The following is a 144,179-nucleotide window of genomic DNA, read 5'->3' on the forward strand; positions in this document are numbered from 1 at the left end:
TTTATTAAGAGTTTATAATCCAGGGGCGCTGGGTGGCACCGTGGGTTATTCATCTGCCTTCAGCCAGGTCATGATCCCAGGTTCCTGGGATCCAGCACAACACCCTGCCCCCCCCCCCCACGCGGCCTCCCTGCTCAGCAAAAAGCCTGTTTCTCCCTCTCCCTCTGCTGCTCCCCCTGCTTGTGCTGCTCTCTCTATGTCAAATAAATAAAATCTTAAAAATAAAGTGTTTATAATCCAAGTTTGTAGCATTTGAAAGACATCATGCCAGACTGTCAGACATAACTGATGAGTCAATCCTCTAACCCTATTTTATCATAGTAGAGAAAGTTATTTCCTTGATTATTCCAACCTTTTTGGCATGTGTCGGTGCCAGGACTGATGCAGGAGCTGGATTCACGCTATCTGTAATTGCAGTATGTGACAGAGCCAAGATCAGTGGATGATCAGAGACTAGGCTACAAGGTCGGATCCTTTATACTGCTATCTCTGGCTAGGCAGCGGCAGAAAAAAATACAAAAAAAATTTTTTTTTCTGCTGGATGGATTGGATAAATACTGTGCACCTGTGCCATGCGATGGCACTATACAAGGGCCTAGGTATGGGGGCTGCAAAGGAAGAAATGTCGGTCTTTCATCATACCTTCTGGTTGAGTTTCCTCCTTTATTACGTTCATTTTTACATTTGTTACATATGTTATTAAATTGTTTCCATAAAAGAGCCTGTGCTGAGCTGGTAACCAAAGTCTTGTTTCCCAAAAAAGCGCTGTATAATTGAGATATTTATGCAATTGGAAGGGAGACTTCATCAGGCAACAAACTGTAGATCGTGACGAAGCCCAATCATTTGCAGTGACCTCAGATGCCCAAGTTGAATTCAGGATTTCCGAGCCGAACACTCCCGGCGGCGTGCAAGCTGGAGACAGCCTCAGTCGGCTAGAAGGGGAGGGTGGTTTTCTACGTAAAGAACCTCCAGTCCCAGAATCCCATCGGGACTCCAAATCCCAGAAACCCGGCTGGGCAAATCTAGCTCAGTCCCTAGTCGGCCGACCGCGGACGCCACCAAGTTAGGAAACAGGGGTGAGATGCCGCAGCCTTTGTCCCCTAATGTTTTCCTTGCAGGAAAGGGGCCTTTTAAGGAGAACTGTGGCATTCTCTCAGTCACAGCGTCCAAGAAAGCCTCCCTCCCGGCCTATTTGATGTGATAGCCAGCGTCTCCCATCCTCTCTCCCCTTTTCCTAGCCCCCGTAAGAATGGTTCAGCCGGGCGCTGAGGCTCCTTGAAAAGGATCGATGGTTGCGCCCGCCCTCCCCCGGAATGTGGGCCTTTGGAGCGAGCGAGGTGGGAGGGACCGAAGCGGGGAGGCGTGCTGGGCCCGGGCGGCGGGAGGAGCCGCGCGGTTCCGGCTGCCCCGGCGAGGCGACCCTTGGGTCCGCGCCGCGGGCGGAGTGGACGGGTAAGCAAGCGGCAGCCGCGGCTCTGGAAGAGGCTCGGGCAGCGGAGTCCCCCACGGCGCCCGGCGCGCCCCCCGCACCCTCGGCCTCCGGCGTTCAGGCGGGGGAGTAAGGAGATGCCGACCCAGAGGGACAGCAGTACCATGTCTCACCCGATCGCAGGCGGCGGCAGCGGGGACCATTCTCACCAGGTCCGGGTGAAAGCCTACTATCGCGGGTGAGTGTCCCAGAGTAGGGGTGGGGGTGGGAGGGGAGAGGAAAGGCCCTCTCGACTTGGACTGGAGGAGGGGAGGGTGAGGGGCTGGAGATGTTGTGGGCGAATTGGTCCGGGCGGGCGACTCTAGGGACTCGGGATGGGTGACCAGGTGGTCGGGGGAGGAGCATGGGGCGCTACGTTGGGGCACCCCAAGGTGTGTTGCGGGGTGCCGGGGAGTCGCGCGGCTGATGGTCCAGACTAGGGTCCGAGGGAGGAGCCTTGGAATAGAGTAGGTCCACCTGGTGGGTTCGAGAGAGACTGGCTTACTAAGAGATTTACAAGGGCTTTACGTCATTAAGTCTGAATGTGTTTGGGATTGAGAGTTGATTCGGAGTGATGCCTCAGTGAACTAAGTTTGCTAGGGGCTGAAAAGACAGACTACTTTAGTTTGCTGGCGCTTTTGATTACCAGAAGGCCTAAAGCCTCTGGTTCTCTAACTCAGGTTTACCTTCCTCGCCTAGAAGAGTTCACAAAGTGTAGCCGGACTGTGGTCAGGCTGCCTGTGTATTGGGCATAGGAGTTATTATTGAAGAGCACAGTTGACGCGTTTTTAGGGATGTGCGTTAGGTACTTATGTCTCGTCAAGATTACGTTGTATATGTGTGAATTAAAAATTTGTGAATGCTTCTTTGTTAGTGTTGCTTGAGACCATTTGTTAGGGGGAGATACTGCAAGGAGAGAAGAGGACCGGCCGAGGCACAGTTTTAAAATCTGTGATCTTTACTCCTGTTGTTACTAAGTTATAACTCCTGTGCTTACCAGGAATAGCCTAGTCCTAATATTATTGTCTTAACTCATGTTCTATAATCAGTGGCCTGAAGTATCCCCCTTCCTTTGAATTCTGTGGTGGTTTGAAAGAGGAGATCATTACATTTAGTAGCATTAGAAAGGTGAAATGTTAGTGTGACCATGAAGATTTGAAGCTAAGGGTTAACAGAAAACCCAATGGCTTTGGCCTGTCTTACTGTTTGTCCAAGCAGAAGTAAATTGCTTTAAAAAAAACTCAAGCACTAGGAGGTTGAAACTGCAATGCATACTTTTACATTCCTGAGGGGATCAGTGAAGATAGCAAACTTTCAAAACGCCTCTCTTGTTCTGATTTCAAAGGAAGTAGAAGCCCTAAAATGTGTTATTGATTTGATGTAACAACTTACTTGTTCACTTGCTGCCATGTAGCCTCTGACCTCTTGTTAATTAGCTTGACTGTATTCAGCAGTAGCTTACAAGAATTATTTTGGACAGTATCAGTGTTTTTGCTTAAACCGATCAAGGAGGTCTTCATTTTAAAACAATACCAAGAAGTGTGTGTATGTTTTTTAGAAGTTTGTAGTGGTCGTAAGAGCTGTGCTGACTTGAATGTGGTCAGCTGTGACCTTTGTACTGCGGAAGGAAAAAGCTTTGCTTCCTTTACCTTACCTTTAATTTGACAGATGAGATATTTCACTTACCTTTTTTTTTTTTAAGAATAGTGATTAGTCATATAGGCTTTTTTTTTTATAAGATTTTATTTATTTATTTATTTGACAGTGAGAGAGCACAAACGGGGGAGCAGCAGAGGGAGAGGGAAAAGCAGGCTTTCCGCTGAGCTGGGAGGGGGGGGACGTGGGGCTCAATCCCAGGACCCTGGGACCACGACCTGAGTTGAAGGCAGCTGCGTAACCAACTGAGCCAACCCAGCGCCCCTTACTTTCCATTTTATAAAGTTGACAGTCCATGAGTTATTAGGCCCAGAAAATGAAGTATATAGTAGGTATTTCCTTTCTTTTTTTTTTTTTAAGGTGTCTCATTATTGACAGTTAAAAAAAACTGGATTAAATGAATATACTCACATGGTAGGAAGGTGCAGATTGTACAGAGGTATAAAATAAGTGTCTTCCATCCCATCGTCCCAACTCCCAGAGGTATACTGTTGACAGTTTATTTCTGTTATTCTGGAGGTTGCCTTTATTACTTTAAAGTTATGCTTTGTTTCATGATTCAACTTTAGATAATACCTATTAATTCCTTCCTCTCAAAGATGAGAAATTGGGTGAATACTGACTTTTGCTTACCCTTCTCCTGGTTGGTGCTTCTCAATTTTTGATTGTTAAACTATTATTTTCAGCTCTCTGGTTTATATTTAAGACTTTAAACAATGTAAATTAGTGGCTTATTAAATTTAGATAGTTTCCAGTGATTTTAACTATGAAGAGGAAGAAATTAGTTTTTCCTTCCTGCTTTTATTGGTTTGACAAATGTAAATAGGCCTGGTTAGTAAATCAAAATTATTGTAAACTTCTCCTTTGGAAAGAAATCAAAGTCTGTTATATTTTAGGAATGTAGGTGTCATATTATCTTGGCTTATTGCTACAATTATTTTTACAAAAGAGAATAAAAGAGGACATATAACCCTTTTAGTGCCTGACTAAAATTTCTCCAAGACTTATTCAAGTTAACATTTTGTTTTTTAAAATCTATAAATTTTTGCTAAGGAATGAAAGAATAAAGCCCTTGCCCTTTATTGCTTTTTATTCATTGAAAGCTTTTCTAACAGTGCCTTCATTTCAAGCCTCATTTAAAGACAACATCAGCACTCTCTAAATTGTACCAATTTCTGTCCCCTGAAATTAGATCTGTTAAGATTATATGTTTATTAACAATAGTCTAAACTGGGGGTTTTGATATTACAGAGTCAGCTGCTCATTACTACAGATGAAACTAAAATGAGTCACCAATGAGGATAGCTAATAAACAGGTTGGCTAACTAGAACACCTACCTGATTTTAAAATAGAAAATCCTTCCTTTATATCAAGAAATGTAAGGACAATCTGCATTTGAAAAAAATTCTTTTCTTTCAGGTCTTATGAAAGGCCATTATCGAGAAGTTTTCTCCTTATCCCCTTCTAACAGTATTTCTTTCCAGTGAACGCTGAATCTTGGAATAGCCAGAATTTTTTAGTGAATAAATTGCCTTCTCCTTTCAAAGATGTGTGTAGTGTTCTCTCATTCAGTTAAATTTGTTCTTAGTGCAAATGTGATGTCTCTCTAGATAACAGATTTAATTAGATTTTTTTCTAGTTTTTAAGCAGGAGATTAATAGCATTGAGAATCTGACTGTATTGGGGTGCCTGGGTGGCTCAGTTAGTTGTCTGACTTGATTTTGACTCAGGTCATGATCTTGGGGTGGTGAGATTGAGCCCAGTGTGGGGCTCCACGGTCAGTGGGGAGTCTTCTTGAGATTCTCTCTCCCTGTCTCTGTGCCCCTCCCCCAGCACACACCCAAGCTTTCTCTCTAAAATAAATAAATAAATATTTTTAAAAAAAGAAGAATCTGACTGTGTCACGGCCTATAGACCCTTCTTTCCTTGACATGGGAGCTTGTCAGTGAATGGCCTTCCTTCTTCAATCATTACCTAGTAGTGTTAGGAGGAAGAGAAACAGGTTTTGTTGGTTAGTGATAAATTGCTATTGCATGTGCTTATCCTTATATTAAAGTTACTTGATATTATGGGATAGAGTTTAACAAGGAAATGTCTGGACTACTCATTTCATTTTACATTATAAATGTATGGGAAATTTTGCAAAAAGGTGGTAAAACTTGTTAAACCACTGCTGTTGAACAGTTATAAAATCTAGAGGATTCTTTCTGTGCACATCTACAAATAGGAAGAGATTAACTCCTTGTATATTTGGATTGTATAGCTGGTTCAGTGAAGAAGTATGCCGGATTTTTCTGTGAACAAGTCTTGGCAAGAGTTGTTTTTAAAAGTATTGCAAAATAATTTTAGCAATATAAAGTATATCTCTATAATGTTCTAAGGAAATACAAATAGTATATTGAGTTGGGAGTTGGGGGAATGTTAGTTACTGGTCCTGGAGCTTCTGGCATGGTGCCTAACCACAGGACCACTGATCATAGTAGCTTTATCAGAGAAAGAAAGGACTTGGTGGCCTGGTGCCAAAAACCAAAACAGCTCTCTCAGAAATTTGAATCAGATAATATAGAGATAAATTGCTTGTTAGCAGTGAAGACTGGAGCTGAAGAGTTAAGGGAGAGGCTAGTGAGGCCAAGACCAACCATGTGCAAATGTCAGGTCTGAGAAAGCAGAGAAGGAAGCAGCTTTCTGCAGAAAAAATTCTTCCTGGAGGTCCATGATAACTTTCTAATACAACTCCCAACCCTCTTGTTAAGGGAACTTGAGTTTTGCTTTTTTTTTTAATGGTTGAAATGAGCATAATTAAAACCTGAATTTTTAAAATTCCAGTCTTGCTTAGGATTTCACATATTACGGAGAATGTGTTTAACCACACTTTAATGAATACTGTTGAATGCCTAGTGCGTACTCTAAGGTAGGCACAGGGTGCTAGGGTGGACACAGAGGGCGCAGAGGTGGGTGATCTAAGGCTCTGCCCTCACGGGACTGAGAAACTTCTAGGAGGAAAGGCATAGAAGAGTTAATAAAGGAGTGTGTATGTGGTTGTGTGTAAGGCACTTGCAGGGATGGGTATTGGGGAGGTGTTTGGGGTTTGGGAAACCTTCCTAGAGGATGAAATGTTTGAGGCTTTTAAAGGTTAAATAGGTTTGCCTGGTTGATGAAGATGTTGGGTGGGGGTCATTCCAGGCATTGCACAACTGCGTGTGGTATGTTTGCGGAATTCAGATCAGTTTAGTTGTTAGTCCGTAGTCATTCCTTATTAGGACATAAAGTGTGAAGTGCGCGCTGATAAGCGTGGCGAAGAAGAGGGCTCACAAGCACTGCTCACGAAGATTCTCAAATATCATACTTTGGGCTTCGGACTTTTTTTCATTGGGGAGGGTTTTAAGTAAGAGAGATTCACGCTTAGATTTTCATCTTAGAAAGCTCACTCTTGGAACCAGTATGGGCAATGAATTAGCAGTGGATGAAGACTAATTTGGAGGCTCTAGAAGTAGTCTCACTGAGAGATTCAGAGGAGGACAAGAGGATATGGATTGAACAGCGATTTTAGGGGATAGACTCAATAGGAATTACAGATTGATTGCCTGTGGGAAAGAGAGGGAGTCTGACAACAATAGGTTTCTTATTTGAGAGAAAATAGGGAATAGAGGAGGAAAAGATTAGTGGGAGGAGGTAATTCATTACCTGGAACAAGCAACCGGGTTTTGAGTTCATCATGCTTTGCGGGCATCCAGGTGGAAATGCCCAGAATTAACAGTCGTTTATTGTGTGCCTGCTGTATGTCCCAAGCCCTGTACCTGACAGCTAACCTACGTAGGAATGTGGCTGAGAATGATGATGGATAAATGCCACCAGTGACCAAATACAGATGACGGAGGCAAGGCATTAAAACTAAATTTTAAAAATACAGATGTACGTAAAGTGGAAAGTTCCCCTTGTAGCTTCTCACCCCCACTATCTAATGATAGCCATTGTTAATAGTTGGGGCTAGTCTCCATCATATTAATGTATCTGTAAGTATAGGTATTGTGTACACACATAGCCTTTTATTTTTCAAGTAAACAGATTCATATTTCTACACGTTTCTGCAACATGATTTGTTTTCATTCATGATCATCTTTCCATGTTAAGGTAGACAGGGAGATACATTTATAGAGAGCAATCTGCTTACTTTATAATTGATATAAAGTGTTCTATAGTATTGTTATACCATAATTTAATCTTTTTCCTGATGAGCATAAAAAATTACTTTCATTAAATCACTATTTCAAATTATGCTGAAGGAACATCCTTTTTATTTAATATATATTCTTCAAACATGGTCCAAATTTGCCTGTTTTAAAACTTGATATTGTCCTCCAAACACTTACCAATTTACGTTCCAAACAACAGTGTACAAATGAAGTGTTTTCCTTGTGTTCCCATTGCACATTATTGGCCTTTAAAATTTTTCCCAATAGGGGCGCTTGGGTGGCTCAGGCTGTTAAGCCGCTGCCTTCGGCTCAGGGCATGATCCCAGGGTCCTGGGATGGAGTCCTGCCTCGGGCTCCCTGCTCAGTGGAAGCCTGCTTCTCCCTCTGCCTGCTGCTTCCCCTGCTTGTGCTCTCTCTCTCCTAAAAATAAATAGTCTTGAAAAAAATTAAAATTTTCCCAATAGAATAGGCAGCAAATGCTAACTTTTTTTTTTACAGCTGCCTTTTTTATACATTACTGATCATTTGTAGTTCCTCTATAGCTTGTTTATTCATGTCTTTTGCCCAGTTTTTCTCTTGGATTCTGTCTCTTTTTTTATTAATTTATTTGAAGGGACATTGACATTTTGTCTGTTAAAAAAGTTGCCAGCATTTCTCTAACCTGTTGCTCGTCTGGAGTTTTTCACTTTTATTTAATCAAATCCATCCTTCCCCACCCCCCTCCTTATGGCTTCTGGGTTCTCTTAGGTATGTGTATTTCTCATCTAAAAATATTTTATTTTTTCATTTATTATGTAAAGCTTTTCAAGTGATTATCTTTTCAATAAATCTGGTATTTGGGGGTTTAGTTATTTGTGGTGTACTGATACAACTTAATTTTTAAAAAATGTATTCTAATATGGTTATTGAATAGATTCTTTCACCACTGAGTTGAAGGACAACTTTTTCCATACTAATTTCTCAGATGAACATAAATACTTTGTATTCTGTTTCATTGATTTTTTTTAAAAAAAGATTTTATTTATTTGAGAGAGAGGGAGAGAGAAAGGGAGAAGCAGACTCTCTGCTGAGTAGGGAGCCTGATGCGGGACTCTATCCCAGGCCCATGGGATCATGACCTGAGCCGAAGGCAGACGCTTAACTGACTGAGTCACCCAGGCGCCCTTGTTTCGTTGATTTTGGGGAGAACTCTATTTTTGCACATAACCACCATTGGTTTAGTTATTGTAGTTGGTTTTGATATATGCTATGGAAAGGCAATTTCATTTATTTTCTATTTCCAAATTTTCTTGGCTATTCTTGTACATTTATTTTCTCTTCCAGATCAATTTTTGAAGGTTTTTCTAGGTTTCAGGAAAAAAAAAAAAAACACCTTTTATTTTTATTTTTTTATTTTACTTTATTTTTTAAAAAAAGATTTTATTTATTCCAGAGATAGAGAGAGAGAGCGCGAGCGCAAGGGGAGGAGCAGAGGGAGAGGGCAATCAGATTCCCATTTGTGCATGGGGCCCGATGCAGGACTTGATGGCAGGACCCTGAGATCATGACCTGAGCTGAAACCAAGAGTCAGACGCTTAACTGACCGAGCCACCCAGGTGCCCCCAGGGGGGGGAAATCTTACTGGTATTTTGATTTGGAATTGCTTTGAATTTATAGGTTAATGTGAGAACTGATAGTTTTATAATATTGAGCTTTGCCTTGTAAGTATGAGGTATAATACCTGTTTATTGATTTTTTTTCACTAAGGTTCCTGTCCCTTAGTTCTTACACATTTCCTGTTAAATTTATTGTTAAATGTTTTATAATTTTGTTCTTTTTGTGAATAGGGTCTTTTGTTTTCATAGGTTTATTCTATACCATCTATTTTTGAATATTTTTTTTTAAAGATTTTATTTATTTATTTGACAGTGAGACAGCCAGCGAGGGAGGGAACACAAACAGGGGGAGTGGGAGAGGAAGAAGCAGGCTCATAGCGAGGAGCCTGATGTGGGGCTCGATCCCAGAACACCGGGATCACGCCCTGAGCCAAAGGCAGACTCTTAACCGCTGTGCCACCCAGGCGCCCCTATTTTTGAATATTTAACTGGTCACCTTATTCTAATACTTTCTTAGTTAACTATCTTAGAATTTATAGCTGGATAATGTCATCTGCAAATAACAATTTTGCCTCTTCTTTATATATCTCACTTATCTTTCTTAACTATTTGGCTAGGTTTTCTAGACAGTGCTCTTTTATGTTTTTTGTTTTATTTTTTTATTTTTTTTATTTTTAGAGAGGGAAAGGGGGAGCTCCGAGGGGCAGAGGGAGAGATGGGGAGAGAAAATCTCAAGCAGGATCCTTGCCCAGAATGGAGTCCAGTGCAGGACTCCCTCTTACCACTCTGGGATCATGATCTGATCTGAAATCAGCAGTTGGACGCTTGACTGATAAGCCACCCGGGCACCCCAGCAGTGGTCTTTTATTTTAATGAAATATTATCAATAGTTAGAAAAATTTCACAAATTATCTTCAAAGATACCCAGTCTCCTTTTCCCCTTTTGCGGAATGCCAAAGAGCATAGAAACTAATCTTTGTAAAAGTGTACCCAGTTGTTCCAAGAACTATAAGTGTTTTGCCCTTATTTTTATTTAATCTTCACAACAATAGACAATATTCAGAGTGAGATATCATTATCTGCATTGTATGAATGGTAACATTGAAGCTTAGTAAGCCACAGCACAAAGCTGAGTCTTAGCCTTCAGAGAAATTTCTTTTTCTCCTTTTACTGTATTGATGGGGCTTTTAAAAATCACTTGTTTTGCTTTATTGTCAAATTCATATTTCACAGTTCTTTCTGAGCCAGTTTCCTTTTTTTTTTTTTAAGATTTTTTATTCACTAGAGAGAGCGTGCGCGCACACGCAAGGAGGGGCAGAGGGTGAGGGAAAGAGAAATTCCAGCAGACTCCTACCTGAGCTCAGAGCCTGACTCGGGGTGGGGATGGGGATGGGGGCGTGTGTGGGGAGTGTGTGTGGCTCACCTCGATCTCACAACCTTGAGACCATGACCTGAGACCAAATCAAGAGTTGGACACTCAACCAACCGTACCACCCAGGGGCCCCATCTATGGTCTTGGTCATTTAAAAATGGAAATGGCTTTATAACTTTTTTATGAATAACAGTTAATTTGAGGAGTGATACTATGAGATTGTATAATATTCTTTTTCCTCAGAACCTTTAACCCAGTGATTTTACCATCCATGGATAATTCTGCCTAAATCTATTATACCAGTGATTACAAATAAGACTTTTTTCTCTTTATACTACATTTAATTTTGGAGAAAAGCTTATTTTGAGATAGCAGAAGGACTGAACTGGTGGTTCTTTTTTCAGGTTTATTTTTAAAAGCAATTAGTCCTATGGAAAAACTTCAGATTCTGTATTTTAGAACATAGGAACGTAATGAAAGCTTAAAGTAGTTTGTCTTCCGAAGCCCAGTAGCAGAATTAAACTGCTTTTTTTTTTCTTTTTTAAAAATTCAGCTAAAACTATATCTAAATTTGCCATTTTGGGAATCTTTGTGGTGAAGCAGACTATATTCTCTCAAAGACCAGTGGTAAGATAATTTATGCTAACGCTGAAGTTAAAACCAGAAAAAAAAATCTTTCATGCATAATTCGTTTTATACCTTTAGAATATAATATCTTTATTTTGCAGCTCATTTTTAGCTTTCGTGCTATAATAAGGATCTGGTGTTTGTAGAGGGTATGAACATGGTGCTTTCTCAATTACTTAGAGAAATGTTTATATAAAACTCCCTTAAATGTTTTAGTTCCTGGAACTTAAGGAGTGGCGGTTGATAAAGCATGACTCCTTCACAGAGTCTCTTTAGGATGTTTGTACTTATGTTTTTTGAGGATTATTTTAAAAATATTTGTTCTGATAAATATTTTTTAGCTCTTGAAAAATAAGTATTTCTTAAAAATCCCTATTGTTTACAGACACGCTTACATATGTGTTAATTGTAACTTCATGTGGACCTTAATAAGGAAGTCATGTTTTGACGATATCTGATGTTAATTTTTTCCCCTTGCATTCAAAAAACATAGTGCCATACTTGCTCTTTGCCAGAGAAAGTCTATGGAACCCTTTACTTCTCTTATTTTTTTTTCTTTAAAGATTTTATTCATTTGAGAGAAAGAGAGAGAGACAGAGCACGAGTGTGAGCAGGGGCAGGGGCAGAGGCAGAGGCAGGGGCAGAGGGAGAGGGAGAGGGAGAAGCAGACTTCCCGCTGAGCTGGGATTCCTGTCGTGGGACTTGATCCCAGTACCTGGAGATCATGACCTGAGCCAAAGGCAGACGCTTAACCATCTGAGCCACCCAGGTGCCCCTCTCTTATTTAATTCTAAAATACATTCTCTCAACCCTTACTCCCTCATACTAATAACCTTGAGGGTATTTTGAAAGAAAAATTGCTGGGGAGGTGGGTGGGGGGATGGGCTAACTGGGTGATGGGTATTAAGGAGGGCACTTGTGATGAGCACTGGGTGTTCTATTAAGTGATGAATCACTAAATTCTACTCTTTTTTTTTTTTTAAAGATTTTATTTATTTATTCGACAGAGATAGAGACAGCCAGCGAGAGAGAGAACACAAGCAGGGGGAGTGGGAGAGGAAGAAGCAGGCTCATAGCGGAGGAGCCCGATGTGGGGCTCGATGCCATAACGCCAGGATCACGCCCTGAGCCGCAGGCAGACGCCCAACCGCTGTGCCACCCAGGCGCCCCACTAAATTCTACTCTTGAAACCAATACTACACTGTATGTTAACTACCTTGAATTTGAATAAAAACTTGGAAGAAAAAAATATATAAAAAAATAAATTGAATAAAAAAAAACCCCAAAATTGCTTTAAGGTAAGCATATTCTCTTATAATGTTGTTAGAAGAAGGAGCTATTTTTTTATTTTCTTTTTCAAAAATAAAATTTGAAAATATTTAAAACAATTTTATTTATAAAAGTCATTAAAATTTTTAAAGTATTTATATATTTTACTGGAAAGTAAGTTTTATAATAAAATCATATCTTTATATGGTAGAGAAATTAATGATAATCTATATACCATTCAGAAGAGTCTAAGTACAAAGTACATCATCTTTCCATCTCTAATCTCTCCCCAATCCCTAGAGTTAACTACTTTTAAAATTTTGTTTTGTTTTGAGGCACCTGGGTGAGTTAGTTGGTTAGGCGTCTGACTCTTGATTTCAGCTGAGGTCACGATCTCAGGGTCCTGAGATGGAGCCAGCTTTGGGCTCCACTCTGGGTATGGAACCTGCTTAAGATTCCCTCTCCTTCTACCCCCTCCTCCCTCCCTATGCTCACGCTCTCAAAAAAATAAATAAAAATCTTTAAAATTTTGTTTTGTCTTATTATATCCATTGATCAATATAAAAGATGAGGAATTTAGTACTTCTTCATCACCGTCTCTCCTGTTTTTAGTTCTTCTAATGGTTATGTTTGTAACTTAAGTAACGTACCTTCCTCTTCTTTTCTTTTTAATTGTGGTAAAAAAAAATTACATTTACATCTTAACCATAAAAATGTACTGACTGTACACACTTAAAAAAGCGTACAGTCAGTAGTGTTAACTATATTCACATTGTTGTGCAGCCAATCTCTAGAACTTGTTCATTTTGTAAAACTGCAACTGTACCCGTTGAACAACTCCGCATTTCCTTCTCCCCCCAGCCCCTGGGAACCACTGTTCCAATTAAGTGGAATCATACAGTATTTGTCTTTTCATGACTGGCGCCTTTCACTTAACATAAGGTCTTCGAGGTTCATCCATGTGTCAGACTGTCCTTTTATTTATTTTTATTTATTTATTTAAGTTATCTCTGCACCCAGTGTGGGGCTCTAACTCACGACCCTGAGATCAAGAGTTGCGTGTTCCTCTGACTGCGCCAGCCAGGTGTCCCATAATTTCCTTAAAGGCTGAATAATATTCCTTTGTGCTTATATATCAGCTCAGGTCATGTTTATCCGTTCCTCTGTTAATGGACACTTACGTTGCTTCCACCTTTTGGCTAGTGTGAGTAATGCTACTATGAACATGGGTGTACAAATACTTGTTGGAGTCCCTACGTGCAGTTCTTTTGGACCTGTACCCAGAAGTGGAATTACCGCATCATATGGAAATTCTGTTTTTAACTTTTTGAGGACCCTCCCTACCGTTTCTGTAGCTGCTGCACTGTTTTACATTCCCACCCACAGTGCACAAGGCTTCTGTTTCTCCACTTCCTTGCCAGCACTTGTTATTCTGTTTTGTTTTGGGTTTTTGATAGTAGTTATCCTAATGGGTGTGAGGTGATATTTCATTATGGTTTTGATTTGTATCTCCCTAATGATTAGTGATGTTGGAACATCTTTTCATAAGCTTGTTGGCTACTCATATATCCTTTTGAAGAAATGTTGGTTCAAGTCCTTTGCCCATCTTTTATTTGGGTTATTTGGTTTTTTTCTTTTTCTTTCCTTTTTGAAAGATTTTATCTATTAGAGAGAGAGAGAGAATGAACAGGGGGAGGGGCAGAGGGAGGGGGAGAAGCAGTCTCCCCGCTGAACAGGGAGCCCATTGTGGGACTCACTCCTAGGACCCTGAGATCATGACCTGAGACTAAGGCAGACACTTAACTGACTGAGCCACCCAGGTGCCCTTATTTGGTTTTTTCTTGTTCCCTGTTTTTATTTTTTAAATTATTAGTTTTGGATAGAGTATTGACTCTCCACTAGGAAAGAAACATTTTGAATTTATACTTCCTTTTACTTTCTCCACATCTTGATTTTTCTTAGTAATTTTTACATTCTAAAAATTTATAACAGGGGTGCCTGGGTGGCTCAGATGGTTAAGCATCTAACTTCGGCTCAGTTCATGATCCCAGGGTCCTAGGAGTCCTGGGATCAAGGGTCCTGGGATCAAGACCTGCCTAGGCTCCCTGCTCAGTGGGGAGTCTGCTTCTCCTTCCTCCTGCTCCTGCTCTCTCTCTCTCTCCCTCTCTCAAATAAATAAATAAAATCTTTAGAAAAATAAAAATAAAAGTTTATAACATTATTCTGTTCTTTAACTTATAAATTTTTGTTCTCAAGCAATTTTAAAAAGCATTTATGGGGCACCTGGCTGGCTCAGTTGCTGGAGCATGCAACTCTTTTTTTTTTTTTTTTTAAAGATTTTATTTATTTATTTATTTGACAGAGATAGAGACAGCCAGCGAGAGAGGGAACACAAGCAGGGAGAGTGGGAGAGGAAGAAGCAGGCCCATAGCATAGGAACCTGATGTGGGGCTCGATCCCATAACGCTGGGATCACGCCCTGAGCCGAAGGCAGATGCTTAACCGCTGTGCCACCCAGGCGCCCCAAGGAGCATGCAACTCTTGATCTTAGGGTTGTGAGTTCAAGCCCCACGTTGGGTGTAGAGATTACTTAAAAATTAAATCTGGGGCACCTGGGTGACTCAGTTGGTTAAGCATCTGCCTTAGCTCAGGTCATGATCTCCGGGTCCTGGGATCGAGCCCTGCATTGGACTCCACGATCAGCAGGGGGTCTGCTTGTCCCTGTCCCTCTGCTCCTCCCCGACCCCCATAATGAGTGCTTGTGTAGGTGTTAAGCACTTGAAGAGTCAAGTAGTATGATTAGATGCTTGAAGAAGGAAAAGTAATCTTGTGTAAATAAAACGTTTCTCTTTTAAGGGTTCTACTTAACTTTGTTGTTCGGGGCTGGTATGTTAGTCACTTTTACCCCATCTGTTTTCAGTTACCTGGGATTTTTACTTTCTGGTCCGGTGCTGGTGCCTTTTCTGATTTCTAAAGCTTAGATAATTTGCCATTTCAGTTTTCTGTTGTTTCAGTGGGCCCTTAGAATGAAGGGATATAGCTGTGTGTTCCCCCTGCCATATTAAACCAGAATCATCTGTTGCTTCTGTGTGTTGCTTTTAGAAGGTTTGATGGGGAGGGAGAGGGTCAGATCACAGTGTCCACTGAGGTGTCACTAGGTTTGGGTTTGAATTCATATTCTGTTCTTTAACTAGGAGAAATTGGCAAATATTCCTTTGTGCTTTGCTTTTTAAATCTGTAAAATAGATGAGTATGTCTACTTTGACAGTTATTGTGAAGGTAACATAAGATAAAGTTTGTTTAAACACTCAGCGCACACTCAGTATTCTATAAATGCTTACAGGCAAAGGAAGCATAAACCTTGATATTTCCTTGTCAAAAGTGCATTTTCTGGAAGATAGGTTTCTCCTAGAGAGTATTTCTTCTGCATTCAGTTAAGAAATGTGTAAGTCCTTATTATGCTAATAATTATGTGAATCTATGAAAAAGTCCGAGAATTTTTGTCTTCCAGTTGCATACAATTTAGTTGAGGATGTGTTATGAGTATATGAGTTAAATAACAGAAGATGGAACATAAGATACATGTTGGACAGATTTAGAAGTATAGACCATTGGGCTCGTGTGGTTGAAAAAGGTTTAATGGAAGTTCATGTTGAAGCACCTGTGAAAGAATCGATCCCCACCTCCCTCTATAAACTGCGCCTTGAACTGTGGAAAGGTCAGAATTAAAACTCGGATCATCAAGGTCTTATGTGTGGGGGTTATGAGTAAACCAGAGGTCTGTAGTAGAGTATTTGTGTTGGGAATGGTGGTTCAAGTTGAGAATAGAAGCAGATTATCAAGAGACTTAAATATCACACAGAAAGCTGAAATTACAGATTTAGGAGACCCCCACATAGATAGAGTTGTTAAAACATTGAATGTGAATTAGGTTTAAAGAGAAAGAGTGACAGAGAATGAATATGAGAGAGGGTGTAAAGACCATCTTGTGGTTGACGGCCGAAGGAGACTTAAGTGTTCAAAAAAGCAGACAGAGCCAGGGTGGCCTGCTATTACGACAGCCAAGGCAAGAGGGTTCTCAGAGGCGGGGGGCAGAAAGCTATGAGAGGCTTAGAATGATTATCAAGAAAAGGCCGATCAGTTTTCATGCTCTGCTCTCTGCTTACCTTTGACAATCCCTAAAGACTATAGTTTTTTAACTTTTTTTTTTTACAGATGATTTAAAATTCTAAATTCCTTTTTTCCTACTCTGTGTTCTGTGTTCCAGCTACCCACGTCTGTTCACAGTTCCTTTCTTCAGTGAGTATTTCTCAAGAATCCATTCTGTGCTAGGCACTGTGTTGGCCACTAGGACTATAATGAACAAAACAAAATCCCTACTTTCACCAAACTTACATTCTAGCTGGGGTAGATGGTAGACTATGCACATTGGTTTACCTGTTGAAGCAGTCTAAGAGGTTGGTCAGAGAGGTAGCCAGGGCCTGGTAGACCCTGCAGGGACTTTGGATTTTACTCTGCGTGAGAGAGAAAGGCATTGGGAGAGTTTAAGACAGGAAGGACATGAACTACATTATCTTTGTAAAACTGTGAGAACAGTCCGACACCTAGAGAGCACTCTGTAAGTGTTAGAGTCATTCAGTCTGTCTGTGTTTGAAAGGATGCTGTGGCTGGCTGGGCAGAGATTAGATCATAGGACGCCTTCTTGTGGCTCCTTGGAGGAAACCCCAGGCCTCTGCTCTAAAACATTTTGTTGCAATTTTAAGTTTTATAGTGAGTAGCAGCTAGGTAGATTTATTTAAATACTGTCCAATGTTTTTTGGGTATCTACCTTAAAATATTAGTCATATTATAAAACCAGTTGTGGCAAATGGGAGTTCTTTGGGAAGAGGTGAAAATGAAGGTGTGAGGTCTAAAAATCGTGCCATACAAAGAACTGGTGACAGTCTCATGGGGGGGGGCTAATCTGTGGAAGGGAGGGCTGAGGAAGAGGATGGGACAGATCTTTGTCAAATATTGAAGAGTCATCTCTTAGACGAAGGGTAGACTTCTTAGGGAGGGGAGATCTGGGACCAGCGACGGGAGCAGATTTCAGTTAAATATAAGGCAGAAGCTAATCAGTAACTGAGCTATTCATCTGTGGAGTGCAGTGCCTCACAAAAGAGTGTGCTCCCGAAAACTAATACTTAAGCAGAGTGGGAGAACCGTCAGAGCAGTTAGGGTGGGCTTCCTGAACGAGGAGGGAGATGGAATTAAAGCTTCGCACAGATCCACTATATTTACTTCTTTATTTTATTTTTAAAGATTTTATTTATTTGCCAGAGAGACAGTGAGAGAGGGAACACAAGCAGGGAGAGTGGGAGACGGAGAAGCAGGCTTCCCGCCGAGCAGGGAGCCCGGTGTGGGGCTCAATCCCAGGACCCTGGGATCATGCCCTGAGCCGAAGGCAGCCGCTTAACGACTGAGCCACCCAGGTGCCCCGTCCACTACATTTATTTTTAAATTTTTTATTTAAATTCAGTTTAGCTAACATTCCACTATTTTTATTTTTCAACATTATTAATATGGATTTTTAAAAATTTTTTTACTTTTCAGAGAGAGTTTACCGGAGCCAATGCATGTTTGATGTGCTCTCAGAACCCCCGGTGTTCTTCAGACTGTCAGGCACTTAGTAGTGTGCAGAGCGTCATTAGTTTCAGTCATCCTCAAACTTAAAATTCTTTTTCCTTTTTCAGGGATATCATGATAACACATTTTGAACCTTCGATCTCCTTCGAGGGCCTTTGCAGTGAGGTTCGAGATATGTGTTCCTTTGACAATGAACAGCTCTTCACCATGAAATGGATAGATGAGGAAGGTGAGTGATAAAGAGAGGGCTATGTGTGTAAGCATTTGATTGAAGATGCTATTTTGTCATTTATTTTTAAAATGTAGTAAAAGTCCTAATAAATTAGGACTGTTAGGTATAGAAATTTGATGCCATTTTTATTTTGCTTCAGGTACTTACATGAAAAGAATACCAAAGGGTACAGTCTTTGTTTTGTCCTTTTTACCCCGAGATAGAGTGAAATCAATGTGACTTACTTCCACCATTAACATAAACATCTCATCAAATAGTGTTATATTTTACTTTGTTTGAATATGAATGTTATTTTATACTTCAGAGATTACTTTCAATAATTTGGCAGTTTTTTGGCTGAATATTACTTCAAAGAAAATGTTATAGAATTAAAGTGATTGTGACACCATGATTTCAAAGATGGTGGCATTGATACCTTAGTGACTTGGACTCAGAAAACATTTATTGAACATCTGTGTACTGAAGATAGATATTTTCTCTCCTCAAACTCATTGTCTCATAGGGAGATGGACATGTAAACAACAAATGTGGTAATTTGAACATAGATGCGTAGGGGTATTAGAATGCAAAAGAAGTAGCATCTACACGTGCCTGAAATATTTGTGACATTTGGACTAAAACAGTGACAAAGAATAAACGTTTTCGCAATGGAGGAGGTGAGGGGAAAACCATTTCTGACGAAGAATAAGATAGAAAAAGGACAGAGGTATGAAGAACATGGTGTGTGTGAAAGAGCAGTAATTCAGTTAATGAAAGTGTGGGGAATGGTGTGGGATCAGGACTAGATCCTTGCTCCTCAGAGTGTGGTCTGCAGAACTTTTAGAAAAGGCCCCGTCACAGACTCCTGGATCTGAATCTATATTTTAACAGGAACTACAGGTAAGTCACATGAATATTAAACTTGGAGAAGCTTAGGGTTGACTCAGTCCTGAAAGGCTTTGCAGACCATGTTAGATTTTATTTTACATGATGGAATGTCACTGAAGTTTAGCTTAAAGAAACCCTAAATATACTAGCTTTGTATTATGGCCCTCTATTAATTGTAATGCGAATGAAATTTCTTTTTAAGGAGTGTTATTATAATATGTAGCTCAATATTTGAGGCCATTTCTATGTTTCGTGATATGAAGAGCCCTGGAAAGATATCCCAGATCCAAGCTCTATGTAAACTGAAAATGCATTTTCACTCTTTAAACACGTTTTTTAAAAAAGTTTTATTTTTCTAACCTCTGTGCCCAATGCGGGGTCAAACCAATGACCCCAAGATCAAGAGTCACATGCTTCTCCAACTGAGCCAACGAGGCACCCCTTTAAAGACATTTTTAATTTTCTCTAAAGTAATCCATGTTTGCTGTTGGGGAAAAAAAGTAGACCTGTTCTGAAATGTTAAAAGGGGTCTGTTTGCCCTTTGTCTTCTTTCCTTCCTCATCAGTCCCAGGCATGAGAGACAAAACCACTGTAACAGCTTAGTATAAATCCTTTGAGGTATTTTCTCTATATGTACAAATATTTTTGTTTCTGTACATTATTTATAAGCATACTTTTTTTATACAAAAAGAATTAAATCCTACAAACCATTGAATGACGTTTTCCTTTTACATTGTGAATTGAACAATGTTTCATTTCAGCGTGCATGAAATTACATCATTACCTTTTTTTTTTTTTTTGAAGATTTTATTTATTTATTTGACAGAGAGAGACACAGCGAGAGAGGGAGCACAAGCAAGGGGAGTGGGAGAGGAAGAAGCAGGCTACCCGCCGAGCTGGGAGTCCGATGCGGGGCTCGATCCCAGGACCCTGGGATCATGACCTGAGAGCTGAGGGCAGGCAGTTAACGGCTGAGCCACCCAGGCGCCCTACCTTTTTTTAATTTTTTAATTATTTTATTTTTTTAAAGTAATCTCTACACCCAAAGTGAGACTTGAACTCACAACCCCAAAATCAAGAGTCACATGCTCCATTGACTGAGCCAGCCAGGCGCCCCTACAGCATTACTTTTTTAAATGGTGTATAATATACCACATCATTGTAGGTATTTCATGATTTATTTATTTAATCCCTTATCGATGGATCTTGGACTGTTTCCTGGGGGTTTTTTGTTTTTTTGCTACGGTAAGCAATACATAATGAACATCTTTATATGTAATTTTGTGCTATCGTATGGGGCTTTGTGTGGCAAGTTCATAGAATACGCACATCATAAATTTTGGCAGCTAGCGACAGTTAGCTATCAAAACCAGTTTACACCAGTTTATGGCACAATTATATTAAATGAGAGCAGCCCTTTGCTCTTGCCCTCACTAACCTCAGATATTCTGAGTGTTAGCATTTTTTGAAGTCTAGTAAGGAAAATACTAACTTGATATTTTCAATTCTCTATTATTTAAGGATGAGACCATCTTTATTCATCCACTTTTGACACAAGATTAGTTTCAATATTGTTAATTCTAGGTGGGGTGGGTATCTCACAGTATATCTTCAGCCTGAACGTGAGAGTCTATAATTTAGTGCAGTGTATACAATATAGTTAGCGTCAATAAACTGATTCTTATCAGGAACTAATGTTATTCTCATTTTTTTAAAAAGTAAACTCTCTGCCCAATGTGGGGCTTGAGCTCCTGACCCTGAGATTGAGAGTCTCATGCTCTGCCACCTGAGCCAGCCGGGCGCCCCGGTGTTATTCTCATTTTAATCCTGGCCTGATCATTTCATGCCATTTATTTGCCACTTAGGATTTTTTTCAGTTGGTGGTTTTCAAACTAGTGCACATAGGAATCATAGATAATGCGTTTTATTAAAGAAATTGATTTAGAGATAATCCATTAAAAATTGTTATAGTATTCGGGGTGTGTGGGTGGCTCGGTTAAGCATGCGACCCTTTATTTCAGCCCAGGTCATGACCTCGGGGTTGTGAGATCAAGCCCTGGGTTGGGCATGGAGCCTGCTTAAGAGTCTCTCTTTCCATCTGCCCCTCCCCCCATCTCTCTCTCTCCCCCTCCCTAAAAAAAAGAAAATAAAATAAATTTTGTAGTAACTCTTATACTGTGTATTATCTTTACCTGGGGAGCTCTGTTCCCAGAGTGTTATGTGGCTGTCATTCAGGTTACTCAAATGTCCTGTCCTCCAAGAAGCCTTTACTCCTATTCATTTTGTATCTTATTTTATGGTAGAATATAAGCTCCATGAGAACAGAGACCTTGTCTTTGCCATGGAGCTCCAGTGCCCAGAGCAGTACTCAGTAATAGTATGCTCAAAAAACACTTATGAATTGTAGAAAAGGCTAATAGCAAGCCTTTCCTATAGTTTTATATTCATTATTGAAGATTTAAGCGTTGGGAGTTGTGGTTTATTCTATTTTTTCTTAACATTATAGCATATTTTAATTAACAGATTCACATAGTAAATTAAATTAATTCTCTGGTGAAATAGTCTTATCCTTTTATAATGCAATTCAAAGTTCTTTGTCTCTAAGTAGCTATTAAGGTGTCCTAATTTTCTGGGGAAAACTATAAAACTATAGCCTCATTCAAGTAAAAGGTTAAACTTTCTATTAAGGTCTGCTGATTCCCATGTGATCCTTCTTAACCCTGGTTAATTTTGATACCAGTTTCTTCTTAATTTTAGGCATATAGAGCCAGTAATTATTTTTAAGTTCTTTATGATTATTTTTCAGTTGTAATTTTGTTACCTTTATTTTTAGCCAGGTGGGCATTGGGGCATGCTTATCTAGAGAAAAAATTCTCTCTAGAATCAGTGGAACACAATTAATTGTGGGATTTTTTTTTTATATTAGAGCAAATAATGCTCATAAGCTTACTTCATTTCTTTAAATAGATCTATGACAGCCATTCTTTTTCCTTGTGTTCAAAACCAGTTTTACTGATTTGTTTTGATGTGCCTGTGGAAAAACTGGTTTGCTTAATCTAACTCGGCATTTTAGAATGATTAGTAATTTTGTAACAATTATACCTCCCTTCTCATGTGAGGAGAGAGTATGGGACAGAGAATGATAAATGATTTTTTAGTTCATCATATTTTAATTGTGACTGTTTTTCCATAAGGATATGCTTTTTTATGTTCACAATCTAATATTAAGTATTTTCTAAATTTCTAATTCTGTCAATTTCTAATTTATTCAGAGTCTGATTACCAGGTTTATATTTAACTATTTCTATTCTGTCACTTCTCTATTAGAAACTAGCCTTTGGATATTTCATTTCTTAGTTAAGTTTTTATTAAGAGTGGTGCTTGCTTTTTAACAAAAATACTGATTTGGTTGAAGGAAAAAGTATCTCTGAGGATCCTCAGATCCCCCAAATAGCTCCTATAAACAAATTGATGATGTCTTTTTCGGTGAATATACAGCTAGGAGGGATAGGGTATCAATTTTTTTCTTTCTTACAAATAGTCAAATATTGTACAAGCTGTTATTTAACCTGCCTTTTCACTTAACATCTTGTGGATTATCTTTCCATGTCAGTGTATGTAGATTTATATAACGTGGTTTTATATAATGTTTAGATAACATGGTTGTACCATAACTTATCTAACCAATACCCCTTTGATGGATATTTGGATTATTTGTAGCATATAAAAAATATTAGTGCAGAGAATATCTTTGTGCATAATGTTTTTTGGGACACCTGCAACTGTATTATTTATAGGGTAAATTCCCTGAAACGGAATGTGTCCTTGATAATAGGAGGTACCAAATTGACCTCCAAAAGTATTGTACCTTTTGTTATACTTTTCACTAATAACATATGTAAATTATTATTTTATTTACATCCTGTCAAAGACTACGTGAGGAGAAAAAGTAGGTGATTTGCAGCGAGTTGGAGAGGATTTTATTCGGATGTAATTCTTTAATTCATACCCTGTTGGCTTCAGTAGGTGAAATTCTTGGAAATTTCAAATGCATATAAACATTCTTTGATATAAACAGTATATGTATGGAGTGTTTCTAAATTCTACAAGGTTAAACTTCTTCCTGCTTGCATTATTAAATCTGATGTGTTCACACGGGGGACATTGAGTATCAAGATGTAACAAAACCACACTTAGGATGATAAGAAACAAACTTCTCTTACGTGACATTTTCCAACCATCTTTAATCTGCTGTATTTTTAGCTGGTGTGTTAGGAACAGTCATTCTTCATACTTTTTCCCTGTTACCTAACACGGTATACTGACAGTGGTAATCATGTCAGAAGAAACAGTGAGGAAAAAATTTTTGACTGAATTCAGAGTGATGTCACTTACTTAGATAGCACTATTATGGATCCAAACCTGGAAATTAAAAAATGAAAATGGCCATCAATAAGAAAAAAATCTCCTTGAACAGATCTTGTTTTGTAACTGGTATTTTCCTTTTACTTTGAGAACTTTTTAGCTTTCCTGTAGAAGTTTGTGTTTGATTAATTTTTTCCTCTTTTTCATATCTATATTTCACCTTTAAAAAAAAACAGCTTTATTGTGGTGCCTGGGTGGCTCCGTTGGTTAAGCATCCAACTCTTTTTTTTTTTAAATATAGATTTTTTTTTATTATTATGTTAGTCATCATACATTACATCCCCGGTTTCCGATGTAAGGCTCGATGATTCATTAGTTCTGTATAACACCCAGTGCACCATGCAATACGTGCCCTCCTTACTACCCATCACCGGTCTATCCCATTCCCTCACCCCCCTCCCCTCTGAGGTCCTCAGTTTGTTTCTCATAGTCCATAGTCTCTCATGTTTCATTCCCCCTTCTGATTACCCCCCCCTTTCTTTATCCCTTTCTTCCCCTACCGATCATCCTAGTTCTTATATTCCATAGATGAGAGAAATCATACGATAGTTGTCTTTCTCTGCTTGACTTATTTCACTTAGCATTATCTCCTCCAGTGCCATCCATGTTGTAGCAAATGTTGAGAACTCGTTCTTTCTGATAGCTGAGTAATATTCCATTGTATATATGGACCACAACTTCTTAATCCAGTCATCTGTTGAAGGGCATCTCGGCTCCTTCCACGATTTAGCTATTGTGGACATTGCTGCTATGAACATTGGGGTGCATATGGCCCTTCTCTTCACTACGTCTGTATCTTTGGGGTAAACACCCAGTAGTGCAATGGCTGGATCATAGGGTAGCTCAATTTTTAACTTTTTAAGGGACCTCCACACTGTTTTCCAGAGTGGCTGTACCAACTTGCATTCCCACCAACAATGTAGGAGGGATCCCCTTTCTCCACATCCTCTCCAACAATTGTTGTTTCTTGCCTTGTCTATTTTTGCCATTCTAACTGGCGTAAGGTATTATCTCAGTGTGGTTTTGATTTGAATTTCCTTGATGGCTAATGATTTTGAACATTTTTTCATGTGTCTGTTAGCCATTTGTATGTCTTCATTGGAAAAGTGTCTGTTCATATCTTCTGCCCATTTTTTGATTTGTTTATTTGTTTCTCGTGTATTGAGTTTGAGAAGTTCTTTGTAGATCTTGGATACCAGTCCTTTATCTGTAGTGTCATTTGCAAATATATTCTTCCATTCCGTGGGCTGCCTCTTAGTTTTTCTGACTGTTTCCTTGGCTGTGCAGAAACTTTTAATCTTGATGAAGTCCCATAAATTCATTTTATCTTTTGTTTCTCTTGCCTTTGGGGATGTGTCATGAAAAAGGTTGCTTTGGCCGATGTCGTAGAGGTTGCTGCCTATGTTCTCCTCTAGAATTTTGATGGATTCCTGTCTCACATCGAGGTCTTTCATCCATTTGGAGTTTATTTTTGTGTATGGTGTGAGATAGTGGTCAAGTTTCATTCTTTTTCATGTAGCTGTCCAATTTTCCCAGCACCATTTATTGAAGAGACTGTCTTTTTCCGACCGGATGTTTTTTCCTGCTTTATCAAATATTAGTTGCCCAAAGAGCCGAGGGTCCATTTCTGGGTTCTCTATTCTGTTCCATTGGTCTATGTGTCTGTTTTTGTGCCAGTACCATGCTGTCTTTGTGATCACAGCTTTGTAGTACAGCTTGAAATCCGGCATTGTGATGCCCCCAGCTTTGTTTTTCCTTTTCAACAGTTCCTTGGAGATTCGGGGCCTTTTCTGTTTCCATACAAATTTAAGGACTGTTTGTTCCAGTTCTTTGAAAAATGTCCTTGGTATTTTGATCGGGATAGCATTGAAAGTGTAGATTGCTCTGGGTAGCATGGACATTTTAACTATGTTAATTCTTCCAATCCATGAGCATGGAATATCTTTCCATCTTTTTATGTCTTCCTCAATGTCTTTCAAGAGTGATTTATAGTTTCTAGAATATAGGTTCTTTACGTCTCTGGTTAAGTTAATTCCAAGGTAACGTATGGTTTTTGGTGCTATTGTAAATGGGATGGATTCCCTAATTTCTCTTTCTTCGGTCTCGTTATTCGTGTACAGAAATGCAACTGATTTCTGAGCATTGATTTTGTATCCCGCCATGTTACTGAATTGCTCTATAACTTCTAATAGTTTGGGAGTGGCTTCTTTTGTGTTTTCCATATAGAGTATCATGTCATCTGCGAAGAGAGACATTTTGACTTCTTCTTTGCCGATTTGAATACCTTTGATCCCTTTTTGTCGTCTGATTGCTGTTGCAAGGACTTCTAGTACTATGTTGAATAATAGTGGCGAGAGTGGGCATCCTTGTCGAGTTCCTGATCTTAAGGGAAAGGCTTCCAGCTTTTCCCCATTGAGAATAATATTTGCAGTAGGCTTTTCATAGATGGCTTTATGAGATTGAGAAATGTACCTTCTATTCCTACACTCTGAAGGGTTTTAATCAGGAAAGGATGCTGTATTTTGTCAAATGCTTTTTCAGCATCGATTGAGAGGATCATATGGTTCCTGAGTCTTTTCTTGTTGATATGATGTATCACGCTGATTGATTTGCGAATATTGAACCACGCTTGCATCCCAGGTATGAATCCCACTTGATCGTGATGGATAATCCTTTTAATGTACTGTTGGATTCTATTAGCAAGTATCTTGTTGAGGATTTTGGCGTCCATATTCATTAGGGAAATCGGTCTGTAATTCTCCTTTTTGAGGGGGTCTTTGCCTGGTTTGGGGATCAAGGTAATATTGACCTCATAGAATGAGTTTGGTAGCTTTCCTTCTGTTTCTATTTTTTGAAATAGCTTTAGGAGAATAGGTATTATTTCTTCTTTGAATGTTTGGTAGAATTCCCCAGGAAAACCGTCCGGGCCTGGAGTTTTGTTATTTGGAAGGTTGTTTATCACTGTTTCAATTTCTTCATAATTAATTGGCCTGTTTAAGGAATCAATTTTTTCCGGTTTCAATCTTGGTAGTTTATAGGTTTCCAGGAAGGATTCCATCTCTTCCAGATTGCTTAGTTTATTGGCATATAGCTGTTGATAAAAATTTCTATTAGTCCTTCTAATTTCAATGGTGTTCGTCGTGACCTCTCCTTTTTCATTCATAATTTTAATAATCTGGGTCCTTTCTCTTTTCTTTTGGATAAGTGTTGCCAGTGGTCTGTCAATTTTATTGATTCTCTCAAAGAACCAGCTTCTAGTCCTGTTGATCTGCTCTACTGTACTTCTGGTTTCTGCTTGATTGATTTCAGCTCTAATTTTGGTCAACTGCTTCCTCGTGCGTGGATTAGGCCTGTCCCTCTGTTGCTGTTCCAGCTTCTTGAGATGAGAATATAAAAACTGCGTTTTAGATTTTTCTATTCTTTTGAGTGAGGCTTGGATGGCTATGTATTTCCCCCTTAGGACCGCCTTTGCAGTATCCCATAGGTTTTGGACTGTTGTATTTTCATTCTCATTGGTCTCCATAAATTGTTTAATTTGATTTTTGATTTCCTGGTTTATCGAGTCATTCCTGAGCAGGATGGTTCTTAGTCTCCAAGTGTTTGAGTTTCTTCCAAATTTTTCCTTGTGGTTGAGTTCCAATTTCAGAGCGTTGTGGTCTGAGAATATGCAGGGGATAATTTCAATCTTTTGGTACCGGTTGAGACCTGTTTTGTGTCCCAGAACATGGTCTATTCTTGAGAATGTTCCATGGGCATTAGAATAGAATGAGTATTCTTTGGTTCTGGGGTGTAGTGTTCTATATATATCTATGAGGTCCAACTCGTCGAGTATGGCATTCAAAGCCTTTGATTCTTTGCTTAGTTTTTGCCAGGGTGTTCTGTCTATTTCTGATAGTGGAGTGTTGAGGTCCCCTACTATTAATGTATTTTTATTTATATGTCTCTTTATTCTGGTTAAGAGTTGGCTTGTGTATCTTGCTGCTCCCCTGTTGGGGGCATATATATTTATAATTGTCATATCCACTTGTTGAATACTTCCCTTAAGAATAATATAGTGCCCTTCTGCGTCTCTAACTATAGTCTGTAGTTTAAAATCCAATTTATCTGATATGAGAATTGCTACCCCATCTTTCTTTTGAGGTCCATTTGCGTGAAAGATGGTACTCCATCCCCTTACTCTCAGTCTGAATGCATCTTTGGGTTCGAAATGAGTCTCTTGTAGACAGCAAATGGATGGGTCATTTCTTTTTATCCAATCTGCAACCCTGTGGCGTTTATGGGAGAATTTAAGCCATTAACATTAAGACTGAGTACTGAGAGATATGATTTTAATGATGCCATGTTTCACAGTAAAGTCTTTGTTTGTATTGGCTGTGACTTTCTGTTCTGTATCACTCTTGGGGCCTTTTTACTTTTATAGAACCCCCCGTAATATCTCCTGTAGGGCTGGTTTCGTGGTTGCGAAATTGGTTAGTGACTGGCGATTCTGAAATGTCTTTATTTCTCCATCAATTCTGAATGACAGCCTTGCTGGATAAAGGATCCTTGGCTGCATGTTTTTCTCTGAAAGAGCTTTAAATATGCTCCCCCAACCCTTTCTCTCATTCCAGGTCTGTGTAGCAGGTCTGACGTAATTCTGATGCCTTTGCCTTGGTAGGTGAGAAATTTCTTTGCCCTGGCCGCTTTCAATACTGTATCCTTGGATCTAATATTTGCGAAATGCACTATGACGTGACGTGGCGTAGGTTTGTCGTGGTTGAGCTTGGGAGGGGTCCTCTCTGCCTCTTGTACACGAATGTTTGTTTCCCTCACTAGATTAGGGAAGTTTTCAGCTACAATTTGTTCAGATATCTCTTCTAGACCTCTGTTTTTCTCCACCCCCTCGGGGATGCCGATGATTCTAACATTGGATCGTTTCATTGAGTCAGTCATCTCCCATAACCTACATTCGTGGCCATGGATTTTTTTAAGACCATCTTCTATTTTTATTTTTTCCTCTATTAACCCATCCTCCAATTCACTAACCCTTTCCTCTGCTTCGGTGACCCTGGCCATCAGAGCCTCTAGTTTTGCCTGCATTTGGCTCATAGAATTTTTAATTTCCGTCAGATTCGCTCTCATTTCTGTCCTTAGGGATTCTATATTCTCAGTAACCTTTTCATTAATAGTTTTTTCAATTCTACTCATCATTTTGACCATCATTACTCTGAATTCCATTTCTGATACTTTGGTTACATCCATATCCATTATTTCTGTGGCAGAGGCCACAGACTCACTGTCTTTTCTTTGCTGGGGGGGGCTTCTCCTTCTTGTCATTCTGATGAGGAGAGGTTGCGGAGTTGTCCAGAGCCCAAATTATTGACTGGGTCCCAGGCCGTTCCCCTTGTTTTATAGGGATCTTAGGGATGTGGGCTTCTTCTTTAAAGATTTTATTTATTTATTTATGTGGCAGCCAACCAGTGAGAGAGGGAACAGAAGCAGGGGAGTGGGAGAGGAAGAAGCAGGCTCCCAGCGGAGGAGCCCGATGAGGGACTCCTTTCTGGAACGCCGGGATCACGCCCTAAGCCGAAGACAGGCGCTCAATGACTGCACCACCCAGGCGCCCGGGTTGTGGGCTTCTTGAGTTTTCAGCCTGCCTTCTGGGGGAGGGGCCTGCCGCGCCGATACTCAGGCAGCCCTGTTTGGGTAGAGTCTCCGTGTCCCCTGCGAGGGGGGATGGGGATGGGCACTCCCTGAGCCGGTATTTCCAGGCTTTTGTTCTCTGGCGTCTTTCCCTGGTGGTTTGCTGTGCCTCTTCTGATTGTCAGAGCAGCAGCGGCCGAATCTCAGCCTCTGTCACAGAACAGAGGGATTGCGGCCCGTTCTCTACTAATGTTCTGGCCACTTTAACTGTTTCTGTTGGTGCTGCTCAACCCTGCAGCGTCCCGGGATGTGCGCCCCACACCCGGCGTCCCAGCCCTCACTTCCAGGGCCGGCGCGTCTCCATCCTTTGTGTTTCTAATGCCGCCAGCCGCCCCGCGCCCGCTCCCGGATCTCCCGGTCTCAGTCTGGATCCAGTGAGCGCACCGGGATTCCGGTGTTCCGCGAGATGCCTGGTGGCGCGCGCACCCGGCTCACGGTCTCAGTCTGCTGTTTTGCGGGTGCTGTCCGTGAGTCCGCCCGCTCCCCCGTGCAGGTGGCTACCACTTCCCGGCGCCCGAATGCGGCGGCTCCCTCCCCCTTCCGTTTATCTTCCGATATCTGTGCACGGTTTCATGGCTCCCCGCTTCATACCTCAATACTCAGCGCTGGAGATGTTCATTTGTAGAGATCCAGATGCGTCTTCCTGCGTCTCAGGCTGGTCCCGTGGTTGTTTAGGCTGGTCTGGTACCTATCCAGCTCGACTCGGGGGACCGGCTGAAAAAGGGTGTCTCCTACTCCTCTGCCATCTTAACTCCTCTCAGGCATCCAACTCTTAATATCAGCTCAGGTCCTGATCTCAGGGTCATGAGTTCAAGCCCCTGTGTTGGGCTCCATGTTAGATGTGCAGCCTACTTAAAAAAAAAAAAAAAAAAAAAAAGGCGCCTGGGTGGCTCAGTTGGTTAAGTGTCCACCTTCAGCTCAGGTCATGATCCCAGAGTCCCAGAATCAAGCCCTACATAGGGCTCTCTGCTCAGCAGGGAGGCTGCTTCTCACTCTCCCTCTGCCGTTTCCCCTGCTTGTGCTCTCTCTCTCACATGTGCTCTCTCGCTCTCAAATAAATAAATAAAATCTTTAAAAAAAAGAAAAGTAAAGAAAACACAGCTTTAGTGAGACACACAATATACTGTACATATTCAAAGTGGATAATTTGATGAGTTTCAACACCCAGGAAACTATCACCACAGGCAAGATGGAGACCACATTCATTACCCCAAGTGTTCCAGTGTACTTTGCAATTCCTCCCTCGTAACCCTCCATGCCAAGTGATGTTTTTCTGTCACTATAGATTGGTTTGCATTTTCTAGAGTTCTATAGGCGTGGAATCATACAGTGTGTACTCTTTTGGGAGGGGCTAGTCTGGCTTCTATTACTGGGCAAAAGTATTGATATGTGTATTGTGTGTATCAGTAGTCCATTTGTTTTTGTTGGTGAGTGGTAGTCCATTATATGGATGTACCACAATTTGTTTATCTGTCCTCTGCTGATAGACATTGAGGTGGTTTCCACTTTGGGGAGATCACAAATAAAAGCTCTGTGGCAGTCAGGTGTAAGTCTTTGTATAGATACATATTTTCTTTTCTCATGGGCAAATATCTAGAAGTGGAATGACTGGATCATCTGGTAGATATACATCCTTTTTAAAAAATAAAATAGGAGGGGCGCCTGAGTAGCGCAGTCGTTAAAGCGGCTGCCTTCGGCTCAGGGCGTGATCCTGGCGTTCCAGGATCGAGTCCCACGTCGGGCTCCTCCGCTGGGAGCCTGCTTCTTCCTCTCCCACTCCCCCTGCTGTGTTCCCTCTCTCGCTGGCTGTCTCTCTGTCACATAAATAAATAAAATCTTAAAAAATAAAATAAAATAGGAAAAGAAATATTTGAAAAGGAGATGAGGTGGGGTCTTGCACCCTGGGTACATTCTTGGGCTGATGATTTTTAGAAAGGAATTTATATGAAGTTGAGGATATGGAAATTGGTATCTTTTAAAAACCGTGTAAGCCTGGTCATCCCTGGAAAGTCTTGGACCATTCCTAAGGATAGAGTACCCCACACAGAAGACAAGGAGCTGACTTAGAGGGGTCCTCAAGTACTTCTCTCAGTTCTGGCCTCTGCCCCAACTCTGTGCTCCAGGCATTCTGTCCGGTAAACACTCTACACAGCAGGCCGTGTAGATGCCTGAAAGGCAAAGGGATCAGACGGGGGCCCACCTGCAGAAAATCCCTTGCAGTGGTGGGGTGGAGATGAGTTGAGAGGTGAGACAGGAGGGGCCATAAGAGCCTGATTGGGCACCAGGGATCCCAAACTCCAACTTGTGTGCTGGTCTGTTGGAAGGTCTGTCCTTGTTGGCATTCCCACCTCCAGTTGCATTGGCTTCCTTCCCTCTTTAAGGGGCAACTACTGTCATAGGATAAGTTTATAATCCAAACTATTTCTCACATCCCTCCACCCCCAGGTAAACATGGATCTGTTTTCTGTCACTGTTCTATATATATATATATATATATATATATATAGAAATGTATGTATGTATATGTGTGTGTGTGTATATATATATATATATATACACACATATAAAACAAGATATGGTGTTTTCATGTGCTTTTAAATTCCTATAAATGGTATTAGCATGTATTCTGGAATATTCTGAAACTTCACTTTTTTCACTGGACATTATACCTTGAGGTCTGTTCATGAGAATAGAGAACTAGTGTACTTCTTTTTTAAAATTCTTTTTTTAGGGCACCTGAGTGGCTCGGTTGGTTAAGTAGCTGCCTTCGGCTCAGGTCATGATTCCAGGGTCCTGGGATCGAGCCCTGCATTGGGCTCCCTGCTCAGTGGGGAATCTGCTTCTCCCTCTCCCTCTGCTGCTCCTCCTGCTTGTGCTTGCTCTTAAAAAATCTTAAAAAAAAGAAGAACTTGACGGGGCGCGTGGGTGGCTCAGTCGTTAAGTGGCTGCCTTTGGCTCAGGTCAGGATCCTAGCGTTCTGGGATCGAGCCCGGCATCAGGCTCCCTGCTCGGCATCAGGCTCCCTGCTCGGCGGGAAGCCTGCCTCTCCCTCTCCCACTCCCTCTTGCTTGTGTTCACTCTCTCACTGCCTCTCTGTCAAATAAATAAATAAAATCTTTAAAAAAAAAAAAAGAAGAAGAAGAAGAATTTGAGAAAAAATTCTTTTTTTATTGTGGTAAAATATACCTAACATAAAACTTTAACCTTTTTTAAGTGTACAATTCAGGGACATTGAGCATATTCACAGTTTTATGCAACCATCCCCCCCTACCCTATTCCAGCATCTTTTTATCATCCCAAACACACTCTATACCTATTAAATAATAATTCCCCTGATTGAATTTAAATTAAAAAAAAAAACCCATTTCCCCCTCCAGCTCCTCTTCCTCATACGCATCACTTATACTTTCTGTCTCTATGAATTTGTCTTTCCCTACGAATTTCTCTGTGAAATGGATTTCTGGCTCCTTGCTCTCTAGGTCACATTTGTTTTTGAAAGATAATTTTGCTGAGCAAGTAATTCTAGGTTGGCATTTTTTTTTCATTCTGTACACTGTCTTCTTGCTCACATTGTCTCTGATGCAAATCTGCAGTCAGCGACCTTTGTTCTTTATGTAATGTGTGTCTCTTTAACTGCTTTTAAGATTTTTCTCTTTATTGGAAAAATTTTGGCCATTATCTCTTCAAGAAAATTTTTTTTCTGTCACCAGACCCCTCCTTTAGGGACTCCAATTACATGTATATTAGGTCTCTTGAGATGTCATAAAGCTCACTAATGCTCGGTTCATTTTTTTCCCCAGTCTTTTTCTCTGCATTTCATTTTGGATAGTTTTATTGTTGTCTATTTAAGTTCAGTAGCCTTTTCTTCTGCTGTTAATCCCATCTAGTATAGTTCAGTTTGGGCCTTTTAAAGTATTTTCCATCTTTACTTGACATACCCAATACTTACAGCTCCTTGAACACGTGGAATATAATTATAATAACTTTTAATATCATTTCTACAAATTCTTTCATCTTTCAGGGTCAATTTCAACTGATTGATGTTTCTCCTGGTGTGGGTCGTAGTTTCCTCTTCTTCACGCACATGCCTGGGTGTATTTTATCGGGTCCTAGACATGGTGACGTCGGTGTTGTTGGGTGTTGGATATATTTGTATTTTTATGAATATTTCTGAGTTTTGTTTAGGGATGCATTTAAGTTACTTGGAAACAGTTGATCCTTTGTTGCTTATTTCCAGTATCTTGAATCATTTTTTTCACTTGTTCAGTGTAGTTTTTTGGTGTTTTAGGTGGAGGGTTAAATCCAGTTCCTACTACCTCATCATCTCCAGAAGTAGAAGTTGAGGATGGGCAGCTCGATAGGATAACATACGCTTCTGTAACCGCTGATTTCCGCCTCCCATAGAAAAGGAAGCGAGAGGCCAGAAATCCATTACTACCGTGATTGGTCCTAATATTGAAAGGGTGGCCACTTAAACACGATAGCATTCTTGGAAAGTTTTTGCCAATCTGTATTTTAAGCAATGCAACCCTTCCAAGTAGGGAGTGCCAGAACTTTCACAGGTGGTATGTAGTGTTCTGAACCCAGTGTCCAGAGGTGGGTCCGGTGGGAACAGGGTGAGTCTGTAAATCTACGGCAGACTCAGACATCAGGGAGAGGAGTGTGGTGATGCTATCTCAGGCAAATGTTAAATGTTGCCAACTTGGGTTTTACGCTATGTTGATTCTTTCCAGTGTGGGCCACTGACTTGAGTCACATGCTGAAATACCTAATATACCTAATGTATGTTTTTTAAGTTCTGCATCTTGTCAGGTTATCTCATAAATAACTGAATCTTGCATATATATCAAACACCTGAGGTCCAGTGCCCTAATTTGGTTCTTTCTTTTTATAGGTGAAAGAAAATGTAGATGCATTGAAAGAGACTTGATCTTCTGGTTATAATACACAGATTTTATTACCTTGAAATTCATTGACCTGAGCAGATCTCACTGTGGCTGTATGCCTGTTGCAGGATGTGAATTTGGACTTTAATAAACGAGTGGGCTTTGAGAAATAGCTTTTCCTCTTTGTTTCATGATGACTCTTCATGGAATGTTTTACTTCTGAGTTATGTGTGTGTCCTGCTTTATCAGGCATTAAACAGTTGGCCCAAAAAGGTAATACTTGAACCACAGACATTCAGTCCAATAAAAACAAAATAGGTTTGAGTATACGTAATGTCTGTAATTAACTTCTATTTTCACACTTCCTTGTGGTTATTCAAAAGTATCAATCTCTAGGTAAATACTGAATACAGGTACTTTACCCGGTCCAGGTTTCAACCAACAGCAAACAGGTACTGGTCTGGCAAAAAGACAATGTCTAGTAGAAGGGCAAGATTGATTTTTTAAAATATGGTTGTAATGATACTTTCAACAATAGTAAATTCCATTCATGGCATTTAGTCAAGGTGCAATAATAAAAGCCCCATGTGTAATGAACCAAGCATACTATGAGTCACTTTAAATATATACTCCCCAGTGTTCCCATCATCCTCACAATATAGGTAATAGGCCTCTGCAGAGAGAGATGATAGATATGTACACACACATACATGTATACACATAGGAATGACATCGATGTTTCTCATTGTTTACAAACAACCCGAGCTACGTTTGCATGTATTTTCCAGTGTGGATTCAGTTTCCTTACCTGGAAAATTGGAAATGAAGTGTTAATTAAATTTCAGTCTCAATCTATTTCTAGAATTCTTAGAGTATTTCATTATTTAGAATTAATTTAGTCAACTGGCTTGTTTGTCTAACTGGAAGAATAATTTACACACCGATATGTGAAATTTTCATTATTTTTTATGTTGCTTTTTTATTTTTGGCTTGTACTTAAATCTACTTCTGTAGAAATGGAAGTTTTTTTAACCTGTGTCAAAAATGATATGTAAATATATCGACTTTTACTTTCATAAATGTGGCAAAATGGGAGAAATTTGGGTAACTGAGAAAGTGAGTCTGTGACTGAATTACTTTATTTCTTTGAGGCAAACTAAGACTTTGCTTTTGGACTAGAATGTTATTTTGCTATCAGACTCACTTTTATAAAAATGCTGCAGTAAACATTTTTTCTAAAACAGCTTCATGGAGATATAATTTATTATTTAAAGGAGTGTCTAGTATATTCACAGAGTTGCACAGCTGTCACCGCAGTCAATTTTAAAACATTTCATCAGCCCAAAAATAAGTTGCATGCTCGTTAGCATTCACTACCTATTTCCCCGTAAGCTCTTTACCGCCCACAGCCCTCAGACTTAGGTAACCACTAATCTACTTCATGTTTCTATAGATTCGCCTAATCTAGATGTGTCATATCAGGACTTGTTCAGTTGACGGACATTTGGGTTATTTCCATTTTTTGGCTGTTATGAGTAATACCGCTATGAACATTTAGTTACAACTTTTTGTGTGGCCGTATGTTTTCATTGCTCTCAGATGTATACGTAGGAGTATAATTGCTGGGTCATATGGTAACTATGTTTAATCTTTGGAAGAACTACCAGACTGTTTGCCAAAGTGGCAGCACCATTTTCTTTTCCCACCAGCACCATATGAGGATTGATTCCAGTTTCTCTACATCCTCACCAATACTTATTATCAGTGTATTGAGTGTTGGTCCAAAAATGGTGTATCTGTGTAACCTGGTTGAGTCATTTTGACTCACTGTTTTTCATCTAGCATCTTTAAAATATCAATAACAGTAAGTTAAAAAGTGGGTTTATGAGAGAACCAGTCTTCCTTTTATGTAAATTATACTCAGTCAGAAAGTATATCGGAAGAAAAGATTTCATCCATAGTAACAACATAATTTTTTTTTTAAACCTATGGATAAACTTTAAAGAAATGTGAAGAAACCATTTAAAGAAAACTGAAACAAAAACAACTGGATGCCATGAGCAAAACTTTAAATGAATGGGGTTAGGAAGAAGCATTGTGTAAAATGAGAGCTCCCTATAGATCAGTCTAAAGAGCATGATCCCCCCCAAAATTCTAATAGGACTTTTAAAAAACTGACAGTTTCATTTGGAAAAATAAACAGGAAAATTCTGAAAACGGAAATGTAAAGAAGGAAGAATTTTCTTAATTTTTATGTTGAAAAACACCATAATCACAGACATAAGAATAGTTACAACTGACAGAAAATATTTGTAACTTTTCCAAAGGATTGCTATATCTAATATAAAATAATTAAGTAAAAAAAGTGAAAAATCTACTTAAAGAAATGTAGATAGCTAATTCATAAATGACCAAAAAAAGCTCAAAAATTACTAATAATTAAAAAAACCAAAGATTTAAAAATAAGACATTTTCACTACATGATTTGAAGATATTTAAAATTTAATAATTATTTGTAGGTAGTTAGGAAAGATACCCTGTTGTGTATATGATAACCTTTTGAAGTTCCTGTCATTCTAAATTTTGGAATAATTGTCAAAATTTTAAATGGGGGCACTTTATTTTTTTGAAAGTTTTATTTTAGAGAAAGAAAGAGAGAGCACAACAAGCAGGGAGAGGGGCAGACAGGAAGAGAGACGGATAGGGAGAGAATCCCAAGCAGACTCTACACTGAGCGTGGAGCCCGTCACATGGCTGGATCTCACAACCCCGAGATCGTGACTTGAGCCGAAACCAACAGTAGGACATTTAACCAACTGAGCCACCCATATGCCCCACATGGACACACTTTAATCAATCCTACTTTTAGGAAATCATCATGAGAAGTTACTCAAACACTCAAATACTTCAAGAATATTTGCTTTATTATTCACTAATAAAAAAGACTGAAGTACTGATACATGGTACAACATGGATGAACCTTGAAAACATGCTCAGGGGAAAAAAGACAGACATGAAAGACCACATATTGTGTGATTCCGTTTATATCAAATGTCCAGAAAAGGCAAAAATATAGATACTGAAAATAGATTAGTGGTTGCCTAGGTCTGGCAGTAGGAGGAGAGGTTGGGGGGAAATGGAGAGTGACCGCTGTGGGCAAGGGGCTTTTTTGAGGAGGTAATGAAAATGTTCTAAAATTGATTGTATTGATAGTTGACAGCACTGTGAACATAAAACCATTGTACAGTTCAAACGAGGAAGTTGGATGCTATGTGAATTATATCTCAATAAAGCCATTATTAAAATTAGGTTATCTTTAGACTTTTCCTAAAATGTGAAATATTATCTCCTTAGGTAAGGCTGTTCAGAAGAGGTGGCCTTTGTCCTGGGTCTTGTAAAGATCCACGGAATTTCAAGATTCAGCCTCAAAGATGATAGTAAGGTGTTGGTTCCGTAACAACTCACCTCAAAGTGGAGTAGCTTTAAAAAAACCACCACTTTATTTTATAATCTCTCGCACTTCTGTGAGTTGACTGGCTCTGCTGGTCTCATGAGAGGTCTCTCGTGTAGTGGCCATCAGAGGGCAGCTGGGTCCGGAGTCACGTGGAGGCTCACCGGGGATGCTGGCGTAGTTGGTTCTCTCTCTCTCTCTGTAGTTTCATCGCAAGGAGGTGGTATCTCATTGATTTTCATTTTGTTAATGATTAGTGATGGTGAACATCTTTTCATGTGCTCATTGGCCATTCGTATCTCTTCTTTGGAGAAATGTTCAATTTTTTTCTTTCCTGTGCTTTTGGTGTCATATCTAAGAAGTCATTGCCAAATCCAATGTCATGAAGCTTTCTCCCTATGTTTTCTTCCATGGGTTTTATAGTTTTAGCACTTATATTTAAGTCTTTGATCCATTTTGAGTTAATTTTTGTTTATGGTATAAGATAAAAGTTCAACTTTATTCTTTTGCATATAGTTATGTTTGGATATTTTATAGTTAATTTTTGTTAGTCTTTATAGGTTTATAATGGTATTGTGATTATATTAAGAATTTTAATCTAGAGTTATAGGGATTTGTTCAGACTGATATGGTAGAAGGGAATAAGTGAGTGGAAATATAGGGGGAAGCCAGATTTGGTAATGTGTTTGAAAATTCCCAAAACGAGGGCCGCTTGGATGGCTCATTTGGTTAAGTATCTGAATCTTGATATCAGCTCGGATCTTGATCTCAGGGTCATAAGTTCAAGTCCCACGTTGGGCTCCACACTGGCAGTGGAGCCTACTTTTTAAAAAAAAAAAAAAAAGAAAGAAAAGAAAAAGAAAATTTCCAAAATAAAAGGTTAAAAAGGAGAGTTAGTAAACCAGAAGAATGGTGTTTAGAAACCTAGATGCGTGTTGGTGGAAGGATGGGGTAACTGGGTGACGGGCATTAAGGAGGGCACGTGATGTGATGAGCGCTGGGTATTATATGCAACTGATGAATCACTGAACTCTACATCTGAAACTAATGATACACTGTGTGTTAAGTAATTGAATTTAGATAAAATAAGTTAAAAAAAGAAATCTAGATGTAGGGTTTCTATAAATAGTAGGCAGCTTTGTTAGATGCCATAGAGAGGTCAGAGTAAAGACAGAAAAGGTGCTATGGATTTTAGCGGCTCTTTTCATGAGCTTGGATATAGCCATTTTAGTAGCGTGTACAGACTAAAACCTGTTAGCAGAATTTTGAGAGGATAGGAACATGGAGAAAGCAGGGTGGGGTCACTCTTGATATTAAGAAAAGTTATTACTGGTAAATCTAAAAGATTATAAGCCTCTGATTAAAATTACAAAAGAAAAGTATGAAGCCAAACATCAAAGGCCCTACCCTTTTTCTTCCCCTCTTCTCACTGACCCCCTTCAGTTTCAGTCTTGAGTTTGCTCTTGAGACATGTGGCTGCTGAATGAATGAATGGCACAGCAGGCTGAGCGTGAGGGAGATTATTGAAAGGCAGGCTCAGACCTGCCTTTCCCTGAGAAGAGCCAGTGGAAGGAAAGAAAAAATGAAAATGGACCTGAAGGGGACTAGTGGGATAAGGCCCAGAGAAGATAAAAGGAAGAGATTCGTTAAGGGATTCTCCAAGTTGGAGAAAGGTACAGAGGCGCTCATTTCTTTGAGACCAGAGGGAAGGAGATGGCTTTGTTTTTCTCTCTTGAGTAATAGACATAGTTGTCCGCTGAGAGTGACTGAGGTTTGGATACGGCTGGTGGCATCTTGTGTGCGGTCACATTTGGTGTAACCACAGGAATGAGCAAAAGCGTTGCAGTGTGGAGGCCCCAGCTCAGGCCCCAGCCACCATCAAAGTGAGTTTTCATTGAGGAATGCCATCATCTGGGGAGGTGTGCCATCTCACTGTTTGCCAGGGATGACTCAGTTCTTTGGCAGGTTGGCTAGGGAGCTGCTTCTCCCTTAGCCTTTCTGTGGGTAAGTTTACTAAAACGACGCATTCACGTTTGAAAGCGGCTCAGGCAGGACTGCTCTTCAGTCCAAAGTACTTGAGTAGTTCGGCTTCCTTTCTGTGAGCCTCTTGGGTGAGGAAAGGCTCTCAGGTGAAGGAAAAGTTTGACAAAATGATTACATGGAGACCCCTAACCAACCATATTACAGCAGTGAGACCACTTTCACTTCCTCCTTTGAAGATGTAGGTAACAAAAAGCTTGTCCCTGGCCATTAGTCATATTGTAGTAATAGTCCAAAGGTGGTCACGGTAGATGCCATTTGCTATATTTTGAATATATATGTTACTGAGAATTAAATGGTTTTTATATGTATCAAATTTGGTGTTGATGAGCCTCATGTAATATTCTGTAGAAATAGAAATGGAAGTTATGTTACCTACTTTAGAAAATAGAATTGTCTAAATAAATATCTAAAATTTGTCCTTGTCATATACTTCTGTGTCTGTGTGTGTATATATATGCATACATATATATATATAATTGTTTTTCTCAAGATTTTATATAACAGAAATTGTTTTTGCTCAAGATTTTATGTAATGGAAATTGCTTATTAAACAGTACATTTTAGAGGATTTAAAAAGTGAGCTTTCCTTTACTTTTTATATTTTTTAGGAGACCCGTGTACAGTATCATCTCAGTTGGAGTTAGAAGAAGCCTTTAGGCTTTATGAGCTAAACAAGGATTCTGAGCTCTTGATTCACGGTAAAGGAGTAGTCGTTTCTTAGTCTTCTAGAGCTATAATTTTTTTTTTTAAATAACCCTATATTCTTGATCATTTTAAAAAACATGATCCCGATGTCATTTTCTTAAACTCTGTCCCTCATTGCTATGTAATTGTTCATATTCAGTAGTTTCTCAAATGCTAGAGAAAATAAAATCAATTTTCTTACCATCTTAGGAAATTTGTTATTTGAGTATGCCTTTGTGGATATTAAACTGATCATCTCTCAAGTGTTTCACAGCCGAGTTTAGGAGAGAATTTAAAATTGAGTGCCTAGTAGAATTCTCCTAAGCCATTCCCTTGCAGCTTTGTAATGTATGCAGATAATGATCTCCAAAGAGAAGGTATCAGAAATGTCCGTTCTTTTATTTGAGGGTTAACAGTGAACTATTTACATAGTTATAGAGATTAGTGTGTGAAACATCAGCAAGCCCACAAGCTGGATAGTGGTGTAGAAGAAGAGACGAAACTCATCCATCATGTAATGGTGCGTTGTAGGCCTGGGTATACAATCTGGGTATTCTGCTTCCAAGTCTGTTCTTTTACTATGCTACCCCTCAAATTTTTTATGTCAAGTAAAACCCGCTTATATATCCCATTTCTTTGCAATTCATTGGCAATATTTCATGTAACATTTTTAGGAGACCTAGGGAACTCTTTAAAACTTGAACAAATAGAAATCGCCCGTAAGTATACTGAGTCAACACCTTGTTATTATTCCCTTGTACTTTTCTTTACAGTGTGTTTTTTAAAACTCAGTAGCTTAATATTTTTCTACCTTCTGAGTTTGACATAGTGCTCCTAACGGATCCATTATCTAATTTATTGAGGTTCTAGCAGACCAGAAGTCATCCATTTTTGGAGTCACCTCTTTCTAGAATAATACTACAATGAATGTTTAAAGAAGTGATTGATCAATAGTATTAAACAGTTTGTTTAAGTTTTCATTATTTTTATATCACGAATCTGTTTTCAGAAGTTAGCTTATATTTCAACTTTTAAGAATATATGAGGAACTATGCTTCCCATACTTTGTGTTTTTTTAAGCCATGTCCTTTTTTATGTCACCAACTACAAATAGTTGGCTAGTTCATAAATATACTGTGTTTATAAAAATGCCCTGAATTAGCATGTTTATAAATTTATAGTTCCTAAGATAAAACTTACATTTTTTGGAGTTGGGTACTCTTAGTGGTATAATTTTTTTCCAAAATTCAGTATACATCTTTTAAGAACTGTAATGGTTTATGTTCATATTTGTATACTTTTTGTAATTCAGTTTTAATTCTTCATTGTAGCAAACTTGACAGTACAACAAAGATTTAAGGAAATAGTTAAGGATTTCTCTAAGGACAAAAAAATCAATTAGTAACATAATAGGAACTAGCATGAATAATTTGAGCTTCTAATGCGTTTGTTTTTGGCCGTTTACTTTCATGAAAACTTCTTTCATATAACCTTGATAAATGAGTCCTTTGAAAAAATATTACTGGCCATATGCTAAGTATCTTGTGTCAAGAGAGGGTCAGGTTGAAATTCGGGTCAAGTTTTTGATATAGAATTTAAAATTCTATGTAATGTGTATGTTTTAAATTTGCTATATTAATTTTAGTTTCTTTTCTTTTAGTCTTCCCTTGTGTACCAGAACGTCCTGGAATGCCGTGTCCAGGAGAAGACAGTGAGTGTGTATATACTTCATATCTTTGAGTGCAGAGTTGTTTAGGGCACAATTGTACAAGTGAAAGGAAATCAGAAATAGAACTTTTAGTCCATTTGGTTTCTTTTCCATTCTTCAGCCTAATTTAGACTATCTTAGCAACTGCCTAAACTCTCTACTTTTGCCACATGAAGATCGGGCAGTTCTTAGCTGCAAGTTACTGACTTAAGTGTTGTGCATTTGAAAGGAGAATTAAGTGCACTTTCAGTCATGTTCCTTCCTGGCTCTTAATTTTGGAAATTTTCAAACTTACAAAGTTGAAACAACATTGAAAACAAGGACACAAAGATACCCTTTGCCTTCATTGACCAATTATTGACTTTTTCTGTGTTTGCTTTATTTCTGCATCTGTATGTGTTCACACATAGGCATACATGTATGTACGTAAGAAACATGCTTGTTTTTAAAATTTTTTAGTGTATCATTTGAAAGTAACATGATGCTTCCTCTCTAAATACTTGAGCATGTGTAATTAGAAATAGTTAGGGATTTTCTTTTGGATGTCGAGGCTGATGGTTACCATTAGTGAGAACTGAAGAGTCAAACAACTGGTCTGATGGAGCTTAAATATGTAAACTTATTTATGATCATCAGTTATTGCTTTTGATAGACAGTATAACTTATTAGTTGTGGATATTACTCATTTTCATTTGTGGTTTCTGTACATATCCATGGCTTTAGAAAGAATAGTGATAAGTGTTTTCCTTTGAAATAAATGAAATAGTTCTAAACTTTTAGTCCTGGGACTCTTTTTTTGTTTGAGAGAGAGAGAGAAAGAGCAAGAGAGCACAAGCAGGGGGGAGGGGGAGAGGGAGAGGAAGAAACAGGCTCCCCGCTGAGCAGGGAGCCTGATGTGGGGCTCAGTCCCAGGATCCTGGGGTCATGACCTGAGCCGAAGGTAGACGCTTAATTGACTGAGCCACCCAGGCATCCCCAGTTCTGTGACTCTTCCTGCAACTTGGTGAAAAGGAAAAATTAAAGAGCTATGAGTATTTATATAGAATTGAATGGGGGCCATGTACTGTATAGGAAGATGGGGAAATTTAAGGGAGTAGGTAGAACCCTGAAGCAATATCGAAAAATTTAGGTCTGGATTCAGCTAAGAATATTTTGCCATAGTTCCAATGATGGATGGATCAAAGACTGAGCCACCCAGGCACCCCTAGGTTCAGATATGGTTAACAGAAACTTTCTGCTTTGGTTACTCCTGACAGAATAAGTAAATAAGAATAAAAGCATCTGTATTTAAAGTTCCCTATTATGCTATCTTAAGATTTCTAATTCAGAGCATTTCAACTTGTTTTTTCTATCTTAATTTTAAATGGTAAACCCAGTGCTACATCTGCTTTAAAATATGAGTTTAGAAACCTAATGGAATCTTTCTACAGTATTAGCTATCACTGCGGAATATTAATATGAATGACTAATAGACAATATGTATAATCGTGATTGTCTTAACCAAAATTACATAGGTCAACTAGATTTGGTCTTAGGGAACCTCTTAGTTTGTTTAGAAAAAGTATTAATATAAAAACCATTGGATTAAAGATTAATGGGGAGGGGCACCTGGGTGGCTCATTTGATTAAGCCTCCGACTCTTGATTTGGCTCAGGTCTTGATCTCAGGGTTATGAGATTAGCCCCACCTTGGCTTAGTGCTGGGTACTAGCCTGCTTAAGATTCTCTCCCTCTCCCTGTCCCCCTCTCCCCCCTAAAAAAGAGAGAGAGAGAGAGAGATTAATGGGGAAGATAATATTCTTGTGGTTCCAAAGTGTCCTTTTTAGAGCATCTGTGAAAAGTAAAATGTACCCCTACAATGACGAGAACAAGTAGTCACTGCCTTTAACAGAGTGATTGAACACCAGTAGTGGGAGTCAGCAATCTGACTTTTGCGTATCTCTTGATGTGACACAATAAGCAATACATATCACCTATATATTATTTTTGCCAAAAGTATTTGATACTGATTCGAATGAGGAAATAGGCAAATCCAGAATGTAGGATATAAGACAGCTGCCCGGATTCTTTAAAAAAAAAAAAAAAAAATCAACATCACAAAGAATAAACAACAGCCGATATGGCAGCATGACTGTTTCTGCATACATTCAAGAGACAAAAAAGGTATAGTAACGAAGGGCAATGCTTGGATCTTGATCGGATCCTGCAGAGAAAAAGAAAGCTATCAAAGGTACTTTAAGGGCAAATAGGGCAATTTGCATATGAGCTGTCTCTTAGGTGATATTGAATTAATGTTGATTTTCTAAGACATGGTAATGGTATTAGGGTTAAGTAGAATTAGGGGAAACACCCTTAATCTATGGCAGTGAGTGGATATTTAGGTGTTTAAGGGTTAAGTGTTATGTCTGCAACTTACTTATAAATGATGTAGACGAAAAAGGCATCTGCAGAGAGGAGAGCAAAGGCGGCATAATGTTAGATATTGGTAAGTCTCCGTGAGGGAGGCAGCTGTCTATTCTGTTCTTTAAACTTTTCTGGGGGCTTAAAATTTTTCAAAGTTAAAGGTTGGGGGAAAAGTTTTTTTTTAAGCTTTTATTTATTTTGTGAGAGAGCGAGCAGGAGAGTGAGCAAGAGCGTTGGGTGGGGAAGGGGGGCCGAGGGAGAAGCGGACTCCCCGCTGAGCAGGGAGCCTGATATGGGACTTGATCCCAGGACCCCGGGATCATGACCTCAGCCGAAGGCAGATGCTTAACCGACTGAGCTACTCAGGCGCCTGAAGGTTGGGGGGAAAATTAAAAGACAGAAAAGCCTGAATAGTAACTTTTCATAGATTTTTACTCCATGGGCTTTGTTCTCATCTAGTCCCTTGATAAATCTGTTTTATTTTTTCACTTTCAGGTTTTTATCAGAATATTTTTTTTCTTGGGGCGCCTGGGTGGCACAGCGGTTGGGCGTCTGCCTTCGGCTCAGGGCGTGATCCCAGCGTTATGGGATCGAGCCCCACATCGGGCTCCTCCGCTATGAGCCTGCTTCTTCCTCTCCCACTCCCCCTGCTTGTGTTCCCTCTCTCGCTGACTGTCTCTATCTCTGTCGAATAAATAAATAAATCTTAAAAAAAAAAAAAAGAATATTTTTTTTCTTGAAGTGGATATCATGAAAAAATCACAGACTTAATTATAAAAAGGCTTTTATTCACACTTGCTCTTTTTCTTTTTTTAACCTTTTATCTCTCTTTAGAATCCATCTACCGCAGAGGCGCACGCCGCTGGAGAAAGCTTTATTGTGCAAATGGCCACACTTTTCAAGCTAAGCGTTTCAACAGGGTAAACCTTAGTTCATTAAATATTAATAATTTGAGATAATCTATTTTTTTCTCACTACTGTGAAAAAAAGGTAGTCTTGTTTTCCCTTTTATTTATTTTATTTTTTTAAAGATTAAGGTTTTCTTTTTTTTTTTTAAGATTTTATTTATTTATTTGACAGAGAGCGAGCGAGCACAAGTAGGGGGAGCAGCAGGCAAAGGGAGAAGGAGGGGGAGAAGTAGGTCCCCCCTGAGCAGGGAGCCTGATGCGGGGCTTGATCCCAGAACCCTGAGATCATGACCTGAGAGCTGAAGGCAGATGCTTAATGACTGAGCCACCCAGTCACCCCTTGTTTTCCCTTTTAAAGGAGTAAGTAGGGTGACAACATCCCCAGTTTCCCTGGGGCAGTATCCCTGTTATCTTGGGGTAATTTTTAATAGCATCTCCTTTCACTCTTAAAAACACCCCTGATTAAATTATATAGTTACCTTAGCTAAAAGAAAGTTGGCTTTTTTACTGTAATTCCAGACAACCGGAAAATAAGCAGTTTATTTTCCAAACCATTTCATGTAATTTTAACTTTCACTGTTGCAAAAATAATAATTGCAGACCACTTATCTAGCTTTTACTACGTACCAGATCCTTTTCCAAATGCTTGACGGATATTGACCCATTTAATCTTTACAACAACCTTGTGAGATAGGTACTATCTATTTCTGTTTTATAGATAAAAAAGCTGAGGTGTGGGGCGGTTTACTTGCCCAAGGTGACACAGCTAGGAAGTAGCAGAGCCAAGGTTTGAAAGAAGTCTGTTTCCAGAAGTCCATGTTTTTAACCACTCTCGGTAACTACAAATATGTGGACCCCATTTCCATTGTAAAACTAGTTTCATGTTCTGAATTCATTCATGTAAATAAAAGCTACGACCGGAGGTTCCCAAAATCCTTTTCCCAGTAGCACTGATATTTAAAAAGCTTTGAAATGAACAAATCACTTTAGGTATTGTTTTTTGAGAGAGCAGGGCTTTGGTTTGACCTCTGAATGATCTGGAAGGTTTATATTTGCTTGGGAGTCCTTGCATAGCTTTTTCTGCTGTATGTTTTTCAAGTTTAATTCACTTTTACTATTTTCAGTACTCCGAATTTATGGGAAGACCAAAAATTCTTGAACATATAACAGAAAACAATATGGTGGCAAATTTCACTCTTGTGACCATCATAGCTTTGGGAAAGTTATGTATGATAAAGGGAATTGAGTTAGAGAAGAAAGCCACTTGTTTTCACTTTTTTTTTTTTCTTTTTTTTGAGAGAGCGAGCAGGTTGGGGGGGGGGGTGCATGGGGAGGGCAGAGGCAGAGGAAGAGAGAATCCCAAGCAGGCTCCACACCCAGTGTGGAGCCCAATGCAGGGCTTGATTCCCACAACCCTGAGATCATGCCCTGAGCCAAGATCACGAGTCAGACGCTTAACTAACTGAGCCACCCAGGCGCCCCTTATTTTCACAATTTTATCAGCAAAGTGTTGGCAAATGATTATGACTTTTCATTTGTTAATAAAATACTGTTGAATTACCCTTTCCAGCGTGCCCACTGTGCCATCTGTACTGACCGAATATGGGGACTTGGACGTCAGGGATATAAGTGCATCAACTGCAAGCTCCTGGTTCATAAGAAGTGCCACAAACTTGTCACAATTGAATGTGGGCGGCATTCTATGCCACCGGTAAGACTCCGTTGTCTTTTTTTAATAGAACATTTTCAGTAACACTACTAGGACAGAGAGCTAAAACACAGAGGTGGTAAGGAATCGCAGTTGTTACAGAATGTAACTTTACAATCCAGTTGGTATATTGTGAATTTTGGAACTGTTATTATAAATTTGTTTATAGTATATGGTTAACTTCTTGATTTAATCTGCTACAAAATCATCTGGTCTAAATTAGGAAGAGGTCGGGAGAACTATTTAAAAGACTTTTCTCTCAGGATAAACTGATTAGTTTCTTGCTCGCATTGTTTTAGCACCTACAATAAACAGAGATCAGGGAAGAAGAGTCAGAGGCTTCCTGTTTGCTCTTTAAAGTGTGTGATTCCTGGGGAGTTCTTGAATTTAAAATTTTTATTTTCACTTTCTGTTTTAAATATACAATTACAACATGTTCATTATAGAAAAAATAGAGAATAAAGATAAATGAAAATTACGTAAAAATCCCCCATGAGATCTACTGTCTAAAGGTAATTGTCTTCTGGTGTATATCCTTCCAGAACTTTTTCTTTGCAAATTTATATGCATAAATGAAAAATGTTAAATGGAAAATTTCTATGTGGAAAATTTTAAGTATTTTTAAGATTAACTGTAGCAGTATAATGAACTTTCTTATACCAGTCACCCAGCTTCAGTAGGGTACCAGCTCTTGACCAGTTTTATTTCAGCTACACCCCTACCCATGTAACCTGCTCGCATCCTGTATTATTTTGAAAGAAATCCAAAAGCTAAGGACTCTTTAAAACCTAAAATGCAAATTCCTTAATCAAATATTCATCTAGGCAACATTCAAAACTTCAGTTGCCTCATAAACGTGAAAATACTGTTTTTAAAGCTTTCACTCTGAATCAGGATGTAAACGAAGCCCGTATTTGCAGCTGCCTGATGTGTGTCCTGGATAGTTTTTAACTGACTCTTCCCTCTCTCTCTCTCTCTCTCTTTCCCCCTCTTAAATTTTTTTTTTTTTTTTTAAAGATTTTATTTATTTATTCGACAGAGATAGAGACAGCCAGCGAGAGAGGGAACACAAGCAGGGGGAATGGGAGAGAAAGAAGCAGGCTCATAGCAGAAGAGCCTGATGTGGGGCTCGATCCCATAATGCTGGGATCACGCCCTGAGCCGAAGGCAGACGCTTAACCGCTGTGCCACCCAGGCGCCCCCCCCCTCTTAAATTTTAAGTGTAGAAGAATTTAGGTTGTCATTTGAAGTGTTTCGGTATTTTTCTCTTTGCTTCTCTGTGTTTAAAATGTTCCCCTGTCCTCTTTATTTTCTGTGTATTATAGTTGGATCTAGAAGTTTAGTTAGATTCCAGCTTTTCATTTTTGGTTTTTGTAGATTGTTTTTGAGATTGCTTCATAGAAGGGGGAGTGCTTATCAGAATGTACGTAATGTTTGATTGAGTCTCGTTCTGTTACATACTTTTTAACAAAAGTGAGCTCATACATATACTGTTTTCTAACCTGTTTTTTCACTTGACTATATTTTTTGGTCACTTTTCCATATCTGTCTATCCATCTCTTCATCAGTTTTAGCATATTTTGTTATATGTCTATGTCATGATTTACTTAACCTGTTCCCCATGATTGTACATTTGAGTTGTTTTCTACATTTTCCTGTAAAGAAAATTATAATGAACTTTCTGGTAGGTAAATCTTATTATTTCCTTAAGGATCCAGAAGTAAATTATTGGCTTAAAGGTTATGCATTTTTAAAAAGATCTGGATACCGGGGCCCTTGGGTGGCTCAGTCAGTTAAGCATCTGACTCTTGATTTTGCCTCAGGTCATGATCTCAGGGTTGTGAGATCCAGCCCCACATTGAGCTCTGGGTATGGAGGCTGCTTAGGATTCCCTCTCTGCCTCTCCCTCTGTCCCTCCCTATCCCACCTTAAAAAAAAAAAAAAAAAAGATCTGGGTGCATCTTTCTTAATTGTCTTCTAGAATGAGTATACCATGTTTATTCATAGTATCTTCTTTGGACATTGTGAATGAGGTTATTATTGGTGGCTCTATTACAATTATTTAGCTAGTTCATATAAGCTCAGGAGTGAGTTTGTCGTTAGGAAGGTGAAAATCCCATCTTAAGGAAAAAAACATGGCCAAAAATTGTGAACATAATTTATTTAGGTTACTGTTGATATTCTTGAGTATTTTTTTTTAAGATTTTATTTATTTATTTGATAGAGAGAGAGACAGCGAGAGAGGGAACACAAGCAGAGGGAGTGGGAGAGGGAGTGGGAGAGGGAGAAGCAGGCCTCCCGCCGAACGGGGAGCCCGATGCGGGACTCGATCCCAGGACCGTAGGATCATGACCTGGGCCAAAGGCAGATGCTTAAGAACTGAGCCACCGAGGTGCCCCTATTCTTGAGTATTCTTAGGTGTTGGAATGACCTGTGTAAATTTATAAATGTGGAAGGAAAGAGGGATTGGATTAGTGACTATATTGATAATCACTAAATGCATTGTAAAATCCAGGGGCCTGTCTTTAACACAGCCTTAAAATTATACCTGTGTAGGGGCGCCTGGCTGGCGCGGTCTGTAGAGCCTGCGACTCTTCATCTCGGAGCTGTGAGTTTGAGCCCCACGTTGGGTGTAGACATTACTTAAAAATAAAATCTTTAAAAAAAAAGTATAACTTAACTAATGCTCCTTCTCAACTTTTCCCTTTCTTGTTGGTATTCATTAAACCTGGGTCCAAGTTTAATGCATTAGTAACATTTTGGTTTGAATTAACATTTTTCCTGAGGTTATTGGCAGTGAGTTGGTTAAGTGAGTTTGTAGAAGATATTTCTTTTCCTTATTTGGGTCGCTGGCACCTTTAAGAATCTTCAGAAAAATAGAAAACCCACAAAATTTTAGTCTCACAGACCATCTTGAAGTTCATCTCTGGTCTCAGCTAAGGAACTTATGGACCAGGGACTCCCTTTGTCAAAGATGTCAAGTGAGTGTATGGTGCTCAAAGGAAGAATAGTGTAAAAGAGAAACAAAGTAGATAGAAGTTTAATTTGATTTCTAACTTCAAGAAATTACTGAAATTACTTTTCTGTTTCGTCTGTTGTCTGTAAAATGTGACTAATGTTACCTCATTCACAGGAGTATTGCATAATTTCTTATAATTAAATATAAATTTCATATAATTAAATATAGTAATGCAGTTTTCACTTAAGTTCTATTCTTTGACGTTTAAATTGTAACATGCCGTGTCTCATTGAAATAATGTTTCTGAATTCATAGTGGTGTTGGGATTTAGAAAGAACCCACTGAGTTACTGTGTCTTTGGAAATGTTTGTAGGAACCAATGATGCCCATGGACCAGTCATCCATGCATGCAGACCACGCACAGACAGGTAAGAATGATGCTGGTAGGAACCAGTGTTCATCGACAGAGTATCATTTAAAGACTTCTTCTGGTGACTCTTTAAGTTTAAAACCATTTATGTTCTTCCCAAATAAGTTAGTTAACCCGGTTTTGCTGTGGCACTATCAGTCATAATACTTAACATATGCCTTTGGCATTTTAAGAAGACGACTATGTACAACAAACGACTCTTTTCTCTACTTCAGATAATTTTCTTCTGAGACTTTTTTTTAAATTGCGCAAACCTAGTTTTTTCAACAATGAAAACACGTATGTGATTTTGTGGGTCATGTTGACTGTTTGGGTGATCTGTTTTTATTAAAAAGCTTTGTTATCAGACATAGAAATTATGTAAAAGATACAGAGACGCAGCATAAAATATTCAAAAAAGACGTGTGTGAGTCTTTTAGTGTGAGTCAAATAGATACAGACCTTAAATACGTATCTGTGACGTTTGGAGAGCGATTAGCAGGGCAGAGTATACTGATCTCGGATGAATCAAGAAAGGGAAGGTGAGGGGGTTTCTCTGAAAGGACAGAATGTACCTTCTTGTTCATACAAGAAGCTGGTTATATGAAACGTGGGCTTTTTTTGCCTGAAGCAGCTTTGAGGAATAGAAACCTAGAATTCAATCTTTGTCAGTTCTTTACTTGACCTGTATGGTACGGTACTTAGGAACATTTTGAGTATGAAGGAAGTGAAGAGTAAAAACCAAAGGCACCCTATCTCTGTGCCTTAGTCATACTAAAATAATTGAATGTTTAGGGGCGCCTGGGTGGCTCAGTCGTTAAGCGTCTGCCTTCGGCTCAGGGCGTGATCCCGGCGTTATGGGATCGAGCCCCACATCAGGCTCCTCCGCTATGAGCCTGCTTCTTCCTCTCCCACTCCCCCTGCTTGTGTTCCCTCTCTCGCTGGCTGTCTCTATCTCTGTCAAATAAATAAATAAAATCTTTAAAAAAAACATAAAATAATTGAATGTTTATAGAGTCACCCTTATAGAAAGAATTAGTTTGTGAAGAGAAATATTTTTAAAATACCAAAAATATTTGTTAGAATCAGTACTTGGCTGCTAATTGGTTCTTGCTCTCATTAAAGATGAGGATTTAACTCATAAATACATACAAGTTATTACTAGTAGGACAGATACTCAATTTTAAATAATGAAAACTTATTCCGAAATAAAAACTTAAATCAAATTATGAGTACATTTTAAGTCAAACTCAGTTAATGGATGCTATGTTTTTCTCCCACCCCCCCCCCACATTTGGGATTGGGTTTTCAGTAATTCCATATAATCCTTCAAGTCATGAGAGTTTGGACCAAGTTGGTGAAGAAAAGGAGGTAAGATAATTAAGTTTTATTGTATATTACATCATCAGCTTTTTAATAAGACTTAACAGTTTAAAAATATGACAACTAACTTGCTTGGATTTTAAATCATAATGGTAAAATGCAGGAATGCTGTTTAATGATGCTAAGAGTTTTATTCTGATTTAATCTAATCATTATTAATTTCATTTAAATTAAATCTGGTGAGATAACCCCCCCTTTTTTTTTTAACCAGAGAAAATCAAATTTAATAGCATACAGGGATAACTTATTTCATCTTGAGATAGCATAACCTGAACAATATAATTAAGAATGAGATTTAGAATACTTGGTAGTATTGTTAAGATATATTCTAACTCCTTCCATTTTATGGGCTAATTGTTTATTTAAAGTATAAATGATTAAGCATCTTAACTACTATTTTTTCTATTAAACATTTTGTCCGCTTTTAAATTTTTAATTAAAATGTCTAATTAATATGATATTTTTTTGAAAAAAGCTTGTAGTAAAAAGATTTATCATGCCTTACACCTTCCACTCCCACTGACTTCTGAGAGACAACTCTTCTTCATCTTTTCTAGTTGTGCCTATAATATTTATACCTCTGTTTTTCAGTTTTCCAACTTTATATATTTTAGGCCATAAAGATTTAGTTCACAGTACCTCCCCCTTTTCCCTTCTCTTTCGTTTGATAGGTGCATTATGTTTTACTCTTGGTTACCTTTAAAAAAAAAAAAAAACTTTTCATTTTGGAAAATTTCCAACTTAATTAAAAGTAAACAGAGTAGTATAGGGCGCCTGGGTGGCACAGCGGTTAAGCGTCTGCCTTCGGCTCAGGGCGTGATCCCGGGGTTGTGGGATCAAGCCCCACATCAGGCTCCTCCGCTATGAGCCTGCATCTTCCTCTCCCACTGCCCCTGCTTGTGTTCCCTCTCTCGCTGGCTGTCTCTATCTCTGTCGAATAATTAAATAAAATCTTAAAAAAAAAAACCAAAACAGAGTAGTATAACAAAGCCCCTGTATCCATTAACCAGATAAAACAATTATCAATACATGGCCAGTGTTGTTTTGTCTACCCACTTCCTTCACTCCTGAATTATCTTGAAGCACATCTGTTGATTCCATATTTAATCTCATATCTTAGTTTTTTGTTGTATTTAAGTCAATACCTTGACTCTCCTTTAGCCATTCCTTCTCTTTCTTCCAACTTTCCTCTTTTACGTACATATTTTTTTTACATTGCCACAGTTGTTAATGTTTATAATCCATCCTGCAACTGTAACTACATCTTCCATATTTTGTTCACAAGTTGAATGAATCATTCAAAAGAGGAAATTCCTAATAATAAGGAATGAATAATCTATTCTTCTAGCACCATGATTGCTAATATTTCTTTCTTTTCAATCCTTGACACTCTTACAGCTTTTTATTCTTTTTGGAGTTTCTCGCCTTTATTGTTTTTATTTATTGGTTGGTTGTTTACCAAAGACTCATTTGCTTGTATCATCAAGATTTTTAAAAATTTTTAAATTGAAGAATAACATACAGTGAAGTACACAAATCATGAGTATATATCTAGACGAATTTTCAGAGTGGACCCTGTGTAATGACCACCCACCCAGATCAGGAAATAGGATCTACTAATATCCCAGAAGCCCACCATGTGCCTTCTCCCAGTCACTAACACCCCCTCTCCCCATGAGTAACCATTGTCTTAACTCCAGAGATTAGTTTTGCTTTTTCCCCAAACTTCATATGAATGGATTCATACAGTATGTATTTTTTTTGTATCTGGCTGCTTTTTCTCAATATTGTTTTTGTGAGATTCAGTCATGTTTCATGTAGTAGTATTTCATTTATTTTCACTGTTGTTTCAATTTATTCTCTTGATTTCCCCCCCACATTGGGATTATTATGATACTCTGTTATGAACATTCTTGTAAGTGGAGTTTGGTGCACATATATAAACATTTCTGTTAGGTATATAATTAGGAGTGGCATTCCTGAGTCATGTGTAACTGAACTTTAGTAGATAATACGAATTTTCTAAAGTGCTTGTATCAATTTATACTTTCCCCAATAATGTGTGAGTTTGGCTCCACAAATCTTTGTCAGCACTTTCTGTGGTCCTTCTTTTTAATTTTAGTGCATCTGTTGAATATATAGTGGTAGTCATAGTTTTTTAATGTGTATTTCCTTGCTGCACAACTTTTCATGTATTTATTGGCCGTTTGGGTATCCTCTTTAGTTATGTGTCTGTTTTTGAGTGGCCTTTGTTGTGTTGATTTATAGGCATTCATTGTATTTCTTGACATTATTAGCCTTTTATCAGTTATATATTGCAAATGTATTCTCCCACTCTATGGCTAGTATTTTCACTATGTTAACGGTATCTTTGGATGAATAGATGTTCTTGATCTTTAATGTAGTGAAATACATTCATCTTTTCCTTTTTGGTAGTGCTTTTGGGCCTTAAGAAACCTGTTTTTCTCAAGACTATTGAAGATATTGAAAAGGCTGTACCTTCGCCCATTACTCTGCAAAGCTATCTCTTCATTAATTATATGCTCATTACATGATCTAATTCTGGATTCTCTTATTTTTTGTTATTTTGTTATTGGATATCATGCTTCATGATTACAATAGCTTTATAATAAGTCTACCTAGCAAAATTCTTCTACTTTGCTGTTCTGGGGATTGCCTTGACTACTCTGTCTGGCTTTTTGAATTTCCATGTAAAGTTTAGAATCATCTTGCTGGTTCCCACAAAATCAAGCAAATAAACAAACCAAACCGATAGACACATTTCAGAAAAAGTGACAATATGAAGTCTTCAGACCATGAGCATGATATGTTCTTTCATTTGTTTACGTGTTCTTTAAACTGTCAATGTTTCGTAGTTTTCAGAGTCCTTGAACTGTAGCTATTGGATGTAAGTGGTATTATTTTAAAATACAATTGTCTATTTAATACCATTATATAGAAATAAGGTATTTTTCCCAATTGCCTTGTATCCTGACGCCTTGCTAAATTTACCTATTAATTCTGATAGCTTATCTATAGATACCTTTAGTTTTTCTCCGTCTATGATCATCTTATCAATGAATAACAGTGTCCTTCGTTCCTTTTCACGTCTATAGACTTATAGTTTTCTTACTTTATTGAATTAGCAAGTACCTCTACAGATGACCAAAATGATGTTGGAAAAAAGTGGTGATCAGATATCATTGTCTTATTCTGTATCTCAGAGGAAATCTAGTATTTCATCAGGAAGTTTGATGTTTGCCACAGGTTTTTATTTTATAGATACCCCTTATCAAAATGAGGAAGTTTGTCTGTATTTCTAGTTTGCTAAGATTCTTGTTTATCATCAAAAGGTGTTGAATTTTATGAAAAACATTTTATGACATTTGTAGAGTTGATCATATGTAAATTTCATTAACTTTCAATTGTCAAGTCTATTTTTTATTTCTGGAATAAACTCCATTTGTCATGACATGTAATTCTTTTATATATTGGTGGATCCAATTTGCCAATATTTAGTTTAGGTTTTGTTTTTTATTTTCTTTTAAATATTAATGCGAGTCATTGACCTGCAATTTCTGTGTTTTAAATTGGATTGCCAAGTTTTGGTGTCATAAAATATTTTGGAATTTTCAGTATCCCTAAGAAGAATTCCTATAAGATTGCATTATTTCTTATATTTTTGAAAAAGTCCATCAGAAAAGCACGCTGGGCTTGACATTTTCTTTGTGGGAAGTATTTTAATTCTGTATTTTATGTCTGAATAGATCTGGGACAGTTTAGATATCTCTATTTTGTCTTGTGCTTATGTTATTCTTAGGAATTTGTTTAGCCTAAATTTTCAGATTTAGCGACATAAAGTTGTCCATTTCTTAGAATATGAAGTGACATCCTTTTTTATTCCTGACAAAACTTACTGTGCATTCCCTTTTACTTCATCATTCTTGCCAGGGGGATATCAACTTATTAGTCTTTACAGAGAACTAGCTTTTGACTCTTCTCTATTGAATGCTTATTTACTATTCTAGTGCATTGATTTTTCCTCTGATGATCTCCTTATGCTTTTTTGTCATTCACTTTAAAATATATCTTAATCTCTTTTAAGATTTCTTCTTTAATCAGAGCATAATTTTAAAGTACACAGATTTTTACATATTTGGAAAATTTTTTAACTTCTAGCTTAATTCCTCTACAAATCAGAAAATGCATTGCATGTGATCTCTGTCCTTTGAATTTTGTTGAAACTTGCTTGAAGACCAAGCACATAGGCATTGGTATATGTTCCCTACATATTTTCAAATACAGTTATGTTTTATAGTTATTGGGTGTGGTGTTCTATACAGGTCAGTTAGGTCAAGATTATTAATGTTATTGCATCTCTGTTCCCTCACTGACTGCTTGTTCTTTCTCAACCACAAGTTACATTGTGGATTTGTCTGTTCCTTGTTTGTTTTGTTAGCTATTGCTTTATATATTTTGAGGCCATGTTATTAAATGCATACAAATTTAGAATCATAATATCTTCTATTGGATTAACCTTTTTTCATCATGAAATATCCCTTTCTGTTTATAGTAATGCTTTTTGCCTTGAAGTCCTTATGTTAAGTAATTGCTATATAACAAATAATCTCAAAATTTAACGACTTAAAACAAAATTTATAATGTCGTAGTTTCCATGGGTCAGGAATCCAAGCATGACTTATCTGAGTCCTTTACCTCAGAATCCCATACAGGCTACAGTCAAGGTGCTAGCAAGGACTGCTGTTATCTCCAAGCTCGACTGGGGAAGAAGCCACTTCCATACTTACCTAATTGTTGGCAGGATTCTGTTCCTTGCCACATGGGCCTCTCTGTAAGGCAGCTTACAACAAAGTAACTGGCTTTATTTCATCAAAGCAAGTAAGCAGTAAGATCCAGAGAGAGTGAATACTAGCAGAACAGAACTCAGTCTTTTGTAACCTAATCTCAGAAGTGACATCGTGTCACTTTTGCCATATTTTTTTAATTAGAAGCAAGTCTCTACATCTAGCCCATACTCCAGGGGAGGGCATAACACAAAGGCCTGGATACTAACTGGTGGGGATCGTTGGGGGACATCTTAGAAGTCAGCCTACCACGGGAGGCTATAACTACTTTATCTTATACTGGGTTAGCTACAACTGTCTTTTGGTTAGTGATTACATGGTATACAGTTTTTTATCCTTTTACTTCTAACAACCTTTCTGTACCCATATACTTAAGGTATGCCTTGTTAAGGTCATATTGTTGGGCTTTTTTCCCCCTCTAGCCTGATAGTACTTGGCTATAGTATTTAATATGTTTTATTATTTATGTATTTTTTTACATTTAATGTAATTATATTTAAGCTAATTATTGATTTGTGTTTAAATCCTCCATTTTATGGAGCACCTGGGTGGTGCAGTTGGTTGAGTGTCCGACTCTTGGTTTCGGCTCAGGGTTGTGAGATCAAGCCCTACATTGGGCTGCACGCTCAGGACAGATCCTGTTTCAGATTCTGTCTTCCTCTGCACTTCCCATTTATCCTGCCTTTCTCTCTCTTTCCAAAATAAATAAATCTTTTAAAAAAATTTCTCCACTTTTGATGTTTTCTATGTCCCTACTTTTAATGTTACTTTATTTTTTTTTGCCTTCTTTTCAGTTAATTATCATTATTTTTTCATCTCTTTTAGCTTATTTGACATTGTTTTCTGTTCTATTACTGGACGTTCTAGAGATTGCATCTTATGTCTTTAACTTACTTAAATTCAATGCAAATTATTAACGATACTTTTACCCCTTCCCAAGATATGCAAGGACCTTAGAATAATTTACTCACTCTCCCTTCCTGCCTTTGGTGCTATTTCTTTTATACTTTCAATTTTTTTCTTTCATATTTCATAATTCTGTATATGTTTTGTGTGTATGTACTAGTGTTTTGGGTTTGTTTTAAGATTTTATTTATTTATTTGAGAGAGAGAGCGAGCAAGCATGACTGTGTGGGAGGGGCAGAGGGAGAAGGAGAAGCAGACTCTCCACTGAGCAGGGAGCCGGATGTGGGGCTCGATCCTACTTCCCTGGGATCACGACCTCAGCTGAAGGCAGATAGCTGTCTAACCACCTGAGCCACCCAGGCGTCCCTGTAGTAGTGTTTTTAAATAGTCCTTATTTAGGTTTACCCACATTTTATTCTTTTTATTGTACATTCCTTCCTGTATATCTCTCCATCGGATGAGATTCTCTTTCTTCTTGAAGAACTCGGTATTTCCTTTAGTGAGAGGCTACTAGTGATGGGTTTCTTTAGTTTGTGTTTGTCTGCAAATGTTTTTATTTTACTTTCATTTTGAAGGCTATTTTTATGGGTCAGCAAGGTATTTTTTAGATCCTTTGAAGGTGACATACCACTAGTTTCTGGCTTCTGCCTTGTTATCGATTCTATGGAGGTATTGTGCTTTTGTTCCATGTCATTCTCTTTTATAGTTTCCAGTTAACCACATTTGAAGTCTGTAGATTGCCTTATCTTCTTACCATTCTGTGCTTTCTTAATCTGCCCTAATCTGATTTCTTTCACTCCTCTTTATTGATCCTTGTTACCACATCAGATTTTTATTTCTAGATTTTTATAAATGATTCTTCTCTTGAAACATCATTCTCCTTCAGTTTTCATAATATTTTTTTTTTTTTGTGCTTACTAGTTTTTCTCAGAATTTGCTCTTTGCTTTTCTTGAGTCTCTTCACTTGAGAAAATTCATACTTAATTCTTATGGGTACATCTGTCGGTTGTATGCAGAGGATTTTGCAGATATGTTAAAAAAGATTATCTTTGGTCTTCTCTATAAATTACCAGAAGCCCAAGTTTCTAGTTGTAAATGCATTATAAGGCTGATTTTGTCATTCCAAAGGAACCTTGGTAGTGTGTAGAAAAAAATGTTTTCCATTAGTTAAACTGCCTCACGCTTGTGTTCTGTGTATAGCTTCTAAAAATGTCTCTGAATGTGTCCTCCCATTAGTTCAGATGTCATATATCAAGCTTCCAGTAGACTCTTTAATCTTGATATCCCATTGTAGCTTGTATCTTCAGGATGAAAAACCAAGCCTATTATCTCAACAGCTCTGTCAATCTTATCCTGTGTGCACACTGTTTTTCTGTCAGTAGTACCTCCAATCTCCCAGTCATCAAAGTTAGTGTCATTTTTTGAATTCACGTATCTTCATTGCCTCCAGACCCAAAATTCATCAGATCTTAAGATACGCTTTAACACTTCTCAGATTTCAACTTCCTGTCACTATCCCTCTGACCTCAACTCATGAATTCATCCTACCTCTTGAGTAGTTAGATTGTCTCGTTTGGAATGATGTAAGAAAATAATTATTAAGAACTTAAATCAGAAGATATTTTAAGGTCATTTTAGGTATAACCAGGTGTTAGAAATATACTGTATTATGCAAAATTCCTCCAGGTGTAACTCTTTGATATAAATGTTCTCGACAGGCAATGAATACCAGGGAAAGTGGCAAAGCTTCATCCAGTTTAGGTCTTCAGGACTTTGATTTGCTTCGGGTAATAGGCAGAGGAAGTTATGCCAAAGTACTATTGGTGCGATTAAAAAAAACAGATCGTATTTATGCAATGAAAGTTGTGAAAAAAGAGCTGGTCAATGATGATGAGGTAAGCACAATGATTTATTATTTCTGAACTGTTAAATTGCTTAAGTGTACTATTTCAGAGAAAACCTCAGTGTTTGTGTCTTATAATTTCAGTCTATTCTAAATATATGCTTCAAACAGATTACATAAGATAGATTTAATGTAATGTGATGATTACTAGATTTTTAAAAAATAAAAATCAAACCATATTATTCCCAAGGGAAAGTACTGGAGCTTTGTAAAAGGTTTTCAACCGTTTCATAATACTGAAAGATTTGTTGGTGGTGTTTTTCTCTTTGTATATAAGCTCTTATGTCATGATTATCAGTGCTTTTGCTGTTTAGTGTAGTTGCTAATTGCGATTGTAGTAGTGTGAACTACTAAGAACAAATTTATCATAGTTTTGATGATAATTCAATTTGACATAGATTTCTTTCATATTTTGAAATAGGATATTGATTGGGTACAGACGGAGAAGCATGTTTTTGAGCAGGCATCCAATCATCCTTTTCTTGTTGGGCTGCATTCTTGCTTTCAGACAGAAAGCAGGTAAGATTGAAAGATAATGGAATGATTACTGGGCTTTACACATTTTGCTATATTACACAATGAGAACTGCTTTCTACTATAAGCCTGAAGTGGAAGACATGGAGATGGACACAACAGTACTATGCTTAAAATTTCCTACTACTCAGACTCCAGTCCCTGATGTCATTTTAACATTGGGTCAGCATCAGGAAATTACCCGCTTTAGGCAAAAAAAAAAAAAAAAAAAAAAAGGCCAGGTCATAAATTATCTCCAAGATTCTAGTTTTAGTACTTAACGTTTCCTAAAGTTTAACTAGAGGGAGAGATCCTAACTTCTTTACCTTAAGTGACAGTTGAAATGACTAATCTTGCAAATGCTAAAATCGGGGTGAGAGTGAGAGGCTCTGGGTTGCTAGTGGTACTACTTTCAAATAGAAGAAACAGTTTACACAATTATGCTGGTCTATTTTCTTGTATCTTCTGTGATTAAACAGCTTTCCACTCCAGCTACCCTTTGTTTGCACCAAATTCCTGGAATGTTTGTTAAGGGTAAATCTATAGACTGCTCTCTGTGTTGTACGTGGTCTCTGCGGTGCTTAAAATGCAAAGTGACACTGCCTTCTTTTGGATCTTGGTTTCTTGTGCTCTCTCCTGTGTTTTATTTATTTTTTTTTAAAGCCTGCTGACATGTAAAGTTCTTGGATTTAAGCCCTGCTGATTTTCTTTTCTTTTTTTTTTTTAATTAAAAAATACTTTTTTTTTCCTCCAAGTTTTTATTTAAATTCCAGTTAGTTATCACACAATGTAATATTAGTTTCAGGTGTACAGTATAGTATATCAGCACTTTCATACAACACCTGGTGCTCCTCCCAGGTACCCTCCTTAATCCCCATCACCTCTGCCCCTGCCCACCTCCCCTCTAGTAACCGTCAGTTTGTGCTCCAGAGTTAAGAGTCTGTTTCTTGGTTTGCCTTCCTTTTTCTCCCCCATGTTCATTTGTTTTGTTTCTTATCTCTTCTGTGTTTTAGGTTGTTCTTTGTCATAGAGTATGTAAATGGGGGAGATCTAATGTTTCATATGCAGCGACAAAGAAAACTTCCTGAAGAACATGCCAGGTAAATGTGTACTGTTTGTGTTAGATTTTTGCTGGAGTTGGGGCTGGTGGGGGTGGTGGGAGGGTGGGAAGTGTAGGGGGAAGGGAATGCTATGGAACTTTTTATGTGTCATTGGTTGAAAACAGTAGATAAATCACTGATTTTGATGCTAGTTTTTTGTAAGTCATGTAGGGGCTAAGCTAAAAGTTAGTTTACATTATAATATATAACATATGTAATGTATATTATATACATATATATATTAATATAAGTAGTTGAAAGGTATAAACAAAGGGGGAACCTTTAGTTTACTAAACCCAGTTATTTTAAAATACTTTGTCTATTCAACATCCACAATTGAAATAATTGATAAATTTACAAACACTTATTCATCTAAGGTTTGCAGTGATCTCGGACAGTTTTCATTGATTATTATTTGTATATACTTGAGAGTAATCAGATTATTCTTCTGTAATTATAATCTCTGAGTTGTTCTGCCTTTGGCTTTTTTTTCGCCCCTCTGCTCTCACACGTGTTGATAAATAAGAGAAATTATCATTAAATATTATTTATTTGTTTATTTTGTGCCTTTAATTTGATATTATTATATAAGATTGTAAATTGCTTATATGTTGGGGGAATTAGGTAGGGAACGATCATGGCCTTGGATAAGTTTAATCCATCTGTGCCATGTTTTGTTTTGTTTTGTACTCAGAATTAGGAATAATTCTCACCCTTTTACGTTCCATAAGAGTAATGCAAGAATGAAGCATATGAATTTGTATATGCATGTAATAAAGGTTAAAGATTTTATTTTTATAAATACTTGTTTAGTGGAAATCTTGCTAGGACATTGATTATTTCTTGTCAAAAAGAGATAATATCCTTTCATTGATTTTATAAGAAGGTAGAAATTGTACTAATCTAACCTCGGGCCTAACTGTGTTCTGTTAATTTCCTGTATGTTCATTTCCTGTATTTAGTCTTTATTAAATGATCACCCTTCTCAGCAAAGCCACAAATGATAGTTCTAATTGTGACCATAACTGTATCTGTTCCTTGTTTGTTCAGTTGGACTTGGGGAAAGTAGTTTTTACTGTATTCAAGTGCCAGTTCTGGTTTTATTTCATCTTTACTTTTCCGGGGAACCAAAGTACAAAATACAGGCTCAAGTTCTCTATGCATAGAATTAAGTAGCTGAGAAGGTATGTGTTATGCACCTCCAAACATGATCATGGTAACAGTTACCAAAGTAGCCGTAAACGAACTTGGGTCTTTCATTTTCATTATTGAGGTGAAAAGTTCTGGTTATCACCAATGAGTTAGTGGCAGTTCTAAAAAGCTCCTTAATATTAAATGGTATGGTTGTAGAATAATTTATTATAATTCCCTCTGTAGAATTTTGGTACGGATTTTATAGTTTGAATAGAACTTCTAGTATTTTTTCTATTCTAGGCGAATCAGTGATTCTTGGGATTTGGGGAGATCGTTTGTTTCTTAGAGAAGTGTCAGAAGCTATATACACCATATGGAGATGCACGAGTACACATGTACACACGCTGTGCCTCCGGTTGCAGCAGTACGGACTGCCTGAAGTCCGCCAAGGACCCAGATTAAGAACTTCTGTTCGAGACTTGCAAATTAATAATTTTATGAACAGTATGAGTTTAACGTAGGCTGGAATTTCTATAATTGTGTTTTGGGCTCAGATACTTTAAAGTGGTACTTCAGTTTGTGTTTTGGTGGTGTTTCTAAAAACATCAGTGGAAAAAAATCTTTTGACATGATTTTGATGTTTTCATTTGCAGATGGGGGTAGGACTTCTAGAAATTTAACACAATTTAAAAATTTGAATCAAATGCGTTATTTTTCATTTTAGATTTTACTCTGCAGAAATCAGTCTAGCATTAAATTATCTTCATGAAAGAGGGATAATTTATAGAGATTTGAAATTGGACAATGTATTGCTGGACTCAGAAGGACACATTAAACTCACTGACTACGGCATGTGTAAGGTGAGGGAAATTTCTAGGTAATCAGAAGGTCTCAGCAGCTCATAAAATTGTTTTGGTAAAATAACAATATTTAAAGTTGAGGAAATGACTGCTACTTGGGATACTTTTTGGGATTTTAGCACAAGGACAAATATACGTATTTTCTAACCATTTACAAAATTTGGTATTTTCTGTGAGTGTTATATTTACTATAATAAGAGTTAATTTCTTTTTTGTGTCTGTAACTTTTTATCTTGAATGTCGTGATGCCATAGAAGAAAATTTGGAAGTAAAAATTGTTTGCAATCCATGACTTTAGCATAACTACTTGCATGTCACCTTCCAGTTTTTGCCATTTAATTGTAACTCTTGATAATGCATTCAAGATTTTCCCAGGAAATCTATCATTTTTTTTTATATTTAAGGTTAAATATCTGACATAAAGTACAGTAGAACAAAATAAGAATTTCAGTTACAATAAGAATCTCAGGACAATGTCCTTTATTTCTTGGTACTTTATTCTTTTTGTAACAGTATTTCATTTAAGGGTCCAGTGTTTTTCCACCAAATGTGTAGGGAGCTACTCTCCTTGTTAAAAGTAGCTGGGATAGAATTATCTTCACACCGTAATATGGCAACAAGCATGTAAATGTGTGAATTACACTTCCCCATTCACCCGAGGGAAATGCCTCCAGAGCTTGGAGATTATTTAAATGTTAACAGTAAGTAAGACACTCTAGTAATACTGAAGATTTGACCTTATCTGTTCAGCAACATTAGAAAAGAAAATCTTTACCTAAAGTATTTTTGCTTTTAGGTACAAAACTCAGACATTTATCTTTTCTTATATTAAATTTCTGTATCCTTAAATTTTTCTATTACACAAATCTTATTTTAAGATTTTGTTGATTTATTTGAGAGAGAGAGAGAGAGAGAGCATGAGATGGGGGAGGGGCAGAGAGAGAAGGAGAAGCAGACTCCCTGCTGAGCGGGTAGTCCAACACAGCCTGATCCCAGGACCCTGGGATCATGACATGAGCTGAAGGCAGACGCTTAGTCCACTGAGCCACCCAGGCGCCCCTCTTGATTACTTTTTTCCCCAGTCGATTTTTTTCTTATTTCAAAAGAAAAATGACAATAACATAAAAGTCTTATAATTTGTCAAAGGAAAATAAAGCTCAACAACAACAAAACCATGAAGAATGCTAACCTTGTTATCAAGTGTACACATTAAAACAGTAATGAGACTTCATTTTTGCATGCCAGGTACTGGTTTTTAAAATTATAATAGTCACTTAAAAGAGTTTTAAGAAATGGGTACTCTCCTGTATCATTGGTGAGTGTATGCATTGTTACAATCTTTTGGAAAGTAGTTGGTGGGGAAGTATCAGGATTCTTCAAGATGTACAGCCACACTCTTTTATCTAGTACTTCTGCCTCTGGCATATTCCAAGTAAATATTTTGGTCTATGAGGAAAAGTTTATGAGCAAAATTTTTTATTGTAGTTTGTGATAAATATTACAAATATCTAAATGGCCGCTGGTAAGGAGAATGATTAGGGAAATTACGGCATGACCACAGAACAGAGCATTATGAAGTCATTAAGAAGATGTTTACCAAAGTTCATAACAATGTAAAATGTTTATAATATAACATTAAATAAAGTTCTAAAGTATAGGATTGTCTAATTATGTGTTGTTCTGTTATGTAGCATTGCACATTTATTTTGTTTACTTTTACATATTTTTTAAGTTACTATAATGGGCATGCATTACTTAAAACTGAAACTCACAAAAATGAATTGTCTTTCTCTTGCTTGCTTAATTGTATATTTAATGTTATTTAGCTTGTTTTTAAACTATCTTTTTATTGTTTTCTTCTTTAATTGCCTTGTAGCCAGCAAATGGTCTGAATGTTACAGGTTCTTTGAAAATATATTGATTTTCTTTTGTGACTTAGTATTTGATCAGTATCCCACATGTACTTAAAAAAAGATATGTAATCTCTTCTTTGCATGCAAGGATTCTCTCTGTCCTTTACACTCTCTTTCCCTCCTCCCTTTCTCCTCACATGCACATAGATTATACATATTCTATAAGTACATATGTTATATTTAGCTCTAGCTTTTGTCTAAATCTTAAGTCTGCTTACAAAAATTTTTTTGTATGATATACATTTTCTGATATAAACGTGTTAAAATCACCTGTCATGATTGGGGATTGTATTATCAGTTCAGGCTACTATCTCAGTATACTGTAGACTAGGTGGCTTAAGCAACAGACATTTATTTCTCATGGTTCTGGAGGCTGGGAAGTCCAAGATCAAGGTACTAACAGAAGCAGTGTCTGGTGAAGGCGCTCTTCATGATTTGCATGTATCCTTGTATCCTCACATAGCAGAAAGAGAGAGGGAGCTCTCTTCCTCTTATAAAGACACTTATCCCATCAGGATTAGGCTCCAACCTAATGACCTAATTACTTCCCAAAGGCCCCATCTCCCAGTGCTATCAGATTAGGGCTTCAGCATATGAATTTTGGGGGCATATAAATGTTCGTTCCATAGCAGGGATTGTGAAATTCTCCTAATTTGTCTATTTTTACTCTTTGTATTTTGAGACTGTGTTGTTAGATGCATACAAGTTTGTTATAACTTTTTGGTGATTGTTCCATTTGTCATTGTGTAGTTTCTCTATTTATACACATTAGTATGTTTTGCCTTAATTTTTTCAATTGAGATACAAAACCAAAAAATTTATGCCTTAGGAAATACAACCAGAAGGAAAACATCATAATGCCAGCAGTGCTTGTGTTAGGAGATGGGATTTACAGTGCTTCTTTTCTTCATAAAATATGATGATTCCTTTTACTCATACAATTTAAATTTTTGTATTAAATTTTTACTTGAATATAAATTACTTCAAGTGCAGTTTTTATCTTAACTCTACCAACATCTAATGAGGACAGGTTTTCTTTAAGCTATTTAATGGCAACCTGTGATTTTAATAATATGGACAACTATGCTAGTGATATTTTATTTCAGCTTAGTATATTAGCTATAGATGCTGAGTTTTTTTAATAGATGAAATAAAAGAGGTGAATTTAGAAGATAATTTTCTATCTTATTATATCTTTTTTTTCTTTTCTTTTTTTTTTATAAAAGGAAGGATTACGGCCAGGAGATACAACCAGCACTTTTTGTGGTACTCCCAATTACATTGCTCCTGAAATTTTAAGAGGAGAAGATTATGGTAATAAATAAATAGGTGGCATTTAGCTATATGCTAGATGGGTGGTTAAATGTGGTACCAATTGCATTATAGTATAGTATAGTATTTAAATACTAATCTTATTAATATAAACCTTGATCCCCTTAAAACCTACATGAAAACCCTAAACTATGAAATCGGAGACCATGGGACCTTAGCAGTATTTGGGGGTACAGATTTGAATAATATTTTATTAATGGCAACACTAAAAATATTAGGCACTAATATAAGCAGTTTACATATATTAATTAAGCCTCTCAATAATCCTAGGAGTTAAGCACTGTTAATTTCCATTATACAGAAAGTTTAAATAACTTGCCCAAGGTCATACAGCTAGAAAGTGGCAGAGTAGGGATTTAAATTTTAGCCATGTGACTCTAGGGTCATGAACCCCTAGAAGATTGTTCATATTTCCTGGGATGTTTCCTCCAGGAATCTGAAAAATGAGGGAAAGATTGACTGCTTGTCTGGAACCAGAGGATATATTTATCTTAAGAACACATTTGACTTCTTGGGTTCTGGCCCTCTGATTTCAGCAGATGTAAAGGAGGATGGGTACTTCCGACAGCTGCTCATAATCTGATTCCAGGGTCCTTCAAGGATCTTTAATCAGCTAGCAGAAGATCAGGTTTCAGACCAAGGAAGGTTATTCTCAAGTACAATTTAATTATATCCTCAAAAACAACATGTTAGAAACAGGTCATGAGTCTGAAGGTACAGGCATATTTGGGGAAAGAAACTTACGTTTCGTTTCCAATATTTTATTTTTTATTCTTTATTTTTGAAGATTTTATTTACTTATTTTAGGAAGAGTGAGAAAGAGCCTATACAGGTAGGAGGAAGGGCGGAGGGGGAGGGAGAGGAAGCGGGAAGGAATCCCAAGCAGACAGCACTGAGCCTGAACCCAACGTGGGGAACAAACCCATGACCCTGAGATCACGACCTGGGCTGAAACCAAGAGTCAAGCGCTTAACTGACTAAGCCACCCTGGCGTCCCTCCAGTATTTTATTTTTAAAGTAATCTTTTAGGTACCTCCCCTTGTTAAGTGAATTATTCCTATAACCTTCGGTGCCTACCATGATAGTTATAATGCATTTGGAGTTTAGTTTTTCATTATGTTTATTTTTTTATTATATGATAAAATGAATCTCAAGTTACTGACTTTCAAGAATTGCAGAATAGATAATTCGTTGCTTCAAAAAATTTCTTTTTTGAAGGTTTCAGTGTCGACTGGTGGGCCCTTGGAGTACTAATGTTTGAGATGATGGCAGGAAGATCTCCATTTGATATTGTTGGAAGCTCTGACAACCCTGATCAAAACACAGAGGATTATCTCTTCCAAGGTAATGTACAGTATTTTACAGAGATTCTCTGTGAATAAGCCTATTCCAGGGCATGAATGAGGATGGCTCACATTTTTACCTCTTAATGTGTACTTCTTAATATGTGAGTCTTCAATTTTTTAAAAAAATATATCTTCCTACCCCTGTACCTTCAGTCCATTTACTAACTGCTTTCTCATACTCGATATAACAAAGAGGTTCCTTCAGATTGTATATCACAGAGATTAGAGGAAGGAATCCTGTGGCTAGAGAGGACAGTCTCTTCACGCGGACCCCGAGGGTGAGCGTGTAAGTCCAAGAACAATGAAGAAAAAGTAGGGTCCCCAAAACATAAGAGAATCGAAAGGTGAAAAAAAGGGCCCACGATTGGAAATACAAAGAATCGAACTGGATAAAAGCAAGCAGACGCCGAAGTAATATATGTAATGTCTTACTTCTTCTGCTGGAATACCTTATGTACCTCGTAATAAAAATGTGAAGCTTGAAGCCACGTAAAAGTTAAACATAATGCCATAATTTTATTTTTCTAGTTATTTTGGAGAAGCAAATACGCATACCGCGTTCTCTGTCTGTAAAAGCTGCAAGTGTCCTGAAGAGTTTTCTCAACAAGGTAGAAATTGCGCGTAACAATCGCTAGTGGTTTATCTGTATGTAAATGAAACTGTAAGTCGAAGTTCGGGCAGAGTCACATTCCAGAACATCAGAGTATGTAATTTTTTCAGTTACATCTGGAATTTGTCTCTTCACCAAAGAGTAATTTGACAGCGGGAGAACCTGAGATGAGTTGTCCTTTCCATTTTGGCAATATAATTCACCCCCAGCTATTTACATATGGTGTTTTTAGTGTAAATGATAACGTACCATGTACACAATTAGGGAACAATTACATCTTGGGGGATCACCTCAGTCATACTTATAGCTCTATTATCCAGTGTTCTTTGGATTATTATTCTTAGAGTCTCATTACTTCTTGAGCGCTTGGCAGCAGTGTTCCCTACAGATTATCACGTCAAAAGCCCTAGCTAAAAGTCAGAAGAAATGAAATGCCATCGTTGGTCTTAAAAAATCTGAAAACCATTCAATTATTTGTTGTGGTCTGTAGGTTAGAAGAGTTTTAGGATCTAAGATTATGATTCGGAACAGTTTTTACTCATAACACTTTTAACACCAAATGTGTAGGTTTTTTCCATACCAACAACCAATTCTCCAACTCTCCGGACATGCTGGGTGTCCTAGAATTCATTTTTTTTCTCACACTAACTGCCCAGAGTTAGCATCAGATTCCAGGGGCTTAAGGGCTCAGTCCCACAAGACTGTCTTCACTTCGGATGCCAGTCACAAGTACTGAGTACCCCTAGTTATGTCTGACTTGGCTACACAGATGGGGGTTCCCACAACCTTCCCCCTTCAGGTTCAGTAATTTGCTGGAACGGCTCACAGAACTCAGGGAAATAGTTGACTTACTATCACTGATTTATTATAAAGGGTACAAATGCACAACCAGATGAAGAGATAGACAGGGCGAGGTCCAGAAGGATCCTGAGCACGGGAGCTTCTGTCCCTGTGGAGTTGGGGTCTATCACCCTCACAGCACATGGATGTGTTCACCAACCCAGAAACTCTCCAAACCCCAGGGTTCAGAGGGTTTTATGGCGGTTCCGTGACATCGGCATGATTGATTCAATCACTGGCCATTGGTGATTGAACTCAATTTCCAGCCCCTCTGAAAAGGAGGCTGAAAATTAGAACTCTCTAATCACATGGTTGGCTCCTCTGGCGACCAGATCCCATCCTGAAGCTATTACATGCCCACCGAAAGTCACCTAACTAGCATAAACTAAGGTATAATTGAAAGGACATGTTATGAATAACGACGTGTCTGTGACTGAGGAAATGACAAGGGTTTTAGGGGCTCTGTGTCGGGAACCTGGGACAGACCCCAGATACGCTTCGTATTGCCTCACAGTGATCTTGGCAATCATAAATCTTATTTTAAATAAATTGTAGGTTAGAAAGTAGGTTGATGTGCATTTAACTTCCTAGGTACGTATAGATAAGGTAATGAGGAATTTTAATGAAATAAGAAATTGAAGCTTTTGAGTACTTTATATGAAGAAAGATTTAAAATGGAAATCTAAATATTACACTGAAAAATGAAGGTGAGAGGTTTTATATTGAAAACAAAATGTCTTTTATTGGAAAGGAAAATAGTAACATGTTCTCATTCGTAGTAATGAATAAGCCGTGACTTTTTATAAGTTGCAGCCCCGTCTCAGTCCAGTGGTTCACATAACGGTTGTATCATCGTACGCAGATTATGGTTTGTTGCTGTATTTGGGCATAGGGCTTTTAAAATGAGCCACGAGCAAACTTGTGAAGTTTGGAGTCTGTATATTTTGACCAGCACTCTAATCTATGCCAAAGAAATATCAGGATGCTGCTCAAATGATTCTACTGCTTTTTCCTCCCATTTTTCTTCAGCAAGAAGTAGTGACCTATGTCCACTATAATCACATGATAGCTGGACAGAGAGCCGTGAGGAAATCTTACTTGTCACAAGCTTCAGACACCCATTTAAGTCTGGTGTTGTACTATGTAGAAATGAAAGGCATTCTGATTTCAGATATAAAGGTATCATAATAGACACAAAACCCAGGTCACAAAGGTGATTTATTCTGAAGCATGATATCCATCCACTTCTTGAAACATTTCTTCCCACCATAGGACCCAAAGGAACGATTGGGTTGTCATCCTCAAACAGGATTTGCTGATATTCAGGGACACCCATTCTTTCGAAATGTTGATTGGGATATGGTATGTAAATTTTCATTGTTTTCTATATTAGGTTTCATTATTCTCTTGGGCCACATTTTATTATCTTAAAAAGATTGTTGTAAAACAAATATATCACAGCCTCAGTAACTTAAAACCACTCTCTGAAGTGCTTTTTAAAAAGCTTTTAAAACAATAAAAGCTTAGAATACGAATTTAATGGAGCGGGTTGTAATATTAGTAAGGCCCGCATCAGTGTTCAGTTTAGTGAATAATTTCCATCATTGTGAATACCGTAGAGCCATTGCTAGGAACTCACTGGGGCAGGACAGGGGGCATCTGAGGGCAGAGGAGCAATGTAGAGGTGGCATTTTTCTGAGAACGTAGGCTTGAGCTGTCATCTAATATGTCTTTTCTAGATGGAGCAAAAGCAGGTGGTACCTCCCTTTAAACCAAATATTTCTGGGGAATTTGGTTTGGACAACTTTGATTCTCAGTTTACTAATGAACCTGTCCAGCTCACTCCAGATGATGAGTAAGTAATTCTATAGACGGAGATATTTCTAAAGTTCTTTGAAAGTTTCATTGTTAATGGCTACACAGTGCTTCATTCTCACATTATAGTATAATTGATTTAGCCATTCAGTTATGGGATATTTGAATCTATGACACTCTTACAAATTATAACGACTGCCCTCTTCTACTTTGCCTTCCATGCCTTATCTCGAATTCTCACGACAACCTTGAAAGTCTACTTACTGTCCTCCCCGTCTTACCGACGGGGAAACTGAGGCTCAGAGAGGTGAAGCAGAGTTTCACAGTTGCCAGGTGGCAGCGTCAGGACACAAACCCTAGTCCACCCGAGGCCCACGCTCTTGCCGCTGCCCTGGGCTGCCCTTTTGTGCAGATGGCCATCTTTGAGTCCCCGCGTGTTACCTTAAGACAGATTCCTAGAAAGGGAATGAGGTCCAAGGGGATCAAATGTTTCAAGCTCTTGATGTGTATTGCCCGACTGGTTTTAAAAAGATTACATTACCCTACCATGTCCAGCCAGCAGTGATCTGACGAATTTTTTATGTTCATGTTGCATCTTTTAAAAGTATGGTTTAGAATAATTTGGGCACATTTGATCGTTTACCTGTCATTACAGATTCGTTCTCTGATCTCAAGGAGGACCTTCTTCCTGGGCAGTATTTTTACTCACATCTTGTTAATTCCTATCACATTCCTCATGCAGCTCTTCCAAACTCTGTCCATTTTAGAAGCCTTCAGTCCTACCCCCACGTCCAGCACCGTTAGGGGACCGGCCTTGCCTTGACTTCAAGGATTGGGGACCTCCTGGTGTGAGCTTGCTCCCTTTTCCACTCTCACCAGACCACCGCGCGGCTCACAGTTGCTCTCTTCCCTCCTCTTCCTTCTTCCCTGTGCTTGGATGTCCCTCGTTTGCAGGGGGTGCTCCATTTCCCTACGTCTGTCTCCTTAGCTTCTGCCAGGATTTCGTTTTGTCAGTTAACGTTCATTCTTCCACCTCCGTTAATTTCTCTTTTCCGGCTGCTTTTCTGCTACTTATCAGCATGCTCAGAAATCCTAGTTTTTCCCCAGAATCTCAGCACATCTTTGAACCGTCACATTTTCTTCCCTCATTTCCTTTTCAGAATAGTTAATAGATGCTCTTGGTAAAAGAAAAATAAATAAGCAGTATCTCTATCAAACTCCTTCAGGATAGTCAATGTTGATTGTCTTATGCTTTCTTACTACCAGCACTTGAACGCCTTACAATTTAACCTGTTCCTTCAGCATCCAAAAGTTGAATTGACTTGTTAATTTCTGATTTTTAAAGCATATTGTGATCAGTCCTCATCTCCCCTGATGTCTGTACAGCATTTGGTGCTCATGGCCTTGCTTTGGTTGGCGCTACCCATCCTGGTTCTGCTGCATCTCTGTGGCCACTTGTCACCCTTTTTTCCCTGTCCCCTTGAGACTGGAATGTTCCACAGTTCTGTTCATGTTAGCCTTCTCTTTGCTAGATGCAGTTTGAACCTTGGAGATTTCAGCCAGGCCCACAATATTGATACCAGCTATTTAAGTGACTCCCAGCTAAACTGGCAAATAGTGTTGAGCGAAAGGCACTGTGCTAAGTACTAGACATTGAAAGATGATTAAGATGTAGGTCAGTCTCACAAAACGTTTACTGTCTTCCAAAGGAGAGAGATGTGTACCAATATCATTACTTCTGACAGCGTCATATATTAGAAAGAACACTAGATTCCATCAAAAGACAGGAATTTGAATCCTGACACCACCTCTTACCAACTGGGTAACCTGAGTTTGAATTTCATAACTTCTCTGAGCCTATTTGTTCTCTTACTGCCTGCATCACGAGGCTGCTGTGAAGGGTAAGTGAACAATGATTCTGAAGCACCTGGCCTCCACCTGGTACTCTCCTGAGCTGCACTGCTATCTGCTTGTTTAAACATATCCCCTAGGGGCGCCTGGGTGGGCCAGTTGGTTAAGCGTCAGCCTTCGGCTCCGGTCATGGTCTCGGTCCTGGGATCGAGCCCCACAGTGGGCTCCCCGCTCAGCGGCAGAGTCTGCTTCTCCCTCTCCTTCTGCCCCTGCTCATGTGCGCTCTCTCTCTCTCAAATAACTAAATAAAATCCTTAAAAACAAAAAAAAAAGATAAACATCTCCCCTAGTTTGTCGGCTACACACTTCAAACATACGAAATCTAAAATACTTTGAGTGACAGCTCTTGAGGTGCCTGGCTGGGTCAGTCAGGAGAGCGTGCAACTCTTGATCTCGGGGTCATGATTCCGAGACCCATTTTGGGCATAGAGATTTAAAACAAAGAAAGAAAAGAAAAGAAATGACTCTTTATGTTTGCTTTTTTTATTGTTCTCAATCTCTTATTTTTATTTACCTTTTTTCTGCTCACTGTGCCATCTTGTATTCGTTCAGACTCAGAGTGTCCATGATTATTGACTCTTCCTTAACAAACGAGAACACATCCGGCTGCCAAGTCCTTGTCTGTTCTCCCTTGACTTCATTCCTTGCATCAGAGCCTTCATTTCCATTCCATGGCCATGAGTCCAGTTCACGTCTCTTTCCGATCGTACCCAGAATATTACACCATCCTCCTCATTGGGCATCTTCTTTGCTCTGCCAGCCATTCCGCACATCTCAGTAGCGCTCCCAGTTCTGTAACCCTCCTTGTCAGAAGCCTCCAGGCACTTCCTGCTTGCCTAGCAGATAAAATCTGTCCCCTTGGCCAGCAGTTACGGCCCTGCCCTCTCCTCCCGCCTGCCTGTCCGGCCCTCTCTCACTGTGCTCTAACGCAGATGCTGTGTTCTGACCAGTGTGCGTGACTCTGCGTTCCCTGATGCTGTGCTCTTGTCTTTGCTCGCGCCGTTCCTCCGTGCGCATCCTTCATTTTTGCATATTGAGATCTTCTCCATCTTTCCGAGCTGCCTCAGATGCAGCCAGATCTTTGACGAATCAAGGTGAAACGCCTTAGTGTGAGCATCACTGGCTTCTTGGAGCTAGCCATTACCTTCCCTCCAGATCATCTGCCGTTTGACATGCTTCTGTTCCTGTGCTTCCAACTCAAGTAAATTACTTGCATTTTCTCAGACCCAACATCTGATCTTTCATAATTCCATTTGGTAAGTGTTTATACGATGAACGTTGGCGTTCTCAATTTCTCTAACTAGAAGTCACCCTTTTTTTCTTTTTCTTTTTTTTTTTTTTAGAACTGTGGTTAGATCAGGCTTCGCTGTCCTTTATGAAACTTAGCAGGCACTGCTTTCTCTTGCAGCTTTTTGTTACATGAGATACCTTCCCTCCTTGAAGGAGGGGACTGTATCCTGTGTAACTTTGTGCTCTGCAGTATGGGGTGTGCATTTAAGTGTTAAAACATTCAGTAGTACTACTCTTATTGCACCTCCCTGCGGTGTCCTCTCCTTATTTCAGGTCTTTCCGGCTACCTGCCCCTATTGCCTTCTCCTTGCGGTTAACTTCTTCTGGGCCTTGTCACCATCTTCCTGTTGAGGTGACTACTAAATTGAATTCAGACCTGGATGTTCACCTATAAGTATGAAAGTTGTTCAGGTCCAAAGTTAACATTAGCTAGACTTGTGACAATTTGCGACTTTTTAATTCCTAGCCTTCAATTTTGGACCACGTTGGGATTGTTAGTCTTCTTTTATTTTCAGTACTCTTGGTTCTTCTAGAAAATGTTTTGGAACTAATCTAAACATAGATTTCCCCCCCCCCATAAATCATGTAAATTAGCCTAATTTTTTGGGTTTTTTTCCATTTTATTTTACCCATTAAATAAATAAAAAGGTAAAGAAATCTAGGTTATGAAAATTAATGTATTTTTCTTTCAACAGTGACATCGTGAGGAAGATTGATCAGTCTGAATTCGAAGGTTTTGAGTACATCAACCCTCTTCTGATGTCTGCCGAAGAATGTGTCTAATCCTCATTTTCCAACTATTCCTTCTGCTTGTGTGGCCATTTAATGCATGAATAAACTTGTTACCAGCCTGGATACAGTGAACCATTTTATATTTTTCACCCCCCCAAAAATCACTCAGTATCTTCTGTTATTGGCTGTAAGAGTCAATTATTACATCTAACTGTGAAAAAGAAAATGAAACTACCTGTTTCCAGACAGTCGTGTCAGCGCTTAACTCTACTGGTAATCCAGCAGCCCACTGATGAGTCATGAAGTTATCCTTTTTGTTTAAAGGCAATACTTAACCACTGCTTTTAAACAGAGTATCCGTTGCATTAAGGCACCTGGTGGGACATTACGTCATAAGCCTCCCGTGATTTTTTTGTCATTCCTCATTCACTTCACCTTGAAGTGTTTAATTTTGATATGAAAGAATAATTCAAAAAACAATTTATTATATTACCTATTACTTTCTGAGTTGTGTTTAAAAATTCAGCTGTAAATTTTATTGCCTTGGATAATTAAATTATTGATTTTTAAGGCAACATTTATTAAATTGGTAATAAAAGATGTCGCTTGCTTAGAGTTAGGGAATACAAATTCTCCTTGAGGGAAAAAAAACGGACACATTTTACTAAGTATCAGATTCTAAATCATTAGCTGTTTTTGAAAAACCGATGAGAGGGATTTCTTTCATATCGGGGGCTTTAGCTTCTGAGCTTACCCCTTAGCCAGAACTTTAACTGGTATGTTAATAAATGTCACTCAAAGAGCCCAGGATGCATTTGAATGGAGCATTTCTCAGTATATAGAAAGGGAAAAAAATAGAAATTTAAAATAGATACAGAAAAGTGCAATGGTGAGATTTATTTCTTTATTAGCAAATCCCACGGCTATTTTTTGTGATTTGATTTAGATAATAAAGAAGCACTTGTTATCAGACTTGTAAAAGCATTCCATTATCCAGTGGAGACAGAATGTATGCTATTTTTTTCCTTATAATTTAGTATACAGAAAAAGTATTTATCTTCCAGATAGTGTCTTAACCATACTCACTTCTTCACCAAAGCCCTATTATCCATACGTTTGGACCCTGTTTATGGAGTCGTCAGTGAAATTTTAAAAAATAAGATAAACATGATTAAATATTAGGGAACTCACACATACATACCCCATAGTTCCAGCTCCTTAAGTGAGTTTTTATTAAGTAGGTAACACATGTAATCAGAGTGGAGTACATTTCAGGGGCAGAGTTCTTCAGATTATTTTTTATTAATATTAATGTTTAGCAATTTATTATTTAAAGGGATGCCAGTGATAGCATCTGTTTATTTTGAATATTTTTTTAATGAAAAGGGATGTAAAAAGTAACCCTGATCATGTAAGTCACAATTGTCCAGTTTAGTAAAACTGAGTTTTGGGGGAAGCCATCTAGTCTTAAATTTAGGATGATTTAAAATTTATAGGCGTTTAAGAAATTATCTCCCTTTTTTTTGGATGCTACATTTTATTAGAAATGTGATTTTTCTGAAGTTTCTGGCCATATACTCATTTTTCGTGAAATAACTAAATCTGAAAGCAACGAAAACCTCAAAGGAAAAAGTTTATATACATTCCCACGTTCATGTAACAGGTATATATGTTTTTCTTAATACCTGAAACTTGTTTTAAGAAGCAGTATTCACTGCAAACCATAAAGTCGTAGAAAATTCTGATATATCAGAAATATATTTATTATCTTTTAAGTGGTACTGTTTCCCTAGGGCATTAGTTCTCAGATTTCAGAATGGGGAGCAATCACCTGGGACATTTGTTTAAAATGCACATTGCTGGGCCTACCTTAGAATTCTGCTGGGTCTTTGGACCTTATTTTGAGAAACATTCTTTGAGCTATTCTTTAATTGTCCTGTAGTTATATATTAGAATATTCATGATAAGTTTTGAGAAAGGGGTAGGCAGTGAGTTACTATCTTATCTACAATTTTACATAAATTTTGAATGACTTCTTCAAGTTAGAGATCTCCCCCCACCCCGCCGCCAAAATCCCATCTATTTTCTATCAATAATGTTAAAATGATGAACATTTTTCTGTGATGAGCTTTTAACCGTTATTCAGGGTGGGGTTTTTTTTTTTCGTTTGTTTTTAAATATTTTTTTTAACTAATAAGATTTACCGTGTATATTTTATACAAAATTGCATTACAAATATGTTTTTAATTGCGTTCTGTTTTTTTGTAGTTTTTAAGTGCCATGCCAGTTCCTTTTCTATAGAAGTGCTCTCAAAATACTCAATGGGAATAAGGCAGTTGACAGAATGGTGTTCTAAGAAAAAATTTATTTTGCATAAGCATGTCTGGTCGGACCGTTCTATGTGTATGCAGCCTGAGTTGCCTATCAGGTATTATGCTTGTTTAGTATCTGTACATCCACTTTTTAAATTTTGTTTTGATTTTTGTCATGTAGAATACTGCCTCTGTCATCATGATGTAATCTGTATTTGTGTACCCTTTTTTTACTTTAAAAATCTTTAAATAAAATGTTTAATACTCAAGACTGGGACAGGTTTAATATGTAGTATTTCAGAGATTTGTGTAAGAACAGGGTGCATCAAAATCGATTCAAGAAGGAAAGCTGAAATTTTAGAGTTTGGAATTTTGCTCTACAGCATCTGGTAGGTACTAATGCCGTATGACAGACATTCATTCATAAAAGATGGAGTGTATTTTTTTACTCACTCTTCTGTGCATCCCTGCTATTGGAAAACAAATTAGTAAAAAAAAATCAGCTGAACATAGAGCATTTTAACTAGTTTTAAAACTGAAGCAAATTTAAACAGATTCAGAACAGGTTATTCCCAAATTATTTAGTACAGTGACCTGAGGTTCCAGGACCTCTCCTTTCTCGGTTGTAGCTCGTGTCTATATAGAACAGGTGTGAGCCCAGCACCCCACACTTCCAAACCTCTTTACCATAACTTAACGTCTCCTCTTCACGAGGAGAATGAAATCTTAAGTGCCTTTACTTTTTTTCTCAGTGGACTTGTCACAGAGTTAGGACTTGTATATTAAAACCCCCAAAGATTGATCTCCTGTGTCTTATTTTATTTTTTAAAAGGTTTTATTTTAAAATACTACAGCCGGGGCGCCTGGGTGGCACAGCGGTTAAGCGTCTGCCTTCGGCTCAGGGCGTGATCCCGGCGTTATGGGATCGAGCCCCACATCAGGCTCCTCCGCTATGAGCCTGCTTCTTTCCCTCCCACTCCCCCTGCTTGTGTTCCCTCTCTCGCTGGCTGTCTCTATCCTGTCGAATAAATAAATAAAATCTTAAAAAAAAATAAAAATAAAAAATAAAATAAAATACTACAGCCAACATGGAGCTCAAACTTACAACCCCGAGATCAAGTCACATGCTCTACCAACTGAGCCAGCCCCGCACCTCCTGTGTCTTACTGTTTTATCCTAATTTCAATTCTTGCTTAAAATGGAGTTATAGGCCATATTAAGGAAGCTCTGTTCAGGCTGACCCCTGTATCAAATCATAAATTTGATTGTTCTCTTGAGATAGTAAAATCCCAAAATAAGTCCAAAGAGGAGCTTGAAGCTTTAGGGAAGTTGAGCACTAAGGCAGTCACTAGGGCAACCAGTTTCTCCCTGATAGGTAAAGCCAACCTCCAGTTTTTAAAATTCACCTGCTTGGTTTCTGGACAACACCCAACAGTAGGTTGGTGTATTGATGGCCGGTCTCCCTAGATTTACCCTCCCCTGCCCTAGCACTTAAGGGATCAGTTAAGACCCAGATAGTCCGAGTAGTTTGTGTCCATAGTTTATTGTTCCAGAATATACACTGTAATTTACTATGCGTGGCACTAAAAAAGAATCTCTGACCTTGACCTTCAAGATAGAGCAGGGACGCACTGAGAAAGATGTTCACGTCTACAACAAACCGTCCAATGATAGGAGCCAAGTTAATGCAGTAATATCTACAGTATGTGGTCGTGATAGTTTATCAGCTTCACCAATGAAACTTGTTTGAGTTTTACTTGACATTCGTAAGTAATTTATGCTAGACGATTTTCAGATTTATGGTAGATTCCACAAAGCTTTCAGAATTCATAAATACACAGAATTCATTTATATACAATAAGAATTCATATATATACATATATGCTTTCGTATATTTTTATTTGATTGTTTTTGGCTCTTGTGCCCAGAAATAGGAATGGGAAGGGGAGAGAAAATTGCTAGATGCTTCTGCTTAGATTGAATATTGTACAGTTCATCTCTGAAATTTATGATGAAAATGAATCCAGCTCAGAATTTGAGAGTGACTTTCAGCAGTCAGTCCACCTTCATGTAGCCATTTGTGCCTTGCTGCATGACACTATTTGTACTCTAATTACCATTCTTATTGTTGAAGAAAATGAAATGATAATTTTTCTAAGAGTTAACTGTGTGATCTTTTCTAAGAGTGCTTGGTGTGACCTTTTACAGGATGTCTGAAAGTTAAAACCCATACCAGATGGCTTTGAGATTTGAGAGAGCTTTAGCTGCTTTTTTTTTTTTTTTAAGATTTTATTTATTTTTTTGAGACAGCACAAGCAGGGGCAGTGACAGGCAGAGGGAGAGGAAGAAGCAGATTCCCCGCTGAGCAGGGGGCTCAATGTGGGGCTCAATCCCAGGATCCTGGGATCACAACCTGAGCCAAAGGCAGATGCTTAAGCGACTGAGCCACACGGGCACCCCAGGAGCTTTAGCATTTCATTGTCAGTTTAGCTGATCAGAAGCAAATTCTAATTATATAGGAAAACCCGTTAGAAAAGAAAAAAGAGCCAGGTGAAAAGCTCTCCCAAAATCCTTGAAAAATTAGATGCTGCTTTTTTTTCCATAAAAGGTAAGTGCTGGGTTTCTAGAGGTAGTGACACGAAAAGAGATTTGAAACTTACATGATATAAACTGTCTGCAATGTGGGTGGTTATACTTGGTGACTTTTTACATTATTCATAACATATTTAGGGGAAAATCAGGTAAAGGTAGTTAAGTACGGGAACCTATTCTAACAGTTTATGGCCTTTTACAGAACATTTTTTTCTAAGCAAAATTTTTTTCTAGGCACTCTAGATTTTTATTTAAAAGCCAGATTTTTTAATTTAAGGATCATGAAAGAATGTACATTTGTGAGCAGTTTAAAAGTTTACCCAGTTTGAAACAATATTTTAATGAGGAAATCTAAAGCATTGTGGCAAAGACTCGCTATTTTGCTAAATTATTCTTTAAGTTTAAATTTTTAATTATATATATTGGAGGCGTTACAATGTGTCTAGCACTCTGCCAGTGCTGCAAGATTTAGAAACCTTTTATTATGAGGAATTGTTTGTGATATAAACAATAAATTCGTTCAGAAAAGTTGGCGTAAGTTCAAAAGAAAGGTCTGTGGGGGGCGCCTGGGTGGTTAAGCGTCTGCCTTCGGCTCAGGGCGTGATCCCGGCGTTGTGGGATCGAGCCCCACATCAGGCTCCTCCGCTGGGAGCCTGCTTCTTCCTCTCCCACTCCCCCTGCTTGTGTTCCCTCTCTCGCTGGCTGTCTCTGTCGAATAAATAAATAAAAAATCTTTAAAAAAAAAAAAAAAAGGTCTGTGGGTATGTTATCCCTTTAGCCAGGGGATATTCCCTATGATTAAAATAAAAATTGACATTTCCCCCCCAGGCAGTGAGGTCTGAAACGCAGGGCAGTGGGAGACAGCACTGCATCCACCTCTCAGACTGGTGATTCTATTTGCCTTACCACCGCCAGGGGCCAGTCTGTTGCTGTAGTCAAGGTCAGAGTTACCAGCACCTTAGCCCTCTGGAAGAGGCAGTATGGTGGCTGCAGTCCGGTTAACAAGAGGTTCCGGGAATTCGTGGGTGCTAAGCATGTGTATTGTGATTTTACAGAACTATCGGAAATCAGCATTTGAACTGCTCTTCTGAAGCATATCTCAAGTATGTATCTGGGAGTCGGGCAAGTTTCCACAGAAGTGCTTTGCCTTCTGGGTGTCAGAACTTTTATAGTTCTTCAACACAAGTGAGGACCTACTATGTGCCAGGCACGGAGGCTATATCAAGCAAGAATTTAGTCATATCATGTCTCATGCTATCTGGGCATTTTTCCCACTAGGGAGGGTACCTTTAGCTGAAAATAAAACCCAGGGCTGTTTTTGGTCATGTAAATACTGAGAAATTCAGCAAAAACAAAATCTACGAAATTGTCCACATTCTTTAGTTGTGGAACTGTCTACATCAAATATAGTGTGGCATTACCGATTTAACCCACGAATGTTTGTAGACACTCAGAGCGTCCATTAAAAACATGATTTCAGAAGAATTTTGATTCCGTTGCTATTTCAGAAACACTAAACACTTTTGTACTGGAGGTAAATGGTTGAGAGCATCAATATGCCAAGAAAAAGCATTTTCTTGTTAATCCTGTTGAAAGTTAATTTGCACCGTGCCTCAATTCCAGGCAGGTATTTACCTCATTGCCCAAAATAATTGACTGTACAATGTGCCGTAAGTTGCATTAAACAACCTCACACCCTCTCTTTCACAGGCTTTTCATCAACAACTTTTTTAAGACTGGTCATGTTGATGACACCACTTCATAACCTGCACATTGCAACTTGGTAGTAAGAGTCACTAGGAAGTATATTATCCGTCCACTTGCACAGTAAGCTTAGAAGTACAGGAATTCCTTTTTGTTTTTTAAAATAGAGGGGAGGGGCGCCTGGGTGGCACAGCGGTTAAAGCGTCTGCCTTCGGCTCAGGGCGTGATCCCGGCGTTCCGGGATCGAGTCCCACATCAGGCTCCTCTGCTATGAGCCTGCTTCTTCCTCTCCCACTCCCCTGCTGTGTTCCCTCTCTCGCTGGCTGTCTCTATCTCTGTCGAATAAATAAATAAAATCTTTAAAAAAAATAAAATAAAAATAAAAAATAAAATAGAGGGGAAAGCTTGTACTTCATAATCCTAAACATTTTGCATTCAATCCTAAGAATCCTCTGGCAGGGCCTCCTGCCCTGGAGCCACTAAACTGAAATCTCTGGAGCTGGGACCCGGGGCTAGCATCTCAGACTGGTCTCAGTTTAAAATTCGAGAACCACTAGCCTGTATTAATACGTACTCCTATCACTATTCAACAGGTGCAAAACAATGGCGATTTAGGAAGTTACTTGCTCAAGGTCCCTCTGGCTCCAGTGTCTACTGCTTCCCAAGAGAGTTTATATAAAGTTTGCTCTAAAATCTCAGTCTCCTTCCGAGAAATTACACACAACGAATACTGTTTTTCAAGTTCTGTCTTGTAAGCTGAAGGCCATCTCCGCGGGTCTGTTTAAGGCCTTAGTCAGGTCTCTGCAACGGTGTCAGCTCAAGCTCCCCAGCCTTTCCGGTGATGCTGTACTCTATCTTTCCCTAGTGTGAGCCTCCCGCTTCACAGACAGCCCAGGCCCCCTTCCTTCCAGAACCATGGGGTAGTCCGTCAGAAACTGCTCCGACATCCAACACTGGGTGCGAGCCTGCCCAGTGCAAGAAGCCTGGGCCTGGCCTCCTCACCCAGCGCGGACACCCTCAGATCAAGACGTCCAGGGTGCTGCTGGTTTCTGGGAACTCAGGGTGCCCTCTGACACACACCCGTCCCTAATGCACTTGGTGACTGTAGGGGTTCATTCTTTTAGCTCTCTTGGAGCTCGCTGTGCCCGCACGCCCGGTGATCTGTGCGCACCGCCCTCTGTGACTCAGGTGAGGTAGCCGGCCCCACCCTCGCTGTCCCATTCTTCTCCGTTCTCACCCTTCCCTCCCCCCCCCCCCCGCCCTCCTACCGTTTCCCCAGTGTCCACTGGGACCCTCCTTCCTGGGTCAATGAACATCAATGTTCTCAGCATATTCATTGCACTTTCCCTCTCCTTCTGACTCCCCTGAGGTCATTGCTTTCCCTGCAATCCTGTCACGTGGAAGCTCCTTGTTCTCTGGATGGTTCCCAGCCTGGGGGTCAGCACTCTTCCGGTTCCTTAATGCCACTGCCTGTTCTTACTCCTCCCCCCAAGTATGAAAATCCCCCTTCTTCGGGGTTCATGCCGTGTGGCTCGACCTCTTTGTCCTATAACGTACTCCTGTTTATTCCGTTTCACCCGAGGGGGATTTGGCACCTGGCGCATTGCTCTCTCTACGCTGGGGGCTGCCTCCATCCCAGGACCAGAGATCATGATCCGAGCCAAAGGCAGAAGCTTAACCCACTGAGCCACCCAGGCGTCCCCTTCGTTGGCTTATTTTATTAACATCTGTCACTTCCACCAATCTGGGGGTTCCACGAGGACAGGGGCCATGTCAACTTCATTGACCACTGTAATCCCAGCACCTGGAGCAATGCTTGGCACACAGACCCTCCAGAAATATTTATTAAATGAATGAATAAACAAGCGAATGAACAAACATCAGCTCTGTACTGTGGAGGGAGGAAGCTCCCGGTGGCTTGTGGCTTCCCTCTGAGTGGAGATTGCCAGGGTAACTTTCATTGCCGCAGCAGAGTTGGGGCTAAGGAGCCAGGACTGCGAAGAGACCACACAGCTGGTTTTGATGCTTTAATAGGGACTGGAAAGCGGAGCCAGGAAAAGGCCTTCACCCACACACTGAATGCTGACCTAGGCTAAAGAAACTTTCTGCTACAGTTGGGAAGGTGAATCATTCTGGGGTTTCGTGGGATTCCCCAGCACTGATGTAAACGGAAGCTTTTAGAGAAGGCCCTACATTTCTCAGGTAATACATGGAAATCCGGGGAAGGGGGGCTCCTGAAATAATGTAGAGACTGCAAAGCATAGAGCCGTTTATTGATTATTAGTTTTCTGTTTTGTAGGAAGAATTGAGGAGAGGAGAATTTCAGTGTCTAGATTGCCTCGATTGCCTTGACCGGGTGGAACCTCTTGGAAATCCTCAGTGGCAGCACATTTCATCCTTTGAAGATGGATTTGATTCTCAGAAATCCTCAAAAGCTATTCGGAGTCAAGTCTCAGGTGGGTGGCAAATCTGGGGAATATTGTTCTGGACACTCGGACCTTAATTCTGCCTCCTTTCTACCCCCTGATGGAAGAGCCTCTGTTGGAATGACTTTGAGGTAAATAGGACATTTTGCTTCTTCTCTTTGGCTCACAGAGGAAGACTTAAATTCTCAGGGGAGAAGAAATGATGACCTAGAGAACATCTTTTTCTCTCTCTCTCTCCAGCATAATGATTCCCCAAAGCTGTGTCCTTTGTCTCCGCCTGCAGTGCACTGGGTCTACCTCGGGGGCTCGGCCGTGGACCAGGGGGTGGAGAGGGTGTACTTCCAAAGCTCTTCTAAGCCTGTATTTGCAGAACCCGGAAGAATATTTAATTAGTTCTGTACTCCAGGCTACTCATAACAGGAGTTCACAGGGTTGGGGTGTGGGGATGAAAAGAGAGGCCTCGTACCTCTAGTTTAGAATCCTCGTCCCTGGGGCGCCTGGGTGGCTCAGTCGTTAAGCGTCTGCCTTCAGCTCAGGGTGTGATCCCAGCGTTCTGGGATCGAGGCCCGCATCGGGCTCCTCCGCTGGGAGCCTGCTTCTTCCTCTCCCACTCCCCCTGCTTGTGTTCCCTCTCTCGCTGGCTGTCTCTCTCTGTCAAATAAATAAATAAAATCTTAAAAAAAAAAAAAAAGAATCCTCGTCCCTAGAGGCTTACACAACTTCAGGGGCTCGGCCGCAGGCCTGGAAGTGTTCTCCCATGGGTTCTCTCTACGGTAGCAGGGAATGTCCCACTCAGAGCCCCCCTTTCTCCCTCCGCATCGTCCATCCTTAATCCACCTCCTCAGCCCATGAGTAACTGCTGTTCTTACCCCACATCCCACCGCGGCTGCTCAGATGGGTGTGGGGGACAGGCATTTCGGGGTTGGACGGGGGCAGAAAAGAATCACAATTGCCTTGCTTTTGTTTTGTGTTTTTTGTTTTGCTTTGTTTTGTTTGGGGTCCCTTCTAAATTCCTTTTTCTAAAGAATCAGACGCCTTGCATCGTGAGGATTAATATCTTGTGGCTGCATCTCCAGGTCTACCATTAAGATTCATACTCTCTCTGCTCGCATGATTCTTGGGCCTTTGGGACTTAAAAGAGCATCTGTCTCCTTTTAAAACCTGGAGTATCATTACCAAGTCCCTTTCTATTAATGTGAGCTTAACAGAAACCACGTCTGATTTCCCCTTCTCAATTTCCTGTTTTCTTCGCCCTCCAACATCAGACAGAGATGTTATAAATGATGGGAGACTGTATCGAGTTGTTGTTTTTGGTATTGTAGGTTAAGCAAGTGTAGGTGTGAGGACCTAACTGCCATTTCTAACACCATCTACATGGGGAAAGATCTTCTATGTTCTGAATAAGGACAGACAAGCAAACTAGTAGACCTAGTGTTACCGTGGAAACAGTCTCTATGTGTCTGCATGGGTGGTCACACCCACAGCACACATAAAGGCCTTGCTCTGGGGCATTCTCTCTGTGACAGTCCTTTTGGGGCCCTGGCGAATCTGTGGCCTCACTGAGTACTACTGTAAGGTAGCCTACACTGCTCTAACAAACAGACTCGTAAGGTAAGGGAAGTTTATTTCTTCCTCTCCTAACAGTCCAGGACAGATGCTCTGGGGCTGGAGCTGGAAGGATGGGGTTCTGTTTCCCATTGACATTCAGGGGCCCAGGCTGATGGTGGCTCTGCCGTCTTCAAACCATGGGAAGGGGAAAGGCTGGGAGGGATGTCCACGTGAGGTGTGATGACCCAGCCCCAAGCAGCTTGCCTTACTCAAGCTCACGTTTCTTCGGCTAGAACTCGGTCCTTTGGCCTTTCCTAAAACCAGGGAGGCTGAGGAATGTCAGCCAGCTGTGCCCCTAGGAAGAAGAGGCCAGCTGTTTCCACCATGCTGCGGCAGAATTTCTTTCAGACTGGGTCACGTCCGATGAGAGGCCCTGAACTGACACTTGGAGGGACGTCAGCATATGTTTCAGACGGAGAGATCAGGTGGGACGTCCTGAGTTGACCATCGGAGGGTCACTGGCACGACCCCCTCTTGGTTCCTGGTGGATGCGGCTGCTATGTCCTGCTTTGACTTCCTTCTCCCATCCCTGGCTCAGCTGGACTTCCGGCTCCTTCTTTTGCTCTCCTCCTGTGCCCTGCTCCCAGGCAGTGTGGCCTCAGGCTCACAGTCTCTCCTTGCTACCCACGACCTGCCAAGTGAGCTTCCTGGTCCCTTATTCGACTGCCTGGGGACTCCTTGGCTTTTGGCTCGTGTGCCTTGGGGGTCCCTTTGTTCCTCCTAATGCAGAGAATGGCCGGGGGGCTCTGAGTCCTTGTCCTGATGTCCCATGCCCATGATGCCTTCATGGCTTCCCATTGGCTTTGGCACTTTGGTCTCCTCCTTTGTTCTCCTCACCTCCATCTGACCTCCCTCCAGGCTGATGGCTGGTTTGGCCTTTTTTTTTTTTTTTTTTTTTTTTTAGTATATACTGTATTATTTGTTTCAGGGGTACAGGTCTGTGATTCATCAGTCTTACACAACACACGGCGCTCACACAACACATGCCCTCCCCAATGTCCATCACCCAGCCCCCCCATCCCTCCCACCCTCCTCCACTCCAGCAATGGTTTGGCCTTCTTGAAGTTGTCTCTTTCACACTCAAACACACTCAGCTTTTTGCTCTCCCAAGCTGCAGACTGTGTCTGTGTTGGAGGCCTAGGGCTGACGGCCTAGTTCCTCCTTCCCGTGAGGAGCTCCCTAATTGGAAATCTTCTGTGGCCCAAGCAGTTCAGAAGACAGATAGACCTAAAATACCCTCCATTAAGAATCCCCACTTGTCACTTCACATGTGTCAACAGCCTTGTTGCAGGAAATTTTTTTAGATTTTATTTATTTATTTGAGAGAGAGAGAGCACAATCAGGAGGAGGGGTAGAGGAAGAGGGAGGAGCAGACTCCCCGCTGAGCAGGGACCCCCCCCCCAACCCAGGGCTCGATCCCAGGACCCTGAGATCATGACCTGAGCGAAGGCAGACGCTTACCCGACTGAGCCCCCCAGACTCCCCAGGAATTTTTTTTTTATGTGGGTGATCTGCCACCCGCCTCCCCATCTAAGTTGTAAACCCTTGGTCTATATTTACTGAGTATCTTATTATGACCTAAGTATTGTGGTGCATGTATACTTCTTTGTTTAGCCCAGAGCGCCTAGCACATAATAAGCACTCGCTAAATGCTATCAAGACTAGCTTTTCCCTCATCCATTTATTATTTTAAGGGAAATTCTTTTTTTTTTAAATATCATCACAGCAACTTTTAATTTTTTTTGTTTTTTAAGACAGAGAAAGAGAGAGAAGGAGTGAGTGTGGGGTTGGGGGAGGGGAGGCAGAGAGGGAGAGAGAGAATCCCAAGCAGGCCCCACCCTCAGGACTGGAGCCCGACGCAGGCCTCAATCTCAGGACCCTGACATCATGACCTGAGCCAAAATCAAGAGTCCGACATTAACCGACTGAGCCACCCAGGCGCTCCAGGAAATTCTTTTTATAGTGAAGATTTAGATGACTTAAGCATTGGCAACTCAGCCCTTAAAATAAATATTACAAATGAAGCAACGACAGAATAGACAATAGAAAAGGCTAAATATACAGCCCTACTGAGGAAGATTTTATAAAAAGCTAAAGAGAAAAGCAGTTTAAAGACTATATATACTAGAAGGATGTAAAGCTAGATATTTATTGTACTATTCTAAAGCTTGCTTTGTCATTGTACTTACACTGTGGCTTACTTGTGCTTTTCACAGCATTCTAACTACATGTGGAAATGAGGATCTGTCCTGGTAAAAATATGGCCGCTATAAAGAGAAATATCACCTATGCTGGCTAGAAGTTGACCTGATCAAGAAATTCTGCAGACACTCATCTGTATCTTCTGGCTAAGTGAACCTGGAGAAGGAATTGTAAATTATGGAATAACAGGCAAAATGTGAAAAGGGAAACCTGCTAGGTAAGAAGTGAATTCTTTTTTAAAGAACTCCATTTATTTGAAATGGAAGAAAAAAACTGATGGATGGTTTAAGAGGAAATGTTTGACTGAAGCCTGCCTGCTGTACCCATAGCTACCTGCCCACAAGAATGTGGCTCCCTGGTGACAGCTGCACTAATTATAGAAAAACAAGTTGAGTGGAAGAAGATGAATTATGTAAATTTACATTGACTGAAGATCCTGTTGGAGCATTTAGGAATTTTGGTTATTAAAAACAAATCTAAGATTTTCTTACATTGAAAAACAATTGAACCGAAGGATAATTTGCTACAGTCTTAGCATGAAATCTGGACCAGCAAAAATAATGTTTATTAACATGACTGTAAATTACTTGTAGGTAACAGCCATTTCGTGGATGTGAGGGCGAATGTCAAGTTTTAGGTTATAAGTTTACTTTTGATTTTTTGTTTATAAAAAATAGATAGGTACCCCCCAAATCATCTTTTTCATAAACCGTCGTTGTCAAAATAGAAGGCTGCAACTCTCTCGGTTCCATTGCAAGCGGCTTTCTTATTCTAAAACAAATCTAGCTTAAAGGCTGAGGATTAGAAAATAATAAAGAATGGAAAGCCGCTTAACCTTCTAAAAGAAAACGTTTTTTATTTGTGTTCAAAGATGGGCCATTGAAACCCATACCTTCGCAAGGAGGATTCTTTACACATTTAGAAATTTGATAAAGTCAGTTTTAGTGACTGTGTTCACAAAAGCAAATGAAACTGGTATTTAAAAATTTTTCTTAGTGAAACATTACTCAACACTTCATTTAATATGCTGTACTTTTAAATGAATCTTTTTTCCTACTCAGACACATTGAAGATGCAGCTACATTGTTTCAGTCGCCCACTCCCTGAACCAAAAAATGACTTATTGCTTGGTACATATCAGGACGGTGGAGGGTCTACCACTAGCGCAGCACAATTCACAAGGAAGGTTCTTTTCTCACTCACTCCCCACCATCATAACACTTTGACTAAGTGGGGAGAGCACTGTTATATCGGGGTCAGAAGAACGTGTGAATGCAAATAGCCCTGTGTTTCTTGCGACTCTTGATTCCCGAGTATGTGTATTTTAATAAAAGCTACAGTTCAGAGCCCAAGCCTGAGAGCATGCCCAAGCCTTTTTCCAATGCAGATCTTTCACGGTTTGTCTTACCACGAAAACCCCTGTGCAGACAGACAAAGGACAGCTTGAGGATACCGAGGGTTCGTATTAGCACTGATGCAGCACTTTCCTCGGGAACGTGCCTTACAAACATTAAGGAGCAACACCCCTGCAAGGTATTTAGCAAGATGCAAAAATGAAAATCTACAAGCGAGACAGACAGGATGCATAAATCATGAAGTGTTAAATCAACATGACCTAAACCAGCAGGACTCCCTCCCCCTTTTCTTGCCACAACCGTCTTTTGGGAAAGGCAAGAAGTCAGATTTTATGCCAAGTGATTGGGGTGGGGGCAATGTCTGAGTAGGGGTGGGTGGGAGCACGGAGAGATAGTCCCAAGTATCACATTTCCAAAAGGGAAACATTCTACTAACTCAGAGGAGGGGTTTCAAGGATATAACCCTTTTAGAAATACCCCAGAGAATAGAAAATCAATCCAGTGTTTAATTAATCTACTGCAGATTGACTTCACATAAAGAAGCCCCAACCAGGAAAGTCCTACGCTCGGAAATCTGACAGTGAACAGTTGGAGAGTCCAAGAGGGCAGGAGAATGCCCTGTGGTATAATTTTCAGTTTTTGTTCTTTCAGGGGTGGGGGAGGGCATCCTGACAAGACCCTGTGGTCTTGCTGCAGATTTTGCTCACTGGCTCTCTGAAAGCCTTCTCAGTAGGTAACAGCATTACACAGCGGTGAGTGGAATCAGTTCAGTAGCTGGTAGAGGAAGGAACAGAGTGTCATTTAGAAGAATCTGCCATTCAGGGCTTTGGATGAAGAAGACTGGGATTCTAACTAGTGCCGTGCTCCGAGTCTCTGTCTCTTCACTTCATATGGTTTAATAATCTCTCTCTCAAACGGGGTGCTAGAATATGAAATGGCATGGCTGGAAACACGCTGAAGCGCACAGCGGATACTCCATGAACTGTCGTTCTCCTCCTCACTGCCTCGGGGTGTGCACAGATACGAAGCAGGTGCACCCCTGTCTTAACCACAGGAGGTCCCCATCTTAGAAGCAGTTCCTAGAGTCCGGTCAGATGCCCTTGAGTTGCACGGTCTCACGTGCTGGCCAGGAGCCACATGCACTACTGAGCATTAGGCTAGTTCAAATTCAGATGAGCTGTCAGTGTAGACTACATGCCAGATTTCAAAAACTTGGTAAGAAAAAAAAATGTAAAAATTTTTATTAGTAATTTTTATATTTATTGCATGTTGAAATGAGACTATTTGGGACATAATGTGTTAAACAAAATATATTTTAATGCATATTTTATATAAATACATTTTTACGTAAAAAGTAAAATACTTTTTACTTTTAAAAATTGTGGCTATGGAATACTTAAAGTTACATAGGGGGCTCACATTTGTGGTTCACATTACATTTCTACTGGACAGTGTTGGCCTAGAACGTAACTCTCAAATATCTTAGATCACACAATTCATCAGTGAAGGGGCACCTGGGTGGCTCTGCTGGTTAGGCATTTGCCTTTGACTCAGGTCATGATCCCAGGTCCTAGAATCGAACCCTGCCCTGGGCTCCCTGCTCAGCGGGGGTCTGCTTCTCCCACTGTGCTCTTTCTCTCTTTCTCTATGAAGTAAATAAATAAAATCTTGAAACATCAATAACAACAATTCATCAATGAAAAAGTGTTTGAGACTGCACCCCCCAAAATGTACATTTTTTGTTAGAAGTTTACTTTACGGGGCGCCTGGGTGGCTCAGTCGATTAAGTGTCCGCCTTCAGCTCAGGTCATGATCCTGGGGTCCTGGGATCAAGCCCCGCATTGGGCTCCCTGCTCAGCGGGGAGTCTGCTCTCCCTCTCCCTCTGCCATTGCCCCCCCTCCCGCCCCTGCGCTTGTGCTCTCTGGCTCTCTCTATATCTCTGTCAAATAAATAAATAAATAAATAAAGGCTTAAAAAAATAAAGAAGTTTACTTTATGTACATTAGAAAACATGCAAAAATAGAAAGCAAACATACGAATAGAAGTCTCAGTATCTTCTTCCCACACCCGAATGATCTCCATGTGTACCCCTGGGATGTGCACATACCCCTTTGGAAATTGCTACCTTAGAACTGGTTCTTGATGAGGCAAAGGACCCATTTATCACACTCCTTTGGGGAGTAGGGGAACTGGTGCTTATGATGGGAGAGAAACAAAATTACAATAAAAATTGAAACAATACACAGATTACACAAGTACAACCAAAGTAAAATATTACAAATGTTACACCTTGAGTTAAAAAAAAAAAAAAGAAAAAGGACTAGCAGGAAGCTCCTCTCAGTTGCAGCTGCAGAAGTTAGTTGCTTGGTGGGCAAATGGAGGAGGGGCCAAGTGAGAAGCGGTGAGATCTAGCCCCGGAAGCTATCTGTATGCAAAACTTCACATAGGATTGCAAAATTGTCAATTGTTGGAATCAAAGATTATGGGAGAGGGACTAAGGCAGATGCTGCTTGGTATCTTCTCCCCTCCACCACGACTCCCCCCCCCCCCCCCGCCCCACTGCCCCCTTTTACAGTTAAGAGAAACAGGATCTGAGTTTCTAAAAGTTCATTAAGAAGAGAAGGAAAGGAAAGAAGAAAGTGGAGAAGGAGCCAGTGCCTATGTTTTCAGGTTCTATGAGCAGGGGCAATGGAGTCCCACTCCACATAGGGCCCCGAGAGGTGACAAGACCTTTCTGATGACAAGTGTAGGGAGATGCTAAGATTTGAAGGCAGCAGTGAAAGACTCCTCTGCCCAAGTTTGGACCAAGAACTGAAGAGATTATGGGCTTGGACATTGCATAGGAACCTCTTACACTAGAGACTAGAGGACCTGCCCCATTTGTTTTAGAATACATGAGACCATCTGGGACTCTTGAATGACCTTAAGGAGAGGAGGATTCCAAATCATGACTGAGATTAATTTCTTGGCAGTAGAATTATTTGAAATAGAAATGTGACAAGCTTTTTTTTATGTTTTTAATTTTTTTTTTTTTTTTTACAGATTTGATTTATGTATTTGAGAGAGAGAGAGAGAGAGCATGGGGGGGAGGGAAGGGGCAGAGGGAAAGGGACAAGCTGACCCCCTGCTGAGTGGGGAGGTCAATGTGGGGCTCTGTCTCAGGACCCCAAGATCATGACCTGAGCTGAAATCAGACTCTCAACCAACTGAGCCACCCAGGCACCCCTGAAATGTGACAAGTTTTTAATGAAAAATATCTTAATTTATAAATGTACATAGTTACATAATTTGAAACGTCAAATAGAAATGAAAATAAAAGTCCTTCACCCCACCTCCACACTTTAGATTCCCACTTCCCAGGAACAACCACCTTCAACTTTTTTAGCTGTTTCTTCCCACATTTACTTCCATAATTCTAAATAAGGTAATTCATACGAATTCTGAAGTTTCTGAGTTTTATGTATTATCTAAGGAATTCTTACTATGGAAGATAAAAGTTCAACTCCCTTACACACACACACACTACCTCTCCTCCTTCCTCTCGATATAGTCATATCACAATTTCACAATTTTGGTTATTTATAGAGGATTTACATTACTATGACTATATCAGTTTTATTCACAGCAGAGCCAGGTAATATATTATGATTTCCTTTCCTGAATAACTTTTTCCCCCTAGAGTTAGTTAGCACCTAAAAGCACAAAACAAAACAACTTTGCTTAGTTCTCTATATACCCATTTATTGCTCATTCATCTTCAACCTTTCTCCCTACACACTAGGGCTCTCTCAATATGTTGGGAAATGTGTCCTTTTCTGTCATTTCTCATTCTCCTGTACTAACCTCGCCTGGAACATGCCTCTCACCTGGGGCTTCCCTTCCACAGCAGTCTCATCTTTCTGTCCTGTGTCCTTATCTCTGGCATTTTGTCACTGGTGTTGTGGCTGTTCTTGTTTATTCATTCACTCCCCCTTTAATGAGGGTTCAGAAGGACGCACAGATCATTTTTCCAGGATGGCTGCTTGTCGGGTAGTAGGAATGTGGTATTTCCCAACCTCAGTCTTGTAGAGTAAAAGTCATAGCAGCCGCACAGGGACAGGAGCGCCTGAAAACCGCGAGCGGCACAATACCAAGGACACACCGAAGGAAAGTTCCTTCTCCCAGCTGGAGCTGACTCCAACCACCTTCACAACCGGCAGACTTGACAGAGGAAGGCAGAGTCCTCTTCCACCCTAGTAGCACACAGATTTCAGTCTAGAAATACTGGATTTAAGCAATTCACAACAAGTCATTTTGTAGGTTCTGGCAAGTAGCTCTTGGACACACGGGAAAGTGGGCGCTTACGTGATTGTGGGTCATTCATCTCCAAGAACCAAAGCAGCTGCTATGGCTGAAAGTGGAACATTGTGAACCAAACACACTGGAATAGTTTGAGATGCAGAAAATATGCTAAAATCCATGAGTTCATAAGAACACAAAGATTAAAACCTTAAATATTCCTTGGTCATCTTTGGAGGATGCTCATTATGCTGAGAACTGGTGAGTAAAAGGCGAACACCCTGCCTTCCCTGAAGAACAAGACAAAACAAAACAAGAAGCCTCTACCTCAGGGTAACCAATAAATGACGAGGGAGAGTTCTTCTTTTAAAAACACATCCTAGCTAATAAATGAGGAAGGAGCAGATGATATCGCAACCTCTAATGAGATAATAAATCCAGGCATTGCTCATCAATGGCCTCTGAACTCATTTGTTGAAAGCTGACGGGGAACATTATAATAGATGAAAACAGGCTGAAAACCATGATTGATCGCAATCTTACAGGAAAGAGAGTCGAGCAGACATCGTGTGTCTCAGGTGATGTAAAGAGGAGGCACACTACATTGCCAATAAGCTCTTCTTGCCGACAAATCACACGTAATCTGATCAAGTCTGTAATTTTACTACCATTATCAAAGAAAATGGAGGGCGCAGGAACATGAAAAATTGACATTACAGGGATGCAGTCAACAAAATCAGAATATAGGCACCTGTCCAGGCCCAAATGACAGCGTCTTCCACAAATAGATTGCAAAGAAAAAGGAGTACCTATAGATTTAAAGGCACAAGAAACACCCAGCTGTAGGAGGTGGGCCTTGATTCAAATATACCAACTATGAAAACAAGCAAACAAGACTTGATCAGACACCCAGGGAAATGTGAACACCGACAACATATTTGATGATATAAAGGAATTGTTATTAATTAGTTAAGGTACGGCACTGGTGTGGCGATTGTGTTTTAAGAGGATTTGTTGTTTAGAGGTACACACCAGAGTAAAGAGAGGTTTATCTTTTTGCTTGTCTTCTTTGTCCCACCAACTGTTATCCCACGGGATGGGCTCTCTTTACAAGAGAGTCAGAAAGCTGGTGTAGATGTCCAGGCCTCCTCTGGCTTGTCACAGAGCCCAGTCTGTGCGGGCCCTTGGAGTCAGGCTGGGTCTTCAGAGCAAGGAAGATCCAGCGTAGCTGACACTGTGAATGGTAGTAATTGCTGAGTGTGAAAATATGTGCCAGGGTCAGCGCTAGGGAGTATTGGGGTCACGGTAAACTGAAGAGTCACGCTCTATCCAAAAGCATTCAGATTCAATGTCACACAGAAAGAGAACACAGGAGAGCAAAGAGTACAGGTCTAAGCTGTAGCCTTTCGTCAAACTCGTGATCCCTGCGGTAGACCTAAACCTTAACCTATACTTGAGCTGAATCTAGACTTTTCTTGGAAGTACAGCTTCTGGCCATATCCATCTCTTTGACAGCCAATAGGGAACTCTGACTAGCTAGCGCCTAGTCAGAGTGGATTAAAAAATATTTCGCTTATCAAACTGACAAAGCAAGAATGGGTAGGAAATGCATGACCGGGAAAAAGGCCGTCCCATAGGGAGCCTGTCTGTGTTGACCTAATGATAAGAATCTGTACACCAACGGTGTCAGCCAGACAGGAAACCCATCCTGGTGGAGAGTCAGAAGTGACCCAGTCAGGACTGACAGGCTGTGGCCACATTGATTGGCTCCAAAGGGCACCCTTTATACACACAGGCAAAGGGCATGTCTAGACTTTGCAGTCACCAGAGATTTTCTTGGACACTGTAGGGGAGTAAAGGGCAGTGGGAGGAGGATTAAGGGCCTAGGAAAGAAGCAGGAAACCTACTCCTTTCCTCCCTGTGATTGGTTGATTTTTATTCAATTTAAAAATAATTCTGAGGGGTTCAGTCGGTTAAGAGTCTGCCTTCGGCTCAGGTCATGATCCCAGGGTCCTGGATGAAGCCCCATGTTGGGAATCCCGGCTCAGTGGGGGGTCTGCTTCTCCCTCTGCCCCTCCTCTTCATTGTGCTCTCTCTGTCTCTCAGAAATAAATAAATAATCTAAAAAAAATCATTCTGAGATTCTTCCTAAGTATCAGAGAAATATCTGTGGCAGGAAAGTATTACCAAAAACCCGGGATTTTTGGTGTGTTTCAGGATCTTGCTGATAGGATTATTAGCTTATGGGGTGGGTTAGTAGGAAGGCTGACCATTTCAACTTTCGTGTTGTCAAGAACAAATACTGAGAGTACCACGGAAAGGAACCATGCGCAACCCCGCGGGGGATACGGACATGAATAAGACGCAGGTCCTGCCCTGTCAGATCTTTCAATACAGATGACGGTCTGAGATCATGAAATGACATTCTAATACACAATGCGGTGACTACCAATGGCTGTGAGATTAGCAAAGGCTGAGATAGGCAAATCTGCACCAAAGATCTGGGAAATGACACTAGCTTTGAAGGGTGGCCCAAATTTTAGTAGGCGTTGGGGGGGAGGGAGCCTCCTTATCTAATTCTTTCATGATATACTAGATGTTGTCTGCATTCCCTCTAAAGAAGCTGTCTTGCCCAAGGCTCTTCTAGGCAGTCACGTTTTAACGCCCATGGCCTCTGTTCCAGCGAGGTAGGTAAAAGTTGGTTACATGACCCAGGAATGTCACTCCCACGTGTGGCCCGACCAGCCTAGCCCAGCTTACAAAGACATTCTGAGCCCGTGAGAGTCTCCTTTTTGACAATGTAGAAGTAGAGATATGAAAAGAGCTGAATGGAAGGATGCCATGTGTAAGTCAAAGTTCTGAAGGACTTCAGTGGTGGTACCAGGCTACCTAGGAGCCTGAGCATTTTCTGGTTCCGGTTAACGGTGTCCTTGTAATCCTCCGCCTCTAAGTGACTTGAAGTAAATGGAATGGATCTGTTTAACCAAATCATCTGATTAAGTTACATGGACAAGATGAATGGAAATAGTAAGTTTTTGCCCTCCCTCTTAGCTCTTTATACTCTCTTGGTACAAATACCTTGAAGTCGTCTTAGTATTTATAGGGTAGACATTACCCTTACATTTGCATGCAACAGGAACTAAGAAGTGGCATGAGTTAACCAGAACTTCCAGTTTCTCTTTCTCCTACTCCCAACTTCTCTCTCCCCCTCCCTCCTTCCTTGTCTCATGGATGAAATGAGAGCAACGAGAAACTTAAGGTGAGAAATGAAATCAAACCAGGTGTAGAGCCAACACAGGTCTGTAACCGGATGTGGTCTACAAATCTGATTCTGAGCTTGTAACTAGCCGGGGGGAAATGTGGTTAATAACAACCTTTTTAGTATTTGTAAGACAGAAGTACAGCAGCTGAGGCCTAAGGGAAATACGTCTCATGGGTTCTCGTGAAGGAAACACCACGTCATCCTCAACCAGTGAAGGACATGTGGCTCTTTCTTAGAATAACCATTACACAGATGAAGAGCATAACATGAAATTCTGCTAAGGAAGGGTGTTTTAAGCATGAATATTGATGGTTTGATTTGATCCCAGGAAAAAGTCTAAGGGGGGAAAATATAATATGCCTAGAGGAGCGGACAGCCTTCCAGTCCTCCAGGAAATGTTTGATGAATAACATTCCTCACAACCGTGCTTTCATAAGAATTAAAGAATAGAGAGGTTATATCCCGAAAGGCAGAAACTGGATACAGCTGTTTCACAGTAGATGCGTATTTCTGACATTCTGGTAGGCGGACAGTCAATGGAGCAGGTTAGTTATGGTTGGCATCAAAGAGACAAACGTGGAGCGGTGACACCTAGTTTAGGTACAGGTCTCAATTGGACATCTGAGCAGGCGTGGGGTTGCTAAGGTCCTAGAGGTCTGTGGGAATTATTATGACCCACCACAATCCCTGCAGCGTGTATTTCATGGAGGGCCTTAGAAGTTCCAATACGGATGATTGTTTACAACCAAATAATTCTGTAACGTTTATTGGCAAGTTGTTCTCCCTTTGCCTAAAATTATGGTAATGCCATGTTTATTTTATCTATTTTTAAGTGTGTAAAACATACTGACTGCCTGGCACTTGTCCATCCGGAAGAAAGTGACTAGAGCACATGAGGAAAATATTATATACAGCTTTATTTGACAAGCTGATTTATTTAAAAATCAACAGAGTGGCTAACGGAACTGCAGGGTAGTAATTTCACATTTATATTAACTTTTAATGAGCCCATGTGGTTTCTTTAAAATCTATATTACCTGTGTAAAGAAAACCTATTCATTAGAAATCCAGTCTCTGATTTTGGTAACAGAGCCAATATTCATATCCCACAGAGGCCAATTCTAGTGAGCTTTAAAATCCAAGATATTTAACTTTGTGAATATAAGACTTTATTATCAACACTTATTTCCCATGCTGTCAATTGAAAGAATATGTTGACCACCTACTGTAACTAATTTAACTGGTAAATGTTTGAGACATTAATGGATGAAACAACAGTGTTAATATTTTCTTATGAAAATAACTTCTGTACTTACATTAAGCATATTTTCAAGTAATCATTTTATTGCCTGACGTTTTAATATATGACCTTATAATTTATTTATAAAGAAAAATGCATATGTCGATTTCCATTGCTAGTTCTGTATTTTTCTCTTAAATTGTAAAAGGAGAAAGTCTAATTGGCCTAATTAGTTAATATCAACCCCTCTGGGCCAGGACTTTTGGGTTAGGCTAAGTGTAAGTTATTGGCCAGCCTCTGATTCAGGGCCCCACTCCTGATCCATTCAGTGACTGCCCTTTGCTCAAAGAATAGTCTAGGTCATAGCGAAAGACTGAGCAGGATGGGTTCTGTTAAGAAGAGGATGGAGAAGTTGCTGGCATCGCGGTTGATGTGTTTCATATCAGAAGTTTCCAGTCTGTCTTTGTTGTGAACAACACTGATGTACATCCTTGTTTTATATCTTCTTGCACTTGTCCATTAACTCTGTTAGGATATATTTCTAGAAGAGTAACTATTAAGTCCAAGGATCTAAAAAATTTTACTTTTGCTACCTGCCCTGCCATATGTCTACCCTGTGTTCGTCTCTTACTATTTCACTTACCGAACACCAAGAATATAATACTCCTTTTTTCCATGTGTGTAAACGTAAGAAATACAAGTTTTACTTCTGCAATCAGCTCACAAAAAGGGTTGAGCCTTACCACTTTGCTCTCTTTCTTGTTTTTCTGTGAAGCTGTGACGAAAGATTTTTAATGTGATGTTTTGGGAAATTGTTACACCTTTAGAATTTTTTTACTTCAAGAAAAGGTGAGGGTTTGCTTGACTGCTGCTAGGGAGGCTAGCATCCGAGGGAGAGAAAAAGATAAAAAATATTCTTTTTCACTTAATTTTGTGAATGTTGTAAAAGATCAAAAAACAAAAGTCAAACTGCCCTCAGTGTGGGGGTGACAGCTGACAGAGGCTGGAAAGTGGGCCTGGCTGTTGTGTCTGGGAGAGCTGCCTGGGTATTCTGCCCTGTCTGCCCAAGTGGCTGGTCTGAGTGGTTCTGCTGCCGGTTGTTCGGGTAGAAGAATTCTCCCCTTTACCTTTTCTGTATACTTCCCTTGGTGTAGAGCTTCTCAGACCTGAGAGGGCAGAGACACGTCTGGATGTTTATTGAAAGTGCCGATCCCTGCGCTCCAACACCTGAGATGCTAATTTGGTAGTTCTGGGGCCCGAGAGTCTAGATTTTTAACAACTTCCTCAGATGACTCTGGTGCAGGTGCTTGGTAAACCCCACTTGGAGAAAAATTGTTTGGGGGACCAAATGGGTACTTTTTGGGTGGGAGGAAATAAAAAGCAAAAATTTTCTATTTAACAAAATTTTCCTATAAAAAATGGTTACGTTACTCTTTGTTTCAGTAAGTCAGATCTAGATGCATCTTTTTTATTTTTTTTTAAGATTTTATTTTTAAGTAATCTCTGCACCCAACGTGGGGCTCAAACCCACAACCCCAAGATCTAGAGTTGCACGCTCCCCTGACTGAGCCAGCCAGGCGCCCCAGATCTGGATGCATCTTAAAGAAGAAATTGACCCTGTTTCAAACCCAGTACTTCCCTAACAAGAATGCTGCTGGCCCTTGCTTTCTCTTACTATCCATCCTTTTTAATTAACTCATGTGTTGGGGTGCCTGGGTGGCACAGCGGTTAAGTGTCCGCCTTCGGCTCAGGGCGTGATCCTGGCGTTATGGGATCGAGCCTCACATCAGGCTCCTCCGCTATGAGTCCGCTTCTTCCTCTCCCATTCCCCCTGCTTGTGTTCCCTCTCTCACTGGCTGTCTCTCTCCCTGTCAAATAAATAAATAAAATCTTTAAAAAAAAATTAACTCATGTGTCTCACAGTCTTCCATTCCTAACCTTTCTGGTTCTCCTGCTTTTATTGGCCCATGCCAGAATCCACTGAGGAGCTCGAGAGTTTCTCTTGATTCTACTTTAGGAATTTATATTTCTAGAACCAGTCCCTGGGACAGGTCAGGGATTGTGTGGGAAGGCCATTTGGCTGTCTGCCAGGGCTCGACCCGGTTGGCCTTATCTGGCTTCATTAGAACCTGGTTCTTGGCCTTGAAGGTTCAGGCACTTGATTTTGTCAACAAACAAGATTGGATCTGGTCTGCGAGCAGGTTCACTTTAACCAAACTCGCAGCATCTGGTGCGCACAGTCGGCACGGCAAGCTTTTGCTTACAGTTAGAAAGGCACTGGACATTCGCACTGACGTGCACTCCCCACGTGCCCGTGGTTTGGGAAGCTCAACTGCAATCAGAAGTTTGCTTCAGAATAAGGAAGGTTAAATACACAATTTGCTTTCTGGATACCTTGAGGCTGATGCATTCATCTCCACAATTGAAACAGCCTTGCTAATCTTGGTGACCAGTTAGGCCTTCTGAGGAATACGTTTATTTGGTAGGTTTGTTCATGTTATCAGGTCAAGAATTTTTTTTGAAGATTTTATTTTTAAGTAATCTCTGCACCTAACGTGGGGCTAAAAGTCACAACCTTAAGATCGAGAATCACATGCTCTACCGACTGAGCCACCAAGCGCCCCGCCATCTGGTGAATTTTATTCTGACCAGAGAACTATTTTATTTTATTTTATTTTATTTTATTTTATTTTATTTTATTTTATTATCATTTATGTTTATTTTTTTAAGATTTTATTTATTAGAAGGGGGCAAGGGGCAGAGGGGGAGGGAGAGGAAGAGGGAGAAAGAATCTGAAGCAGACTTTGCACTTGATCTCAGGACCGCAAGATCATGACCTGAGCCAAAACCAAGAGTCCGACGCCTAACCAACTGAGGCACCCAGGTGCCCCCAGAGAACCATTTTATGTCTTCAAAGTGTTTTTGCCTCTCTCTGCTTTCCTCCTTCTTTCCTTTTTTTCTTTTTTTAAAGGTTATTTATTTATTTATTTGTCAGAGAGAGAGAGAGAGAGCGCTCGAGCACAAGCAGGGGGAACAGCAGGCAGAGGGAGAAGCAGGCTCCCTGCTGAGCAAGGAGCCTGATGCAGAACTCGATCCCAGGACCCCAGGATCATGACCTGAGCTGAAGGCAGACGCTTAACCAACTGAGCCACCCAGGCATTCCCTTCCTTCCCTTTTTTGTTCCTTTCTTTCTTTTTGTTTGTTTTACAAGTAATTCCTATTATCCTTTTCCATATTGATATGGGTTGGGAGGTAGGGATGTAGTTTACAATGACTGAGTCAGGCACTTCACAGTTGTTCTCTGGTGTTTCTGCACTACTCCCAGTTTTATTCTGATTTTCATTTTGACGCTGCAAACCAATTGTACTATTTGTATTTTGTCACAGAAGAAAACCTATTTTTAATGACTAGAGAGCTCTGCTGTCCATTGTGAGAGTCACTAGCCACATATAGTTGTTATTTAAACTTAAATGTATTAAAATAAAATTAAAATTTTCTGTATCTTAGTTGTATTAGCCACATTTTAAGTACTCAATAGCCACATGTAGCTCTGGGCTTCTTATTGGATAATGTAGATACAGAATGTATCCCTCACTGCAGAAATTTCTATTGGACAACAGTAGCCTGAAGACCCCTACATTTAAAAGAAGCAAGAAGTTCTTTAAATATTTTATATGCCAAAGGCAAAAAAGATGGGGTGTTTCAATAGTTGGTTTTTTGTTTTTCTGTTTTTTGGTTTTGCTTGAGGAACCTACGTCTAGTGAGATTTGCTAGTAAAAACTAAGTCCAGTGATATGAAAACTGAAGCGGACAGGTCTTTCTGACCCGTGGTTGCAAAGACTCTGACTAGCTCAAGTGCAAAAGGGGATTCAGTTCAAGGTTGCAGGAGCGTCCAAGGACAGGAGTACAGCTCAGCCGGGAACACACTCGAGCCTAAAGCTTGAGTCTTATCAGCACTCTATCTGCCCTGCTCTTTACACCTGCCTCATTTTGGTTTCTCCCGGCAGAACGGCTTACACTGCTTTTCCACTCCACGATACAGCAAGCGTGACCACCAAAAGTTCTGGAGGTTATATTTTCTCTGTTCAATACAGGAGCCAGGCTGAGGCTAGCCTCTTTTAGTGCTCATTCCAAACACCTCTGGGAAGGTGCTCCTTGGCCTAGCCTGGCTCGGGTGTCTGTTCCTGGTCCAGCTGGCTATGATTGCGAGGAAGGTCAACCGTAGCTGTAGAAGCCCTGCTGTTGTGGCCATGTGGCTCAGAGAGTTGGGACAGGAGCCAGGAAAAGACACAGAGCTGGGCAGCCAACCCTGTGGGAAGCCACTACAATTCTCAATCTACCATTTGGTGGCCCAGAACTCCCTGCTTTGGTCCTTTACCCGAGCTTTCCCTCCCTGAGCTATACATGAATACCTTCTATTTCTACATCCTCCTCTAATCAAAGTTTCCTTATCTTGTGTACCATTAAAATAGGATTCTGCTAGGTGACCAATGAATCTTATATAGACAGCAAACCAGAGCAAAGATTTCAGATAAACCCAGAATATCAGTTTTCTCATCTGATAAGTAGGGATAATGTTGCCTAACTTGAGACAGTGTTGTGAGATTAATAATTATATAATAATAGATTAATAATAATGTTTATTCCCTTCTATGTACTACATTTGCAGTTTAACCTGGATATTAATGAAAATAATATATCATGGGAATCTCAAACACTATGTCAGAAAGGCAGTGGGGGCGATAGACTCTTTTGTGACCCTCGAATCATATAACATAAACCTTAATCCTATTTCTTACATCCAAATTGATCTTACATAGAACTCAGATTTGAAAATCATGTGTATAATATTTTTCACAATTTGAAGGGGAGGGTGTACCCAGCTGTGCGATCTTGAGCACAACTCTGTGTCACTTTCTTCATCTGTAAGATGGGGCAATAATAGCCACCGTTTCACTGGGTTGTTCTGAGGATTAAATGAGGTATACATAAAATGCTTAGAACAGAGCCTAGTAATAGTAAATACTATAAATATGTTAACACTGGCTATTATTCTTCAATGAATTGTTTCCTAAACCATAGGTTGCATGCATTAGTAGTGAACTGAAATATAAAGATTCAGAACAGAGAGTAGACTATCAGAGAGCATTACTCCGCAGTAAGGCTAAGTATTATTGTGGGTTGTGATAAATATTCCCCAAAGCTTGGTACAATGCTGCTACCTGTAAGTTTCAATATTTGCTCTTTTTTGGCTAATTTGAATCAGTCCTTACAGCTTATGGGACTGAGCACCGAGAAGAGTGAGGAAATGAAGAGTGGAAACCCTGGTGATGTGGGTCAAATGCATGTCCTACTAACCCCTGTTCTGCCACTGATCAGCATGGTGGTTTGGCTCATAACCCAAACTCTGCCTCAACTTCTCTTTTGTTAAAAAGGGAATTTCTTGTATGTATCTCATAGGAAAATGTGAAGCACTTTGAGCTACTTACAGCCTAGTGCTACAGTTAGACAGCACCTCTTGCCTTGCAGGTTTCGAGTCATAGCTTGGCAATATCATAGGGCTAATTATGACTTTTTCTTCCTGAAAAAGAGAAAACGTCTCTGGTTTGTAGTAAGTCAAACTTTGCCACACTTTCTAAACACTCATGAAATTCCTAGAATTGATGATGAAATTTCGTGTGTCTGTTACGTTGATTTTAGAGTTTGTTGCAATTTATACACTGAGAATTCAAACACTTCTAACGTGATCTTTCTCTGTTTTACCCTTTCTGGCTATTCCTTCTTGCTTTCTTCCTCATACTTCCCTTCCAGTTTCACAGAGCTGAAGTTAAAACCTGAAAAGAAAAAACAAAGTGCTGCATGACACTATTCAGGAAGAGGAGGTTAATAGTTTTTAAGCATCTGGTTCTCATCTTATTTAAGGCATGAAAATGGGGATTAGGATCTTGTAGATATAGTATTGACTTGGCGGATAAGAGGAGAAAGCCGAGTCAATGAGGGGGAGGAAATTTGCACCAGCAGGGACAGTGACATTAAACCAATATGGGGCTGAAAGTGCACTGGGTTTGGGGGAGTGGGGGGCTGGGGGCTGTATGGACAGGAGGGGGGAGGAGGGATGGGTAGGAAAAAGATGAGAGCACTGTGAGGAAGTTAAAGAGCATCAGCACGGTCATAGAGTAGAAATAAGTGAAAAGCTACAGAAAACAATGAGGTGGAAAAGGAAATAGTTGAGATTCTTTTGTGAAATTGAAGGACCTTGTAGCATCTGATTTGCTGCTGAAAATATGTCAAACAAGTTTTTTTATTGAAGATCAAGGGAGAGGGGAGAAGAGGCGCTAGAACCATCAAGCTACAACTGGTTTTTCTTCCTTAGAAAAGAGCACAGGGGGTGTAAACAGAAACAAAAACAAGCTAGTGTTTGTGGGTTCCGGTAACATTATTTGACCTTTCTTCCCCCTCCTTCGTGAAAATAAAATTAATTTACATCGAGTGTTTGCACTTTACCCTATCCTTTCCATTTTCATATTCTTCCTAATTAATATTGGTAGGTCAGTGCATGAGGAACTCCGGACCATCTAGTATCGGTTAGTTTGGATCTTCTAGCTGTAGCGCTTAGTGGAAGAGGAGACAATGGGTAGGCTCCTCTTCCCCTCCAATCATTTGGAATTCTTATATGCACGCAGGCACACACTCTCACAGTAGTCTTGCTCAGCTCCTGGCAGCCAACAAGATGAGGTAGGAGGCCATTTGAAACCTACCTAACAGCTATTTACTAACCAATACTTGAGGTGACTTTTCAACACAGATGCAGACCATCGGTATATGGGAATCACAATACTCATTACCTTACAGTGCTTATTTTTTGTAAGGATTGTATTCTCTGTGTCCACTTAATTCTGAGATAAAGAACCATTATCATTTGCTGCTGTGTTCTTTTTTTCATATTATACAATCAATTTTGCTGATAATTCCTGAAAATCTTTAAATAGGCCTGCAAAAATTTGGCTGGGAAAGAGCCTCCCCATCTGCATCAGACCTATGTAAATGTACTCTGGCTTAGTTTCACTTGTGTTCAAACCTGTACCTTTGAGGCTGAGACCTTGGGAATTCAAGGGCAAAGTGAATTTTAATTTGGTACGTTCTGTACTTTGATGAATAATGAAAAAAAAATGCCCTCAAAGCTTGATTGGTTCTAGCTTCATTTGCCTGTCACTATTTCTCAAACCATTGTACATAAAATAACAGGCACAAAAGATCCTTCCCTCGAAAAAACAGATTCCTGGGGAAAGCAAATCAAAAGAACAGTGGAGGGGATAATGAATTTGATTTCTCAAAAGTCTATTTACTGTCCAGTTTATTTGGTCCTTAGGCCTTTGGACACTCTAGCAAGTAATTATTTTTATGGCTGATAAAATGAGTACTAAACATTTATCATTAATTGTAGTTGGGAATCACTTTTAAAAAAATCTGTCATTTTGGTTCCCAAAACTGTTTCTTCTCGAGAGAGACGAGCCAGGTGCCAAGAGCTGCCCAGATGCCAAGTCTCAGGACTGTCCAGTCTTCCACATTGGATCTGCAGCCGGGCCTTCTAAATATTCTCGCGGTTAGAAAATCTATCCCCCCAGACTCACAGATGCTGTTCTCCCCCCACTGGCTCTGCACAGAACATCATTATCTTTGCCGAGCTTCTGTCTCTATGGCAATAACAGATGGGAAGTGCTGCGGAATTATTCATGTTCAGCAAAGGAGGCAGTCAAGAAGCAGGGGAAGATGGGGGGTGGGCGAGGGGGCACGACCCGGGAGCACGACGTTGGGGGCGTAAGGAAGGGAACGTCGGAGTGGGGCGAATGAGAGGTTTGTGAGCCTTTGGTAGGCCTCCTGGGAGGAAAAGTGGGGGGGGAAAGATCTATGAGCATAGGACTATTCCCAGCCGGCTAGCTCCAAATGCGGACCACGTAGGGGCGACCTCGAAGCAGTAAAACCAGGAGATACTGGACAAAAATGGGCGAAAAGGGGGAAAAAAAAACCCAACCCTGAGACGAAGCTCGAGTCCTCTAATTCTGTGCAGTGCAACTCGGTGGACTATTTCGGTTCCTGATCTTGCGGTGGGGTGGAGAAAAGGGGATTTCTTGGTGTTTCGAAATACGACGGAGCAACTCAGCAGAGTTTAATATGCTAATTGGCTATCCTGGGAACACTGATCACGGAGACCACTCCGCTCCCTGAGGGTCAAAGCCGAAAGCTCCTAGGTCGTACCTTTCCTCATCTCATTTCGTGTTCCTCTCTAAAACAAAAACCAAATAATAAAAAGCCCTCAGTAAACACTGTGGAAACCTGTAATTTCTAGCTCCCTTTTGGAACCGAGGGAGAAGCCTAGTGGGGGAGAAGGGGGGGGGAGGCTGAGAAGTAGAGACAAAAATGTTCTCTCTCGCTTTTGCCGGAACTTTGGCCAGCCCTCCAGCCTGGCCGGATGGCGGATGGAGGTCAGCCCGGGGAAGGCGTCTGGGCGGAGGCCGCCCGAGCAAGGTGGGGGCCGCCGAGGTGGGGCGGAGCGCAGGCAGCTGGCAGGGCGGCCCGCGGGCGGGAGGCCCCGCGGGGGCGGGGGGCAGCCCCGGCGCGCCCCGGGGAGCAGGGCCCACACCGGGGGCGCTGCAGGGCGGCCGCCACCCGGCTGCCTCCGGGGCGGGGCGGCCCAGCTGCGGCCTCGCGGGGGGAGGGTCGCCCGTGCCTGACCTCGGGCGGCGGCGCTCTGCCGGGCGGGCCCTTCCTCCGCCCTGCCGGCTGCTGGGGTCGCGCACAGTGCACCGCGCGGCCGCCCTGCCCCCTCTCTCCCTGTCGCGCGGCAGCCGAGCGGCCAGGGCGCCCCCGGGTCTGGCCCGTCACCACAGAGCAGCGGGTGGGGCGGGGGCGGGGCGGTGGCGGCCCCAGACAGCCGGCTGGGCGACTCGAGGAAGGAAGGAGGGAGGGCGGCGGTGGGGGTGGGGCGGGGAGGGAACATCCTGTCTGCGCCGGGTGCACCGCAGACAGCGCCGCGCGCCAGCCGCCCAGACGGCGCGCGAGGCCAGGAGAGCCGGGCGCGCGCCTGGGGGGAGGGGCGCGCGCGAGGCGACCGGGCGTGGGGGGAGCCCTAAGGAGCCACAATAGGCCAGACGGCGCGCGCGTCCCCGAGGGGCTGGGAGCCAAGAGGCGGCGGCGAAGGCGACGCCGGCAGGGCCGCGCGCGCGGTGCCGCCGCTGGCTCCGTTCCCCACCCCTCCCCCTCCCCGCCGCCCTCGCTCTCCCCCGGGCGGCCGGAGACGGCGGCGGCGTCTGCGGGAAGCCGTGTGTCTCCGCAGTGACGTGGGCGGGCCGAGGGCTCGGTGACGTCAGAGGGCTGTGTGTAGCGATGTGTGTGGGGTTCGGAGCGGCGCCGGCACAGCCGAAGGGAGCGGGCGAGCGGCGGCGGCTGGCACAGGTGCGGCCCCGGCTCGCGGTGAGGACGCGGCGGGCGCGGCGGGAGGCAAGGGGCGCGCGGCCTCTGGGGAGCTCGACGGCGGTGCTGGGGGTAGTGGGGAGTTAACAAAGCTCTTCGAGCTACTCCGGGCGCGGAGGCCGGAGTCAGGGGTCCGGATGCGCGGGTCCCGGGTGGGGTCGGGGCCACAGGGGGCGCGGGGCGGGTGTTCCACGGCGGATCATGCCTCGCTGACCCCAGGCGGTGGGTGCGGACACGGGAAGGGCGCTGCACTTGACCGGAGCCGTCGGGACCCCGGAGACCCGGACGCCCGTCACTCCCCCCACCCTCCCCCAGCCGCCCGTCTGCACTCCTCGGGGATGCCCCGGGCGTCTGTCGGCGCCCAGCGGCGCGGGGATCCCGACTCCGCGCCCCACCCGCCGGCAGACCCTTCTCGCTTTTGGCCCCGGGCAGGCGGGGGAGGTGCAGTCTTAGGGGTGCTGGGGTAACACCCAAGAACTTCCCGGGGAGAGGGTACGCGGGGGATTTCCACAGTCCTCCCCGCGGCCCCCGCAGTGGGGCAGTGTTGGGAGGGCACTTGGGGTTGTCCCGAGGCTGTGGGTGGGGGCTGGGGGACTCCTCTTCCACTCTCCCCCCTTGCACAGCCCAAGGCGTCCCGGGTCCCTTGTCCACCGCTCCGCCCTCTCTCTCGGGTTTGTGATGGGTGGGTGGATTTGCGTGGGCCGAGGATTTCAGGGATTGGGGGCTCCCCCATTGTAGGTCGTGCCTCCTGCCCTCTTTCTCGGCCTGCGTTGGCTGCGGTGTTCCTGTGGTGGGCGAAAGTCAGAACATTGGCTAGTGGCCTTGGTCCGTAACCCTTTGAGTATATTTTAAGGTAAATTGCTGGGAGTTTGGGAGGCAAAAATTTCTATTTATTGGATTTCTTTCGGAAGAGAAGGAAGGAAGTGGAAGATGAATCTTTTATTTTTCCCTCTTCCTCCATTTGCATTCTTTGTGAGGTCTGCCTGCCTTGTGTTTTTTGTCCGGAATTAGTCTTGTTAAGGATGGAGATTCCCAGGAGTGGAGTCTATAGCTTTTGGCTTCCATTAAACAAATTCACTAACCTTTTAAAGGGAAAGTTAATTTTTGCCTACAGTCATTCCAGAAAAAATAGCGTACACTGACTAGGTGAATTAATGCACTTAAAATTGTAACTTAGTTACATATGGTAGATTTGTTAACTCATATCTGATTTTTTTTTTTTTTGGATGAAACTGGTATATTTTTTTAAGTTAAGAGATGAGATAATGGATTATTATCGTTAAAATGGCATAACTGAGAAAGCCTCTGGTACTGAGTTTTGGCTGAGGTGATCTATTTATTTAAGGTTCTTCCTATTCTGAGTTGGAGTAGCCCTCTCCCTTTTGAGGGATATTATTGCTCCCTTTACTCATTCTCCAAATTGCTTTCCTGTTTAAATGAAGTTCTTCTAGTTAACTGGTGTTAGATTTAAAGAAATCGCTGAAGTGTCACCTTTGGTAAAGTGAACTCAGTATAAGATTAAGAAACTAGTTTCAAACTGACCCTTTGGCCTCTGGAGCAAATTCAAGTGTAACTTTCCCCACCCCTTTCTCTTCCAGATTAAGTAAAAGAAGAATGAACAGTAATCCATGAAGATAACTGGGCAGTTTTTCTTTAGGTATCATTTTTAATTATAGAAGTTCAAGTGGAGTCCGAAGCTCTTCTTGGTGTGAGGATTTATACAAGCCTTCAGTTTGTCAACACAGACCAACAGATCACCACTTTTAGAGAAGATACTTTTTTTCCCCTTTTTTGGTGTCCTTGGTGCCAAAAACTAAATTTGGGTGTGACATTTTGATTTGTGTTTGTGTCTAGGTTTTATGACACGAGTAATCATATAAACTTTTCACATGTTTTGCTTCAAACCAAACCAAACCATTGCATTGATTCTGGACTTCTTGAATTGAGGGAATTGATGTTTATTTTAATGCATATATTTGAAGAATTAAGAAAAAAGGCTTCCTCAGAGGTGTGCCTCACAATTATATTCTTTATTATTAGAGACAAAAGAAGAACATTTATAGCCCTGGCAGTGAAATTATACTAGAGTAGAAGCAGAACCAAATAAAGTTGCAGAATCTATCAAGTAAGTTACGTAGATTTCTGTTCGAAAATTTAAATTTTCTATGAGAGTAAGTTACCGTAAGTATTGATATACGTTGCTTTTCTCTCTTTGAGTGAGTGACTAAATAACAATGCAAATTTCAGACTTACTTATATAACACAACAGTTTTTAGCCATGGCAAACCTCCAGACAAATTTTTCCTTGGTTCAGGGCTCAAATAAAAAACTGAATGGGATGGGAGATGATGGCGGCCCTCCAGTGAAAAAAATGATGACAGACATTCATGCAAATGGAAAAATGATGATCAACAAGATGCCGACAGTAAAGAAGGAACACTTGGATGACTATGAAGTGCCAATGGAAGCTGACGGGGAACATGCCAAGCGAACCTGTGCCTCTGTGCCTGAACCTTTACATTTAAATCCCAGTTTGAAACACACTTTGGCGCAATTCCATTTAAGTAGTCAGAGCTCCCTGGGTGGACCAGCAGCATTTTCTGCTCGGTATTCCCAAGAAAGCATGTCACCTACTGTATTTCTGCCTCTTCCATCTCCTCAGGTTCTTCCTGGCCCACTGCTCATCCCTTCTGATAGCTCCACAGAACTTACCCAGACTGTGTTGGAAGGGGAGTCTATTTCTTGTTTTCAGGTTGGAGGAGAAAAGAGACTCTGTTTGCCCCAAGTCTTAAATTCTGTTCTTCGAGAATTTTCACTCCAGCAAATAAATACAGTGTGTGACGAATTATACATTTACTGTTCACGGTGCACTTCAGACCAGCTTCATATCTTAAAGGTCCTGGGAATACTTCCATTCAATGCCCCATCCTGTGGGCTGATCACATTAACTGATGCACAAAGACTATGTAATGCTTTATTGCGGCCACGCACTTTTCCTCAAAATGGTAGCGTACTTCCTGCTAAAAACTCATTGGCCCAGTTAAAGGAAACTGGCAGTGCCTTTGAAGTGGAACATGAATGCTTGGGCAAATGTCAGGGTCTGTTTGCACCCCAGTTTTATGTTCAGCCTGATGCTCCATGTATTCAGTGTCTGGAGTGTTGTGGAATGTTTGCGCCCCAGACGTTTGTGATGCATTCTCACAGATCACCTGACAAAAGGACTTGCCACTGGGGCTTTGAGTCAGCCAAATGGCATTGCTATCTTCATGTGAACCAGAAATACTTAGGGACACCTGAAGAAAAGAAACTGAAGATAATTTTAGAAGAAATGAAGGAGAAATTCAGCATGAGAAATGGAAAGAGAACTCAATCCAAGGCAAGTTTGGTTCTTTGGGGTTTTTTTTAATAGTAATTTTGAATAATGGCAGTGGTTTACTTTGAAATCAAGTCTATGTTTAGACTATTCCTTAACCTGTGCGTTAAGAAACTGGTACTGCTCATGCAACAACAACAAATACTGATCTGTGTAATGTGTTACGTTTGTATTACACGTTGTAGGCTATAAAGTGCTTTCCTGTGTGTGTACTCATTTGGAAGATCAAACAACCTAGTACAAGAAGTAGGATTATTCCCATTCTACAGATAAAGAGAATGAGGCTCAGAGAGATCAGGTGACTTTCCCAAGACTGTATAGCCAGGGAATGGAGGATTTGGGGCTTCTTTCTCAAGTCATGTTCTCTTTTTCACACATCCTGCTTTTTGATGACAAGATCTGTTGTTGTCCTAGGACTCAAGACAATTTACACTTTGGTGTTATTTCCATTTGCATATGGCATAATAGCTAGCTGAAACAATTCTGGTGGTGGGCTTCAAACAGCATTTTTCAAAGGTAGATCTCGGATTTCTGACATTATTTCTGTATCTGGATATTCAGGCTTGATCAGTATTGGAAATAAATGGAAAAGGTGGATTTATCCGAAGAATTTGTGATTCTAGTAAGCAATGTTTTTTTTAAAAGAAAAATAACTTTAAAAAATTGTGACAGCTAGAATAAAAAGATTACTTTAGACTAAATATTAATATAAAAACCTGTCAGCAAAGAGATCTTAAACATTATGTTTCCACCACATTATCTGGTATCTAAGATCTTTATTCTAAGAGTTTGAATGTCTGGGTAAAACAAGATTTGGGTTATTAAATATCCAGTTTGTTGATCTGGTTTTCATAGATATTTTTCTACTTGATTAAAACCAGCATACTAGCTAGCACTGGTTCCTGAGCGGTTTTACGTGTAGAGTTTTATTCGATTCATACAACAAAAGATTGGCCATGTTTCATCTTAAGAATCTTAATTTTTCCACTATTAGTTTTTATTTCTTGAAATAATCTCTGCCTTTTCTACTTCGAGAACAAATGAATGAGGCATAGTAAATGACTGAAGCTTATTCACAGCAACATTAGAACTTGGGCTAGAATCTAAGATCTGGTGTCGTGTGCTTTATTATTGTACCTTTAAGGTTTTGAGGGAAATTTAGTTACAGTTTAGTTTGGGAGTTGCTTCTGAAGCTCAAGAAGTTAATTTTAGACTCTAATTCAGGATAGTTTGCTACTTGCTGCTTCCAGAGGGTCAGCACTTTGAAATTCCTTGCCTGTGGCGCCTAGATAAGTTTATACTGTTCATGTGCAGTTATTGACTATTTCGAAGCGGGATTGACTTCAAGACAGTTCTCGAATTGCGGGACTTGCTTACAGCTGGATTGGTCCCACGCTGAACCTTGTGCCTGGAAATTATCTATATTCTCAAAATGTGGAATGCACCTTTTGGTTTTTATGATATCTTGCCCTAATTAAGGGCCCAACCCTTACGTGTCTGTAGGTGACCACATTATTTGCCAGATATTCTCGCTCCAATCGTCATTGCTCTGACGTAAGCATTTTTGGGATAAACTACTTTGCCTGATATTCCTGCTCTGTGTTGGTGAGAAAAAACATTTGAGAACCATGATAAAGGTTAAAAAGAAAAAGATGATGAATTTACTTAACTGAAACTGAATGCGCTAGGGTTTGGGTAAAATTGAAACCATTTTTCATCTGGATGTAGTCCTTTATTGTCTCAGAAATTATTAATTTGAATTCATTTTTTTATTTGGGGACGGTGTGAGATTTCCCCCCCACGTTTTGGCTATGTTATCTTTTTGCAGGATTTACTGAAGTGTTTTGGTGTATTTTGATATTATTTCCAATTTTATGTGAATTTAATTTAAGGGAATTTAAGAAAATTTCTAGCAATCAAATCTTTAAGAAAGAAGACTTTTGGGTTCACATGTAATGCATACTTGAGTGGTTTATTATGCTTGCCACTTCATATTTTGAAAATTTACTCCTTAAAACTTTGTGAGGTAGTTCCTGCTTGAAGGTCTGTGAACAAGGTTTCTTATATGAGAAACCAGTCCCAGATGGGTCACATGTTCCTGGTTGTATAACTGTTGGGTGGTAGAATCAGGAGTCGAATGCAGTTCTTCTGACTTGTAGTCTAGTAATTTTCACTGCTTTTTCCTAAAGCAAACTTAGTAGTAGAAACTGAATTTTGAGAAACATTAACTTTTCTTATCAATTTCTCTTAACATATTGGTTCATAAACTCTATATATAAACTTGAATTATAGACTAAGGTATTTAACTGGGAGGGGGGTGCTAGGAGATATCCTTAACTGGGGAACATTTTTTATTGTCTTCTGTGAGTCAGTGAGTTGGTTGCCAAACAAACCAAATAGACCCAGAGGAAACTCATTGGAAAAAGTCAAGACAAGCTTTTTCTTTTTTCTTTCTTTTTTATTTAATAGAAGACTATACTAAATATATTAATCTCTTATATAAAGAACCTTATGTTTAGTGTGAATACTAATGTAATTCAGTATGTTTATATAGTTAATGTAGTCAAAGTATTGTTTTAGATTAAAAGAACAAAATTATGAAACTCAATAGGCAGTTGATTGAAATGTAGCAACTGTTAAATTATTTCCAATGATGGAAATTATATTAGTAATGACCACCAAACTATTTGCGTGACTAATAGCTACATTTAATTTGCATAGTTAGTAGCTATATTTAGATGGGAGAAATAGTGGTATAAGGTCAGTGCTCTAAGTGAGGAACTGGCTCTACGTAGAAACTAAAGGTAGATTTTGAACTCTTTCTTACTCAGGTCACGACAAGAAACACATTTGATTTTAGATCTGCCTAGGTGGCTTTGCAAAATGTTGTTCTTAAACTATTTATTTCTTCTTATCACCAGAGCTTTTTGTTAGAAATATGTTTATTTAAAAAAAAGAAGATACGGTTATTGTGCTTTACGGTGTGTGAATGTATGCAAGAATGTCGTATTTCTTTTCCAAATCTTCAGTGGGTATTATTTATTTGATCTAATTCTGATGTTATTGTTTGTACATTTTTGTCTATGGAAAAAAGGTTGCTAAGCAAATTGCTCTTTTTTAAAAAAGATTTTATGTACTTGAGAGAGAGAATGAAAGAGAGCTCGTGTCAGTGGGGAGAGAGGCAGAGGGAATCTCAAGGGGAATCCCAAGCAGATTCCATGCTAACCCCTGAGCCCGATTCAGGGCTTGAGTCCATGACCCCGAGACCATGGCCTGAGTGGAAATCATGAGTGGGATTCTTAGCCGACTGAGCCACCCAGGCGCCCTGCAAATTGGTTATTTGTAAATAAAATTTGAAGGGTGGTATTTACTTAAGATTATTTTCAAGCACACTAGAAAAGTCCACTTGTAGTCTTAGGTGGTTCTTTACTGTCACAGAATGTGGCTGATAATCTTTAAGTTAAAGATGATGTATGCCTTTATATATTTTTTAAAAGATTTATTTATTTTAGGGAGAGTGCATGCGTGCACATGTGAGCACATGCACACCTGTGTGTGAGGGACGGGAAGGGTCAGAGGGAGAGAATCCCAAGCAGACTCCCTCCTGAGCATGGAGCCTGATTGCAGCTTCATCTCCTAATCCATGAGGTCATGACCTGAGCAGAAATCACAAGTCAATCGCTTAACCAGTCACTTAACCGACTAACCCACTCAGGTGCCCCATGCCCTGATATGTTTTTAAAAAAAATTAAAATTTTGATTTCTAACATTTGGACTTGACTACTCTTAAGTAAGTAAAGTAATACGGTTTTTACTCTGCTTAGGAAAAAAACCCCCTACAGATGATCTATGATGCAAATAGATGATCTAAAGATATCAACTAAATCTTTTTTTTTAAAGCCCATTAAACATTTTGCTACTTTGAGTTTTGCATTTTCCTTTCAGTTCATCATTTCTGCAGAGGTTATTGGAATAATAATGATAGTGCAAAAGAATTTTCCCATCTTGTGAACTGTTTTTTTTGTGTTTAGGAATTGTGTTTTTAGTCCAAACCTAAATGAGGTAAGGAAATGCACTAGAGAGAATGGGCAACTCTACAAACAGTAGTGTTGAGACAAAATGTATTTCAGTAATAATTGGGGCAGATTTGGTGGTATTTTGTTATATCAGTGATATAGTGTGCATTTTGTGATTAGCATAAATTTTGATCAAGTGGGGGTAAGGTTAGAATCATATGAAGTGTTTGTGTTCATATGGGGGACCAGTATGAATATTTTTGTCTAACTTTCTGAAATTAATAACTAACTTCATGAATTTTAGAGACTTTTTCCTGTTTTCCCAGAACATAGTTTGTTTAGTGCTTAGCACGGCAAAGGCACTCAGCGAATTCCCTTTTTTAACTGAATAAAATTTTGAAAAGCAACACTGCATTATCTTTTAGAATATGTGGAATTTTTTGGAAAAATGGTGGTTTGATCTAGAAATAAACACGTATGTATTTTGCAGATAAACTATTGAATGAGATAACTGATCCAATAAGAGAATGGAAGTGAAAGCATTTTGGAAGTTAAGAGTCTAGGAATGTAGGGTGGTGCTTCAAACTATTACTGAAATATTTACTAATATGTATTTGGGGACTTTTCCTTTCTTCAGACATCTTCTTGACTTAGAATTATGTGAAGATATTTCTAACACATATTAAATAACTGAGTATTGGGTTCAAATGTATCTCACTCTTAGTACTCAGTAATTATACTAGTTGGATATTTACTTACTAAAACAAAGTTATGCCAGGAAAAAAGTGTGAAACAGGTCTATTGTAAGAATTATGTTAAGGACAGTTCAAGAAAATCTTTAGAATGGCTTTGGGAATAGTGCCCCCTTCTGGTTTAGAAAATACAGATCCTGTATTTGTTATTACCACTAAAAAATGATAAAAGTTATAAATGTTAACATTTTTAAAAAGGCTTATGATAAGAAACTTAGAAGTTTATTCTTTTTGGTCTGAGAAATGGGAAACAATGAAGAAACTTCAAGGAGGAAGAGAAAGAATACACCTGAATCGATGTGTAGGCAGCCAATAGTGTTCTCATACATTATGATTTATGCCACTGGAAGAACAAGGAAGTAATCGAGAACTGGGTTGATTTCAGTCCCTTTGGAATTCTGGGAGAGGAAAGTGTGGAGCCAGAACTCAATTTGTTCAAGCAAAGAGGTAGAACTAGTTTGAGAATAGCTTTAGTAATGGCTGGAACCTGTATTTTGTCCACATGCGGAATTTTGGTCTAATGAAGGTTCATACATAAAATAACTTAATGATTTTATTAGACTACAAAAAACAAAAAAATAAAATAAAATAAATATATATATATATAAAATTAAATTCTAAACCTTTTCTTAAGGTGCAGTTTGCCTCAATCACTAAATAAATTATAGCACCATGCTAGGCAGAAAAAGGAATGAGTAGGAAAAATATAAAATTACTTTTTTTTTTTTTTTAAGTTTTTAAAATTTATTTGACAGAGAGCAGGAGCAGGGGAAGTGGCAGGCGAGGGGGAGGGAGAAGCAGGCTCCCCGCTGAGCAGAGGGCCCAACTCAGGACTCACTCCCAGGACCCAAGATCATGACTTTACCCGAAGGCAGCCGCTTAAGCTGAACCGACTGAGCCACCCAGGCTCCCTATAAAACTCATTTTGATGTCTAGACTTAGAAGTGGGTCATGGAAGTATGTACATAAAGACTAAATGCAGGCCTCCTAGGGCAGGAATTTATCTTCTAGTTTCTGAATCTAGAATGTGGTATATAGTTAAGAAAGATTTGAATAACTGAATGAAAAGTCTACAAGCCCTATAAAGTTACTAGTGATTTTCGAGGAGAAAACCAGGTTTAGTTTTAAAGCAAAGCAGCATTTTGTTTTTATTTATGGTATTGAATTTATTTTGAGATTTCAAATAACACTAACAGTGCATGTTTTGTTTATGTTATGGGGACAAGAAATACAAAAGTTTAGGAAACTCAGTAAAAACCATTTTGATAACACTAGGGCTTTTATTCCATGTTAAAAGTTGTTTGTTTGTTTGGGTTTTTTTTGGTGTGATTATGAAAGCAGTGTAGGCCCATCGTAGTAAATCCTAAACAAGTGCAAAGAAGAAAACTTTCATAATTCATAATTGCAACATAGTGATAATTCCTTTACATATGTAATGCTTCGTAAATCTGTGCAAAAGCACCATCACAGTACACAGGTGTTGTTAATACAGGACCAGTTGTTGAAATAATATTTTTTGGACCAATTTTAAGACAGTTCACTTGGAGCAAGGTTTTTCAAATTGCAGTTTTTCACTCATGCAGACTTTTTCATCTGGGCTTCTATGAGAAGAGAATTAAGCCCTACAGAAAATGATCTGAATGATGGTTTCATCAGTTCTCCCAAAGATGGTATATAGTGCCATTCTAAATGCTTTGGAGTGAAGTTAATTCATTGCATGCAATGGATGCCTTGGGGCATGTGGGCTTGTCTCTGGAGAACCCCAGTTGAGAAGGGCCAGGAGGGTGATGAAATCAATTTAGGGGGTCACCAGCATTCAGATAAAATGAAATAGAGTAAAATAAAAAATAGACTACATTGCACATAATAAAATTAATCTACATTTTGATATTGTCAGTATACATTAATTGAAGACCAGAATAACCCAAGATCATAATTTTTTTGAAAGCATATATGCCGAAATGGGATAGAAAAGCAAAACCTAATGAGATTTATACAGATATTTTAGTGAAAAGATGTATATAACATGGAGAGTGGTAAGTTACTGTGATAGTAAATGGATTGGACACTGTAGAATTCCAATATAAAAATTTTTATTTTTAGGGGCACCTGGCTGGCTCAGTTGAAGGAGCATAGGCTCTTGATCTCAGGGTTGTGGGTTCCAGCCCCACATTTGGCGTAGAGATTACTTAAATAAATAAACTTAAAAAATTACTTTTAAAGTACCAGGAATTTAATAACAGGACTTTTTATCAATTTGCTCCTTTTCCTTCATATTGTAAAGGGAGTGATACCATACTACTGACTTCACATGGTTTTGTTTCCATAAAGGATTTAAGATAATAGTTGCACATTATAAAAATGTGAGTCTTTGCTTTTCCTGTGAGCAGTTTTAAGCACTTTAAACTTAAAAGTGACTTTGTGCGGTAGGTGGGAGCTTTCAGTGTGGGGGAGCAGCAGACATTGCTGTAACTCTGAAGATCTGTTTTGGGGGCACTTAGTGCCCATATTGTTTCAGTTTTTTGGGTTGGTTAATTTTAATAATTACAGGGAAGCAAGGCACAAGATTAAGCCTTAAAGTCTCTTTAAGTAGCTATTTGCTACCTTGTAACACTATTCCTGTTTCAGTTGTTGAAACACTCATTCACAGCATGTTGGAAGTATTGAGGAAACTTGATCCTTAGTGAGAGATTCAGTTTCTTTCTGTAAGAGTTGTTGGCAGCTGTGTGGTAGGGTGTCTTTGTGTCCTTCTGAAATCATTTATTGGCCACTTGAATGTCTTAGTATTATAATAACACAGTAAAAAGACCCTGACAGGTATATTCACTTTATACCTAAGGAGCTAGTGCCAAGTCATGTGTTTAGTAAGGTTGCTAATGATTTATGTTGGGCTTGTACAAAGTAATGATTATTTAATATGCATTATATTTTACTTATGTAAGCACATCATTAGGATAACCTGTTAAATTTACCAATCTGCTAGTTCTTTGTATGCTTACAGTCTCATGAACACCACAATGTAAAAATTAATCTGTATATTTTATAGCTCTTTCTAAATTCAGTTTTTAAAAATAATTTTTCCACATATTTAAAAAAATTTAATTCTGATTTTTGGTGAGATTTTGGAAGTCCCACCAGTATGTTGAGCTATTGCCTTGATTTCTTTGGTTCATTAATATTTGTCACGCATTAAAGATAATATTAACCTGGTATCGTAGTTAAAAACTAGAGTGCCACCTAAAAGCAAAGTTTATTATTGGAGATAAGTCTAGGAATTGTAAAGGGTTTGATTTATTTATTTATTTATTTACAAATTGGAATGTTTATATATGAACAGTGCTGAGTGGCTGGGATTGTTTTGTATCTAGAAAGTGGCAACTAAAATGTTTATTGGTTTTTTTTTTTGTAAATGAAATCAAGTTCTTTAAATTATTTGTTATTGTGAGACTAATAAGCATTGCACTACCAAAATACAATAGTTCTTTATTAGGAAATCTGATTTTCAAAGGATCATGGGTACATAACACAGTAAGTTGAAATTTAGAGAAACTTTCGTAAAACATTTCCTAATTTTTACTTAAGATGAATTCTTCTATACATTTTGGGATTGTTTAAATTTTGTTTTCATAGACATTATTTGTTGTTTTATGACTTAGAGAAAGAACCTTTGAAATGAAATAATATGTCTGAAAATTTTCCTGTGTGTTTCAGATGAGGATGCGATCTGTTCATTTTGTGATAGATAATGGTGGGGAAGTTGGGCAATAAAAGCCTTTTAAAATGTTTAAGACTCCAGCTTAAGATACTAAGTGATCTATTTCTCCTCTTTGCCAAGTAATGTAATGTATTCTAGTTTAATGTTTAAATACACAAAGTAAATAATTTTTTCTTACATTGAAAGGTGAGATAAGAGGCAATAGATGCTCATATCTTGGTATCTAATTTTTATTCCTGATCAGTAGTAGCATTACTGCTGTGCCATTTAATTATATTGTTCTTTTTTTGAAGACCTAATTTGTATGTTGACACAAATGCAGAATAGATGAGAAAATCTGGCATGCCTGTGAATGTTCTGTTGTATAATATGTGCTTTTCTTAATTGTTTTTAACACACAGTTAGGGTAAGTTGTTATAAATGTGTTTATGGCTTACCACATGTTGGATAAAATTAAATCCCAACATTTTATCATGGTTAGTGTTGTACATTTCCTCATCATTTATATTATTTAATTTGTAGATCTGATTTCTAAAAATACACCCCAGAGACTTTTGGGCTGCTTTGGTACTTCATGAATAGAAGGATATTGAGTGTGAAAGAGACTGTCTTCTCAGTTTCAGGGTAGCAGAGTAACCTGATAAAAGGTCACTGTGGGAATTAATGACCTAAGCTGTCATTCAGAATTCATTCAGCAAATATTTATTAGGTCCTACTATATGCCAGGCATGGTGCTGGGTACTGGAAATACAAAAGTAAGGAAGTTGGTCCTTGACCTCGAGCTGCTGTTGAAGCGGAGGCTGGATAGCCTCTTCTTAATGATCTTGAGTGGGGGATTCAGACATTGGCTAGGGGACTGCATAAGTGATCTGTAAGGAAGGTTTCTTTCAAATCTCTAGACTGTGATTTTGTTAGTAGGATGGTGTGAGATTAGAAAATAAAACAAAGGACAGAAATTAGAGAGGGATGGATGTTTAAAATGCTAGCAGTTATTTATGGTGGCATCTGAAGTTTAGAGACCTAGAAATAAAGATACACTGAGTTTGGATCGTGAATAAAAGTAAAACTTAACAAATCAAGCTGTAGAGTTTTGAAATGAATGTGATCAAAATTGAGTCAGATTTTTTTTTTTTTAAACTGAGATTTCAAGTCAAGATCTTTGGGTGAAGAAGTTTAGAACTTGCTGTTTTGAAGATTTGATATTCCAGATATAATAGAAAAAACTTCTGAATGTATAAGTCAATTTTAGTAATTAGAATTTTAAAAATCTGGAAACAGTTGATATCTTGGGCCGTACATCCAGAATTGTTTTGGATATAAAGCTTATTTAAAGTGGAGCTTTATTTTCTAAATAATGAGTTTAACAAATGACTTCTAGAAAAGAAATTCTCATTTAATTCAAGCTGATGTTATATTTCATTGATTTGTTAGAGTGAGCGTATCCATGCTTATTAACACCTCTTGTCATACAGTGTTGTGGTGAAAAATGTTCTGCCTAAGTGAGTTTTCTGGATGATGAAGCTACTCTTTTCAGCAGAGTGTTTTTTAAAACTTTAACCTTTTTCATGAATTCTAGAATGTCTCAGTTTTCACTTTTTCTAAGTGGTAGGTATACAGTTATGGTATATATGTGTATACAGTCGGCTATTTATATATGGTATAAATATAGACTATAACTATATCATGTTAACTCAGGACTTCTTAAACATGAGTTATTGTACTGTGTTGTGATGAAGCTAGGGGACAGTGGAGATATAGTAAATTATTTGCACTGGCCTATGATAAAGCCCTCAGATTGTCTTGCTTTTGAATCAGATTTTGTGTTTGCATCTTGTAATTCTCCTGTCTTTGGGCTGGCAGCTGTCACCTGGCATCTATCATTTAGTATTGCTGTTGCCAGCAGTACCTTTTCTAATTTACTTGTAGAACTGAGCTATAGGTTAAGAAACTATGTGAACAAGTGATTGGCTTATTTTATGAATAAGCATTTGATTTTGCCTCAGATTCTGAACTTCTTTAGAATATTTGCTCTGGGGGCGCCTGGGTGGCACAGTGGTTGAGCCTCTGCCTTCGGCTCAGGGCGTGATCCCGGCATTGTGGGATTGAGCCCCACATCAGGCTCCTCTGCTATGAGCCTGCTTCTTCCTCTCCCACTCCCCCTGCTTGTGTTCCCTCTCTCACTGGCTGTTTCTGTCTCTGTCTAATAAATAAATAAAATCTTAAAAAAAAAAAAAAAAGAATATTTGCTCTGGATTGTGAGGTGTTTTTTTTTTTAAGATTGTATTTATTTGAGAGTGTGTGTGCACAAGTGGGGTTGGAGAGGGGCCTGGGGGGAGAGTTTGGGAAAGGGCAGAGGAGGGAGAAGCAGACTCCCCGCTGAGCAGGAAGCCCAATGCGAGGGGCATGATCCCATGACTCCCGGATCATGACCTGAGCTCAAGGCAGAGGATGAACCAACTGAGCCACCCAGGCGCCCCAAGTTTGTTTGTTTATTTGTTTGTTTGTTTAATTGTATAGAGCCTAGAGGCCCTCACTGAAAACTCAACTCTTAAATCCTTTGAAAATATCATTATTTTCTCTAATCTTGTGGTCTCATTGTTAATTTTTCAAATTCCTTGTTCATGCTTAACCAAAATGTTGATTTCCCACCAATAGAGGTTACCATATTTTTATTTTTGGCTTTTCATTGGTCTTAAATCATCTCCTGATTGATTAAGTTGTGTAATGGTTGCTCCAGAAACGGTTTCCTTTCCGTTTTCAACCCATTTTGTTGGGGACTTGGGTTGTCAGACTTCTTCTGAGTTTCTTCATCCAATTGTTTTCCCCCATTAGCGGGATCGCCCCAAACCATGGACAGTTTATGAATTGATGATGCTTTAATCACAACTGCTTAGCTTCTGGAAATCTGTTTCTATTCCATTTTGTGTAGTTTCTTGGTTCTGAGCTGGAATATTGGGACCTTAGGCAAAATAGTTTTCCTAACCTCTTAGTGTTTAGTGGCTGTCCCCTGAGCGTGATGTTTATGAATTATTGGGTGAGGATGTCATTTCCCGCACACCTTACCTAGTTGGAGAAGGGAGTGGAGATATTCAGAGGAATATCCAGCTCTCCTTTTTGTCTCATCCTTCTATCTCAATCTCAGTTCTATCCCCTCTTACTCCACTGGGGTTGTCCATTAACCTCCTGTCTTTATTGCTCACCCAAACCTTACCTCCTTTCACCTCCCTCCTCTACTACGTGAGTCTTGTTCCCCCTTTACGATACTCTTTTCCCAAAAGAGCAGGGTAATTAGTGTGATTTGAAACATGGTGTGTGTGCATAATGGCGCTGGTGGTTGGTGGTAATGGAGAGGCCGTATAAAACCAAAATAAGAGAGAAGTTCGTAGTCACAGGTTCTTCTTTTCTTTCTTAATTTTTGAACCTCAGTTTTCTAATCTGTAAAATGGAGGTCATGATACCTACTTAATGAAGTACTTGTTAGAGTTAAGTAGGGTTTATGAAGTTCTTATCAGGTAGATAGATGTTCATTAAGTAGCCAGTTACCTTCTCTTTTTCATTTATTCACATGTGTAGTTTATGAGGCAATTTGGTTTATTAATAAGTGTTAGCAAGCAAAGTAGTTTCAAGTTTAGCCTGACAAAGTTTTTGGTTTTTTTTGTGTGTGTGTGTTTTTGGTGTGTAAGATATTTGTTCGGGATCAATTGCCTGTTAAAGGAAGGGAGTGGAGGCGAGACTGTGTAGAGGGAAGGTAAAAATGTGCAATGCAGTCCCATCAGTGTTTCAGCCAAGTTGGCAGGGAACTGTGGAGTGAATAATGCCCGTTTGAGTTGTACCATGTTAAGATAAAATGGCTGCTCCTTTGGACTCCTACCTCCCTCGTATCAGTCACCGTATCAGCTGCCCAGAGAAAGGCATGACTCAGCTTTGAGGAGTTTCCTCACGAGCCTGTGCCCCTCAGGTACTATGCTGAATTCTTCAGGCGGATCCTCCGCAGATCTGTAGAGTTCTCTTTGGGCAGCTTTCTCTGCCGTGCAGACTTGATTTGCCTTGGTCTTTCTGGATGTACCCTGTCTCCTCCCCTTACGTTACTCTGTGAGGCTCTGGACAGCTTCCCTTGTCTTTCTAATTTTTGTTTTTTCTTTTTCTTTCTTTCTCTTTCTTTCTTCCTTTCTCTTTCTTTCTTTCTTTCTTTCTTTCTTTCTTTCTTTCTTTCTTTCTTTCTTTCGCATTTCACCATACTTCTTTTATTATAAATCTGCCTATGCATCTGTCTATCCACCTTTTTTCCCCTCCAGTGTTATTGAGAAATAATCAGCATACCTCACTGTATAAGTGTAAGGCATACAGGATGGTGGTTTGATTTACATGTATTGTGAAGTGATTACCACAGTAGGTTCGGTGAACATCCATCCTTGTAATGCAGTCTGTCTTGGTTTCTGAGGCGCAGTGGGGTGCTTCAGCCTCACCACCTCCACCCTCCCATGTTACAGGGTTCTCTCAGTGGTGTCTTGTTCTTGAATAGATGTTAGTAGTTTTTCCTGTGAGGGGGCGTGAAGTCAAGAACAACCTATGTTGCCATCTTAGTGACATCTCTGCGCTGGCAAAGTATTTCTTGCTATAGAATGTTATCTGATCCTCTAACAAATACTGTAGGGAAGCTATGTATTCTAGCTCATGGTAGCGGCAAGAAGAATCCAAACGTACCAATGCTGTACGTTTGCAAGATACTATTTTATTTATTTATGGATTTTATTTTTTATTTATTTCTTAAAAAGATTTTATTTATTGAAGAGAGAGAACGAGCGAGAGCGAGTGCACAAGCAGGGGGGAGGGGCAGAGGGAGAGGGAGAAGCAGACTCCCAGCTGAGCAGGGAGCCTGATGTGGGGCTCCATCCCAGGACCCTGGGATCATGACCTGAGCCGAAAGCAGACGCTTAACCGACTGAGCCACCCAGGCGCCCTTAAAGTGGATTTTTAAAAAAGATTCCTTAGTATGAATTTTATGAAATCATTTCCAGCAGTCCATGTGAATATGCATTCTGAAACTGTTTCTGTGATAGGATAGTTCACTTGATTTTGAGTGATTAGATTTGGTGCTTTCAGGGAAGGCTGCCTTGTTAGAAGGGGACTCTCAAGTAATGTAACTCTTATTAGTCAGGATTCTTCAGAGGTGTACACTGGCCTTGTCAAGTTGACACATAAAATTAACTGTCACATCTTCCCTCAATGAACTTTTTCCCTTCTACATTTTTCTACAGATAGATACACCATCAGGAATGGAATTACAGTCATGGTACCCTGTTATAAAGCAGGAAGGTGACCATGTTTCTCAGACACATTCATTTTTACACCCCAGGTGAGTGGGTATTGGCTCATTTGTTTGTTCATTCATTCATTTGTTCATTCATTGATTCATTCAACATCTGTATGTCAGGTACTGTTCTAGTTCCTGGGAATTCATTATTTAGTTTTAGGCTTGTTAGTGAAATGAATTGTAAATTGTTTTGAATATTTGAGATAACCTTTTCTTGGTGTTTTTATGTTCTTTCTAGGAATTCGTCATTCCTTTTCACCCTAAAATAAAAATTGGAAGTTTTCCTTTAATTTCCTTGCCTCCCTATAAGAGGTAAACCAACTTTTCAGGAGTTGGGTGTGCAACTTTGGTATTTTACAAAGAAATTTGTGAAACTTAGAAGCTTTCATAGACCCCTCAAAATCCAGTTTCATATTTCTAATAGAACTACACCTTAGATGATAAACGTGTTCTTTATTGATGCCTAGATTCTTATTGCTGTGGGTACATGTTCCTCCCAAACATGGTGATGAAGAACGTCAGTCTCATGTACATTTGCACAGTTCCTACCACTCCTGTTGTGTTTGAAGTCTTTGGGATTATTAAACCTGTCAGGTTTCTTAGCAGAATACTGAGTTTTTATCCTCGGAATTCATGTAATTAGTAAAGAGGAACAATATAAATTACTGTATAAAGAAAATAAGATGTAAGCGGAGATGATTTAGAGTTCAGGGAATGCAGTAGTACATCAGTTAAATGGTTGCATTTTTGACTAGAGGTTATGCAGATTATAGTTAATAATATGGTGCTGAAGCTCCATATCTAGCTCAAATTTGTTCCATGGGTTTCTCAGATAATCTGCTGAACAATTTTATGTGAGCTTTGAGCAAAATTGGTAGTTATCCCTTCAATCTTAGTTTTGTGCAACTTACTACTGAAGTTTTATCAAATGAGGAAGTACTAAAGTATTTCAGGAAGATTGCTCTGTGGGGTTTGGAACAAATAGGACTGACTGCCCAGTACAGTAGCTGGGTGGTATTCAGAGTGCTATGTAGGAAGGGCCCTGGGAGCTCCTCATTGGGCCTATGGTGAATCAGGCCATAGCCTTGTGGTGTGGGACTGAATCAGCCTATATAACAAAGAGCGAGGATTCCTTGCTTTCACGGGTGCTGGGCAAGAAAATGGTTCTCCAAGTAGCAAATGTCTGTTTTCTTTCTAGCATAAGCTTTACCTATTCAGGGCTATTGAACAGCTCTAAAGTGCTTCATGCTTTTAGTTCTCAGGTGGTTTTGAGGGAAGGAGATGAGACTGTAATTTTCTTTCCCAGTGAGTATCTCTTTAGTGCTTAGAAATTACTTTTTTGCAAAGCAACAGAAATTATTCCTAATTTTGCACTTAACTGTCTAAAATACTGAATTTTTAAAGAATTCTTTTCTGTGATCCTTATTTTCTGAGTTATGTTGTCTGTTATAGTATAAAATTTTTTAACCATAGAAATAGAATTAACATATTTTGGTTTTTACCCAAATGTAATATATGTTTTATTTTGCCTTTCTTTGTTTTTAGCTACTACTTGTACATGTGTGATAAAGTGGTTGCCCCAAATGTGTCACTTACTTCTGCTGTGTCCCAGTCTAAAGAGGTCACAAAGACAGAGGCAACTAGATCTATACCAAGACAGTCAGAGAAGCCTCACAGTAGTGGGAAACATCAAAAAATGGTTTCTTACCCAGATGTCTCACTGGAGGAACAGGAGAAAATGGATTTAAAAACAAGTAGAGAATTATGTAGCCGTTTAGGTAAGTATTCAGAATTTTTTTTTTAAATCATACACTTAATATTAACACATTTATTCAGCATTTTCCCTCCCTCCCTTCCTTCCTCCCTTTCCGTTTTCCTTTCCTTTTCCTTTTCCATTTCCTTCTTTCAAGACTATTTATTTGACAGAGAGAGAAGGAGAACACAAGCAGGGGGAGAGGGAGGGGCAGGCTCCCTGCTGAGCTGGGATCCTGACCTGAGCCAAAGTTAGACACTTAACTGACTGAGCAACCCAGGAGCCCTTATTCAGCATTTTCAAAGAGGATTTCTTTTTAAGAGAGTGTTCCAGATAATTGAAGCTTTTATATTAAAAAAATGCATCTTTCAAAACTCTGAGTGACTACTTAGAACCTCAGTTCCTATACTTTTTTTTAGAACAGTTATAGCTATAGAGGCTAATGATGTAGATATGTAGTCTGCATGGTTTCATACTGCGAGTGATTTTTGCATGATTTTTTTTTCCTTTCCTGCCCTTTTTTGCTGTCAGTTTTCTTCAGAAGGTTCTTTCTAATTTGCTGTGAACTGAGAAACCATTTTATAATGCTAAGAAGTATGTAATGGGGTGCCTGGCTGGCTCAGTTGGTAGAGCAAGTGACTCTTGGTCTCAGGGTTGTGAGTTTGAGCCCCATGTTGGGTGTAGAAATTACTGGGGCAAAATAAATAAATAAATAAAAATCTTTAAAAAAAGGAATGCTAAGAAGTATGTAAGAGTGGTTAGGCATAGGACTCAAGGAAACTTAGTCATGTGATAAGCAAGGATCGAAACTCATAGCTGTGGGAGCCAGGCAGATGGCATAAAAAGCATAATGGTGGCTGGATATCTTAAGAAAAAAAAAAAAGCTGCCTAGTTACAATGTCATTTAAAATACTGTGGACCAAAGGAGACATGTCTGCTCAAATGCTGCTTATTTTACCCTCTACATAGCAGCAGAGCTTTGTTTCCAGCTTAGGCAAGTGTGACAGTTATTTCAGCTATCTTGGAGTAGTTGAAGCATCTATTAGTCATTTAACTGTTTTCATAGATAACGGAGATTCTTTTGGGGGTTTCTCTAATTTTGATATTTTAAAAATTCAACTTTCTTTGGATTTAAATATGGTAAACAGTAATTAGTAATGTACTGTTACGTCATACTTGTGTTATATTTTATTTCCCAAATTAATTCTAGTGACTTTTAAAAAATTGTAAATATAGTTCATGTACTATAAAGTATACCCTGTTAAGATACACAATTTAGTGACTTTCAGCAAATTCACAAAGTTGTCCAACAATCCCAGCTATTTAATTTCAGGACATTTTCATCACCCCAGAAAGAAACCCTGTCATCCATTAGAAGTTACTCTATTTTCCTCTTTCCCCAGCCTCTATTTATTCTTTGTCTTCATCGATTTGCCTATTCTGAACATACCATATAAAAGAGATCATATAATATGTGACCTTTTATTGTCTTGGATAATATTTTTTGAGTCCATGTTGTAGCACATTTTAGTACTTGTTTTTTTTTTTATATGGTTTAATAATATGCTGTTATTGTATAGATATATATACCACATTTTGTTTATCCACTTGTCAGTTGGTGGACATTGAATTATGTCCACTTTTTTTTTAAAGTAGGCTCCATGCCAAACATGGGGCTTGAACTCATGACCCCAAGGTTAAGAGTCATATGCTCTACTAAGTGAGCCAGCTAGGTGCCCTGAATTGTGTCCACTTTTTGGCTGTAATGAATAATGCTGTCATAAACACTTAACGCACATGTTTTACCGTAGACATGTTTTCATTTCTCTTGGGTGTATATTAAGGAGTGAAATTATTGGGTCATGTTTACTATCTTGAGGGCCTGCCAGACTGTTTTTCAAAGCATCTGTACCATTTTCCTTTCTACCAGCAGCTTATGAGGGTTCCAATTTCTGCAGTCTTTGTCTATTGTCTCTCTTTTGATTATAGCCATCCGAATGGTTGTAAGGTGGTATCTCATGGTTTTGATTTGCAGTTCCCCATTGACTAATGATATTGAGTGCCTTTCTATGTTTTATTGGATCTATTCAAATCCTTTGCCTATTTTTTTTTTAAAGATTTTTATTTATTTATTCGACAGAGATAGAGACAGCCAGCGAGAGAGGGAACACAAGCAGGGGGAGTGGGAGAGGAAGAAGCAGGCTCATAGCAGAGGAGCCTGATGTGGGGCTCAATCCCAGAACGCCGGGATCATGCCCTGAGCCGAAGGCAGACGCTTAACCGCTGTGCCACCCAGGCGCCCTTCCTTTGCCTATTTTTAAATTGGGTTGTCTCTTTACTATTGAGTTATGAGTGTTCTTTATATATTCTGGATGGTAGACCCATATCAGATATATGATTTGCCATTTTATCAGTTGTCTTTTCATTTTATTGTTGGTGTTTTTTGAAGCACAAAAGTTTTATTTATTTTTAATTTTAATTTTTAATTTTTTTTAGGGACAGTGCGAGTGGGGTGGGGAGGGGGAGAGGGAGGGAGAGAGAGAATCTTAAGTAGGCTTCATGGTCAGCACAGAGCCTGAGGTGGGCCTCAGTCTCACAACCCTGAGATCATGATCTGAGCCAAAATCAAGAATCGGGCACTTAACCTACTGAGCCACCCATGCACCCCAATGCACAAAAGTTTTAAATTCTGAGGAAGTTCACTTTACTTTTTCTTTGGTTGCTTATGTAGGTGTTATGTCTAAGAAACCATTGCCTAAACCAGGGTTGCAAAGATTTACATACAAGAGTTGTAGCTCTTACATTTAGTTCTCTTCATTCCATTTTAAGTTAATTTTTATATACAGTGTGATGTTCAGTCTCACTCTTTGTATGTGATTACAGCAGTCCCAACACTTGTTGAAAAGACCATTTTCTCCTGATTGAGTTATTTTGATGCCCTTGTTAAATACCAGTTGCCCATAAAAGTATGGGTTTATTTCTGGACTTAATGTTTATGCCAGTACTACACACAGCCTTGATGCCTGTAGCTTTTTAATAAAGCTTTGAAATTGGGCATTGTGAGTCCTAAAAGTTTATTATTCTTTTTCAAAATTGCTTTGGCTATTTTGGATTCCTTTCATTTTCATAAGAATTTCTGCATCAGCTTGTCAATTTCTACCACAAAGCCAGCTGGGATTTCAGTAGGAATTGCACTGAAAAAGAAGATTGATTTGGGGAGTATTTACGATCTGTCCTAGTCTATTCAGGCTGCTATAACAAAAATACCCTAGACTAGGTGGCTTACACTACAAACATTTATTTTTTACAGTTCTGGAGGCTGGGAAGTCCAAAATCAAGGCACCAGCAGATTTGTTTTCTGGTAGGGGCCTGCTTCCTGGTTCATAGAGATCTGTGTTCTCCTCAGACACATGATGGAAGTCCTCACATGGTGGAAAAGGCAGGAAAGCTCTTTGGAGTTTCTTTTATAAGGGTATAGATCCCATCATGGAGGCTCCACCTTTATGACCTAATTATCTCCCAAAGGCCCCACCTCCTAACACCATCATATGGGGCATTAGAATTTCAACATATGAATTTTGGGGTCACTAACATTCAATTCATGACACCATCTTAACAATATTAAATCTTCCAATCCATGAACATGGGATGCCTTTCCATTTATTTAGGTCTTTAATTTTTTTCAATGATGTCTTGTAGTTTTCATTGTATAGGTCTTGTATTACTTTTCTTAAATTTATTCTTAACTATTTCATTATTTTTTATTTCATTTGTAAATGGAATTTTTTTTTCATTTTGTTTGTGGATTCTAGTGATATTTTTAACAGTGATATTCATTTTTTGTTACTTCATTTTTGCCTCTCAAAGATCCATCAATCTCAAATAATTCTACAAGTAAAAAGAAACCCGAGTCTACCACTTGCAATTTCATCAGAGACACAAGCAAGGCAGGAATAGACCATGATACCGCAGCTTCATCTCCACTTCTTGTCAAAGATATCATTTGTGAGGATGATAAGGGAAAGATCATGGAAGAAGTAATGAGAACTTATGTAAAACAACAGGAAAAACTGAACACAATTTTGCAGAAGAAGCAACAACTTCAGATGGTAAAATTGTTATTTAAATGATAGTCTATTATGAAAAGATACTTTTGTGCATTCTCAAGAAGAGTCAAGAGAAATATTGTAAATGTGTTTAAGATTTAGAGTTCTACACTCATAAGCAATTTTCTTTTAAATTTTTAGAGGAAATAGTTTTTCAAGCTAATTACTTAAATATAAAACTGATGTGACAGCTGAATTTTAGATGTTCTCTGTCCTATTTTTTCCTGTATTGAAATTTTTAGCATGATGGAATTAAAATAAAAATTGTATTGTGATTCTTTATATTACAGGAAGTTGAAATGTTGAGCAGTTCAAAAGCTATGAAGGAGCTCACTGAAGAACAGCAGAATTTGCAGAAAGAGCTTGAATCTTTGCAGAATGAACATGCTCATAGAATGGAAGAATTTTATATTGAACAGAAAGACTTAGAGAAAAAATTAGAGCAGGTAATGAAGCAAAAATGTACCTGTGATTCAAATTTAGAAAAAGACAAAGAGGCTGAATATGCAGCACAGGTAAGGATTACTCAGTTTGTATAATGTTGCCCTTTCAGTGTGGAAATTGAAGCTGTGTTACCTTTTCTATTAAAATTACTTTTTGTCAAGCTCATTTCATTGGGCAAGATTTCAAAATAGATAATTCTGTTAAACACAAGTTTATGGTAGATCATCCAACATGATTTTTTTTTAAAGATTTTATTTATTTATTTGACAGAGAGCACAAGCAGTGGGAGTAGCAGGCAGAGGGAGAAGGAGAAGCAGGCTCCCTGCTGGGCAGCAGGCCCGATGTGGGGCTCAGTCCAAGGACCCCGGGATCATGACCTGAGCCAAAGGCAGATGCTTAACAGACTGAGCCACCCAGACGCCCCCCAAGATGATTTTTTAAAAAATTTTGATTGATTTATTAAACTTTCATTAGGTTTCTGTAGTTGCTCAAATTGCTAATCTCTGGCTCTCTGAATATCAAATGTTACATTATCTTAATGTAGTAGATGGGCTTTCAAATCAACAAATTAACACACATGAATTGTTGCCCACTATGTTCAAAAGCACTTGAGCAAAAATGAATAGTAGCTCACAACTTGGGGAAGATGAACAAATAACCCTCAAGGCTGTGTGAGAGGTATGCTAAACCGTAGGGCATAATGAAAGTGCTGTAGGTGTTAGTTCTCTTGACCCTTTTTTCCCCCTCAATTCAATGTTATGTCAAAACTGGATGAATATTATTAGATATTCAAGAGATTGTAGTATGCTCAAAATAGTTCATTTTGTAAAGAGTAATTTGAAAGTAAGTCTTTGCCATGATGTGAAGATTAAATGGAAAAACAAAACTGAATGAAAACTGATACAGTCTTTTAAATCTCACAGTTGGCGGAACTGAGACAGAGATTGGACCATGCTGAGGCTGATAGGCAAGAGCTCCAGGATGAACTTCGACAGGAACGGGAGGCAAGACAGAAGTTAGAGATGATGATAAAAGAGCTAAAGCTGCAAATTTTGAAATCATCTAAGACTGCTAAAGAATAGAAACCTTCAAAGAGATTCATCTGTGTATTCCCAACAGGGTTATTTTTGTTTGTTTATTTGCTTTGGCTATTGAATTCTGAATAACTGTCTGCATGAAGATAACTAGGCATCCTGTCCACTTGTAGATCAGAGAAAGTGAAGAGATTAATTATATATTAGTACATAAATTTTTACATTTTCCAAATGAATGAAAGTGTATGTTTCTTTGTACTTTTTTTTTTCAACCGGCTTAGAAACAGTACTATATGGTTTGAACTATTAGATAATCTGCCTATATTTGTAATGCAAATTTAGCAGTTGTATACTTTTTAAAAGCTGCATTGTGTGATAGTTGTGGTCACAGTTTTGTTACCCATATATCAGATTCAATTTTACATACAATGGTGGCTTCATATTTCAGATATATAGAGCTACTGAAGGAGTTGAATCTCCATTTTTTTCATTAACACAGTCTCCTTTCTAAATTGATATAGTATACTCATTATTATACATAAAATGTGCTTTTATTTTGTTCATATTATAGAATGAATTTCCACCAGTTCTCTTTTTAATGTCTCTCAAGAGGCATTTTATCAAAAGAGGAATTTCATTGATGAAGTTATAGCACTCCCCATAGGCATAATGAGGAAGGATAACGTACTTTGTTATACACTGCTATTAAATACAAGAAGCAGTTGTAATTTGTTTTTTGGTTTCAGTGTGGTTATATTTAGAATTTTTTTTATGCAGCAACTTCAGAAGAGGGAATAAAATGTAATAATTTTTGGACTTTTGTTGATGTTGTTAATAGAGGTGTGAAAATATTCATGTTCTTGAGAAAAACTGACACCATTGATGTACATCAGTTTGTATACAATCCATAATCCTCCTGTACAGTTTTTACATGTAGTTATGGGTCTTACTGAAATTTATATAATGGATTTGTTTTCCTTAGTGGGTTTGTTTTTCCTTAAATTGTAAATTAAACACCTTGAAGGTTATTTTGGATTTTTGTATGTTTAAGTGTTAAGTCTTATCAATATTTGCACGAATGGACCATTTTCAATTACTACGTAATATCCAAATCAGGAATTTACAGTCAACTGGTAGTGTATGGTAGGTTAATATAGGGGAGTTTAGTTACCTGCTACTAAAAGGTTTTTAGATAATTTTTAGAAGACAAAGGAATTCCGTAGATTGGGGGAGGGGCAAATCTTCTGCACTTTTTTTTGCACAGAAAAGTCTGTCATTCTTTAATGGCAAATTTCATATTCGTTAATTCTTGGCTTAAAAGATACTAGGTAAAATTCTTAGTATGCAGTTTTTAAAGGAAGTTTCCTGAAGCTACCATTAATTGACATTATTATTCCAGGAATTTTATGTTTATGTTCTCACGTAGGGTACTGTATGAAATTACTTGAGAGCTAAATTTATTTTTAAAATAAATCAGCTAGAGTTAAGTTTGTATACAATTCCCAGCGTAGACAAGAGATACTCTACTGGTATAGACCTTCAAAAATCAGTAGGTTATCATTTAGCCAGTTATTTTCGTATTTCACTTAATGGTACTTACATATCCTAGAAGAATTTTTGTACTTCTCAAAGTATAGTTTCTTTACTAGAGTGTGATGTAAATGTGTATTTTCTATTTGCCATTTAAATTTTACTATATTACCCTGCAATTTAATTTGTTGATTCTTGGTTTCCTCAAGGAGGAACAAATGTTAAAAATGATATACCCTCCTGAAACCTTTTATTTAGATCTGGAGAAAGAAAAATCACAAAGACATCTTATGATAAAGTTCATTTTAGTTGTGTCACAGCTAAGCTTTTTGGGAGATAAACTCAAGCCCCTACAATTTTGTTTTTCTAATTTACTAAAAAATCTTAGTGCTTATGTTACTTAGCAAATGACAAGCTTACTTGTTTCAACCCAAAACTTCTAAAATAAATTGCTTAATCTTTGAAATATTTTATTTTAAAATTCTAAGCAGTGCTTCAACATCTTTAAATCATCATAAACTCTTAAGTTAGAATTGAGTAAAGAAATATTTTTCCTAGTCCTTCGCATTAGGAAAACTTGCCACATAAAATTGTATTGTCTTCATTTTCCAGAAGATCATTGATGTGCCATAGGTTTCTGTCTAACTTCCTTGAAAATAGAGCTTTTTAGTCAATTGTACATATTATACTTATTCTAGTTAAAAGTAATTTTAAGTTAAACTGCACCACATAGGTTAAAAATAGAAAGATTTTGTAATACTTTAAAAGTGGCCTCTGCTGAAATATCCATATAAACTTACTCTTCTATTCTTTGCATGCTCATTTTGTGTGTTGGTTGCCAGCTTAAAGTTTGTTTTGGTGTTAGGTTTTGTGTGCCAATTTGTTAGGCAAGCAGATTTTTCCTCAGACTTTGTAATATTATTCTTTTTAGGAAAAATATAAAAATACTTACTTTAAAAAACTGCATTAAAGGAACGGCCTATCAAAAGCGTAGAGCATCTTAAGAAGGAAGAAAAGATAGAATATTAGCTTACTGGGTGATGGGTGATGTTTAATTTGGGTAACGATAGTTTCTATACTTTAATTGTTGTGAGTAAAAGGTACCAAATCTGTAAAGGTGGTAAACTTAAAACCTGCTGTCATTGAGGAAGCTCTAACCAGCTGATTTCACAAATGCAACTTGTGACACTATGGGAGGGTTTGACCGACAACATAACTTTGGCTTGTGCTTCAGTTTTATAAAGCATATTCTTTTGCTTGAATTTCTGTGTCCATGAGAGTCAGGATGTTTTATGCTTCTTGAACTAATTTTATAGCATATTTAATGTATTACCAGTTGAGATATAAGATCATTTGTACATATCGAATTAAGAACCAGTTACTAAAGTAGGTGAAATGGACGAGTACAATGATATTTGCAGGTTATCCGTAGGTTTTAGAAGTCATGACAGAACACCCAATTTATTTGCACCTCTGGGGGGGGGGGTTCTGTTTGAAGGAAAGGAGAAAAAGGAAACTCAAGTAATACGAAACATGTTCAAGGTATTTCCCTAAAATTAATTGTCAAGCTGGTGCTGAAGGTTTTTGATCAGCTTCTAAAATTTTCTTCTCAATGACATGTTTTGATTGCTTTGGGGGAAATCCTCATTTTCATTTGCTCTTATGCATTTAATCCGCACGACAGGACATTAAAAATCAATACAATGAAAAGTTGTGCTCATACTGTACATCTATTTCTGTGCTTAGAACTACTTGTTAATTTTTATTGAAGCTGTCAGCAATAAGGGACACATTACTGCTGTATTATACATTGTGGGATTGAATAAACAGTTTAAATTTTTTTCTAGTATAGGATACTGAAGCATTTCCTTATTGGAAGAAATTTGGGTATTCTGTATTGCATCTTGTTTAAAAGGACAGTTTTTTTTTTTTTGTTTTTATGTTTCATTTTATTTTTGTAGAATCTTTCCATTTTAGATGGCTTCGAAAACTGTAATGCGATCTGGAGCTTGTTTCTTTAGTAATAGAATTAAATGTCTTATATAGTGCTACTGTTTTGAATTAGAAAGTGATCAAATGTAAAAACTGAAATTTAAAAATTAAGCCCAGAAAACAAAATAGTATATTAAGTTAGTTGAATGTAAAAAGAAATTTATAAGATTTTTTTCTTCAATATAGATACCTCACTTGAAAATAAAGCACAGCATACTTAAAGTAGTTCTAGTAAAAAAAGTCCTGCTAAAAGAATTGCTGAATCTAGGACAACTTTGGGGGAATTATAGTTTGGGAGAAATAAAATAGACTTGCTTTTAACCATCCTGTTAGAAGTATTTGCTTATCCTGATAATTTTAAGCCAACACAGTAGTCTTAAATTATTTCTGAATTTCTAACCTGTGAAGGCAGTAAGTATCTGTTCTGCAACTCTTGAAACAGGTTGTTGACTACATTGACCATAATTCAATTTAAAATTTTGCCAATGATGTACAGTTTTATGGTTAAAATTGCTGTGGTTGGTTGCATCACATGACACACAAAACTGTCCTCTACCTCACGTGAAATAAATATTTTATATGGTTTTACTATAAACAAGACTCATCTATCTGGTCACTTAGTTTACAAATTTTGAATTATATTTATTGAAACATGACATACTGTGCTCTCAGCTTATACCTCAATCGTATTTTGTGCTGTTTTCCATTTTCATGCCTTGTAAATAACTTGTATAGATTGTGGATTAAATTCAGAATAAAAACTTTTAATGCCAACGAAACTGATTGAAGTCCTTTTAGTATCCTGTGTGAGCTCAACTTTCTTGTCCCTTAAGAATGACATTTTCTCCTTTTGTTCCTTTAAAGTCTATTAGTCATTATACACTAAATGATTAGCTTGAGAAATCTTTTTTTAAATTACAAAATATAAAATTTTATGCAATATTTCAGGTATAAAACATACCAGTGTTTTGTGATTATTTTCTTTCATGACATATGGTCTTGCTTTCACTTCTTTCCCTTTACTCTGATACACCCACCTCTGGTATTATTTATTACAGCGTAACAAATTACTCCCAAATTTAGCTGCTTAAAATAACATATCTCACACAGTATCTATCTGAGGGTCAGAAACCCAAAAGCAGGTTAGCTGAGAGTGATGGCTCAGGATGGCTCTTACAAGTATGCAGTTATGTTATTTAGGGCTGAAGTCATATGGAATCTTGACAGCTGGAGGATCCGCTTTCCAGTTCATTCACGTGGCTGTTGACAGGTGTTCACTTCCCTCCTCTATGGACCTATCCATGGAGCTGTCCACAATATGGTAGATGGCTTCCCCCAAATGAATGATCCAAAAGAGAGGAAGAATGATGCCAGTTTCTTTTGTTACTTAGACTCTTACGTGAGTCACAAGCCCATATGCAGTTGGAGGGTATTACACAAGGGTATGGAATACAGGGAGGAAGGGATTATTGAGGGCTATCCTAGAGTCTGATTACCATATCCTCCCAATTTTTTTATGGCAAAATATACATAATATAAAAATCATTTTAATTATTTTTAAGAGTAATTCAGTAGCATTAACTACATTCACAATGTTCAACCATCACCATTATATTCAGAACTTTTTCATTATCCAAGACAAATTCTGTACCTGTTAAATAATAACTCCCTTTTCCCACCACTCCCAGCTCTTGATACCCTCTATTCTATATTCTGTTTCTGTGATAATTTACCTATTGTCAGTATCTTGTATAAGTGGAATCATAAAACGCTTGTCCTTTTGTGTCTGACTTCCTTCATTCCTTCACTTAGCAAAATGTTTTCAAGATACATCTGTGTTGTAGCATGTGTTGGAATTTCCTTTTATGAATGAATATTTTATGAGTAAGTATATGTGTGTATATATGTACGTGCATTCATCTGATGATGGAGATTTGGGTTTCCACATTTTAGCCATTGTGAATAATGCTGCTATGAACATTGGCTTACAAGTATGTGATTAAGTCCCTGCTTTTGAGCCTTTTGGGTATACACCCAGAAATGGAATTGCTGGATCATTGAATAATTCTACATTAAACTTTGTGAGGAACCACCAAACTTTTCCCCAGCAGCTGCATCATTTTGCATTCCCACCAGTAATGCACAAGGGTTTCTAATTTTTTCATAGCCTCACCAACACTTGTCATTTTCCATTTTATTAATAATAGCCATCCAAATGGATGTGAAGTGTTATTTCACTGTGGTTTTATTTGCATTTCCCTAGTGCCTTAGATGTTAAGCATCTTTTCATGTATTTATTGGCCATTTGTATATCTTTGGAGAAATGTCCACTTAGGTGCTTTGTTCATTTTTGAAATTGGATCATTTATTTTTGTTGTTGAGCTCTAGGAGTTCTTTATATATTCTGGATATTAATCTTTTATCAGATATATGATTTGCAAATATTTTCTCCCATTCTGTAGGTGATCTTTTCACTTTTAATGTCCTTTGATGCACAAAAGTTTTAAATTTTGATGAAGTCCAGTTTACCTATTTTTTCTTTTGTTGTCTGTGCTTTTGGTATCCTACCCAAAATCCAAAAATCATTGCCAAATCCAGTGTCATGAAGCTTTCCCCCTAGCTTTTCTTCTAAGAATTTTATATTTCTTAGCTCTTAAATTTTAGATCTTTGATCCACTTTGAGTTACTTTTGTAAATGATGTAAGGTAAGGGGTCCAAATTCTTTTTTTTTTTTTTCTTTTTCTTTTTGCATGAGTATTCAGTACCCAGCACCATCTGTTGCAAACTGTTCTTCCTGTTGAATGGTTTTGACACCTTTGTCCAAAATCACTAACCATATATGAGAAAGTTTCTCTCTGGGCTCTCTGTTTTATTCCATTGGTCTATGTATCTCTCCTTATGCCAGTACCACACTGTTTTGATTAGTATAGCTTTGTAGCAAGTTTTGAAATGAGGAAGCGTGAGTCTCCCATATTTGTTCTTTTTCAAGATTGTTTGGGCTATTTGGTGTCCCTTGATATTCCGTGTGAATTTTATTTTATTTTATTTTATTTTAAAGATTTTATTTATTTATTAGACAGAGATAGAGACAGCCAGCGAGAGAGGGAACACAAGCAGGGGGAATGGGAGAGGAAGAAGCAGGCTCCCAGCGGAGGAGCCTGACGTGGGGCTCGATCCCAGAACGCTGGGATCACGCCCTGAGCCAAAGGCAGACGCTTAACCGCTGTGCCACCCAGGCGCCCCCGTGTGAATTTTAGGATGGGTTTTTCTATTTTTACAAAAATGCCATTGGAATTTTGATAGGGATTTCACCGAGTCTGGATCACTTTGGATGGTATTGTCATCTTAACAATATTAGGTCTTCCAGTCTATGACCATGGAATAGCTTTGCATTTATTTATGTCTTTAATTTCAACAATATTTTGTAGTTTTCAATGTACAAGACTTTCCCCTCAGATTTATTCTTATATAGTTGGTTCCTTTTGATGCATTGTAAATGGGATTTTCTTAATTTCCGTTCAGATTGTTCAGTGTGTAGAAAATGCAGTTAGTTTTTGTGTGTTGATTTTGTACCCTGCAACCTTGCTGAATTTATTTATTAACTCTAACAATTTTATAGCGTGTGGAATTTTTAGGGTTTTCTACATGTAAGATCATATCATACAAACAGATAATTTTATTTCTTCCTTTTTAATTTGGATGATTTTATTTCTTTTTCTTTCCTAATCGCTCTAGCTAGAACCTCCAATACTATGCTGAATAGAAGTAGTGAAAGCAGGAATCCTTGTTTGGTTCTTGATCTTAGAGGAAAAGTTTTCAGTCTTTCACCATTGTGTATGATGTCAGCTGTGGATTTTTCTTTTCCTTTTTTTTTTTTAGTTGTGGATTTTTCAGATATGGCCTACTTATCATGTTGAAGAAATTCCATCTATATCTAGGTTATTGAATGTTTTTATAATGACAAGGTGTTGAATTTTGTCAAATGCTTTTTCTTTCTTTCTTTCTTTCTTTCTTTCTTTCTTTCTTTCTTTCTTTCTTTCTTTCTTTCTTTCTTTCTTTTCTTTTTTAAAGATTTTATTTATTTATTTGACAGAGAGAGACAGCCAGCGAGAGAGGGAACACAAGCAGGGAGAGTGGGAGAGGAAGAAGCAGGCTCATAGTGGAGGAGCCTGATGTGGGGCTCGATCCCAGGACTCCGGGATCATGCCCTGAGCCGAAGGCAGATGCCCAACGACTGAGCCACCCAGGCGCCCCTGTCAAATGCTTTTTCTGCAGCACTAGAGATGATCACGTGTTTTTTTCCCCCCATCTATTACTGTGATGTATTACACTGCTTGGTTTTTGTACTACGTTGAACTATCTTTTGCATTCCAAGAGTAAATCCCATTGCTCATGGTGAATAATCCTTTTAATATGCTGTTTGTTTGTTTATTTATTTGAAATATACTTGACATACAACATGTAAATTTAAGGTGTACACCATGTTAATTTGATGCATTTGTATATTTTTCAGTTTGCTAGGATTTTGTTGAGGGTTTTGCATCAATACTCATAAAAGATATTGGCCTGTAGTTTTGTTTTGTTTTATTTTTTCTGTAATGTCTTTGGTCCTGATATTAGGATAATCCTGGCTTTATAGAATATTAGGAAGTGTTCTCTGTGCTTTGAATTTTTGGAAGAGTTTGAGAAAGACTGGTGTTAATTCTTCTTTCCATGTTTTGTAGAACTCACCAGTGAAGCCCTGGGCCTTTATTTGTTGGGAGGTTTTGAATTAGTGATTTAATCTCCTTACTAGTTATAGGTTTATTCAAATTTTCTATTTCTTCATGAGTTGTTTTTAGGTAGATTGTGTGTTTCTAGGAATTTGTCCTTTTCATCTAGGTTATCTTTTTTGATGGCATATAGTTGTTCATAGTATTCTTTTAAAATCCTTTATGTTTTTGTCAAATAAGTAGAAATGTTCCTATTTTCACTTCTGATTTTAGGAGTTTGAGTTGTCTTTCTCCTTAGCCATCTAGCTAAAGGTTTGTCAATTTTGTTGATCTTTTCGAAGAACCAACTTTTGATTTTGATTTTCTCTATTTATTTCCACTCTAATCTTTATTATTTCCTTCTACTAGCTTTGAATTTAGTTTGCTCTTCTTTTTTTAGTTCCTCATGATTTATAGTTTGGTTATTGATTTTAGATCTTTCTGTTTAATGGATGTTTTTATAGCTATAAATTTCTATCTTAGAATAGAAATTTAATTAGCATCCCGTAAGTTCTGGTATGTAGTGTTGTGTTTTTATTTTCATTTGTCTCAAGGTATTTTCTAATTTCCCTTGTGATTTCTTCTTTGACTCCTTGTTTGTACGTTTGCTTTTTTAGAGAGAGAGAGAGAGAGAACATGAGTGGGGTGAAGGGAGGGAGAGATAGAGACAGAATCCTAAGCAGGCTATATTCTTAGTGTAGAGCCCATCATGGGGCTCGATCCAACAACCCTGAGATCAGACCTGAGCCAAAATCAAAAGTTGGTTACTTAACCAACTGAACCACCCAGGCACCCCCTTCTTGGTTGTTTAAGATTGAGTTGTTCAGTTTCCTTTGTATATTTTCCTGTTTTTCTTCTGTTATTGATTTGTAGTTTCATTCCACTGTGATTAGAAAAGATACTTTGTATGATTTCAATCTTTTTAAATTTATTAAGACTTGTTTTATGGCTTAACATATGTTCTGTCATGGAGAATTCCATATGTACTTGAAAAGAATGTGTACACTCATGTTATTGCGTGGAATGTTCTGTATATATCTCTTAGGTCTATTTGGTTTATTGTGTTGTTCAAGTCCTTTATATCCTTATTGATTTTCTGTCTGGTTATTTCATCCATTATTGAAAGCAGGGTATTAAAGGCTCCAACTATCATTGTAGAACTATTTCTCCCTTCAATTCTGTCAATGTTTGCTTCATGTATTTTGGACACTGTTGTTTAGTGCATATATGTTTACAATTCTTATATCATCTTGATGAATTGACTCATATCAATATATAATATCCTTTGTTTCTTGTAACAGCTTTTGATTTAAAGTCTGTTTCATCTGATATTAGCACAGTTACCCCAGCTCACTTTTGGTTACTGTTTGCACAGAATACAGGCATTCCTTGTTTTATTGCACCTTGCTTTATTGCATTTCACAGATACTGTATTTTTTATAAATTGAAGGTTTGTGACAACCCTACATCAAGCAAGTCTACTGGTGCTATTTTTCTAACATTCGATCACTTTGTGTCTCTGTGTCACATTTTGGTAATTCTTGCAATATTTCAAACTTTTTCATTATTATTATATTTGTCGTAGGGACATGTGATCAGTGATTATGGCTCACTGAAAGCTCAGATTATGATTAGCATTTTTTAGCAATGAAGTGGTTTTTTTTTTTTAAGATTTTTTTTATGGGAGAGAGAGAGAGCACATGAGCAGGGGGAGGGGCAGAGGGAGAGTGAGAGGTAGGTTCCCTGCTGAGCAGGGAGCCCAGCAAGGGGCTCAATGCCAGGACTCTGGGATCATGACCTGAGCTGAAGATAGATGCTTAACTGACTGAGCCACCCAGGCACCCCTGAAGTGTTTTTAAATTAAAGTTTGCATGTTGTTTTCCCCAGACATAATGCAATTGCATACTTAATTGACTGTAGTATAGTGTAAACATAACTTTTATATGCATTGGGAAACCAACAAATTCATTTGACTCACTTTATTGTGATATTTGCTTCATTGGGGTGATCTGGAAATGAACCCACATATCTCTGAGGTATTCTTGTATCTTTTCCCATCCTTGCACTTTCATCTTTGTGTATTTAAACTGTCTTGTACACAGCATAGCTGGATCTTAAAAAAGAATCCATTCTGCCAATCTCAGTCTTTTAATTAGAGTTTAATCCATTTACACTGAAAGTAATTACTGATAAAAAAGGCCTTACTATCACCATTTTGCTGTTTGCTTTCGTCTTCCTCTTTTTTTATTTGCTATTTGCTGTAAGTCCTATGGCTTTTTTTTTTGTCCCTTATTTCCTCCATTACTGTCTTAATTTGTGTTTAGGTGAGTTTTTTTGTAATGACATATTTTGATTCCCTTTTCATTTTCTTTTGTATATATTCTATAAACATTTTCTTTGTGGTTACCATGAGGCTTATGTTTAACATCCTAAACTTATAACAATCTAATTTGAATTGATACCAACTTAACTTCAATTGCAGGTAAAACCTCTGCTCCTATGCCACTACATTCCCCCACCTTATTTATTTATTTATTTATTTATTTATTTATTTATTTATTTATATTTATTTATTTATTTGACAGAGAGACAGCCAGCGAGAGAGGGAACACAAGCAGGGGGAGTGGGAGAGGAAGAAGCAGGCTCCCAGCAGAGGAGCCTGATGCGGGGCTCGATCCTAGGACTCTGGGATCACGCCCTGAGCTGAAGGCAGACGCTTAACGACTGAGCCACCGAGGTGCCCCTCCCCCACTTTATTATTATTGATGTTACAAATTGTATCTTTATATATTGTGTGCTTAATAACATAGATTTATTATTTTTTAATGCAATTGTTTTTTAAATCATGTGGCACTAAGAGTGCCACAAACCAAAATTACAATAATACTGGCTATTATATTTGTCCAGGTATTCACCTTTATTGGAGATCTTTATTTCTTAAAGCTTCAAGTTACCATTGAGTATCCTTTTGTTTCAATCTGAAGGATTCTCTCCAGTATTTCTTGTAGGACAGGTCTAGTGGCAATGAACTTCCTCAGTTTTTGTTTATCTGTGAATGTCTTAATTTCTCCCTCATTGTGGGAGGACAGTTTTGCCAAATGTAAATTTCTTGGTTGACTTTTCCGCACTATTTTGCAAAGACTATTCCTTCTTGTGTGTGGTCACTGAAGTACCTGTTCCTTTAGTTCATCTTCAGCTAATGTTTTGAAAGATTTCCTTGCATGCCAGGAGCTAAACAGACAACACAACAACAAAAGCTCACAAAAAATATAAATAGAGGAATGTAAAAGCGAACAGAGAAGTACAACTATCTCTCCCAGTCTTTGCAGCTTGCCTCTCTGTTGGAGCACTCCTTCAGCATCAGTTATGCTTACGCTCATCCTAGGACTCAGCCCGAAGTGAAAGTTTAAGGCCTTCTGGGGTCTTTTCTGAGTATGCCTCTTGCCTGGCACGTGTGTGGCTTTCTAAATACCCTCACATACAGATCTGCTTTTGAATGTTCTAATTTCCCAAGGAATCTCATCCTAGCTTCTCCTTCAGTCCTTAGACAGTCTGTTGATCATTTCTACCGTGTTCTCTCTTGTCCCAGGCAGTCCACCTTGCATTGTTTGTAACAGCCCCCACTGCTTTTTCCACTTAAGTTCTGAGTTAGGCAAACTGAAGATGAGAATCTTGTCAAGTAGTTCAAGACAAGTCAGAGCAGATGTACACAATGATTTTCACTTTTTAAAAGACTGTTATTTATTTATTTGGGAAAGAGTGTACAAGTGGGCAGAGGGGCAGAGGGAGAGAGAGAAATGGACCGCTGAGCAGGGAGCCCAATGTGGATCTTGATCCCAGGACCCTGGGATCATGGCCTGAGCTGAAGGCAGACACTTAACTGACTGAGCCAACCAGACGCCCAGATGTACACAATGATTTTCGAATAAGGTTTGCTGTGCTCCCTCTTGTGCAAGGGAGGGATCTGGAAACTGGGCTGGTGCTTCAAGATCAAGACTGCTGCTACACTGGGGAGGGGAGGAAAAAGGGCAAACTAAACATCCCTAAACATTCCTACCGTTTTAGAAGATGGGTTTTTTTGATCGTATGTTTGTTTGGTTGCTATAAGCCTTTGAGTATTTTCCAGAGCACTGACAAAGTTCATCCTGCCAGTTGCTTTTCTTATTTTTTCATGTTTGCTTAGAGCTTCCAGATTCATTGTTTGGCTTACCTCTGTCCTATTTGGCTACAGACATTTTATAAGCTGATCTTGCAAGTGATATTCTTGCCATGACTTCAGTCATACGCTGTTGTTCATACAGACCCCCCTGGAACAGCGTGGG

The 144,179-nt window shown here is 39.1% G+C and overlaps 2 protein-coding genes across 2 annotated transcripts; both read left to right on the forward strand.

The window, feature by feature from the left end:
• The first annotated feature begins 1,324 nt into the window (after positions 1-1,324).
• On the forward strand, positions 1,325-77,207 carry PRKCI (protein kinase C iota). Its single transcript, XM_045788628.2, has 18 exons — positions 1,325-1,670; positions 17,917-18,038; positions 40,004-40,093; positions 41,740-41,790; positions 45,024-45,109; positions 46,668-46,808; positions 50,138-50,192; positions 51,486-51,544; positions 59,046-59,222; positions 59,652-59,749; positions 60,757-60,843; positions 62,702-62,837; positions 65,977-66,064; positions 67,301-67,426; positions 67,957-68,036; positions 70,151-70,240; positions 70,618-70,733; positions 74,590-77,207. Exons 1-18 carry the CDS (start codon positions 1,570-1,572, stop codon positions 74,675-74,677), a joined length of 1,791 nt encoding a protein of 596 aa, XP_045644584.1. The 5' UTR covers positions 1,325-1,569; the 3' UTR covers positions 74,678-77,207.
• Positions 77,208-106,774: 29,567 nt separating this feature from the next.
• SKIL (SKI like proto-oncogene) lies at positions 106,775-135,885 on the forward strand. Its single transcript, XM_045788629.2, has 7 exons — positions 106,775-107,077; positions 108,676-110,453; positions 124,192-124,289; positions 125,793-126,025; positions 129,868-130,109; positions 130,397-130,621; positions 131,474-135,885. Exons 2-7 carry the CDS (start codon positions 109,356-109,358, stop codon positions 131,630-131,632), a joined length of 2,055 nt encoding a protein of 684 aa, XP_045644585.1. The 5' UTR covers positions 106,775-107,077; positions 108,676-109,355; the 3' UTR covers positions 131,633-135,885.
• Positions 135,886-144,179: the final 8,294 nt, after the last annotated feature.

This window comes from Ursus americanus, chromosome 4 (assembly GCF_024610735.1).
Source record: "Ursus americanus isolate L20-20 chromosome 4, mUrsAme1.1.p, whole genome shotgun sequence".
In the NCBI taxonomy this organism is placed as follows: Eukaryota; Metazoa; Chordata; class Mammalia; order Carnivora; family Ursidae; genus Ursus; species Ursus americanus.

Coding starts and splice junctions, on each gene's coding strand:
- SKIL (XM_045788629.2), top strand. CDS start 109,356: ATGGCAAACCTCCAGACAAATTTTTCCTTGGTTCAGGGCTCAAATAAA. Junction 130,110..130,396: donor AGAAGCAACAACTTCAGATG/GTAAAATTGTTA, acceptor TTTATATTACAG/GAAGTTGAAATGTTGAGCAG. Junction 130,622..131,473: donor AGGCTGAATATGCAGCACAG/GTAAGGATTACT, acceptor TAAATCTCACAG/TTGGCGGAACTGAGACAGAG.
- PRKCI (XM_045788628.2), top strand. CDS start 1,570: ATGCCGACCCAGAGGGACAGCAGTACCATGTCTCACCCGATCGCAGGC. Junction 40,094..41,739: donor TTCTGAGCTCTTGATTCACG/GTAAAGGAGTAG, acceptor CTTTTCTTTTAG/TCTTCCCTTGTGTACCAGAA. Junction 70,241..70,617: donor GAAATGTTGATTGGGATATG/GTATGTAAATTT, acceptor TGTCTTTTCTAG/ATGGAGCAAAAGCAGGTGGT.